The 144,179-nt window shown below is 41.9% G+C and overlaps 2 protein-coding genes across 2 annotated transcripts; one reads left to right on the top strand and one right to left on the bottom strand.

Moving 5' to 3' along the window:
* Positions 1 to 1,984: 1,984 nt before the first annotated feature.
* Positions 1,985 to 26,934, bottom strand: LOC147620658 (uncharacterized). The gene is made up of 3 exons (XM_086824932.1): positions 26,392 to 26,934; positions 25,060 to 26,292; positions 1,985 to 3,631 (listed from the first exon to the last, which is right to left on the bottom strand). The coding sequence occupies exons 1-3, from the start codon at positions 26,578 to 26,580 to the stop codon at positions 2,333 to 2,335; spliced, it is 2,721 nt and encodes a 906-aa protein (XP_086681058.1). The 5' UTR covers positions 26,581 to 26,934; the 3' UTR covers positions 1,985 to 2,332.
* A 39,057-nt stretch (positions 26,935 to 65,991) lies between these two features.
* On the top strand, positions 65,992 to 119,731 carry LOC147620657 (uncharacterized). The gene is made up of 14 exons (XM_086824931.1): positions 65,992 to 66,336; positions 66,419 to 66,552; positions 66,647 to 66,735; positions 80,192 to 80,326; positions 84,366 to 84,435; positions 84,539 to 84,625; positions 103,121 to 103,186; positions 103,271 to 103,363; positions 103,442 to 103,498; positions 103,596 to 103,724; positions 118,473 to 118,563; positions 118,665 to 118,753; positions 119,167 to 119,348; positions 119,443 to 119,731. The coding sequence occupies exons 1-14, from the start codon at positions 66,195 to 66,197 to the stop codon at positions 119,537 to 119,539; spliced, it is 1,461 nt and encodes a 486-aa protein (XP_086681057.1). The 5' UTR covers positions 65,992 to 66,194; the 3' UTR covers positions 119,540 to 119,731.
* Positions 119,732 to 144,179: the final 24,448 nt, after the last annotated feature.

Raw genomic sequence — 144,179 nt, 5'->3', positions numbered from 1 at the left:
TAAAAAACAAAGTTTACTTGTCATCTGTCAATCTTTTTGAACGAGCATATGTGTACATGGATAATTACATAGCAAATAAGCTTGGAGCTTCGCTTCAAACCACGCTCATAAAAAGGGTCCGGACTAGAAAGTACTACCCAACATCGTCATGGATAATTCCGAAGACTGGCTCAGGTATGAGCAGGAAAAGATCTGTTGCAGTATGGAAAGTTATGAAGCTTCCTCACCTCACCCACTACATAGATATAGAGGAGATTTTCTTTGCAGATTCTCCATCTACCACCAAATGCTTCAATCCAGTGAATGCAAGACCAAACACAGAAGATGAAGAGGATGAAAGTGAGGATGGTAATGGAGTGTATACAGAACATGCATGGCAACAACAATGCACAACCAAGAACTCAAGAAAATCCTATAGTCATTGATGATGATCAAGAAGTCCAATCACCGCATGACTATAACACATCCTATCTTTCTTTATGGGAGCAGGCATACAAATTTTAAAAAGCCATTGTGGATGGAGATGAATTTGTGCCACTCTCGCCAAATGTCTGTAAATTTGTAGGCCTCATTGAGGAAGAAGCTTGTTTTGTGTAATCTTGATTTCGGCAGCTCGGTTTCTTTCTATGTAATCAATCTTGTGCTGGTCGTAACCTTTTGTAATAAACACATGTTTTATTTCACTATCTACACATCTATCTTTTACAAATTCTCTACATAATTTTATTACTTTTAAACTTAAAAAGAAAGCTTCCTAACGTTACGAAATATGATTCTTTAATCTTGCAAAACTTAAATTTGATAACCTTAAGAAATGTAAATTTTGTAACCTTAGACTTTACAAGGTTTATAACCTTATAGAGTCTAAGGTTTGAGTGAATATGCACCACCGAAAAAAAAATTAATTAATAGGTTTGAGTGAATATGCAGCACCAAATATATATATATATATATATACATATATATCACACTATAGGATACCCAATGGTGATATTTCTAAATAATTAAATTATTTCAAAATATCACTATTGGATATACCCAATGTTGATATTTCGAAATATCACCTCAAAACCTACCTATAGGACTATACACACAAAAACGTGGAAAATTTTTATGGTCTTATGTTAAACATGAAAATTTTTATGTGCGAGATAGTATATGACAACATACACCATGGTCTTATGTTGATTAATGTTATTACTAATGTTCTCTCTCTCTCGATAGATATATATATATATATATATATATGGCCACGACAACCCATTAACGCACCACGATATGTACTTACATGATTGACATGTCTTTTCACATGGAAATTTTTTATATACTCAACTTGTCTTTGCACAAGTCATTTGAATAAAAAATGAGGGTAACGCAGAGGCTTGAAGCACATTTGTTGAAAATCACACTACTACTGTTTCATTGAACTCCTCCTCATACCTCTCAAAGCAACCTTCTCCATCAAGGATGTGTTCATGTAATAGAATAGAAATGATGCCCATGATATATTGTTATTAGGAGGAGATGAATAAACAAATATAGTGTAGCTCTATTTATTATAACCTTTTTACCATGCTTTGACAAATCAAAAGTATAAAAATAATCCCAATTATTTATACACGTCACGGCAAGTTTTACAAATGTCTAATCACCGGTTGTAATCGATTGCTATGGTACCACATCAAAGAATGGTAAACTTTGAGCATGTGCTGACTTGATTCTTTCTCCAGTGTGCTATATCAAGGATCCTCGGTTGGCTGGTACCACATGGCATCGAGTGGCTCATTTTGATAGCAGATAAGTCCTCCATTTATTTCAAAAACAATATACATATAACACAATTTATATCAGAGTACATACATATGTACATGTGTGTTGAAAATGTTAAGCCAAAAACTAAAATTCACCGGTCTCTAAACATAATTGGATCAACTATAAATTGGCCCTTGGTTGGCTTGGCTGCCCATAGGGAAGACGTGAATTCTTTGAGAAAATGAATGCTTTTATTATTTATTAAGAAGAGGAGGATTGAGAAGTGGAAAAGCAGAGGATTTACAAATTTAAATTAAATACGGTCACTTCTAGTTGCTACTAAAAAGAGAGGAGGGGTTGGGAGAAAGGAGAAGAGAATGTGAGACAAAGCTAGCAATTTTGCTATTTCAAGAGCGCACACGACGGGGCAATGCAACGTTTCTTCAACAAACTAAAAACAAACTTGTCGTCTGCTGGGAATGACAGTGGTCCACATTCATTCAACAATAACCAACCTCTGCTGTTCAATCAGGCATTGCTGCTGCCGGCCTCCTACCAACAGCAGAGCGGAGGACTATCATCACAGGTGGCAGGACATCTTATCCTTGGTGAAATGGGCCAGGGGAACCCACCAGGCTCCAGCTTCTTGTTTCACTTTTTTGGATGAAGAGATCACCACCTCATCCTTGATTTCAAGCTCCACCAGGAATTCTTCCTCTGTACGTCCCTTACGCCTGTTAAAGAGACGCTCCACGGTGTAGTATTTCTTACAGGCACCCGCTGCCGAATCATCATCTGTTGCTACTGCATCCTGATGCTGTTGTGCAGGTACTTCTGTTGGTGTAGTGTTGAAGAGCTTCAAAGCAGAGGACGGAAATTCTTCTTGGCCATATGCCACATAAGATCCTTCACCACCACTACGGCAGGTGGTATCTAGCTGCCTTGATACAAAACTTCCTTGCATCGGTTCTCTAGTTTTTGGAGGAGTGGGCAAACATAGATGATCTTCTGCATCGTTGCACGGAGCTACGGCTTTCCCTCTTCCTGCTTCCCCACCATCAAGATCAATGCACAGGCTGTTCTTCACATTTTGGCAGTGACCTTCCATTGTGCCCATCACCATCAAGTCTTTATGAGTCCATGTGTCTACTAACTTCACTGGCAACTCTCTATGCACACCACCACCCTTGGTCTGTGTGAAATCTGTGCCAGTCCCATCTCTGGGCCGCTTGAGCTTTTTTGTCTGACCACGCATAACCAAATCCGCCTGCAATGTTGTCACTCCAAGCTTTTCAGGAGTTTGTGTGCCCTTGATGGCATCCGTCTTTGAAGGTGTTATATCTGTGTGAGTCCCATCTCTGAGCTTTTCCGTCAGCCCTACCATAATCTGCAAGGTCGTCAGTCCAAACTTCGCAGGAGTTCCATTTGTTTCTCCCAAGTCCTTGCATTGATTCGGTTCAAACATTGATGATTGGTTTGGGCAATGCACATAGCTGGCCTTTTTGCAAGGGATTGCCCCCCTCATCTTTTTTACAGAATTTAAGGACAACTTAGGCTCAAAGGACTTGCTAGCAATTTTCTCCAATGGCCTCGACTGCGGTTTACGATGGTAATGATCTCGATCAGGAAGCCCATTTCTTAGCTCAACTACCCTGAAAATGTGGACTTTTATGACTAACTTCTTCCTGTCAATCAATTCAAACACACAAACATCACCTTCCTCCAACCCATGATCGAGAGAAAATTTACGCCACCCACCACTCAGACCACTGCGATTTCCAAGCCATTTTGCAGACCATGCCTTTCCTGAGGAGTCCAGAAGAGTGACTTGCTGTATTTCAACCGGTAAGTATTTGCTGGAAAAATCTGAAGGAAACGACTGCATACAAGGGAAGCCAATGGCCACTTTCAAAATTCTTGAAAAAACCTGCCCCTCTCTCTCTCTCTCTCTCTCTCTCTCTCTCTCGTAAGTATATAAATGAGCTGGCAGTTTTAATTAAAAGCATTAAAAGCATAGGGTCCATCTCCACCATAGCCCAGACCATACACACACACAATTCAGGCTGCATAAATTGAGCTGGCAGTTTTCATTGAAGCCCAGGTGGTGAGGGCTCCGCAATTAACCCGCACTATGTATCTCTCCTTTTTTTTGCACGTGATACAGCATTAGTGTCACAAACAGCAGAAAGATCTCGATACATTACATTCCATTTCGTGAGGTAAGATACTTTTGAGAGTCAATCTTGGCACGGCAAAGCTCAGGTGTCTTGTGAGTGTCTTTCACAAGGCTATGGGGGACTGTAGAACCGTGGCAATAGTAAGGGCACACACTTATTTAGGTGTGGTATTCTCAAACCCAAAGCTTCATATAAAACAATAGCAGAGGCAAGATTGACCAAGAGACTTTTGCATGCAATTTCCACAGGTCCCTCCTTTTCGACACGTTAGTCCGAACAGCAGCCATGTACGGAGCACCTTTCTGGACAGAGAGAAGCTTGATAAAGAGATTGCAAATCATGAGGCTCGCTTACCTTATTCACATCACCCCAGACTACAAATCGAGACCTGGATTTTCATCGCATGGATAACAATTAGAAGCTCCTTTTCCTCGATAGGATACCTCATATGTGTCTTTGAAAGCTTCTTGCTTTCAAAGGCTATGGATCTCCCATCCTAGAATAGGGCAGCACCTATTGCATATCGATCCAACTTATCACTCCAATTCTTGCTTGAAGAAGTCACACTTTAACTCCTTTCTATATAACTTCTCTTGTTTGAGGATCTCCAAGACGACTCTGAGATATTGTATGTGCTATTCCAATGACCTACTGTAAATCAGTATGTCATCCAAGAAGACAACAATCCAGTTTCCCAAATATGGATAAAATAAATCATTCATCATCTGCTGAAAAGTAGCACGAGCATTGATCAACCCAAAAGGTAGGACCAAAAACTCATAGTGGCCATAGCACATCCAAAACGCAATCTTAGGCACGTCCTTAGGTCTAAGAGTCATTACATCTGGAATTGAGCAGATACCAAGAGTTGGCAAAGTACCTATGACATAATGTCTACCAGTTGGGATATTTTTAGAGATAAAGTTTATGGAAGGACCCATCTCTTAGATTGGGACATGTGGCAAGAAAGTGGACCAAAGTGAGACAAGTGGCCTGACACTTGTTAGAAAGTGGATCAAAGTGAGACAAGTGGCCTCACACTTGTCACTTCAGCTATTGTGTGGCTCTCCACTTGTCATTGTAGCCTTTTCTTGCCATTTTAGCTCATGGGAGGCCCAAATCTATAAATTGGAGCCCTCTCTCTTCATTAATAGAGACTCTCTTGCTGCACACTAGCCTCTACCACCATTACAGGCTGCCCTAATGATGGCTACTCTCTTTCTCTCTCTCTTGAAGGCTGCCCATGAAGAATACCGGCTGTTGGGGACTGTTTTGGAGGCTTCCATCGCGAAGAAATACTGAAGGCAAGGGTATTTAATCATTTATTATGATTTCTAGCCATTGTACTTGTTGTACCAACCTTTGTACCTACTGTACCAGCCATTGTATTGGCTGTACCAATCCTTGTACTTGTTGTACTTGTTGTACCACCCATTGTACCAATTGTACCAGCTTCTGTACTTGCTGTACCAACCACTGTACCTACTGTACTAGTCACTGTACATGCTGTACCAGCATTTGTACTTACTATACCTACTGTACCAACCACTGTACCTACTATACCAGCCACTGTATCGACTGTACCAGCCATTGTACCTGCTGTACCGACTGAATGGAGAGTTGTACTTGCTGTACCAGCTCTATTGCATGAAGACCCGTGGTTTTTCGGAAAGAATCAGTACCCACACGGAGGTATATGGATTATGTTGTTGGCTCGGCATTTCTACAGTCTATGTTCCGGCTTGGTTGCCTCGTGTTGGGCTGTGTTATGGCATTTGTATATGGATAATCCGGCATCTCCCGTGGGGAAAGTAAGGCCCTTAAAGCTTGTACATGATATTATTCTCCTTGGGTAATAAAATACTCCAAGGGGGAGGGGTCGGCCCATTCCGGCCTCTAAGTGGTGTCACAGTGCAAGCTCCATTTTCAGCATTTGTGGATGTTTTGTCCAGCTTTTATGTTTTATGCAAAGTGATGATGGATATGTGTTAAGGTTGTGGCCCTGTTTAAGTGTTTTAATATGCATTGATGGTATCAACAAGTGTGTCAAAGACCCTAGTCCCCCGGGCACCGCCGCGAGTTACATTGGTATCAGAGCATAGGCTTTCTTGGAAGCGGAGGCTTCCTTCTATTAATAAGGAAGAGAAAAGATCTCAAGTTGGGACCACACTTCCATCATTGCTATTAAGCATGGCCAACCACTTCATAGCCTATGAAGCAAGAGCATGAGCATGAGCATGAGCAGTAGGCAGCTTGTTGATCTAAGGATTTATGAATTCACAAAATTTTATCTTGGAAGTGTGAAGTTGGCTTTATGTGCACACGTTTAGCACTCTTTCCATATGGATATTGTGGATTATATTATCGAGCTTACAGGCAAGCTATACGGAGATATATCTCAGGATATCTTAAGGATATGGTGATGAGATATTTCTTTTGGCTTCATGATCAACCTGGCAAAGAAAAGCTAAGTATACTTTGAGTTTGCAAAGTTGGTGCTTTGGCTATATTTTTTATGTTCACTAACCCTTGTATAGCCATGCAAGGAGAAAGGTGGTGTTGTTTGCCTTGAGATGGTTTCAGGAAAACATTGTTTATGGCTCCCTTTATTGGGATGGATTATATCTACGGAGATTTCTTTCTTGGACGAGATTTATATAGATATTGGGCTTCACAAGCAATTTCTATGGACGAATGTGTCCGAGTTTATAAAGAAGAAATCTTTGGATATCTCATGGATATGATGCTTTTATGGATAAAGTCCACCTCTACTCCAAGGTGTGTGGTTAGCACAGAGTATGTGGTAAGAGTTATGGTATACAAGGATTATGGTATACAGGTCTATGGATTCATGGACTTCTTTTCTAGGGATTTGGATCTATCCTCAGGTTTATGGATTATTCTTTTTGGCTCCCTTTATTTGGGATGCATTGGACTTATGAAACTCATGGTTCACATACCCTGTGTAGTGTTCTCTTGTCCTACGTGCTCTCTTGAAGATTGTTTCTACCATGTGTGGGTGGAACAATAGAGAGCAGATGGAAGGAAACATGGGCACTTCAGAGGGTAGTGTCGAGCACAACATGCCGTGTGTAGTGTTCTCTTGTCCTACGTGCTCTCTTGAAGATTGTTTCTACCATGTGTGGATGGAACAATAGAGAGCAGATGGAAGGGAACATGGGCACTTGAGAGGGTAGTGTGAGTTGGTGGCCGAAATGCCTATAAACTATGTGTAGCAGAAATGCTTATGGAACACCAGGTTATCTATGCCTACGAGTGATTGTTTTATCTTGTTACTTGAGCCCACCTCTCATCCAAGGTGTGTGGTCAAAGTACCAACACAAAGTGCAAGTGGTAAAGTGCACATGACGTCTCGTTGGCATGCGACTTATGTCTATGCCAAGGGTCATGTGGACCGATGCCTTGTTGGCAGGGGGACTAATTTGTCTCGCCCATTTACTTGGGACATGATTATGATATCTGGACTTATGGGACTGATTTGTCTCGCCCATTTATTTTGGGACATGATATTGCTATTATGGAGACTTATTTAGTCTCACCCATTTCTTTGGGACATGGATTCTTCAGATATATTGGATTTTTGAGACTGTCTCGTCTCGCCCACTTGATGGGACATGATTATATCTTGAATATATGGCTTGAAGCTTAAAGTTGCGGACAACTTTTAAGAAGTTGGGGAGGATGTCACCAACCTGGACATTTTCCAGTATAAAAGGAGTCTGGTGGACTCCAAGATGTCTAAATATTTGGAAAGTACAAGCTTTGGGAATGGGGGATTATCCTAGAAAACAAAGGACCACACTCCTAAAATTTAGAAGAGTTGCTATTTTTGGCTTGACTCCGATGGAAATTCTGTTCGCGTCATTACATCTGGAATTGAGCAGATACCAAGAGTTGGCAAAGTGCCTATGACAGAATGTCTACCAGTTGGGATATTTTTAGAGATAAAGTCTATGGAACGACCCATCTCTTAGATTGGGACATGTGGCAAGAAAGTGGACCAAAGTGAGACAGGTCGGGCTGAAGTCGATGTCAAGGCACAAGATATCTAATGCCGAGCTCACCCACGAGGATGACCCACACCGGGCTAGTACCACAATCCAATGTCTGAATCAAACTGATGGTCTCAAATATCCTCAAGGTTCTTTACACTCAATCTAGACAAAGGGAATCCCAAGAGACACACATCAAGGAGATGGTGGAACGTCAACGGAGCTTTGAGGGTGGCAGCACAGTAGAGAGTAGGGCGGCACTTCAGGGCTATGGAGGCGGATCAAGGCGGTGCTGCTTGCGCAAGGCGGTGGTCTCACGCGCAATAGTAGGGGGTGGCGTTGCATTGTTGCAGAGGGTGGTGCTGTCGGAGCTGGCGTCTGCGCAGGGGCAATAGGCGGAGATGGCTACGTCGGGGGCTCTACAAGCTGCTGGCGGCGACTGAAGGTAGCAGCAGCAAAAGTGGCTCAAACAGGGCGCTGCAAGGCGGCGATTATAGGTGGTGTACGCAGGATGAAGGCGGCGGCGCTATAAGGCAGAGATGGTGTAGCAAGGCGGTGGCGTTGGCCAGCGTTATTGGTATTGCTGGTGGCGACTAGAGGCAGCAGAAGCAACAAAGGTGGCTACATGCGGCAGTAGCTAGGCGGCACACTGCAGCAAGCAGCTTTAGGCAGAAACAGAGAGCTCTGCGGCGCACAGCCTAAGGTGGCGGTTTAGTAGACAACGGCGGCGCACAACTAAAGGCGGCGACGCTGTGGGTGATGGTGCAAGGTGGTGGAGAGGATGATGATGAGTCTCAACAAGTTCAAGTTCTCCACGAGTTGTTTCTATATCTCACCAAGAGGGTAGAGGCTTCTTATATACTTGATGGGGGGGGTCCATGCTTTTGCCTTGCCTTGCTTTTGCTTTGCCTCTTTGCTTTTATTTTTATTTTTCTTGCTTTTGCTTTGCCTCTTTGCTTTTTCTTTATTAAATATTAATAATAGTCAAAAGTTCTTGATTTGTGCTCTTACAATCTTTAGGGCCTTGCTTTTTGGCCCCTAGAGCGAGATTTTAAAAAAGCGGCTTTTAGCTTTTTGATCCAGGCACTTGGTGTGTGTAACTCGCGGCGGCAGTGCCCGGGGGACTAGGGTCTTTGACACACTTGTTGATACCATCAATGCATATTAAAACACTTAAACAGGGCCACAACCTTAACACATATCCATCATCACTTTGCATAAAACATAAAAGCTGGACAAAACATCCACAAATGCTGAAAATGGAGCTTGCACGTGTGACACCACATAAAGGCCGGAATGGGCCGACCCCCCCCCCCCCCCTTGGAGTATTTTATTACCCAAGGAGAATAATATCATGTACAAGCTTTGAGGGCCTTACTCTCCCCACGGGAGATGCCGGATTATCCATATACAAATGCCATAACACAGCCCAACACGAGGCAACCAAGCCGGAACATAGGCTGTAGAAATGCCGAGCCAACAACATAATCCATATACCTCCGTGTGGGTACTGATTCTTTCCCAAAAACCACGGGTCTTCATGCAATAGAGCTGGTATAGCAAGTACAACTCTCCATTCAGCCGGTACGGCAGGTACAATGGTTGGTACAGTCGGTACAATGGTTGGCATAGTAGGTACAACAAGTACAAATGTTGGTACAACATGTACAGTGACTAGTACAGTAGGTACATTGGTTGGTACAGCAAGTACAGAAGCTGGTACAGTTGGTACAATGGGTGGTACAAGTACAACAAGTATAATAAGTACAAGGACTGGTACAGCCAGTACAATGGCTGGTACAACAGGTACGAAGGCTGGTACAACAAGTACAATGGCTAGAAATCATAATAAATGATTAAATACCCTTGCCTTCAGTATTTCTTCGCGATGGAAGCCTCCAAAACAGTCCCCAACAGCCGGTATTCTTCATGGGCAGCCTTCAAGAGAGAGAGAAAGAGAGTAGCTGTCACGACCCTGTGTTTTTCTCTGGACAAGATGCAGGTGTGCACGGAGACATGGTGGACAGTGTGAATGGCATCAGGTTGGAGTCAAAAAGGGAGCCCATGTTTGGACAACCCCAAGAGTGAAGGGGGCCAAGTGATTAAAGTCTCTCATAACCCATGGGGACAAAGGGTTTTGGTGGGGACAAAGGTTTAAAAAACCTTCAAAAGTTTTAAAGCCCTTCATTAAAGAAAAACGTGGCCCATATGCTAATTTGGGGCCACGTGTGCTTTTTGGGAAGAAGGGGGGGCTGGCAGGCAAAAGAGGTGCCTATCCCTTGATGAGGCGCATGTGCTTTTTGGAGGAGGAGGGACTGCATGTTGGCTGCGCATAGAAGGGCCTGTGCAAAACTGTACGGCTGCTATGCAGGTACAGTCCACGTGGCAGGTCAGACTGCTGTGCAGGTATAGTCCACCTGGCAGGTCAGGCTGCTGCAGGTGCAGAGCAGGTGCAGATTCAGGCGCAGTCAAGTACAGGTGCAGGTACAGTCCACGTGGCAGCTGTACGGACAGCTGTACGGACAGGATAGAAGCAGGTGCCTACTGAATCTCTCTTTCTCCTTTGCTTTTGGCATGAAGTTGGCTGGCTGCGCTGCTGTCCATACAGGCAGGGTTGGACACAAAGGCGTGGACTACAGGACAAGAAGGCAGGACACAACGGGGCTTTTCCTCGTGTCTTTCCCTCTCTTGTGGAAAGCGACATAAAGACTGTAAGTCTCTCTTTCTTTGTGAGCAAGTGGGACTGCAGGTGATGTCTTTCGGAGTCTCTCTTTTCACCGGCTCAAGACTGTTTCAGAGTGGTTTTCTCTAGCCCTTTGGGAGAGGAAGGGTTTGGCAGTTCAGAGGGTGGAAACAGGACAATTTATGGGCTGTTTTTGTGTGGCTGCAAATTCAGCTATGTGCTTGGGTTTTTGGCTGCAAGTACAAGGTCATTTGGTTATGTATCTTGGCATGGGAGTGAAGCAAGCTCGCATGGCTGCGTGCTCATGGAGCAGATTGTTTTCTTCCTGCTAGAAAGGAACAGTGGGACCTACAGTTATGGGCATCACTATGTTATCAGATGTTTCATGAGGGAACAGTTAACTAGATGTATGGAAACAAGACAGAAGTTTTCAAAGGGAAACAGGCCTAAGGGTTTCATGTGGAAACAGGTCGTAGGTTTTCTCGAGGAAACATGTTATTTGGGTTTCTCCAGGAGATAGGTCACATGCAAGCAAAAGGTACAGGAATGGACACATGTATGGTACAGCCTTGCTCTACTGATAAGACAGGGGACAGGGAATCCATGACAGAGATGGATAGTACCCTTGGAAGGTAGAGAGGGTTTGTACAGGTGTGTCGACTGTATGGTATGCTGTGCTGTGATACGAGTTCTCTTATGAGAGACAGTTTGGGAGTCTGTGTTGTGATGCAGAAGAACTGGATGTGTCAGGGTGTGATGCTGTTCATAGTGTGAGAGGCTATGGATGGTTGTGGCAGCCTTGATCATGGGAGAAAGCTTCTGTATGCAGACTCAATGTGAGAGAGTGTTTCGATGTGAACAATGGCTGGATTTATTTGTGGATGCCGTGTGGACAAGAAGCCAGATGCAGGTTCTTTGCAGGCTTGAGGAGTTCTACTGGGACGGCTGAATTACCAACCTTATATTGTAATCAAAGCTCTTATATTCAATTAAAGAAATACCGCAAGGGGCGCCACTGCGATTTGGGGCCAATCGGTGTCCGTGTACTATTTGCAGGAGCACTCTAGCTCCCCCTGTTTGTTTTCCTTTTCTAGGTTCTCAATGGTGTTGAAGTGTTTTATGTGCGAGTGTTTGTTTCACCGCCCGTCAGGCCGGTTTACAGTAGCCATCATTAGGGCAGCCTATAACGGTGGTGGAGGCTAGTGTGCAGCAAGAGAGCCTCTATTAATGAAGAGAGAGGGCTCCAATTTATAGATTTGGGCCTCCCATGAGCTAAAATGGCAAGAGAAGGCTACAATTAAATTGCTAAAGAGGAGACGGGGCTTGTTCCTCGCTCAGCATGGTGTACTCTATGAAACCCCTATACCCATCTTTCTCTCCTCTTTTCTCTCTCTCTATTTATATCTCTTGTACACGTGGTTGAATCTATCACTACACGCTCCGTTGGGTTTACGGTGGTATCAGAGCAAGGATTTCTCTTGAAGAAATCTTTTCTAGGGTGGATTTCTCTTGAAATCTTTTTTGGGATTCCCTTTGTCGGGATTGTGTGTAAAGAACCTTGAGGATATCCTCATGGTGAGCTCGGCATTAGATATCTTGTGCCTCAATATCAACTTCAGCCCGAACTCAACACTTTGTTTGATATTGTATTCATTTGTTGTATTAGTCTTGGCTTGGAAAAGCCCGTGGATTGTTCCTGAAATCAATTCCTGAAGAGGGGGCAAGGCCTGTTCCCCGCTCAGCCTGTTGTACTGTGTGAAACCCCTATACCCATCTTTCTCTCCCCTTCTCTCTCTCTATTTATATCTCTTGTACATGTCGTTTAGTCTGTCACTACACGCTCCGTTGGGCTTACAGTGGTATCAGAGCAAGGATTTCTCTTGAAGAAATCTTTTCTCGGGTGACAGAACCATGTCAAGAGTTGAGGGAGACCAAGGACCTCAAGAAGGGAACACCTACGAAGCCAATCGAGAACATCAAGGAGGAATCCAAGGGCACCTATATGTCTCTCATGAGACCATGACATCAGCAGAATACCAAGATTTTCAAAAGTTCACATAGTATCTTCAGGATGAAGAGTTCCTAGCTTGGAAAGCCAAGCAAGAACAAGACAACATAAGAGCTCAGAAACTCCTATTACTGCAGGTGCCGCTTTTGAAGGACTGTCAGCAGAGGTGACTCCTAATTTGGGAAAGCTTCGCTTACAGATTGGAGACTGTGGATCATGAGAACTTGGTTGTTGGCAAAGTTGGACATTGTGATGTGATTTTGGGTATGCCCTGGCATAAGAAGATAGACTCAGGGAGAGAAAAATGGGTATAGGAGTTTCACACAGTACACCATGCTGAGCGGGGAACATGCCCCGCCCACTCTTCAGCAATTTATTTCAAGAACAATCCATGGGCTTTTCGAGGCCAAGACCAATACAACAAATGAATACAATATCAAACAAAGTGCCGATGTAGAGGTCGGGCTGAAGTCGATGTCGATATGCTGAGCTCACCACGAGGATTACCCACAAGAGTCTTACACCAGGCTAGTACCAAAATCCAATGTCTGAAAACTGATGGTCTCAAATATCCTCAAGGTTCTTTACACTCAATCCGGACAAAGGCAATCCCAAGAGACACACACTGAGGAGATGGTGGAACCTCAATGGAGCTTTGAGGGTGGCAGCACAGTAGAGAGCAGGGCAGCGCTTCAGGGCTGTGCAGTCGGATCAGGGCGGTGCTGCTGGCGCAAGGCGGTGGTCTCACAGGTAATAGTAGGAGTTTGCGTTGCACTGTTACAGAGGGTGGCACAGAAGGAGCCGGCGTCTCTGCTCAGGGGCAGCAGGCAAAGATGGCTATGTCAGGGGCCGTACAAGCTGTTGGCGGTGACTGAAGGTAGCAGCAGCAAAAGCGGCTCAAACAGGGCACTACAGGGCGACGATTACAGGCGGTGCAGGCAAGAAGAAGGCAGCGGCGCTATAAGGCAAAGATGGTGTAGCAAGACGGTGGTGCTGGCTGGCGTTACTGGTACTGCTGGCGGCGACCGGAGGCAGCAGCAGCAGCAGCAAAGGTGGCTACAGGCGGCAGTAGCTAGGCGGCACACTGCAGCAAGCAGCTTCAGAGTGAATTACCAGCAGAGAGCAAGGCAGGACACAGCTTAAGGCGGCGGGCTACTACACAACAGTGGTGCACAACTGAAGGCGGCGGCACTGTGGGTGATGGCGCAAGGTGGTGGAGAGGATGATGATGAGTCTCCACAGGCTCTCCTTCAAGTTCTCTACGACTTGTTTCTATATCTTACCAAGAGAGTATAGGCTTCTTATATAATTCATGAGGGGAGTCCATGCTTTTGCCTTGCCTTGCTTTTGCTTTGCCTCTTTGCTTTTTCTTTATTAATTTACTAATAATAGTCAAAGTTGTGCTTTTACAATCTTCAGGGCCTTGCTTTTTGGCCCTAGAGCTGCTTTTTGAAAAAGCGGCTTTTAGCTTTTTGATCCACTTCGATGTCCTCTTTCCAATGGTGCCCTCAGCTTTTGGTGAACATAGTTTGACTTTTTACTTTTTCCTGCTTTTTGACCAGGATTGGTGCTTTTTCCTGTGCCAACCTAAGGATCCCTATTCCCTTCTGTCCATCAATTGTCCAAGTGTCCGGGCATGAGCTTCATCATGTGAAAAGAGCTTGGAGGACCAAATAGTTACATTCCCTCCCTCTTATAACAAAGTTGTCCTCAATTGTGGGGTACAAATATTCCATATGATCGAGGTACTAGCACCATCTGGTGGTGTTGTGCATCTGGTCTTTCCTCATATATTTGGTGCCTTCTACTCCTCTACCAACATCTTTATGCCTTTCTTTGACCGATGTCCTTGTTCTTGATGGTACATGTTCTTCATAGCCTATGACATAGGTAGAGATAATAAATGCATACTCACCTTTTGCAAAAACTAGACAGAAGCTAGTCAACAAACAAGTATGCATCATTCGCGTCTACTGGGTATTCCAGGTACTGGCCAGGTAGTTTGGAGCCCAGTGGACTATCACATGCCATAAATCCAAGCATTGTCCACACATCAAAAACAGCACACAAAGTCAAAGAATTTCAACCATATATCGGTATGCAGTGCACAAGTAACGATCCTCTTGTTCATGGATTGTTCTGTCTGGTTTCATCAATCCGTGCTAAGCCATCTGTTTCCCGAGGGAAACCGCTCAGGCTATCCTCAAGGCCATCTTGTCATTAGGACCGCCGGAGAAGTCTTGTCATCTGGGCCGTTTGGTCGCATTGACCGCCCGACCATGAGATCCAATACAGTCATTTGGGCCATCAGGTCGCACTGACCGCTCAACTGCGAGATCCAATACAATCATCTAGGCCATCTGGTCGAAATGACCGCCCGACTACGAAATCCAATACAGTCATCTGGGCCATCTGGTCGCAGTGACCACCCGACTGCGAAATCCAATACAGTCTTCTAGGCCATCTGGTTGCAATGACCGCCCGACTGCAAAATCCAATACAGTCATCTGGGCCATCTGGTCGCATTGACCGCCCGACTATGAGATCCAATACAGTCATATGGGCCATCTAGTCGCACTGACCACCCGAATGCAAAATCCAATACAGTCATCTGGGCCATCCGGTCGCAATGACCACCCGACTGTGAAATCCAATACAATCATCTGGGCCATCTCCATCACCTGTAATCGCCGCCCTGTTTGCGCCACTTTTGTGCTGGTGCCTTCAATCGCCGCCAGCAGCTTGTACAGCCCCCGGCATAGCCATCTCCACCTGCTACCCCTGTGCAGAGACTCCAACTCCGCCTATGCCACCCTCTGCAACAATGCAGCCCCACCTCCTACTTCCACCCGTGAGACCACCGCCTTGCACCACCAACACCGCCCTAATCTGCCTGCACAGCCTTGAATCGCCGCCTTGCTCTCTACTGTGCTGCCACCCTCAAAGCTTCATTGACATTCCACCATCTCCTCGCTGTTTCCCTCTTGGGATTACCTTTGTCCAGATTGAGTGTAAAGAACCCTAAGGGTGTTTGGGAGCATCAGTTTCATTTAGACATTGGATTTTGGTACTAGCCCGGTTTAAGACTCTTGTGGGTCATCCTCGTAGTGAGCTCGGCATCAGATATCTTGTAAGCCCAACAGAGCGTGCAGTGACAAATTCAACCACATGTACAAGAGATATAGATAGAGAGAGAGAAGGGGGAGAGAAAGATGGGTACAGGGGTTTCACATAGTACACCACGCTGAGCGGGAAACAAGCCCCGCTCCCTTTTCAGGAATTTATTTCAAGAACAATCCACGGGCTTTTCCAAGCCAGGACCAATACAACAAATGAATACAATATCAAACAAAGTGCCGACTGAAGTCATTGTTGAGGCACAAGATATCTGATGCCGAGCTCGCCACGACAATGACCTACAAGAGTCTTACATCGGGCTAGTACCAATATCCAAGATCTGAAACAAATCTGATGCTCCCAAATATCCACAAGGTTCTTTCACCCAATCCGGACAAAAACAATTCCCAAGAGGCTCACGCCAAGGTGGTAAATATGTGACTCCGCAAAGCAACCCCTCCTCCTTAAGAGTTAAAGAAATTGGCAGTGGCGGCACTCTTAAGTTGGTGCTGGCATTGATGGCTTGCAACGTCTGCAGGCAATAGGCGGGCCGCAGCACACACACAGGCAGTTCTGAGGAGGTGCAACAGGGCAGTGCTGGAACACAGGACAGAGGCGGCGCAGAGCTCAAAGGGGTAGAGGCAGCGCACTAGGCGAAGGCAGCGCAGATTTCGTGTTAACAGGGCGGTGCAGCTATACAGCGTAGGCGGCCGCGTGGTTCACAGGGCGGCGTTGCTACAGCACAAACGGAGGCGGAGACGGAGGCACAACAAGCAAAGATAGCGTACAGGCGCTGCTGAGGGAGGTAGATGGAGGTGTAGGAGGCGGCATTGCTCACTGGGCGGTGCTAAGGCGGTTTGCGACCCGCATTCACAGGACGGCGCTTAGCACAATGTGCTGGAGATGCTATCCATACAGAGGCACAGGGTGACGGGGAAGATAATAATGAACTTCTCCACAAGGTTGCTTGTGCTCTCCACAAGGTTGATCTCAAAAATTCTATGCTCCACCATGAGAGTACAAGCTTCTTATATACTTGACCCGCCGGGGGGGGGGGGGAGTCCATGCTTTTGCCTTGCCTTCCTTTGCTTTACCTATTTGCTTTTGTTTTATTTTTCTTGCTTTTTCTTTGCCTCTTTGCTTTTTCTTTATTAAATATTAATAATAGTCAAAGTTTTTCATTTGTGCTTTTACAATCTTCAAGACCTTGCTTTTTGGCCTTGGAGCTGCTTTTTCAAAAAGACGTTATTAGCTTTTTGATCCAGTTCGATGTCCTCTTTCCAATGGTGCCCTCAACTTTTGGTTAACAATTTGACTTTTTGCTTTTTGACCAATGATGGTGCTTTTTCCTGTGCCAACCTAAGGATCCATGTTCCCTTGTGTCCATCAACCTGTCCAAGTGTCCGGGCATGAGTTCCATCATGTGAAAAGAGCTTGGAGGACCAAATAGTTACATTCCCTCCCCTCTTATATCATAGTTGTCCTCAACTGTGGGGTACAAATATTCCATATGATCGTGGTACTAGGCCCATCTGGTGTCCTTGTGCATCTAGTCTTTCCTCATATATGTGGTGCCTTCTGCTCCTCTGACAACATCTTTATGCCTTTCTTTAACCAATGTGCTTGTTCTTGATGGTACATGTTCTTCATAGCGTGTCACGTGTTAAAGATAATAAATGCATACTCACCTTCTCCAAAAACTAGACAGAAGCTAGTCAACAAACAAAGTATGCATCATTCGCGTCTAGGTACTGGCTAGGTAGTCATGGAATATCACATGCCATAAATCCAAGCATTGTCCACACATCAAAAACAGCACACAAAGTCGAAGAATTGCAAACATACATCACTATGCAATGCACAAGTAACCTCATGTTCATGGATTGTCCTATCTGGTTTCATCGAAACCATGCTGAGCCATCTAGTTCCCGAGGGAAACCGCTCAGACTATCCTCAAGGCCATCTGGTCACTAGGACCGCCCGAGAAGTCTTCCATAGTCATCCGGACCATCTGGTCGTGCATTGACCGCTCGACTATGAGATCCAATAGTCATATGGACCATCTGGTCGCACTGACCGCCCGACTGCGAGATCCAATACAATCATCTGGGCCATCTAGATGGTCACAACCGTCCTACTACGAAATCCAATACAATCATCTAGGCCATCTGGTCGCAATGACCGCCCGACTGCGAAGTCCAAAATATCTGGCATCGTTGCCATCTGTTGCTCCTTGGGTTTTTGGGCATCGTTGCCACCCAAACTAGAGCATATCTAGTTAAGACCATTACATATACAACAGGGTAAAAAATAAGAACCATTTCTTAAGCTTTAAGTGTAAAGTGTTGGGCTATTTTCTTAGGATTTTAACATTGAAGTGTAATGACTTGGGCGATTTTTTCACAAATGGTGAGATACAAGTGCAAAATCTTAGGCGATTTTCTATGGATTTAAAAATACAAGTGTATACACTTACAGTCTTGAAATTTATATGTAAAAATGTTCCACATATTTATTACAATTGTAATTCCTTCCCAAATTAGCTCTTGGCTTGGTCTATGATGTGACCTAAGTGAATAGAATCTGTCTCTCTGTCTCTGTCTGTCTCTGTCTCTCTCTCTCTCTCTCTCATGTGCAATATACTACAAACTAAGACCATTACTATGATTCACAACTTGTCAAGCATTGAAGCTACTTTTTCCAACTTTCATTGGCAAAGGTTTCAAACAATATATGACTAGACATGTTTTCTTATGAATACTTACACAAACTTCGATATTAGGAAGATTCCCAAAAGCCTGCATATAGGAATTTTAATCTATTGAAATATTAAATATTAAACTATATAACTTTCTATATGGCTCTTCCTTTGTCATTCAAGTACTTGATTGGGCTAAAGTAGACTCTTATGTGTGGTTGTGTGGTAGATATGTATATTATTGGGCTAAAGTTAGACCTTTATGTGTGGTAGATATGCATATTTTTGGGCGAATAAATTTTCAAAAAGAACATGAAAAATAGCCCAACCATTTTGAAACACCCTTTAAAATAGCCCTTGGGCTATAAATAGCCCCTAATTTTTACCCTGATATACAAGATAATGATCAATTTCATTTCAGTATAAATATATACAATGAAGAGGGCTAGAGATACAATCCCTCCCTCTTAAATCTGTCTTGATCACAAGACGCTTCAAGCATGTACTGCTTCTTCATAAGCTCGAAGAATATCGGGATAGTCCTTGAAGTACTCTTTCGGCATCCATTTCGCATCCATAGGCGAATAGTTCTTAAACTTCAAGAGGAATTTCATGACCACTTTCCTTCCTCTTTTTCTCATGGAATGGAATACAATTTGTTCTGGCTGTAAGATTTCTTCTTGTTCTTCCACTTCTGGTGGATCTTCCAATATAGGCTCCTCTGGGAGTAATCCTGTATATGGCTTCAATAAACTGACATGGAAGGCATTATGTATCCTCCAATGATCTAGAAGATCCAATCGATAACACACATCGTTGATCTTCTTGGTAACCTAAAAAGGTCCATAATATCTGGGGGCAAGCTTGAGTTCCTTGTTCTCCTTAGCTTTAGACTTTCTAAGTCTTGCTTTTTCAAATCCCAATAAGACCCACTCCCCTTCTTCAAAAACGACCTTCCTTTTGTGCTTATTTGCAGCTTTCTTTTGCTTGGCTTGAGATATCTCAATAGCCTTTCGAACCTGTATAATCTCTACACACAAGGTTTTTCCTAGTATCTCTCTAGAGCCATCACTACAATAAGCATGGTATCTCCTACTAACCTAAGCTATAATGTCTCTTGCTAACCTAAGGTGTGATGTCACCACTCCACCTAGTGCTTTTGGCTATATAAGCCACCCCTTTCTCGAACAAACTCGTCCGCATGGAAGATCTCTTCTTTGGTCTTTAGAATAGGCAACAACAATGGTTTGCCATAAACAATCTCAAAAGGAGCTTTACCTGTTTTGCAGAGTGAACAGTGTTGTTGTAGGTAAACTCAATCAATGGCAAGTACTTCTCCCATTGATCCTTTGCTTCGAGAGAATAACACTTCAGCATATCCAAAATAGTAGGTTTGCAATCTCACTTTGTCCATCCGTTTCAGGATGATAAGCCGAAGAGAAATTCAGCTTTGTCTCCATGTTGTCAAAAAGTGCTCTCCAAAAGAAACTAGTAGTTCGAGGATCTCTATCCCCTACAATGAATTTAGGTAATCCATGATGCTTGAAAATCTGCTAAATAAACAATCTCCCCAATGACCGGTCTTCTTCTGACAATGAAGTGGTACACCAATGATGGAAGACAGGCAAGGCCATATATACCGAGGGGGGGGTGCTGGTTGGTCAGCCAAAAAGGTGTAGGTCAGTAACCAAGACAAAAAACCCCAAATAAATCATAAAATACCCCAAAAAAAAACCTTTTTAGGGCTGGACAAAATATTGTTTTATCATACTCTAAAAGTGCTAGATATTGTGTGGTATGAGTTGTGGCCACTCATGTTGGAAAGAGAGTGCCGCAAGTAAAGTTGGGTCAATGGTTATCTATATTAGAAGCCTTTCATTTGTATGGTTCATACAGCATATGCAATAGAGATCGTGTTGAGTGTGCTACTCTCCCTCTCTCATGGAGCTCTTGGTGTGGTTCAACCCACCTTAATCTTATGCTTAATCTTGTGTCTATCACCATGATCAATCGCGTATTAGGATTCTTAACCTAATATCAGAGCTAGAACGGGCTCTTGATTATGGTGGATATCTATGTATAGTAGTTTTTTATGAGAGCTCATTTGATTAAGCATGTTATATTGCCAGTGAGGTGATAGCTCACAAGTGGTGAAGGTGTTTGCCTAAGACCAAGAGGTCCTAGGTTCAAAACCCCCCTTGGTGCTTCCTCGCGGCGGCATCGCCTATGAGCGGATAAATAAGCACCTACGAGCAGTGAAAAATTGGTAACTATGGGAGGATCTTGGGCCAAAGGCCAGTTGAAAAAAAAAGGCCAAAGGCCAGTTGAAAAAAAAAGAGCATATGTTATATTTTCAGCATTTTCTTTTGAGAAAATTTAGGAACTCTCATTATCATTATCATTGCATTGAGAGAGTATGAAGCTACCAATGGAGTTGCAAGAAGAGAACCTTGCATTTGAAGACCATAAAACTGCCTACAAAGCTGAAAATAGAGATTTCAACGATATGAAGACCTTTGGAGTCTACGTCGTCATCAAGAACCTACCAAGATACTATGAAGAAGGTAACATGTAGAGTTTGTCCGTAATTTTGGTGTGGAGCATTAGCGGAATGCTCAATGTTGTGAAAGGGTTGCTATGTATGTTAGGATTCTTGAAATTCCATGGGCTTTTGCATTTAGGCAAAAGCGGGATCAGGTTCATGCTTGTCAAGCTTGTGGCAAGCAAGTTGATGCGCTCATTTGGGAGTCCATGTGTGCATTGAGAGGAGGATGCACGTGTGTCATTCACAATATATGGACAAGAAACGAAGGCATTTGGGCCTTCCATTTGGCACCTTATGGTCTCCAATGAGAGACTAGATCAAACACCCTTTGAAAGATGCATGCACACATTGGTATGCATGCGAGCTTGGAGCTCAATGGTGAGCTCATAGCTGGCCATGGCAATGGTCGTGAAACCTCATTCAAGGAGGTTTGCAAAGATATTGAAGGCTTGGGCATAGAGCGGCAAAGAGCTAGTGCTGCCAAGACCTTCATGAACAGGAAATCATTTGTGGTAATGTAATGCCACACTACAAAGCTGCAAATAATGCTCAATGGGATAAAAATCGTGGCAAATGGAGGGCTTGACTGCATATTCGGCAAAGAGCCAAGTCTCAAAATAAATGTTTTGTGCAGCATGGGGGACTGCACATGGAGGTTTTTGAAGAGCTCAGATGAAGTTTATTGTAGTCCATGTAGTGGCTACATAGATACAAGGTTTATGAAGCCAGAATAATGAAGTCAAGAGGGATCAATGGAAGTCATAAATTTCGAGGTTTTAAGAACAGTAGAGCTTGCATGAGGAGAAAGCATGAAGTAGCACATTGATATTGGAAGGTGCCCTGGAGAAAGTGGAGCCAAGGGCAGCAGGTTGAGATTTAGCAAGAGCTAAGAATAGTAACAGATAGAGAAGGCAAACCTCAGATATTGGCAAAAAGCAATTTTGATGCTACAACGTAAGCATCAGCAGGGCAGAAGGCAGTTTTATGAGTAACCGAGTTGTTTTGAGAACTGTGGGACAAAGATTAGCACATTATAGAGAGCAGGTAACAGAGAATAACCTGCTTGCATAGAGATTGAAGGAAATGGAGGGGTTGATATGTATTAAGCAGCTCGTGTACGCAAAATTGGTGAACGAGTGCAGCAGCCAGCTATGGCGGGTGTGAACAGCAGGCAGCAAGGCCGCGTGCGCTATAATGTGAAGCTGAAATGACTTCTTGTAGAGGTGTAAGCTTTTGACTATGGTGATGGTGAAATGGAGGTGCACGGCAGCGTGGAGAAGACGAAGACCTGTAGCAGATGAATCGGGTAGAAAAGCCTGCAAGTGCCAGCCATGTCAGGCTTTGGCACGTAATGTGGGCGTGGATTTTGGTGCGCAATCATAGTGCTGGCAGTTCGGCAGAAGACCAGCGGAAATTGCAGAATTATGTTTACTTTTTAAAGGACATAAAAACCTTAATGCTGTTAAGGGCACATTCACGCCACTAGAAATGGATTCCCTTATTCACATGCCTTCAAAAGGCATACTTTGTACTTGTTCACACACACATCCTAGATTTAAAGCATTGTTCGCATAATGAAAGTGTGAAACAAAGATAATGTCACACACGGGTTTGCTGCCCGCTTCGTCCAAAGTACTTTGTATATTTCACCCATATTTATGATGGGTAATCGTACCCAAGCCATTGAGCTCAAAACAAGTATTGTGATCATCTTGGTATGAGGGTTCCCTATCTGAGCTCACCAAGAAGCTCAAAATGGTTTTGTAGTAGTGTGCATAGGTGATGCACGTGCAAGGTGCATGCCATGGGTTGGTTCCCACCCCAACATTCATGTTCAAATTGGACTCAGTGGTTCCATTGTGAGCAAGTGGGCTAAAATGGACTTTGAGGGAGAGTGTTGAGAGACGCATTGCGTGAGTGCAATACTAAATTATATGGGTGGTGGATGAGTGAGAACACCTCGCTTAAGAAGGGGGTGTTGAAAGGTGTAAGCTCGGTGTATGTGTGTGGAAAAGCACTCTAAAAGTGCTAGATATTGTGTGATATGAGCTGTGGCCACTCGTGTGGAAAAGAGAGTGCCACATGTAAAATTGGGTCAATGGCTATCTATATTAAAAGTCTTTCATTTGTATGGTTCATACAACATATGCAATAGAGATCGTGTGTTAAGTGTGCTACTCTCTCTCTCATGGAGTTCTTGGTGTGGTTCAACCCACCTTAATCTTATGCTTAATCTTGTGTCTATCACCATGATCAATCCCATATTAAGATTCTTAACACTTCTCATGTGGGAAGAGAGGATATCTGTCTAAGCATTGTTTATCCAACAAGAAGGACAAGACCAAGGGCAAGTCTTCATCTCAAAAGGACAAAGACACAACACAACACAGTGTTACAGATACTTCCAGTGACTCATCTAGGGCTCCAAGGGCGATTCCAGCTCGAGAGGACCAAGATGGTGCTCTTCTCAGTACTTCCAGCCAGAGAAAGCTTGTGGGCCAGAGAGGAGACTGTAAGCAGCTCCATTTTCTAGTGCATGGGAACCATGAGTCGGAGTTCCAAGCATTAAAAATCTGACAGGACAAGGTCAGCTTTGGTGTGGCAGAGACTACGGACAAGATATGTTCCGAGTTCATTGGTCGAGGTTTTGGGACGTGATGTGTTCCCAGTCCACTGCTGGGGAATAATGGACGCAATGTGTCCAGCACCTCATCATTCTATTCTTGGAGTTCACTGAACATCTATGGGAATTCAGAGCCAAGCAAAGTTCTTCGCTGTTCATGGAGGCATTGTGTTTCGAGGAAACAGGTTGGCGGGTGCTCTCTCCGAGGTGATTCAGCTATCTACAGTATTGGAGGGTCCATGGTTGCATCTTCATCAGCTAATCTTCTTCAAACTCTTGCACACCATGAGTTGCAGAGGGGGTGTTAGAATATTGTGCATCCCAGTGTTTTGAGGCTGTACCTATTTATTGGGTATTGATGTTTATTCTCCTTTTTAGTAGGTCGTGGAGCAATCAGCCAGCTCCTAATTGGATGATGGAAGTGAGTAGAGGAGGCCCCTTATATAGTGAGGTAGGGAGCTGGCCGACGGCCCCTTCCTTGTCTATGCTTCCGCATGTGCATACACTTCAACAAATTCCATGAGTTCTCGCTCTCATACCAATGTCAAGCTCCCGGGCTAGCAGACCCTACAATTAAGCATAAATGAAAAAGAAACACAGAGACACATTGGCATCTAGCTCACTACCAAACCATAGAGCCATTCAAGCTCTCCCCTGAGCACAGGGGGATAGTAGCATCCAAGACATGGCTCCACGTGCAAAGTCCCTAGTGTCCCATACCATTAGAACACACCCATCGGATGTAAGCACGGAATCAAACTGACTCATAAAGTCCCTTATATAGGCCTCCTATAAACCAGGAGCCAAAAATAGCACATGTTTGATAAAAGCCACTTAAGATGCCTAACCCCTAGGCTAAGGTTAACCTAACCTAAAGGTTTTAATCCTGGTTAGCCTTCAGACATAACTAGCGGGATGGTCACGAACAAAGATCAAAATGATGCCAGCAATATAATACTTCTAAAGCGGTATTGGGTTGTTTCAGTAAATGATTAGTTCTAGTGCTTCAATTGTCCTCTTCGATTAGAAACTAACAAACCCCATCCTGATACCATCTTCCCAAACATCTACTAAAGTTGTTGACAATAGGAATGTGATGTCGTGCAGGTGCCTTAGTTAGAGCATCTGAAGGAGAGAAGAGCAAAGCGAAGAAAGATGAAATCCAGGTATGAGAAGACCCAAGTCAGCACGATGAATTCAGACCAACAGAATGATGAGGTTGGTCTTCAAAGTAAAAAACCAAACAATAGACTTTCTAGTTTGTTTTTCTTGCCCCCATGAATACGCCTAGCTATTTGTCAAAGGGCTGTTACTTCTATTCCACAGATCCAAATAGTCTAAGCCTACTCACGCACACCATAAACTACAAAACCTATACCAAGTCACAAAAAAAAAAATCCCTATATTGATTTTTTGAAAACAAGAATGTATTTAGAAAGGTACCAGCCAAAACCCCCTGTACACATGCGACTCTTTCATGAGCTTCCTCATGTGTGGCCGACTTGATTTGAAGCGCTTAGCAGCAGCAAGGGCCTTCTCCCTTTCAGGATCTGAAACCACACGCCGCTTAGAAACAAAAGCTTCAGTTATGTAATCTTTAGCAATGAGAACTGCCAAATGATTATGCCAATGAGTCTCTTTTGCACAATAAGTGGAATCTGCAATATTTGCCTGTTCCTCATAATGCTGTGAGGATGTATCAACGTTTGTAAAATCTGAGCAAAACTGTGAAAACTTCCCTACAACCCCAACTGATTGTTGCTGATTGTTAACATGGTGAACTTTCTCTGTTTCTTCTTCCTCAGAGAAATCACGTTCATCATCACTGCACTTTGTAGCAGACTGCTTTACAGGACTTCCATCTCCATCTAAAGTTGCCTGCATGATGGAATTTTCATTATCATCATTAGAGTTAGTAGCAGACGGCTTGCTATGCCCATTTTCCCCTGCCTTCTCTTCCATGGACAATTTATTTTTGTCAGCATTGTACTGTTTAGATAGGATGTTATGGGCTTTTGCAACTTCTTGCACATCCATGAGGCAACCCTTCACTAGCTCTGCCTCGAATCTGCACTCAAAAGAAGGTTGTTGTGTAGCACCACACTGTGTACTAGGCTCTGCTATCCTTTCCTGGTCTATATCTGAACTATACTTGGCAGCTGATTGCAGAATTGGGGTGCTTGGTTCATTGCCTGGAAGACTAATTACATCCTCATCATCCTCTTCATCATCATCAAGATCAATAATGACAGGTTTGATTGAAGCATTCCCTCCAACTTTTCTCCTCTTTGTTTCCACGACTAAGTCCAAGCATTCATCCAACTTGTCCGTTTTCTTCAATTCTTGCGCAATCGTAACCATTCTTGCTCCACTGTTCTGCACCGTCAATGCATCTGCCTTCTCACATCCATCTTTTCCGTACATCGAGACAGAAAATTTGCCCTTAGAAATCAGCTTAAAAATCAAGAAGTCTCCCGCCATCAGCGCATGATCCCACACAAACTTCTCCCAGCCCTCTGTTAAGGCTAAGTCGTCTGTTCTCCATCCTTGGATAGAAACCGACCATATTTGCCCGCTGGGCCCTTCTAACTGAGCTTTCGAGTGCAAAGGCTTGCCAGCTGCCGTCGTCAAATCAAAGTCGATGTTCGGTTCTTCAAGAAACGCAGGTGGTATTTGCTGCCAAGCATAGACACAGATGCATATAGATAGATATTAATCACTTAAAGATGAGAGCAGGAGGATTATCCATTTGCATACAACATGGGCAGCAGTTACCATGCGGAAAGGAGCAGAAGGGGAGGTTGGGATGTCCTTCATCACGGTGTAGAAGGAAGGGGTCGGAAAGAACGCAAATCCTTGGCCGTGAGTCCGGAGGCAGTTCTGTGTACACTGCAGGCAGGCAGCATAGCGTTCCTCGCTGCTGCTGTTGTGAAGCTGCCCTCGCTCCACATCCTCTGTCGTCATGCCCCACACTCCACAAAGCTGACGAAAGAAGGAAAGAAACAGCAGGCTGTCCTGTTCGCTCCACTGACCTCAACGGAGAGCATGCCAAAACTCAGAAAAGACGACCGTTTACCCCAACGGAGTTTAGACTAAATACTCGTAGTCAGTGCATTCACGACAGACGACGGGCCGGGCCCTCACGCTCAAGTCTTACTTCCAGCTCTCGAGTCTCATCTGCTTGGTACAAATAAAAATGTCGCATAATTGATAAATTTTTGAAAGTCCATTATGCTTTTTAGAAGCTTGTACACGGTTGATCTTCCTTGGAGAAGATTTCCTTAACCTAGGCAAAGAATGCCTTGACCTAGCCACCACGAAAAGAAAACGATGAGTAAAGTTTTTTTTTGTAAATAATTGTTAATACAACTAGTTAAGCATACAAGAGAGCAAGCAATACATTTGAAATAAGTCTCAAAACCTAGAAATTAGTTCACTTTCAAAAAACAAAAGATTAAAGAAAAGAAAGAAGATAATAATATGGTACACCTTGATATGGCTTTCTTGTGATGCTTGTGGAGGGAGACCTTTTTATGAAGGGAGAAGGCTTGTGAAGGTAAGAAAAGGGTTTTCTTGTGAGAAGGGCTTGTGAAGGGAGTTTCCTTGTGAAGGTGAGGGAGGTCTTGTGATGAAGGAAGAAGAGGAGAAGGGCTTGTGAACCTTGTGAAGGGAGAAGATCTTATGGTGAGAGAGGGCTTGTTAAGGGAGAAGAGGAGAAGGGCTCATGAAGGGCAAGGGAGGGCTTGTGAAGGGAGAAGGGCTTATGAAGGGCTTGTGAAGGAAGAAGAGGAGAAGGGCTTGTGAACCTTGTGAAGGGAGAAGATCTTATGGTGAGAGAGGGCTTGTTAAGGGAGAAGAGGAGAAGGGCTCATGAAGGGCAAGGGAGGGCTTGTGAAGGGAGAAGGGCTTATGAAGGGTAAGTGAGCTTAGCTATATCCATAGCCTACCGCAAACACACACACGAAGAAGGAGAGGACTTGAGAAAACAAAAGCACATGGCGCAGTGCCCGAGAGGGAGGTATTTGATTTTTTTCCCAGTATGCGGCTATAGGTATGACTATGGGCGTGGTTATGGGTGCAAGTATAGTTGCGGCGGGCATAGCCGTGTACTACAATTGTGTATACCATGTGCACCTGGTCGAATTCCCTTTCTACTCTCTCTTATCCAAATCTTTATTTAAAATTTATGCATGTTCTTTTGCTTTTAAGATCTACACATTACGGTCCCACCAATATGACCATCTTATCCCATCCAAATTATTTTTTGATCAATTTAATATCTATAATAATTGAATTTGCATGAATTATAATAACCATTTGATAGTGTAGATTGAAAATTGTACCTCCTTTTTCCAATAAGCAACATCTAGCAAGACATTCTTTTGTAAGAAATTCATTGATGTTCTTAAAACATTACTCTAAATTTTCTTTGCTTGAGCTTGTTCTAAGTTTACTCCTTTGGTTTCATAGTTTGAAGATTAAAAAAATCATACTCATTATAAGTTTAGTTTAAGTATATTAGATGTAAATCTAGATAGTATCTCAACCTGACATAATGTTCCCAAGAAATCCGAGAAGTTAGAGTCTCCCCCTTCATGAAATCTTTAGCAACTTCAAGGATTTTGTTTGTCCTTCTCATCAAAGTAAGTAAAACATTTTGGTCAATTGATCAATTTCATCATAGTTTAATTATGACTACTTCTATTGATGGATGGTTTAGTGACAAAATCAATGAAGCAAATTCCTATTTCTTATTCAAATTACCAAATGATTATATCTCACCAGAAGTTCTCTTTTATTCAACACTTGCCTTTTGACGATATAGGTACTCCTTACATAGTTAATGACATCTTGATTTTATTTAAGATCGATGAAATACTTATTTTTAAATGGTGTTAAACCTTATGTCTGCTCTCTAGTCTAGTTAACATGTGTGCCACAAACTTTATCCTTATAAACTTTAAGTATGTGTAACATCCATGCAATGGAATAAAACACAATGTTTTGATATTTCACACATGTTAAAATAACGCCATTTTAACAAGACAAAACAAAAGTTTTTTTGATGACTGCATATGCAAGGAATTGTTTGTTTTTTGGTGAAACAAAAACATGCATTCAAGGAGTGAATATTTTAAAAACCCTTATTAGCACAAGTTTTTATAACTACATTCACTCATTATGTAAAATAAAAGATAAAAGTACCTTTTTATAAATTTTTTATTTTACTTTTTAAATTTCACAATCCCCTTATGTATATAAAATTTATATAATAATACAAGAAAATAAGTTGTGTGTAGGTGATATCTTACATATTTTTTAACATGCCCCCATGAACATGTGCACATAGAGAGAGAGAGAGGGGGGGAGGGAAGGAGGGAGGGAGGAAGAGAGATAGATGTACTAATGATACATTAAAAATAATTTTTGGATCTCATATATGTTATAGATCTAGAGAGAGAGAGAGAGAGAGAGAGAGATTCACCAATGATCTAGAGAGAGAGAGAGAGAGAGAGAGAGAGAGAGAGAGAGAGATTCACCAATGATTCACCAATGATACATTATTACAAATAATTTTTGAGTCTCATATATGCTATAGACTATGATAAACAATTTTTGGGTCTCATATATGTTATAGATCTATGATTTAGATTGATTTGTAATGGCCTTGGATCTATAGAACATTGTTCTTTTATACTTTTAAAAAAGACAAATTCAACTTTTAGGTTAATAATGTCACTCTCACCTACTCATATTGTCACACTCAACTCAAAAAATTTGAAGTTGATATTTGTTTATTCTCTAATTTTCTCTACATTTGACAACTTCTTACACTATAACACACGAAGAGCACTACGTCTAGAGCCGTGGAAATTTCAAAGGATCCATTTATGGCAACAAACTTCACGGGACTATAGGTGTGGCTATACATGCAATGAGGGTGTGCGGCTATAGTCGTGCATATAACCGCACCTATAGTCGCGTATATAGCAATATGTAAAGGGGGACAAAATGGGGAAGAGATGTGAGGCACTTTTTTTATCACATTCTTTTAAAACATGCACTGCATACAAATACACCAAAAAAAAAAATTGCAATACAATGTTGTGGACATTACAATAATACTATTATATTGCTAAGTTGATCGTCCAAAAATGACAAAAGATGAAGATGACCAAAAATAATAATTAAATTTATACATCATCTTCATCAAGATTCTCCTTGCCCACATCTTAAATACGTCCACCACCACCACCTTCATCACCACTTTCCGTATCATCTTCCTATGTTAAATAGTGAAACAATGCAAAAAAGTTAACCACAAGCCAAACAACATAAGAATTGAGACACTTGGGTGATAATTAAAGTTCAAGTTCAACTACTCACTAAGTTTCCATGTTGTACTCATTAGATATCTGCATCGGTGACCACACCCTCGCATTTGAGCCACTCCCAAGTCTCGAGTTTGTTGTGATGCTTACGGTACCTATTCTCCTGAGCCATTTGGGGGTGACCTACTACCCTTTCCTACAACAAATTACAACATGTATGAGATATGAAATTCATGAGGACAAATGAACTAAACTTAGTGATGCATGGCAAAGAAAAAACTTACAAATCGTGCGAGCCAATCTTCCTTTCCTTTGGATCCATACTTTGTCGCACCATACTTTGCAGCTAACTTGTGTTGCCTTTTGCTAAGGGCATTGAGTACACTCCCTGACTTCTTTATTCACCTTCTTCCACTCCTTAATTATGAAATTGGAGGGCATTTGTGAACCATATTTTGCACACCTCCTTGTGCCAGATATCCTATTATTGAGTACCTTTATTATACTATTCCTCGGCCACTCGTCAGAAAAATACATATGTGGTGGGTTTGGGAATCGCTCATGCATGCACTGCACCACAAACATGAAATCTCTATTCTTCTTCTCACTCTATGGTTTGAAGGCATCTTTATAGGTTTGGTTGACTAATTGAAAGAAGTTATAATAAACCCTCTATCCCATCTGGTCCATAAAAGGCCCACCTTCCTCATCAAGGGTATAGTAAAGCATACCACCCTCCTCGAGCACGTCTTCTGTCGCCAATAAGTGAAGGTGACCGTGCACCTCTCCCGAGGAATCCACTACACCCACCTCTCCCACTATTAGATTATCGACAGCTCTGAGAAACCCTCAAGCTATCACCTCCTAAGTGATGTCATGAGGATGCCACATGCTAGGGAAATGGCACCATGGATATGATCACTAGGAGGAGCTAAAGGACCAGGAGTAGGGAAGTGGAAGATTGAGGGATAGGAAAAGTAGAAGTGAGAGGGGTAGGGAAGTGTTGGAATTAGGGTTGCAGGAATGCACACACAACTTCAAGAAGATGAGGAAGCTTGAGCACAACACAGTAGTGTATTATGAGTGCCAAAAATGAAAGATAACAAGCCCTAGAAGATAATGGGCGTATATACAATGCACGGGGGAAAAAACCTCCTAGTGAGGGAAAAAGTGCCCCGGCGGTCCTAAGTGTGTTCACACACATCACTACTATAATATGGTAACAAATCCCCCCTGGAGTGATGCGGTGAACAAGAGCTAGCACTCATGTATAGGGAAGTGTCTAGCTATGTGGACGAATCCACAAAAGGGAGTAAGCCCAAAGCTTTGCGAAAAGCTTCGAACTTCTCACGAGGCAGAGCCTTTGTGAAAAGGTCTGCAAGGTTATCCTGTGTTGGCACATAAGCCAAACTGATCTCTCCTGCAGAGAGTCTCTCCCTGACATAATGGTAGTGCACCTCAATGTGCTTCGTACGAGCATGGAACACTGGGTTCCGCGCAACTGCCAATGCGCTCTGACTGTCAGTGAAGATGGTGGTGGCAGATGGCTGCCCAACACCCAAATCAGCCATAAGGCGTCTGAGCCACACACACTCAACCGTAGCTGTGAAAGCTGCCCTGTACTCAGCTTCACAACTAGAAGTGGCCACAGTAGGCTGCTTCTTGCTCAACCATGATATGCATGAGCTTCCAAGCATGAAGCAAAAACCACTCGTGGACACGCGTGTGTCATAACAACCAGCCCAGTCAGAATCTGAAAAAGCATGTAAATCTGGCGGCAATGATCCCCCCTTGGGATAAAACAACCCAAGATGCCGAGTACCACTCAAATAGCGAAAGATACGCTTCACTGCCTGCCAATGCTTAATGCCTGGGCTATGCATAAATCTGCTCACCTGTGAGACTGCAAACTGAATGTCTGGCCTCGTAATGCATACATAAATGAGGCAACCAACAGCTGTCTGATAGAGTGTGACATCAAAGTGATCTCCAGCATCATGAAGACTCAACTTCAAACCTGTCTCCATTGGAGTAGCAATAGGCTTGCAGTCTTCAAGGCCAAATCTCCGTAACAATGTTTCAATATACTTTGTCTGACACAAAGCAATACCTCCATCACACTGCTTAAATTGTATCCCCAAATAATGATGCAAATGCCCCAAATCTGACATCTCAAAAGAGGCATTCAAATCAGCCTTAAAATCAGCAATATGACTCTTATTTGGTCCTGTGAGCAGCATGTCATCGACATAGAGAGCAATGATTAGATGTACACCATCCACACGTTTAACATACAAAGTGCTTTCTGTTGGACTATTCTGAAACCCATGTGCAGTCAAATATGCATGTATTTTTTCATACCAAGCTCGTGGAGCTTGCTTTAAACCATATAAAGCCTTTTTTAACCTGCACACTTTGTTTTCCTGCCCTCTTTGAACAAAACCACGAGGCTGCGATACATACACCTCCTCATGCAAATCTCCATTTAAGAACGCAGTCTTTATGTCCAGCTGATGTACATTCCAACCATTATGAGCTGCTAATGCACAGATGCTACGAACAGTGGTCATACGACATGTGGGAGCAAAAGTCTCATCAAAATCAATGCCCTTCTCTTGAGCATAACCTTTTGCAACAAGCCTAGCCTTATGGCGATCCACTGTGCCATCAGCCTTACGCTTCAATTTGTATACCCACTTAGTGCCAATGGCCTTCTTGCCAAGGGGCAAGTCACATAAAGACCATGTACCATTCTTCATAATAGCATCGTATTCTGCTTGCATAGCAGCCATCCAATTTTCTGAACTTTGTGCCTCATCAAATGAAACAGGCTCACTTTCATCGCACATACTAGAAACAGCCAATGCATAACAATCTGACGCATAAGAGGCACCATGAGAGCCAGAACGAGTGCGACTAGACAAAGGGGCATCCAACTTGCTGTCACGCAAAGTCTGCACCAGCCATCTAGGCATGTTCCTAGAGCCCTCAATCTCTTGTCTCTCATCCTCAAGTGCATCATGCACATCTGCATCAGATATAGGCTGATCTGTGCCATCATTTAAAACCTGCATAGGCTGAAAAACTGCCTCATGAGGTATTGCACTTGACTGTGCACCACTGAAAAGAGGCAACAATGTATCATAGACATCACGTGAGCTGATATCTGTCTCCTTAGTACATGAAACCAAGGGCTGAACTGCATCTTCCACAAATATAACATCACGGCTAACCAAAATGCGCTTTGTCTGTGGATGATACAAACGATAGCCTTTGCTCTCAGCACTATATCCAACAAAAATACATTTGACAGCTTTGTCATCCAATTTTCTGCGATGTTGCACAGGCACTAATGCATATGCCAGGCAACCAAAAACACGTAAATGGCCAACAGATGGCTTGCGGCCATGCCAAGCCTCATATGGAGTGACAACCTGTAATGCTTTGGTGGGACACCTGTTTAGTACATAAGTGGCACACATGACAGCCTCAAGCCAAAAACCATGTGGTAGACTTTGACTCTTAACCATACATCTTGCCATTTCCATGAGAGACCTGTTTTTTCTCTCAGCCACACCATTTTGCTGTGGTGTATACGGCACTGTACATTGGTGTTTTATCCCACGCTCAGCCAGAAATGCATTAAATTCTGAAGACATATACTCCCCCCCTCGATCTGAACGGAGGGTGCCCATCTTACTTTCTGACACATTTTCAGCCATAACCAAAAACTGTTTGAAGCACAAAAACACTTCGGACTTTGCCTTCAAAGGATATACCCATGCATGCCTGGTAAAATCATCAATGAAAGTCACGAAGTAAAGGTAGTTTCCAAATGATGGAGTTTGCATGGGACCACAAACATCACTGTGAACAAGCTGCAATCTGCGTTCAGCTCTCACTGATCCATCTTTGGGAAAGGAAGCACGCTGCATTTTACCCAATATGCAGCCCTCACAAACATGCTTGACAGGTGCCTCAAGCTTAGGCAAAGAAGACACCATTTCAGATTTCTGCAGGCGCAGCAAACTTGCAAAATTCAGATGACCAAAACGTGCATGCCACAGTTTTGCATTTGAAATAGCCTGCGTATCCATAATAGCACATGCTGAATCCTCTACACATTTGCCATCCATATTGAGCTTATACAGCCCTCGACATAGTGAACCAGATGCTACAATGATGTCACCACAAGAGAGATCATGAACAGTACATCTGTCATCCACAAATTTAACAACCAAACCTGTTTTGGCAAATGCGGAGACTGACAGCAGATTCTTTTTGATCCCTGGCACATACAATGCATCAAAAAGTGTAAAGGTGTTGCCATTTGCAACATTCAGCACAATCTGTCCAACTCCTGCAACGGGATAAGAGGAGTTATTGGCACAAGTGACAGTATTCCCTGTGGGAGCAGACTCAAGGAAAGTGAATAAACTGCGCTGCGAGGTGATATGCTTAGTGGCACCACTGTCAAAGTACCATACATCTGAATCTACTGCAGACATACATGTGTCATGCAAAGATGGGTCATAACTGCACTGCGCATTGAATGCCCATTCTGTATCTAGCACAACATTAGCAGATTCATTGTTAGAAGGAGAGGCATCTGCAACAGCCATACCAGCCTCTTTCTTCTTAGCCTCTTTCGCAGCCAGCTTAGGACACGCTTTGATGACATGATCATTTCCCTTACAGTACTTGCAAAATGTCTTCTGTTTGTCACCCTTCTTCTCATCTTTGTCTTCCTTCTTTGGTTGCGCAGCATTTGCAGATTTCTGCTTACTAGAAGAAAAGCCAGCTTTACCTTTCCCGCTTCTCTGACTAGCAACGAAAGCTTGATCTGCGACACGCATATTATTCCTGTTTTGCCTTGACTGGTCTTCTTGCAGCAAAACAGAAACTAACTCCTCAAATGATAAGGCATTGGGATTGCCTTTCATCATCAAGCGAAGAGTGGAAGCAAAACCCTGATAAGAATCTGGTAGACCATTCAAAACAGTCTGCACAAGTGAACTGTCTGACAGGATTTCATCTGCAGAAATGAGCTGCTCTTTGAAATCCTTGATCTTTGTCAAAAAGCTATCCATAGAATCACCTTCGTTCATATGCTCATTCTCCAACTGTTTTCGGAGGTAAGCAACACGAGCCTCATTTCTTGCCTGATACAATGTGGCAAGTACATCCCAAGCATCCTTAGAAGTCCTGCAGGAGCGAATATGTGGGATAATGGTACGTTTGACAGACAGCGCAATCAAGGCATGAGCCTGCGCATCTCTACCATCCCAACGAATCTGCTCTGCTGAAAGTGGTGGTTCTCGAACAGCTGCTACAGCACTTGTGCCTGCACCATCATCAACAGTACCTGTTTCTGATGTGTTTGCAGCATTCCCAGCCACAACAGGACGTGCATCAATACCCTGCACAATGTTCCATAACCCCTTTGCTACCAATACATGTCGCATCATATATGCCCACAATGGATAGTTGGTGCCATCCAACTTATCCTCAGCAGCCAACATGCGGAATACATCATTGTTGTCAGCCATGGCCAATGACTGTACTACTAGATGTAAATGCTGTCTGCAAGAGGTAAACCTGTATAAAATCGACCTGTGCTATGCAGCACAGCCCAAAACAGACGAATGGGCACCTGTCCTGCAGATTTTAATCTTGACAGAAAATCTGCACAGTAGGACGATTTTGCCTGCGCAGTACTTGGAATGCAAAAACGGAGGGCGAAATGACTTCAGATCAAAATTCTGAAACGACCGAGCCCTACGGGCTCACCCACGGCATATACTAACCTGCAGACGCTCGTGAAACCTCGTTGCAATCGGAGGAGATGAAGCGGCAGGTGCCGGTGATGCTGCCCGGGAGGAGGAAGCCTGCTCTGATACCAATTGTTGGAATTAGGGTTGCAGGAATGCACACACAACTTCAAGAAGATGAGGAAGCTTGAGCACAACACAGTAGTGTATTATGAGTGCCAAAAATGAAAGATAACAAGCCCTAGAAGATAATGGGCGTATATACAATGCACGGGGGAAAAAACCTCCTAGTGAGGGAAAAAGTGCCCCGGCGGTCCTAAGTGTGTTCACACACATCACTACTATAATATGGTAACAGGAAGGTAGTGGGATGCATGGATTGTGGTGGCCGATAGCATTAAAAGATGCCCACAAGTTTGCAAAAGGAGTGTGACATGTGCCAAAGGCTAGGGTAGCCAAATGACATAAATAGAATGCCTCACATCCCGATACTACCATTTGAGCCGTTCTAACTTTGTGGGCTCATTTCCACCACAAAAAAAGTCCTCACAAGTGTACAGGAAGGAAATTTGGAGATAACCACACTATATGTTTTTCCTTGCACTTGACTTCTTACTGTTGACATGGTAAAATCAACATGCTCATTTGCAACCAACACTTTGTAATCATTGATTGTGCAAGTCATCATGTTTGCCTTTTTGATCCTTGCCTCCATCTCCTTAGTTACAACCCTAAACATAACCATCGGCTTTCCATTCCATTGTAATGGACAAACATCCAATTCATTGTTGTGATTGCCTGACCCATGCATGGCCTCCTTATCTCCCCTTTCTCTTGATTCATGTGCAATTTCACACTCCAGTAGATCAAAGCCTCCATCCCACAAAACATCCATCTCATTTGAGTCTAGGCATGTTCCCCTTGCAATTGGCCAACTGTAGGATGGCTTGCTGGTCTTTCCAATACAATGTTTACTGGTTCTCGATGAGTATGATCAATGTCATTCCCACAGAAACACATATTGGATCTTCTTGACACCTAATGTAACTTGAACAAGGCCTTGAAAAAAAGGAGCTAGGACACCCAATAATCCAACTCTTCCTTTTTTATCAATCAACTCATTACACTTTTTTCCCTTGCTGCACAGGTATCCTTGATATTTAACCTCGCTTCCCGGATTGTTCCTTCGAGTAGCCCACCTAATTGGGTGAATGCCAATTTCAATCCCTGATCTCTTTAGTTGCTCTCTTTGGGATGGCTTAGGATGTCTTACCCTTTGAGTCACATACTCATACTCTGGATGATGTGAGTCTCCATTCTTGATGGGAGTATGGATGCTTCCTTCTCGCTTTCTTCTTACTGTTCGTGCATCACCATTAGCCACTGCAGCATTAAGTCAGTGAGTTCATAGTCAATTTATGAAGGGAACTCCATTTGAATTGTACTACTTATCTAGCGATTATTATTATTGATAATGGATTTGATGCACTTTTTGCAGCAAATTGCATCGCTGCATCAATTAGGGAAAAAGCGCATACCCATCCGTTTTGCAATTAGCTTGTTTGGTGGGGAACTAAACATCTGAGAGGGACCTTATTGATAAATATGTAGGAGCTTGTCCCATGCCCGTACTAGAAGTATTGCCCGTAATCGAAGACATTCGAGTTTCAAGAGTGAAGGGAAAAACTTTGTTTGAAATGGCTGAATGTCAATCGAATCTCAATTATGTTCGTGACTTTCATTCAAATGTAGCAGATTAAACTTTGTCAAAACCAAAGGGAATTGTATCAACTTAAACTAATTGATAAATTTTTGAAAGTCCATAGTTATCAAGCCCATGAGAAAATTGAGCAAATAGTATGCACGTCTGGTACGACAAATTACAAAGCATCATAAACAAATATTCCGGCTAATATCGCTCCATCGGGAGAATTCGCATACATACATACATACATACATACACACACATATATATATATATACAATTATATATGTGTGTGTGTGCGTGTGCATGTGCATGTGCGTATGTGTGCACTTGCGCATGTGTGTGTGTGTGTGTGTGTGTGTGTGTGTGTGTGTGTGTGTGTGTGTGTAATTATCATTGAAAATGATTTCACACAAAACTTCTCTTTTAACTCCTCCTCAATTCTCCTCCTTGATTAAAAGTAAGAGAGGGGGCACAATTCCTATTATCATGCATCCTTAGAATTTTTAATTATGCTAGCTTGAGTTGAATGATGCTAAACAAAACTACACTACCATGTAAAGGAAAGGACTCTCAATGGCTATGATGTAAAGAAGTACCACCACATTATCTTTTGGCAAAAAAAAATTATATTCTTTGTAGACCATTAGTCACTTCTCTACTTGGTTAATAATCCTTACACTCCTAATCCTTCTAGAGTTTGAATTCACAATGCCTATACGGTAAGGCTCACAGCATGTGCATGCCAATCCCTTGCTATGCATCCCTAATGGAGAACCGTCAACGTCGGAGTGGGGGATGAACTACTTGATGTCGTGCTCCTCAAACTTTGCATTGTTCCAAAATGTGCTAAAGAGACCACCCATTATTTGGCTCATAGTTTTCCCCAAGATTCTTTGCATAGCAATGATATTTCGATATGAGTTCTTTATAGCACCTTGCATAGCTTTATTTGGGTCTATGGTAAGGTTAACTATAATGTTTTTTTTTTCAAAATGATATTTTATTAAGAATTCTCTCTTTTGTGTGTAGGTCCATGAAAGAAAAAGGCATATACTATACATGCTTAATGTAGTGGAAATGCATTGCCATCCTACAATGTTGGGCATCATGCCTTGTGCATGGTCAATGGCTCTTAGAAACGTAAGCTTGATTTTTCTATTGACAGCTAGATTGATTGATTGATTCTCACTTATTTCACTATTTTGTTTTTTGGATATTGATCTTTTTCATCCACTATAAAGTGACAATCTTCTTTGTATGTTCTTTGGATATCGTTTTTCATTCGATGATATTCTTATTCTATGTGCATGTGTGTGCGTGTATGTGTGTGCGTGCACACATGTGCACTTCATGTGCATGTGGATGCATCATAGACACAAACATGTGTGTAGAGGCTATAAGTGTGCATTACGTGAATGGACATGTGTGTAGAAACTTCTGGTATAACAACATGCATGTCTATTCTCTGTGCACACCTAGAAGCACTTGTACACTGATTAGCTATTGACCCGTCGAAGATTGGTTCGCACCACTTGTATGAATAAAAGAAAAAGACAAGACAATAATTTTTTCCTTGGTTTTTTGAGAGAACGAAAGGCTAGAGTGGCTGGGTGTTACTGCCAAAACTACCTAGTATCCTAGACTCTTAGAGCACATTCTAGTGAGCAAGGCCTTTGGAGGTGCCGGCACTCTAATTTGGCTAGTGCTCCAATCTTCCGAACACCTCATTGGGATCTCATCTTCCATGTGCACATTGATGCCTCTAACTTTGCAATTGGATGTGTCCTAGCACAGCCATGGAAACACAAATTAGACTATCCTATTAGTTTTGCAAGTCAGCAACTATGTGAGGCTAAAATCAACTACGCCACCACACTGAGCGTGAAGGGTTAGCCATTGTTTATGCTGTAAAGAAATTTCAACATTACCTTCTTGCTAACAAATTCGTTTTCTATGTTGACCATCAAACCTTGTTGTATGTAGTAAACAAACCATGCTCCACAGGAAGGATCACAAGGTGGTTGTTGATTCTTCTTGAGTTTGATTTCACAGTAGTTGTGAGGCTTGGAAAGAAACATGTCATGGCGGATTGTTATATGTACATTATGTATGCTATGTTATATACACATTATGTGTGCATATACTAGGAGGCTAACCCACATTAGGCTTGTGAGCATGGGAGCATGGGAACAAGCTCTAGTGGAGCATGGGTTAGGACTAACCTTAAGGTTTAAGGTTAGGGTCAGGCATCCAAGGGTCACACATGAGGAATGGAAAGTCAAGAGTCACTTGAGGGCCCTCCTATATAATAGGGGTATGGGGCACACTCAAGGGGACTTGGAGCTTGGAGGCTTGGAGGCTTATGCTATGGTCTCTTATGTAGAGGTCCATATCTACTCACCTACCATTTCACACTATAGCTATATGCTATTGGATTGTGTTATACCTCTTGATGGTATGGGACATCAAGGTAGAGGTATGATGTATTTCATTTATTATTCTTGTGTGCATCCCTTGGGCTCGGGGGTGGTTGGGTGGTTGAGTTTATGCCTGATTTATGCATGTTTATGCATAACAATTATCTAGAGAGATCTTAGGGTTTTAACAGTGGTATCAGAGCAATCTCTATTTAATTGTTGATTTTTTTAAGTAAATTTTAATATTTACTTATAAAATATTATCTTTTGTTGATTTGTGTTGATGAATTGCACGTGGATCATCGATATGGTGATTGGAACGTGTGTAACTACAATTCAATGGATGAATCGACGTTGCGGGGAAATTCCGTGAGTTAATGCTATTTTTCTCTATTTTTTATGGTTAAAATCGAGCATTGATGAAATTTTTTTACAAAAATACCATAAAGTTTATGGTGGATATTTTTGTAGGATGGATTCCCTGAATTTCTAGAATTTTTTAGAAATTTTTTCTAATTTTTTAGGAATTTTTTGAGCATTTTTATGATTAAAAATATATTTTTATACATTTTTTGCGGGTTTTTTCCGCGGGAATGCGATCAAATTTCTGTCAATTTGCTACTGAAATTCAGTAGGGGACAGCGTGTTGATGCATAAATTGCTCTCCCGTGTGCGTGGGGTCCTCTCCGCCTCTCAAATCTGATTTTTCTTTCTCTTTTCCGGGTGAAAAATCTCTTTAAAATGATTTTCAAGCATAAATCATAATTAATTATAATTATGATTAAAAAAAGTTTAATTAAAGATCTTAATCAAAGATTAAGCTAATCTCTCTCTGATTAACAGAGAGAGAGAAGAGATTGAGGAGAGATGGAAATGGAGAGGGGAGAAGAGAGATCTCATCTCTCTCTCACTTTCATCCACGCGCAGGCGACGGGAGGGGGGGGGCTGCGCAGCAGCCGCCGGCGGAAAAACGTCCCCCCCCCCCCCTCAAAAATCAAAGTTTATATAAGCTAATAAAGCTTATTTTTTTTTTTTTCATTTTTTAAAAAAAATGAGTTTTTTTATTAAAAAAAGCTTTTTGATATTTTTCAAGAAAAAAGCTTGGAAAAAAAGCCTGAAAAATTTGGGATTTGAGGAAAAAAATCCATGAAAATTCCTGGAAATTTCTTATTGACAAATTTTGGCTTTTCAACTTTCGGAAAACCTTTGGCTTTCCGTTTTCCCGAAACCTTTTGGCTTTCCGAATTCCGGAAAAACTTTTGACCTTCCGTATTCCGGAAACCTTTGACCTTTCACATTCCGATTTTTTTTTGTCTTTTCATTTTCCCAAAACTTTTGGCTTTCCGTATTCCGGGAAAACCGTTGGAATTCCGAAATTTTTTGACCGTTCGTATTCTAAATGCGTTCGGGGTTGATTAAAAATTTCAAAAAATTCTTGAAAATTAGTGGAAAATTAGACAGGTTATTTTAAATTTCAGAAAAATGTGGGGTTGGTGTTTGGCATGTGGTGTGTCCATTCGGGCACCCGTGACCATTCAAATTCCTTTAAAAATATATTTTTTGACCTAGAAAATTAGAAAAATCCATTAAAATTAAAAATTTTCATTGGATTTGAGAATTGTCGGGCGGAATTGGAAATTTCGTGAACGATGGGATTCTTAGGAAAAATTAGGAATATTCTGAAATTATTTTTAGAAATCCTAAAAATTGGTATTTTTTAAATATCAATGGTATTTTGGCAAATTTAATTGCTAAAAATTTTCTAGAAAAATATAGGTTTGGAATGCCATAAGATAGGTTTGGTGGAATTCAAAATTATCATATTTTGAGGCCCTATAAAATTAGGGAAAATTAGAAAAAAATCATGATAATTTTTTTTCTCGAGAATTTAATATTTTTGAGGGTTATTTAATGTTGAAGTACTTTTTCTCGTGCTGACATTAGATAGATGCGGGTTATTCGCATATTTTTAATACGATTATATCTCGTATTACTGGATATTTATGTTTGAATTGATTCTAAACAATATATTCATGATTTTTTACCATTTTTTAGCCATTCTTTTTGGACATGTTCCTTAATTTCTTTTGATGGCTATAATTTACGTTCAAAGTGTGTTTCACCTTTGACACTTTTCCATGATAATTTATTTTGCACTTATTTAAGTGTGGCTTGTGCTTAATTTCTTAAGCCTCTATCATGGGTTAGTTGATCGGTTTGTTTTGGTGGATTTTTATTGGATATTTTCCAAGTTTTATATGGACTCATCAGGTTTTGCCTAGATCACTTATGTCTAGGGTTTTCTTATTGAGTGCTACACACATGTGTTTCACTTTTTTACTTTGGAGTTTTATTTGAACAACACAACGTTCATATACTCCGGATTGATGAGTTGGCCACCAATTTTAAATGCTTCTTTTGGCATGATTTATGTCCATTAGATGGTATGCATTGATTTTTATGATCAACTATGGTTTTTATGGATTCGAGGAGCTTCTATGCTTTTATCCATGGTTTTATAAGGATCTTTTGATCTTTTGGATAATTCTATGTGCCTTGAAGGTAGCATTTGCCTTCGTTTTTTGCACATAATTTTGGAGTATATTTCTTATACTCTTGTATATATTCTAACTCGGATACCTAGTTGCTTATATATCTAGGTGAGTTATTTTTCTATCCTAACTTTATTGTGTTTTGGGTAGTTATCATTAGAAAGGCGCCAATAATTCAATTTCTTTTCTAATGATGTACTCATAAGGATTTATTCCTTGATGTAGTCTCAAGTATATAGAGACACGTTTAGTATGTGAAAGTCTGGATAAGGCCATCTTATTCCTTTTATACAGGATTTTATTCATATTTTCCTAGACGGCATACTAGGGAGTTTCAAATTGTTAAGGTATGTATGGGTGGTATCATGGTGGTATGGGACGCTAGTGATCCCTCACATATATTATCTTATGGGATAATTTGGACTCAAGATTGTTGCTTTGCTTACATCACTTAGCATGTTGATCTCAACATTCAAAGACAATCTTATTTTCTAAATTCACTAGAAGTTATAGTGTGGGCATTCTCTAGATAAATTTCTTTTATCTATAGCCTGCATGTTATGATGAGGGTAATCTCATCGGCATTTTCACTTGTTGAAATCTCTTTCTTTAGAGTTCAAACAAGTTTATCTTGTTGTGTTCGGATAAGGAAATTTGGATTCTTCCTTTGTTGGCATTTCTTTCTCTAGTTCCGTACTTTAGGTGATTTACACAATCAACCTGATAGGTTTACGGATGGATATACGTGACTCATCGAGACGTTGATGATTCTCTATGTTGATATGGGTAACTCGAGACGTCAATTATTCCATATGCAGATGTGGGTATGTCGGGGCGCCGATGAATCCCTGGTTTCTGCTGTTATAATGCCATGCTTTCCTACTTTATTCCGAATGGTTTACAACGAGGAAGTTACTTTGAATGTGAATTGCTCTGATCATCTGCAATCTGATGGGCAAACAGAGTGTATGAATCAGATTGTAGAGTATATGCTTCGTGCATGTCTCTAGAAAATCATCATATTGGGAAATATTCCAATGATGGAATTTGCCTATAACAGTTCTAAATTTACGGCTATTATTTTAGTACGTGCATACTTATGTATGGGTATCAACTCAGGGCACCTATTGATGTCAGTCTTAAGGACATCGAGCTTGATGCATCGAGGGATTTCTTGCGAGATATGTAGGAAATTCTGACCGAAGCTCGGGATTCTATCAGGAGTGCTCATGATAGGGCACAGTTTTATGCTGATAGGGGACGCTCATCTCGGTCTTTTGAACCAGGAGCGTTGGTTTATTTTAATGTTCCTAAAGATTCTCAGACTTTGTCAATGGAAAAATGCTCGAATTTATCTCCTAGATATTGTGGTCCATTTCGAGTTATATATCGGATTGACACGGTTGCGTATGAACTAAGACTACCTCCAATTGTTAGGGTTCATCCAGTCTTTCATATCGATAGATTGAAAGGGAAACTGGGAGGTGAGGATGACACAGTTACTCCTCAAGAACTCGTTAAAGTCGATGAGTTATCCTATGTTCCACATGAACCTGATAAGGTACTTGAATTCAAGGAAAGGAAACTTTGTAGTTGACTAATCCCTAAGGTTAAAATAAGGTGGAAAGATAGGGAAATTAAGAATTCGACTTGGGAGTCGGTTGAGATTGTTCAGCGCAGTTCTCCTTCTTTTCATTGTAAGAGTGCAATGTTTTGAGAGAGGGGAAGTATGTTATATGTACATTATGTGTGCTATGTTATATACACATTATGTGTGCATATACTAGGAGGCTAACCCACATTAGGCTTGTGAGCATGGGAGCATGGGAACAAGCTCTAGTGGAGCATGGGTTAGGACTAACCTTAAGGTTTAAGGTTAGGGTCAGGCATCCAAGGGTCACACATGAGGAATGGAAAGTCAAGAGTCACTTGAGGGCCCTCCTATATAATAGGGGCATGGGGCACACTCAAGGGGGCTTGGAGCTTGGAGGCTTGGAGGCTTATGCTATGGTCTCTTGTGTAGAGGTCCATATCTACTCACCTACCATTTCACACTATAGCTATATGCTATTGGATTGTGTTATACCTCTTGATGGTATGGGACATCAAGGTAGAGGTATGATGTATTTCATTTATTATTCTTGTGTGCATCCCTTGGGCTCGGGGGTGGTTGGGTGGTTGAGTTTATGCCTGATTTATGCATGTTTATGCATAACAATTATCTAGAGAGATCTTAGGGTTTTAACACGGATCATCTATCTTGCATCCCTAATGGCGAAGCACCAATCGGGTTTGATGACGAGTTACCGAATGTTACACTATTCAAGAAAGAGACCCACTTGAACTGGAACATCACTTGGAGCACCCGACGGTCTTAATTAGAGTGAGCTAATTGGACTTATCTTGAATCAATTAGCTAAATTAAAAGCATTGAATCTAGCTTTGTGTGTAGATGAAGGGTGGATATATTGAGTATAAAGGCCAAACGCTCGAAGGAGGGTGCGGATCAGACATTGGTATAGAGAGTGTGAAAGGCCTAATGAGAAAAGGACTGTTAGGAAAATCCATGTTATGCTCTCCTAGTTGTGCTAAAATGCAACCAATTACAAAAGTCGATGTATCTATGTACACATGGAAAATGATATCGAGATCTTAGAATTAGTATGCTTGCTAGGGCTTTTCTTAAGAGTTTCATAGGTCTTTTGGCACTCATCCATCCACCACTCAAAGATAACAAAAAGCCTATATAAGGGTCTCGATATGTCAATATATAGGATTATAAATCGTCTATAGTATATCTGACATGTCTCATGAAACTCTAGATGTGCCCTTGAAGTTAGTGGGAGTTCAAAGCTCAAAAATTAGATTCACCTTGCTTTCATTAGTGGAGATGCCATGTTGGCCCAGTATTACTCCATGCCCCATGAAACTCTTGATGTGCCCTTGAAGTTAGTGGGAGTTCAGAGCTCAAAAATTAGCTTCACTTTACTGGCATTAGTCGAGATGCCATGTTTAGAAACAATGTGGCCCACTATTACTCCATGCCTCATCTAAGTTTGGTATTTGACTGGGTTGAGGGATATTTGATATTATTTGCATTTTTCCAATACCTTTCTAAGTCACCATAGATGTGCTTTCCATTTGGAATTACCACAAAGGACATCTATGAAAACATTAAGAAAATTCCTAAGGTATTCCTTGTGCCTATGCACATAAGCCTTTGAAAGGTGCCTAGGGGCAGCATTGGATAGGCTGAATGGAAATACTTTGTATGCATAAGTGCCCCACTCTATAGCAAATACAATCTTATGTTGATCATTCGAGTCTATTTCCACTTGGCTATAGCCCGATGTTTATCCTTGCTTGAGACCTCTATGGCATTGATGCCAACCACACCGTATCATTTTCACCTTCTTTGAGCCACGGGCGCTGAAATGGCTGGAATTTGCTCAAAAGGCATGTATTGTATCTTTTGCGTGTGTGCTCACCGCTTGTCTCTATACAAGGCGCAACATGAGATGAGTTTAGGTTACTACCTTTGGATGCATGTTGACACTATAGCCTAGATGGGCTAGAGAGCCCGAGAACCTTGTTTTTTAGTTTGTATGCCCAAATGGTGTAAACCCTAGAAATGAAGGTGATAAGGCAAAAGGAAAGCCAACCTCTCATCAATGTCTTGTATTCTCTTATGCTAATCAATAGAGTGCTCTTCTTCTCTACTCTCCGATAAGAGTAGTTTCCTATGCCCTTCTCATGGTGCAACGAGTTACCACAAATGGCATCGCTGTCAAGAAATAGCCCCTCCGCATAGTTGCAATGCATTTTGAATGCTTATGAATGGTTTAATTCCATTATATTTCTGGTTTTTTCAAGAAAGGAGTAGCAATGAAATCCCAAAAAACCTTTGATTTTAGAGGACAACACATCCATTGAGCTAGGGACATACCAACTTACTCTTGGCTCTCAACCTTTAGTTGGAACCCAATTTAGTATAGTACAGGGTCTTAGACTTGCCCCACCAGTGAGATAGCTCATCTGGACTTGACTCAATGAAAGGTTCTCAAGATCTACAGGAGGAAGCCTTGCCCTAGCCGCATCAACTAGACCGGCTTCTAGCCTATTTGGTCGTATGGCAAGTTATCTCAATGGTTCGAATTCGGTTTCTTTTACCCCCTATGCATACAATTCATGCTCCTAATACAAATGCCATTGCCAACCAAGCCATGGGAGAAGAGTCCACTTCACAACCTCCATTTGTCATGTTCCACTCTAGTACACAGATGCCACACTCACATCCTAGGGTGAGAATGATACTGCCAGCTAGACTAATGCCACCACATGCTTACTTAGTTGTAGCACGAGTGGGACCCATGCCACCTCCATATGCTACTCACCCAGCCCCGCTAGGATATAGACCGTTATGCCTTCATATTATACCATATGTTTCACATACACCTGTATCAGCACCCTTTGTTACACCCATTATACTAGCACTTTACCAACAAACCCAATTTCCTTTACACAACCCTTAGGGAGAGCGGTAGCTGAAAACATGGCACTTGTTTATGAGAGACGGTAGGCCAAACAAATTTTGGAAGGGCTACACAAATAGCTAAACTAACCCACAAATTCATTGAGGATGGAGACCCTAGGAGACATCTTAAAGTGTTTGATCAAGTTTGCGAGGCCCTAGGAGAACAAAATAAGATCACCAAGACCAATGCCTTTAGTCTTACATTAAAAGTACAACTAGATTGGTATAAAACTCTTAGGGCTGAGAAACGTGTGAACTTCACAGTACTTAGAGGCTTATTCCTAAAGCAATTCATGCTTGAAGGGGCATTATGGAGTGTAGCTTCACAACTGCACAAAGCACACACACAGAGAGAGAGAGAGAGAGAGAGAGAGAGAGAGAGAGAGAGAGAGAGAGAGAGAGAGAGAGTCGGTTAGAGATTTCATTAGCTGGCTTAAACATTTAAACTCTCATTGCACCCCCCATGAATGCTTTTCAAGTAATCAATTGCTTAATAGAATCATCCATGGGCTAAAACATGAGGAGATCTATAATGGCTTGGTCATTAGAGGAATCACCACATGCGATAAAGTTATAGCTAATTCCATTCAATTGGAAGATACCCTCATGATCAAAGGGCGGAAGAGCCTTTAATTCTAAATCTATTGCTTACAAAGCTACTGGACATAGCACCACCACGTCAAACCCATGGCTAAAGGTAACACTTTAGCGGAGATAAACTTCATAGAATATAGGGAAGCACTCCAAATGAAAGCCAACAAAGCTCCTGAGAACATACACCTCTACCCAAGGAGGGAACTACAATGTTCAGTCTACCAACAAGGGCACATAACAAGTAAGTGTCCAGGCATGCACAGGCATGGTACACAATGGAAATTGCATTTTTTGTGGATGCTATGTTCATGAAGCTTCACAATGCCAAACATGCCTATAAGCTCTGCTTCTAGACCCCAGTTGACTTTACTAGCACCCTCACAACCACAAGCTATGGTGCTTACTACCACATCTCAACCCACCGTTGATCATTTGACACAACCTATCTTACAATGCACCAAATTGTTGTTACCCCCATCGATTTTAGGACCTCAACCCCCACCTCCAAGGATTACACCACTTAATCAAATAGGTTTTGATTATCTTAAGTACGAGGTTGAGTTTGAGATTACATCTTATGTCACTGAAGACTCCACACATTGTAGTTAATATAGGAGGAGGGGAGTCAAATCAATGTTGTGGAAGAGGCCAAGACATTAACGCTACCATTAAGAGAATGCCTCTTCAATGCTATCACTGTTAGTAGGGACCACACAGAATCTATGAATGTCCTAAGCACATAACAGTCACTCAAGCTACATCTTCTAACATGCCATCAATAACATGAAATTGTTATGGGCATAGACCACTGAGGTCAGCTGTTTTGTAAATTAGCAAAATTGGTCCCACCATTATGCCCCTCAACATGATTGGGGTGAGAAACCAAACTCAAAAAACAATCTTAAAGAACCCTAACCAATCTGTAATATAATAACAAGACTCATGGCTCAAAACACACCATTATGCCCCTCAACATGATTTGGGTGAGAAACCAAACTCAAAAAACAAACTTAAAGAACCCCAACCCATATGTAAATATAATAACAAGACTCATGGCTCAAAACACACCGATTGTAGAAAAGAACATAGAAACCCAAGCTACCTCAGTAGTAGGATCCAAAAAGAAGAAGACCTATGGAAGAAAGAAATCTTTAAAGGAGAGTAAACCTACTGAGAAAATAAAAGGTGTAAACTTGGGAGCTTACATGAATGAGACTGATGAGGATTCTAATTCAGTCAAATAGGCTAACCAAAAAAACCCAAGCAAAATTAAAAGAGACCAAAAAAGATGAGACTCAAACAGTCAAAAAATCAAATAAACTCAAACTTGGTTCATACCCTGACACTATACAAGAATTGAAACTTTACGAGCTCAGGGATATGGTTACAAAGACTTAGGATGAGTTAGAACCAAAACCAAACAAGTGCGAGTCTTAGACACTTTTTATCCTCACAATCTGAAACCCACCAGAACCCATGAATCTTTAGACATTCCTAGTGTCATTCTAGTATAAAATGAAAACCCAACTATCCCAAGCATGGATCCAGATCTTTTTAGGAGAATGTTCAATTATGAGACCCTTGACCCCATCGAAGAGGTGGAGATTCCAACCTCACCAATTCCCTTATATGACAAAGAGGTGATTGGTAGGTACTCTATTGAACCTCCCCAAATTGATGAAATTCATGGCTTGAAAAATAGAAACCATAATCACTACACATTTGTATGGAGACCCAAAACTTTTTGCTACATTGAAATCTCTCCTCGATGGGGGACTTCATGATGCTGGGTTACCACCATTCGCGGCAGACATGCATAAGCCACATCCTTCATATGGGAGTGTGCCAAAGCCTCAAGTGAATGATGACCAGACTAAATCTATAGTCAACATTACATTGAACAAATTGGGGCAATACTTTGAGAGTAATGAAACTAATGCAACCCTTTCCGTCCTCACTAAAGGAATCATAGTAATGGGAGTCCTAGACGGTGGTATAGGAGCGAGTCTACTCAACAAGAAGTGTTAGAAAAATATGGGTAGACCTTGGCTTGAAGTCTCTGCCATTGTTGTAAAGATGGCTGACGGAATAATTGCCAAGTGTATTGGGATGCTACGAGATCTTAGGATTAAAGTGTTGAAACATCGAGTGAAGCATACCTTCTTTATGATGGATTTTTCCAAACAACCCGATACATATGAGATGATCTTAGGATGAGCTTTTATACATGAATCTAAGATGGTCCATGATTGGGCAAGGAACCATGTCTACTTACAGTTAGAGTAGTCTTATGTTGGTTGGCCACGTACATCCTATGGGTAGTGGTGGATTTTTTGGAGATCAATTTGATAACACAATCCATTCTATTCCATTATAAGCCTAGGGAAGGATTTAACCTACAAGCCACATGCCATAAACAAGGGAGAGATTAATGATGGCCACATTAGACACATGGGGCAAGCAAGGAACAACATGGATGACTCCTAATGTTGGCAAGGAACTTCCTAAGGTTGGACCATTGCGAATGATGAGTGCCATACACCCAAACATTAAGGAAATCAAGGAGTACAGAGAGCTTGAGTCCACATGGGAGGAAAACTCTGATCCAACCACCTCTCATGAAGAGTTTGAAATTGAGACCAAAATGAGACCATGACAAACATTGGAGATTGAAACTGGCATAAATGACACCGAAACTAAAACTAAAACTGAAACTGAACCAAAGGAGGAAGCTTCTCAACGAAGAAGGAGATCACTGAGAAAACAGAGGAATAGAAAATGTTATATAAGGTAAATAAACACTTGAGACTGAATGAAAGAACAACCAAAGTTCAATGGCTACACTATGTTGGGGCAGTAGATGTTCACATAAAGTTTATATACCAAGTCATATATTGTATACCACCCCCAATTTCTATAGTCCAAGTGAAAGTCTCTAATGAATCGAAACTTAGTTGTTCTGCTTGAAGGAAACAAAACTATGAACTAGGATAAAAAGAGCAAGAGACTGAGAATGTAATAGCCAAGGTAGAAGAAGAAAAGGAACCAAAACTGGACTTACACGGTTGGGGATCGTAAATTAGTGTTTGAAAACTCCAAATGTGACAGTGAGGATAAAGAAGTCTAACAAACCTACGAAAGTCAAAGAAGTAGACTTGGTCGGACTTGGAGAAGATTATAAGCCAGTCTACATTGCTAAGGATCTCACCAAGGAACATGAAGCTGAACTTATTTCTCTCCTTAAGGAATTTAAGCATTGCTTTACTTGCACATATACCATGATATGAAAGGAGTACCTAGAGAGGTGGTACAATGCACTATTCCTATGGTTCCCAATGCTAGACCAATCCAATAACAACCTTATCCAATGAATCCTAAATATGCCAGAATTGTGAAAGAAGAGATTCACAAACTCATTGACGAGTGTGGATTCATCTATGAGATTGAAAAGTCAGACTAGCTTTCATGCGTTGTAATCGTGCCTAAGAAAAATGAAAAATTTCAAATGTAAGTTGATCTCAAGAAAGTGAATGCTACCATGTACAGAGATCACTACCCCTTACCATATCAGAACATGTGCTTAAACAAGTTGCATGGGCAAGCACGCTTGCGCAACCTATAGCTTTCTAGATGGTTAGTCAAGCTACAATCAAATTTCTATTGCACGTGAGGATCAAGCTAAAATTGCTTTTGTCACTGAAGACAGTGTGTATGCCTACTACATTCTGCCATTTGGCCTAACCAATGCACAAACCACATTTCAAAGACTTATAAAACACTACAGTTAAAGATTTTCTAAGGAAATTATTGGAAGCTTTCTTAGATAATTTGTGCATTTATTCGTCATGGAATAACTTGCTTATATAATGTATTTGAACGATTTAGACTTCATCACATATCCTTAAATCCTTAAAAGTGCCAATTTTGGGTAAAGCACGGAGTGATTCTTGGGCATATTGTGTCCAAGAATGGGATTTCCACTGATAAAAGCAAGGTCAAACTTATTTTGGAATTACCCCACCAAAAAACTACAAGGAAGTCCAAATATTCATGGGCCAACTACCGTCAGTTTATTGTTTTCTATGTAGCCTTTATACAAGCTATTAGTTATATTGTGTGGAATGAGGAGTGTCAACAAGCTTATCACATGCTAAAGCAAGCCTTGTCAAGTGCTCTAATCTTGCGAGCACCCAACTGGATGTCATCTTCCATGTATTGATGCCTCAAACCTTGCAATTGGATGCGTCCTAACATAACTAGGGACTACCCTATTAGTTTTGCAAGTCATCAACTGGATGAGGATGAAATGAATTATACTACTACTAAGTGTTAAGGGCTAGCAATGGTCTATGATGTAAAGATATTTCAACATTACCTTCTTGCTAACAAATTTGTATTTTATGTTCGTCATTAACTCTTGTTGTATCTTGTGAACAAACCATGTTCCATGGGAAGAATCACCAAGTGGTTGTTCAATCTTCTTGAATTTGACTTTATAGTGGTTGTGAGGCCTAGTAAGAAACATGTCATGGTTGATTATTTCTCTCGCCGCATACTTGATGGTGAAGTACCAATAGGAGTCAATGATGATTTACCAAATGCTACACTATTCAAAGTAGAGGCTATTCCATAATAGAGCAAGACAATCATTAACTTTCTAGCTAATGGCTCTTTAGAAAGGATGGAGTTACAAAAGGATCTAGTAAGGAAGTTTCTAAAAGATAATGAGCCTTGCCAACTTATGCCAGAACTCTTTATCGAAGAGGTAGTAAGGATGACATTCTTAGACGCTGCCCTCGGAAGGATGAATATCTTATAATCATGGAATAGGTACACCAGGGGGTAGTAGGTGGACATTTTGCGATAGAGATCACTGCCAGGAAAATACTCGAATCAGGGTATTGGTGGCCAATGCTTTTCAAAGATTGTGCATTATTTATCAAGGGTTGTGATGAGTGCCAATGCTATGCTAAACCACAAAAGAAAGACATGATGCCATTACACCCTTCAAAGTAGACCACCTTTTGAGAAATGGGACTTAGATTTCATCGTGCCAGTAAGTCTTGCTCCGATGGCACACAAGCATGCTTCATCATAGTCGCCACTGATTATGTTACCAAATGGGCAAAGCAAGAGCTTTAAGGAAAGTGGATGCTATGGCAACAGCTAAATTTTCTTATGAAAATATCATTACATGCTTTGGATGCCCATTTGAGTTAGTGAGTAATCAAAGTAAATGTTTCATCAAACATCTCACTACTACATTCATGATTGTACACTGCAAATTAACATTGTATTATCCATAAGCCAATGGCCAAGCAGAGAGCACCAACAAATTCCTTATTTTAATCTTGACTAAGACTATGGGGGCTCGATGCACTGATTGGGAGACTAAGCTCACAATAACTTTATGGACCTATTGCACCTTATACAAGGTTACAATTAGATGTATGCCCTTTAAGTGGTGTATGGACTAGAGGCAATAATGCCTTGGGAGTTCATAATTCCCAGCTTGAGAGTGGTTGTGAATGAGAAGCTTGATGGTAATGAAACTAGTTTGAATAGTTGTTGATTTTGGAACAACTTGAGAAGGAAAGACAACTTGATATGCGAAATATGTTAAAAACTCAAAAAGACCGTAGAAAATGGTGGTTTGACCAAAAACTCAGAGACAAAGAGATCAAGATAGGAGATCTTATACTTATGTATGGGACACAAGCATGCTTCATCATAGTCGCCACTGATTATGTTAACAAATGGGCCAAAGAAAGAGCTTCAAGAAAAGTGGATGCTATGGCAACGGCTAAATTTTCTTATGAAAACATCATTACACGCTTTGGATGCCCATTTGAGTTAGTGAGTGATCAAGGTAAATGTTTCATCAATGATTTCATCAAACATCTCACTACTACATTCATGATTGGACACCATAAATCAACACTATATTATCCATAAGCCAATGGCCAAGCAGAGAGCACCAACAAATTCCTTATTTTAATCTTGACTAAGACTATGGGGGCTCGATGCACTAATTGGGAGACTAAGCTCACAATAAATTTATGGACCTATTGTACGTTATACAAGGTTACAATTAGATGTATGCCCTTTAAGATGGTGTATGGACTAGAGGCAATAATGCCTTGGGAGTTCATAATTCCTAGCTTGAGAGTGGTTGTGAATGAGAAACTTGATGGTAATGAAACTAGTTTGAACAATTGTTGATTTTGGAACAACTTGAGAAGGAAGGACAACTTGATATGCGGAATATGCTAAAAACTCAAAAAGACCGAAAATGGTGGTTTGACCAAAAAATCAAAGACAAAGAGAACAAGGTAGGAGATCTTATACTTATGTATGGGACACAAGCATGCTTCATTATAGTCGTCGCCACTCATTATGTTACCAAATGGGCCAAAGCAAGAGCTTCAAGGAAAGTGGATGCTATGGCAATGGCTAAATTTTCTTATGAAAACATCATTACATGCTTTGGATGCCCATTTGAGTTAGTGAGTAATCAAGGTAAATGTTTCATCAATGATTTCATCCAACACCTCACTACTACATTCATGTTTGCACACCACAAATCAACATTGTATTATCCATAAGTCAATGGCCAAGCAGAGAGCACCAACAAATTCCTTATTTTAATCTTAACTAAGACTGCGGGGACTTGATGCACTGGGAGACTAAACTCACAATAACTTTATGGAGCTATTACACCTTATACAAGGTTACAATTAGATGTATGCCCTTTAAGATGGTGTATGGACTACAGGCAGTAATGCCTTGGGAGTTCATAATTCCCAGCTTGAGAGTGGTTGTGAATGAGAAGCTTAATGGTAATGAAACTAGCTTGAACAGTTGTTGATTTTGTAACAACTTGAGAAGGAAAGACAACTTGATATGTGGAATATGCTAAAAACTCAGAAAGACCGTAGAAAATGGTGGTTTGACCAAAAACTCAGTGATAAAGAGATCAAGGTAGGCAATCTTATACTTATGTATGGGGTCTGTAAAAAGAAGAAAAAGTTTAAGTAGCTACAAGGTACTATATGCATTGAGACTCTTATTTTCCCTTCTCTCCTGCATTTTTATACTCATTGCCATCTCATTTGACCACATCCAATCAAACTAGATGCATATTAGAGGTGGAGGGATGTACCCTTTTTCATACACCATAGCTTGGCACTATCTATCCCCTCCACATGAGGGTGCACATGCACATGCATATGCATATCACTTTGGTCCACATATCCTATATTTTGACATATGATATTATGCATATGGGATAGCCCTACATTTTACTTTATATATAGAGAGCATGTGGGTGAGGGAGAACTCACTTCCCCTTTAGACCAAGTTGTTGAGTCCATCTTCTATTCTTTCCCTTTGAATAGGATTAAGTCTTGTGCTCCCCTCTCTAATGTTCAAAGTTGAGGTATCTTTTAGGGTTTGCTTAGGATTGAGTGAGGTCTCTTCTTGCTCATGAGAGAATTAGGGTGTGTTTAGGATTGAGTGAGGTCTCTTCTTGCTCATGAGAGAATTAGGGTGTGTTTAGGATTGAGTGAGGTCTCTTCTTGCTTAGGATCGAGTGAGGTCTCTTCTTGCTCATAAGAGAACTAGGGTGTTTTGTTTTGGGCATGGCTTGCTCACTCTTGAGCACTCCCCATGTGTGAGAGACATGTTTTAGTCATGGATTGCTCACTCTTGAGCACTCCTCATGTGTGAGAGACATATTTTAGGCAAGTCTTGCTCACTCTTGAGGACTCCCCATGTGTGAGAGGCATGTGGTTGAGAGCTTGAGTGTGGGGTTGCCATCTTCTCATTGACATGTGATTTTACTTGAGCTTAGGCTTGTAAGTGAGAGGTCACTATGGAGTGAGAGTGTGGTGCGATGGTGTGAGAGTGTTGTGTTGCTTTCTTTTCCTTTTAGATTAGGATCCTTTTTATTTTTTTACCCTCTTCTTATTCCCATTAGACTAGCCTATTCATCTAGATTAAAACAGAGATTAGCACATACATTATTCTTTTATTCATTGATCTTTGCTCAAGGGTCTAGGTGAGAGACAAGCTCTTGACCATCTCCCATGGGAATTCCATTGACCTATAAATGCCCAAATTAGAGAGCACCTCGCCGATGGCTTAAAAAGGAGACCATGATCAGAAGCCACCAACTAGTATAGCAATACATTTAAACAAACAAATCATGAATGCCAATATCTACATCTCAAGGCTGGAAAAGACATAGTTGAGGCTCTCACGAAGGAAAAGAACGAGTTTACATACACAAACTGGCAACTAAGAGACTCTAGAAAAAAGATAGAGTAACATATTACCCAAGCTTTGGAAGAAAAGGATGCTCAGTTAATACAACTCCACCAAAGCCTTTTAGATACAACTCAACCCATGACTCCCACAGAGAACAATGACCTATTTGATAAGTAAGTTGAGGGAAGGGGCAGTGCCATTTGCTAACCTTTTAGTAACTCCTCGGGCGTCTCTCTACACCTTTACTCCACTATTTTCTTCACTAACCCTCTCCCTATGTCAATTCAACCTTAATGTTAGTGAGGAACTAACATGGGGGGATTTAGCATTAATCAAACAAAAAACTACAAGATACATTGCCCACACCATAATAATGGGATTATTCTACGGGGATATAGAATTAAAAGATCTAGAGGCTATCTATCACTACTTACTCTATCCAATGGTGCTAAATTTTAGATCATGGTGTAGAGTCTTATTGCATTTTACTAACTTTTAAGAGCGAGAAGTTCTTATAGACTTAATGAAACCCTCCATAGAAACCTCCATAGCTCCCCTCCAAAAATTAAAAGAAAAGAATAAAATGGATGCAAGAAGAGGGATGGTTTAAAGCATTGATACCCACCACCATCTTTTAATTCACAATAGTTCCATGTATCATCTCTATTGTATTCTTAAGTTATATGACATTATTAATGCACATCTAACCTCCTTAACATCTACTCTAGTGTATGACTTTGATTAAGAACATATAGAATACCTATCCATTTTCAGAGGAGGAAGATGTACATGACTCATTTATCTCTCAAAAACCACAACCGCCAAACTCGCATGAAGAATCAAGGGATAGATCAAATGATGAACACACTTACTTCATCCATAGGCCCCTAATTTATCTTACTAAAAAAATAAAGAAAACAATAATAGCGAGAATAATATACAACCCCACTGATCCTCCTCCTTCTTCTTTCCCAATTTTCGAGTTTCCCACTAATACTCTCGACCCTGACGAGTTACTGAAAGATATGCCAATAAGTGTGACCGATCCTCCAGAGCAAGAAGCTCCTCTTGAAGAACCAAGAACTATCTCTAACAATGCAAATGTCGGATATGCCTGCTAGCAAATATGAAGCAAACATGAACCGATGATCAGAACCAATCAACCCAAGCTCATAATAAATGCATTACAACAAATCACACCATTCAATCTGACCACACCAATCTTGCTAGAAGGTTATGCAACCACAAAGAGGTAACCATGGTTTACCTTACCCTCTCAGAGATCCAAGGGTAGGTATGTAGGAATTAATGCCCATGGGCAGGGGAAGAATCTTATGGGAAAATGTCGCTAGGCACACCAAGCTTGCAAATCCAAGCTTGGGAGACCTACTAGAAATTATAATTATGGTCTACATGATCAATTTTACTGCTACAAGAGATGGCGAATCAAGTATCATTCTAAACAAAGAGGAGGATATGAAGATATTGGCACTTACATTGCAGATTGTTATGGCATCCAATCAGCATGGAGATCACCCTTCTTGGAGGTACCAAAATTGGTAGTTATCTAGAGAGAAGTCACCATGGGTACTCAAGATGGACCCACTGTATATTCAACAAGAAGATGATTAACTAAAGCAAAATTCAAAGCTCATAAATAAAGGGACTTCCATTATTGCTTCAATTTTCCTTCTTTAAGAATAATTACTTTGCTATCTTTAACCAACAACATTAGTACATGCTAACCATCATAAAAGCTTACTGAAACATATGGATCTAGCAGTTATAGCCACGACTAGGTTTTTCAAGTTACTTATTATATTGATTGATCAACATGATGATTATGTATACACATTCAATAGGGAATGATTAAAGTTTGATCTTAATAGAGGCCTATAAGAGAAGACATTGATTGATCAACATGATGATTATGTATACACATTCATGATTAAAGTTTGATCTTAAGAGAGGCCTAGAAGAGAAGACATTATGGATCTAGCAGTTATAGCCACTAGGTTTTTCAAGTTACTTATTGTATTGATTGATCAACATGATGATTATGTATACACATTCAATAGGGAATGATTAAAGTTTGATCTTAAGAAAGGCCTAGAAGAGAAGACATTGTACATCATCATCATGTTCTACTATCATAAACCTTATGCATGCATACAACCTTTGAAGAGATGATCGATATATGATTCTAGATGCCCTTCTATTACCTAAGCATACGCTACAGAAACTATAGACCAAAATCTCTAGATATAAAATCTACCTTAGATTAGATGCCTTTTAAAAATAAAGATTTTGAGGACTGACTTTACAATAGGCAGGGGAGATGTTAAGCCCATTTGAAGTTAACTATACATCTCTTCTCTATACATGAGAGATCGCTTGTAATAAGTGTCATGTGAATGATGCTATAAAATGTTGTATTATGAGAAAAGTTAGCCAATGACCAATCGTCCTATAAGTTTTTGGGCATTCAAGTGTGAATAAGGGCCAGATGTACATAAGTAAATTTTTCTCATAATTAAAGGAGAATCCTCCCCTTCATGCCAATTGAGTCTTGTTTATCTACTTGCTTTTTTGTGTGCTCTAATCTTGTATGAGAGACAGAGAGAGTTAAGAGTCATATGCATGAGAGAGAGTTAAGAGTAGTTTACATGATTCTTCATGCATGTGCCTCTTGTCCATTATGTGAAAATAAGCAAGAGTGAGAGTCCTTGGAGGTGTTTGCCGAGCACCTTGTGGCGGTGACAAGCAGGAGTGGGATTTGGAGGGGAAGAAGCTTACACAAACTAGTGGAGCTTAGAGTCTTTGAGAGATACGAGTCGAGAATCGACAAGTCCCCACCATAAGTTAAGGTAAGCATGACTTGATGTTTGAGAAATTTTACAAAGGGTGGTCCAAACCATAATAGTTTGCCCTAGAATCCCCCCATGTGATTTGTCGCTAATCAAATTCCTTTATCCTTTCCATTTGAATTCTTTTAGGGCCCCTTACTAGCAATAACTCCTTGTGATAGTAATGCCTATTTGATTTTACCATGAGCTATAGAGAAAAACTTATCCCTCCAGGTTAGCCTTTCCATTTATGCTCTTCCTAAATTCCCACTTCTTCTCTCTTTAATTTAATCCTATTCTAGTATCTTTCCATGGTTAAGCTTCATGTACCCTTAACTCTACTTCTATTTCTATGAGTAAAAAAGAGGAGACCCTTAGAGTTCATAAAATAAGAGACCAAGAAGTCAATGGTAGCGATAAAGATCAATTGAAATCAAGAATGACCAATGATTAAAGAAGGCTCAAGAAACCATAAAGATCTATGTGCCAATTAATCAAGAAGTACGGCTATGTGCCAAGGAACACTATATGAATAAGTGTAAAGAGAGATGACATGGTTGAGTAGGCTTAAATAATTGAAAGCCAAGATGAATCACTCATCATGGTCGTTCGTTACACTCAATGTTTATTACCCACTCTGGTTAACATAGCCTTACATGTCCTACCTTTTTAAGGTTAATTTACCATCTTGTCTTTTTGTAGTGGGAGATTATCTATTACAAGAGACGGTGTTAGATCATATCAAGCGGCCTTACATGTAGGGCCTATCTTTTGTGTATAGACACACAAGGTGCCCTAGGGTAGCTTATGAGTTTGAATGGCATTAACCACAAGCGTTAAAGGCCACTTTTGGTCACTCATAGAAGCACATTCACACAAGAGCTTCTTACCTTCATGAGATACAATTGTCATGGGGATCTTTCCAATGGTTGAGCTCGAGCGCACCACTTTAAGAGCTCCACACCTTCATGGGTAGTAGTTTTCGTCACTCTTTCCTACGAGGGACGCTATCACATCGTTGTATTGGACTACGGGTCCTCGTCCCTCCTCTCACCTCAAATCACTTCACTAGCATGCATTAGAGAAGGTAAAGGATTAGTAAGAACAAAACTCTATTATGCCATAGGAGTGTATTTTGCATTATGAGAGAAAGTGACTTATATACAAGGCCATAAGTGTTCACACACACTTAAACTGTGGCCAACCGGCCAAAGGCTCATAAGCGGCCTATTGCTTATATAATGCTTAATCTTAAAATACATGCGTGAAGTACATTTTTAAAGAAATCCATTCTAGCTTGTTGCTTAATCTCACAATACATGCATGAAGTACATTTTTAAAGAAATCCATTCTAGCTTGTTGCCACACACTCTTGGAGTAGGATCGGCATAAGTATTCTATCAAAACATTCCTAGGCACCTATCCAAGTTGTAGATTTGGACACTGTTGCTTTATAGATTGATCATACATGCTTTTAGTGTCTCCGTCTTTGCTCTTTGACGTGTAGAATTATGGTGGCAACTCCTATTAACCCTAAAAAGGTTTAATAGTACTCATCTTAAGATTTGATATAGCTTGGCGTACTTTATGAAATATGTTGAAAAAATCTGTAGTAAACTCATCAATAGACTCTATAGGTAAGAAGTAGAAATGGGTGAAGCCTTCCCCTAAATAATCTCAAATGGTGCATGACCCATAGTTCAATGAGTTGTATTATTGTAAGAAAACTATAGAAGGTGAATGTATTTGTCCCGAAGTCCAGGTTTGGAATGAAACATAGGCTCTAAGTCTAAAATTGTATTATTAGTAACTTCATTAGACTCTGGATGAAATGCGATCACGAAATTCAACTTAGTGCCTAAGTTCTCAAAGAGTGCAGCCCAAAAATGAATGCAAAACTTGGAATCATAATCAGACACAATCACCTAGCATAAGCCACCATGATGACAAAGATTTGGATGAGTATCACCATCATGAATCGAATCGTTATCTTTCATTGAGGCTCCAAAAAATTTGGATCTTAAGTATAAAGGGTGAACTTTCCATAGCTCAGATATAATGTGCTTGATCTTAGAGCGTATTGTTAAAATTATAGCAATGTGATGAGCTATGGTGGATCAAATGCTAGAATCAACATCATTAACAAAGAGATTAGATGATAATTAAGATATGATTAGTGAGCAATTAATTGATAGCTTAATGTAGGCATGGATAATAAAAAATCGACAAATTCTCATTAGGCCAATGCCTCAATTTATAGAGTTTACATCCAAGCATTCAATCCCACTGATTTCTCCTTAATTCACTCCACCTCTTTTGCTTGATTCTCTCCACCTCTCCGAGAACATCTCCACACCTCCTAAATCTCCTCATGCTACCCTTTATTCTCTCCCAATAGCAGATGCTTCTCACCTTTTCACAGGTTCTCTCACATTTACAGATTCTCTTTTACAGCCTCTAGCCAAGGGCTTGTTCCCGTACACACCCTATTCACTTGTATATTTCAACACTTCCCCTCAAGTGAATACTCCTAGCACACATGGACCCTATACCAAGTTTCCCTCTTACTTGATAGTCCGCAACCAGTGCCTAGCACACCTCCCCTCAAGTGAATAATCTTTAGCACACTTGGACCCTATACCAAGTTTCCCTCTTACTTGATAGTCCGCAACCAGTGCCTCAAGTCCCTAAACTCATAGTCCTTGACACTCTCTCTCTCTATGTGTCCAAGGATACTACAAGTGCCCGTGACCTTGACTAAAGTGCTCACACACACATCTACCACATGGCCTACATCATCAGTGGCTTAGAGGTGGTTTTACTCTGTTGTTGGGACAGGTTACATTGGTTTGTGTGGTTTCTCTCTCTCTCTCTCTCTCTCTCTCTCTCTCTCTCTCTCTCTCTCTCTCTCTCTGAGATTTTCACATGGCTCCTCACTTCTTGGAGCCTCACATCTTCTCTTGTCTTCAGTCTTCTTGTCGTGGCATCTTCTCTTCACGCGTCCATGTCTTCCTCTTCTTCTAGTCTTCTTGTTGTGGCAGCTTCTCTTCACACGTCCATGTCTTCCTTCAATGCTTCCTCTAGCTTTTCTTCTTGGTGTGGATCTTCCCCTTGGAAAGAGATGTTCTTCTTCTTTCATGGCTGGGGCCATGACCTTGACCATCAATTCTTGCTCTATGTGAGCAACATGTTTTAGTGTATTGTTGACAGTTCTTTTGGGCTTTTGATGTTTATCTTGTGTCATTATGCAATGCAAACCCAAATCTATGCGGGAGGTCTTGCCTCTTGCCTTATTCAGGACAAGGGTAGTGTCTGATCCCATTTTTACACTAATGTAATGTGCCCAATACATAATGCATATAGCATTCATTCTTATGCACATTCCCAAATGTAACTCTGGCTGTGAATAATCTTAAATTAGAGTGTGATTTGTAGGCATTAACCAAGGATTAAATGCAAAATGATGATTACCACAAATTTATCAGCATAATTTTACTAGAAATTACATTAAATCAAGGGTAACCAATTTGTACGGAATGGTTGGAGTATCAAACCATCTTCGAATTGCAATCTGAAGCTATAGGGATCTGTATTAGATACCTAATGGTTAATTTGAACCCTCAATTGCACTAAAAAATAGTGATTAGCATTGATTAATCACTTATTAGCAAATTAATCCTCTGTTTTGTGTGTAAAAAATAGAGTATGGGAGAAGCCCAGATCTGAGGCCTTAGAGTTCAAATGAGCTCAAATCCTTTCAAGGCCATCAATAGCAATTAGTCTAGTAGAGGATTAAGCCAAGAAACACAAGATTTGACCAAACATTGAATGCTTAATCTCTGTTTTACCAAAGTCACATGCAGATTTGATGAAGAGCTTAGATCTCACAGTAGACTTGATCAAATCAAATTCTAACTTCACCAGCTTGTAGAGCACCCTTGAAAACCCCGAGGGCCAAGAGGAATTAGACCCATTGCATGTGATGAAGCAGATATTTCAATTTCTCCTCAGAAAAACGATGCTTGCAAATTAGCAAAAATCTAGAGCTTCTCTTGCTGCGCTGATTTGCTTGGCTGGAGCACAAATGAGATAGCTATGTATGCCTAGAAGGGCTTGAGCTAATGTTGCTCCTGGAGGGAGATCAAGCCCCTCCACTGGCTGGGGGTACACTGGGCTACTTGAAAATAACTAAAAGCGATTATTTCTTAATCATCTACTAATCTTAATTAGTTAGATAATGGGCTCATAAACTTGATGGATTCTAGGCTAGGCTCTGATACCATGTTAAAATTATAGCAATGTGATGAGCTATGGTGGATCAAATGCTAGAATCAACATCATTAACAAAGAGATTAGATGATAATTAAGATGTGATTAGTGAGCAATTAACTGATAGCTTAATGTAGGCGTGGATAAGAAAAAACCAGTAAATTCAATTAACTGATAGCTTAATGTAGGCATGGATAAGAAAAAACCAGCAAATTCTCATTAGGCCAATGCCTCAATTTATAGAGTTTACATCCAAGCATCCAATCCCACTGATTTCTCCTTGATTCACTCCACCTCTTTTGCTTGATTCTCTCCACCTCTCCCAGAATATCTCCACACCTCCTAAATCTCCTCATGCTACCCTTTATTCTCTCCCAGTAGATGCTTCTCACCTTTTCACAGGTTCTCTCATATTTACAGATTCTCTTTTATAGCCTCTAGCCAAGGGCTTGTTCCCGCACACACCCTATTCACTTGTATATTTCAACACATATCAGCCATTATATTTTCCTTGCTGGGTTGATATTGTATCATGGATTAAAAACTTTTAATAAAAGACACTCAGTTGATGTGCCTATCTAAAATCAAGGGTTAATAGAGTAAGTGTCTAATATTGTCTAATGCTCTGTTGATCAGTCTTGATAGTTGGGGAGTTAGAACCCATAAGATAATGTTTCCAAATCCTAAGATTATGTACTATAGTAATTAACTCCTTGACCATCCTGCATGACGACTGCCCCAATCCCATAGCCAATGGCATCGGTTATAAAAAGTGGTGTAGTAAAGTGAGGATGTAACACAGGGGCATGAGTAAGAGCTTTCAAAGCTTGAAAGGATCTATCATGTCTATCAATCTAATGGAATTGTTTTAGCCTTATTTAGGAGATCTATAAGTGGTGGATGTGCAATGTATTCAAAGTTTATAACAAATTTCCTATAATAGATGTATAATTTTAAGAATGATTATAAATCATATTCATGAGGTCTAGGTTAAGTGACAATGGAATCTATCTTCTTTGGATCCACTTGAATGCCCTTGACTTAGACTATATGGCCAAGCACTAAATTTTATCTTGAAAGGAAATACTCAAGGTTGAAATAGAGTTGGTTTTGTTTTAAAGGAGCGAATACTAGCTCTAGATATTTCTATGATCTACTAAAGACTAGTATGCCATTAAAGAAGATGACCACAAAATCTTGATGTTTGAGAAATATGTGTTTCATCACATATGACTAAAAATTGTAGGAGAATTGGTAAATCCAAGCATTCCAAGAACTAATAATGACTAGATTAATCTTAAACACTGTCTCAACCGTTCTTAAGGACAATTTTTCTAAATACCCTAGCCCCTCTCAATTTATCCCCAATAAATTTATAGCAGGTAGAATTCTAATGATGCCCATTCTTTACCGTAATCTTGTTTGAGGATCTATAGTCTATATATATATGGTAAGTGTAGTTCTTTTTCTTGACGGCAGAAAGTACGAGAGCACCATAAGTTGCTAGTCTAATCAAACCCCTTTCTAAAAGCCCTTATAATTGACCTTGGATTTCTTGTTTCTCTAGCATATTAACTCTATAAGGTGCTTTGGAAGGTGGTGTATTACCTAGGAGAACCTTAATCTAATGGTATTTGGGTCTACAATAATGTAGACTAGGAGGCAATTCATCTTCAACTTAGAGAGGAATGGTTATTGAGGGACTAGTAGGTGTAGTTTCCATTGTTGTAACCATGTTAACCAACACCATATAAGTTTTCTCCCTCTTATGCAAAGCTATGTTAGCATAGGCATGGCTAAGAAATGGGCTAATCTTTTCTTTCATTTGATCCCCTAGACGCAAACCCTTACCATCTTTGGTAATCCATACATATGTATCATAGTTAATCTGAGGGTTATATTGATGTCTCTAAGGTACACCTAATATGATGTCTCCTTATAAATAGACCTACATCTTTCACTACCTTAATGCAATTATACTTTGTGCTAGTGAAAGTAGCTTTAACCTTGTAATGTGAGGGAACGGACTATAGGTTAAGCAATCTCATAGTTCTTTCGAAAATAAAGTCATGTGTGCTACCATCATTATGTAGAAGAGTAACAAATTTACCATCAATAGTTCCTTTCATTCTCAAAAGACAATGAGATTTGCTTTTTTTTTTTTACCTTCATAATTGGAATACTCATGATCATAGTTACCCTCTTGCTTGAATGAACCATCTTCCTCATCCTCAATCATGAGCAACTTTGCCATTCTTCTTCTTTAGACAATGTGTTACAATATGGCTATAACACTGAATGACACAAGACTTATGAGTCCCCTTTGTTAATCTTGGTGGAAGTGTCAACCCTCTTGGTATTGTTGTCGTCGTCGTTGCCCTTGGGTTTATCGAACTTCTTTAGAAAGAATCCCAATCTCTGGGGTTTTTTCACTTGATGTTCGGAATTCTTTTCTCTTTTGTGGAAATCCATTTTTCTCTTATAATTCAAGACTAAGAAAATAGTAGAGCTATGGGAATGTGGATGAAACATACTTACTTCCACTCTAATGGTAGGTCTAAGTCTTGCTATAAATTTTCTCTTTTACTCCAATTGAAGAAGGGTCTATCAAAGTCTAGCAACATAAGTGTATAGACTTTTCTTGGTGACATTCCACCTTAGCATAGTACTTTGCACTAGATGGTTACTAGTGTACTTAATTTTCTCTCTCTTAAAAAATTCTTCCCTAAAATAGTAGTCGTCAAGCTGGCTAAGTGATTAAAGTGCAACACATGCATCTTTCTTGCCATCATAGGTTTGTAGATGTATTTTGAATTTTTATATGCCATTGGTTTGTAGAGGAAACAATGACATCGTAATTCTTCGTACAAATTTTCTTCTGAATTTTTGTGGATCGCGCTGACTATTTTTACAAAGAAAAGAAATTTTTAGTAGGCGTTATTTTCAAGAGCTGCCTACGTAATCTGTGATGTTGCTCACTACTTAGAGTTAGTACTCACTTGTACCTATTTTACAATAAGTAATGCACCCCCCAAAATACTCACTTGTACCTATTTTACAATAAGTAATGCACCCCCAAAAAAAGAAGAAGAAGAAGAAAAAGAATAAGAATACATCACTGTTTGCGTGGAAAGCGTGAACAGCTTTTCGTCTTTCTTCGTGCGCGCTTTCTCTGTGTAGCCACCTCTCTCGCTTCTCTTTCTGAGTGAAGAATCTGATCTCTCTCGGCCTCTGTTGCGCGTATTTTTTTATTTGTGTGGTGGAGAGGGAGAGGGGGAGGGGGCAGGATGAGGGCAGCTCGCCATCTCTTGCAGCGAGCAAGAGTGGCGGCGAGAGCGAGGGAGCGCGGAATCTCTTCTCCTGCCATCACAAGATCTGGTCATCCCAATTGTGCGGCCCACCTGGTAGTAACATCCGGCTTCAGCTCAGGTTTGAAATCCCTACACCTCGCAAAGCTGTTCAAAGAAATCGATCACACCACACGCCCTCACACCACGGATTTTGTAAAAAGGGTCGGCGGCGATTTTGAATGGGCAGCAGATCGTGGTCGCCAACGGACAGCAGGCGCCCGAGAAGTCCGGCCCCCTCTTTCAATACGAACGGAGGGTTGAAACGGGTGACCTCATGGCTGGCGACAAAAACCAGGTCTTTGCTCTTCTCTTGTTCAGATGCCATTAGCCCTCTAAGGCTAGCCGTACATGATGCAATTTTATGAGCTGTGTTTTGCTGGCTCTCGCAGGAGGAAGCGCTTAGAGCTCTTCAAGTTCTTTACGATGAACTTGTTGAGAATGCCAGAGCCACCGGTCTAGATGACTCCTCGGACAGCAGGTAACTTCCCCTCCTCCAGGAACCTTGTTATTCTTGGCTGTCGATCCTAGAATAGCTTCTCTCTTTTTCGTACCGACATAATGTCGCAACAACATATGTAGCGCCATGGTGAGGAGATTCTTGAGACCTTGGAGATAGTTCTAGTTGAGTTACAAGCACTTATCAAGCTCTCAATACTCCCACAAGCCTACACCAGCTGGACGCCTATAACTAAATATATAATCTCTCTCTCTCTCTCTCATAACACATTTGGGCATAGCATAATGGCTTCATGAAAATTTCCCAAGCTCCACTATCTCCTCCTTGGGCATGCACATGCGCGTACACACACATACGTGCATGTTCATACATACATGCATATCTATGTATGTGTATACATACAAATGTATGTATATATGACTCACAGTCAATCCTTGAGCAGCTGCTGTATGTCGAATAGACTCTTGCATGGGATCCTAACATTGTCAGTCTATTTGAAGCTGATAACTGGAAACAAGACACTGAAGGAGCTGCCACTTGTTTGCTGAAGTTCTTGGTCGCTGGTAGAAGGCTGGAACAGAGCAGGCAAAGGCTTCTGCTGAAAGATCTATGTGTGACTTAAGTTTTCCCTTGGCGTTCCTGCAAAAAAAAGTGGTGCTAGCTTTCTAAATTGAAGCTGCAGGAGTTGTGAGTCTGTTTTGTCATGATCGCAGGTTTCTTCTTCCACCTTCCAGCTCTGTCCATGTTGCTTTGCTGTTACTTGCATTCTGCAAGCGACTGCACTTGTGCTTGGCTCAAGAGTCAAGCTTTTGCCCTGCCCCTTTACTTGCATTCTGCAAGCAACTGCACTTGTGCTTGGCTCAAAAGTCAAGCTTTTGCCCTGCCCCTTTGGCGTAAGAGTTTTTCTGTGTTTTTATATCTGCCCTTCCTCCCATTATTACCAGAATATTTAGTTTTAAAAAGCCATTCTAAAGTAAAGTAATTGTGTAGTGTGATATGCTTCATGGCTTATATGGATGCTTGTGAAATCTTCTCATGCTAACCTCTTTTTTTTTTTTTTTTTTTTTTTTTGGGGGGGGGGGGGGGAGTTAGAGCAAAGGGAAAGGTTCTATCGATCAATAATCAAACAGAGAAGATTATTTCATTGAAGTTTTGAAATCTCACAAAAGATGAGATTGTATAGCACCACTTACATGTGGTGTGCCAACACAAATCGATTTTGCAAGTTGTGACATCCCTAATTGGATCAAGTTTAGTATCAACTTGGTGTTGGATGGGTAAGGTTAAGGGGATGAGCTAACCCATGATCAGTTGGACTAAGGGATAGAGCTTAGCTGGCCTACGGGGTTGGTCATGTTAAAAAGCAGACCAGCCACAAAAAAAGACAAAAAACCCGAGAACATGGTTGAATGCCAAGGCTAATCTTGTATGCATCGCATGACCACGATAGATGTGGCTAGTGACTCAACCGTAGGTCCAGTGCCTTGAACCACCGTGTAGCGTGAGGTCTAATTGTTGGGAGCCTTCTTGGTATCGATGGTCCCAACCTAGCGTCCCTAGATCGAACCATCTACTTGCAGCTCCATGGCAATGAGGTCTCTTGGTATCCCTCTTGTCTACTGTGTGGATACCTCGATAACTCATAAGTGCCCCCAAGGTCACTTATATGGTAATAGCTTGGCTATTATTGGCCCTTGCTCTATTTATAAGCTTTTAGCCATTATTAGCCCTAGGTTGCTAACTATAACCTCTTAGCCAATCTAGATATCATCTTGCTTGCATCCTTAGCCCACATGTGAAGCCTCTAGGTCCCCACACCCTAGCTAATCCCTAACCCTAACGTGGGTTAGTCCATGTCCCTAGCCCTAATCCTAGGCCTGTTGGGATGTGACATACTTCTCTCCTTTTGTTCAATTCACGTTCTCGTGAATGCATAAGGAGACAAGCCTATGTAAGCGGATCCTTGTATGGGACAGCCATCCATAGCATCTACTCAAGTCTACTGCCTCTTGTTTAGACTTGTGTAAGATTCCTCTTGTAGACCGTGCTACAAAGATCCAATCGCTTATTGCCAATCCAACTCTTGTCCAAGAGCTAAATCCCAATAGGACATCCAATCTTAAAGTGCAACGAACTCTACCATAACAACCCTAGAACAGATCCACAAAAGAACTCAACTGTCATGCCTAATGGCATCTTGCATTAGTTGTCAGCAAACAATAGTACAAACAAGTCCTAGTGCCGTGTACTTCGAGTACAATATTGTACTTCTAGTACAATATTGTACTTCTAGTACAATATTCGAACCACAAGATCTCCCCTATCCACCAATCCTCATCTAAGACTGAACAGAGATTGTGTTTTCACACATAACTAGTAGATTTGCACGTCTACTTTAGGGCAAGCATAAAACTCCCCATCAATTTCTACACACGTCCCATGTCCTTGAATAGCCTGGAGACAATATATGGCTTCGAGCTACTTTTCATCCCACCAAATTGGAATGAACTTAAGGTTACCAAAGGTCCACACAATCCCATTAATAGATATCTTGAAGGACAATGGTTATAACATATTCCACCCCTAACATGTCCATGGGTTATACTCTGTTGAACAAGTGAAAATCCCAGAATAATCTGCATCCATCCTACAGTAACTCTGACCATTGTGGATCCAACCACATATACAAAGTCGGTATATCAAATGGTTCAACTGATGTTGTTACTGTCGGATGACGTCACGGAATTTGTAAGCCCAGCGGGGTGTGCCGTTACAGATTCAACCACGTGTCCAAGAGATAAAGATATAGAGAGGGGGGAGAGAGAAGGGAATAGGGATCTTGCATAGTACACCACACTGAGTGGTGAACATGCTCGGCTCCCTTTCAGGGATTTATTTAGGAACAATCCACGGGCACGCTGGCTAGGATCAATATAATTAATGAATACAAAACAAATAGATATGTCGATGTAGGATATCCAAGTTGATGTCGATGTCGAGGCACGAGATCTCTGATGCTTAGCACACCACGGGGATGACCTCTCACTGGGCTAGTACCAAATCCAATATCCAAATCCAATGATTTCAAGTCCAATGAATCCAAATCGAAATCCAAATCCAAATCCAATATCCAAGTCCAAGTCCAAGTCCAAGTCCAAGTTCCAAATCCAAGTCTCAAATCTAAGTCCAAGTTCCAAGTCCAGATCCAAATCCAAATCCAAATCCAAATCTCAAAGATGTCTAACTCAATACCCATTTTGTAGGAAGATCTTCAAGAAGCTTCTCAAAAAAGTAAACACGAAGGTCGCAGCGCTGGTGGCTATGGGCGGTCGGCGGCTCTGCATAGGCTTTGGGCGGTGGCGGCCGGCTGAGCTGGGCGGTGACAAGCCGAGCTGGGTGGCGGCGGAGTAGATGAAGATGAGGGTGTCCTTGCTCTCCACAAGCTTGATGATGTTGATGATGGTGAGGATATTCTCCAGGCTTCAATGAATGAGGAGAAGGGAGAGGTTCATGCTTCTTTTATACTTGATGAAGGCCCTTGCTTTTTGCGAAAAGCGGGCTAAGCTTTGCTTTTGTTTTTAATATTTTAATAATAATGAAATATTGGTCATCTTTGCCAAAGTTCTTGAGTTTTGCTTTTCTAACTTCAGGGCCTTGCTTTTTGGCCCTAGAGTTGCTTTTGGGAAAAGTGGCTTTTACCTTTTTGATCCGGTTTAGTCTCCCCTTGGCTCGCGGTCAACCAAGTTTGACTTTTTGCTTTTCCTTGCTTTTTGACCAAAGCTGGTGCTTTTTCACGAGCCAACTTCAAGATCCCTGTTCCAATGGTTTCATCCGTCTGTCCATGTGTCCGGGCATGAGTCCCATCATGTGAAAAAGAGCTAGGAGGGCCAAATAGTTACATCGCTCCCTCTTATATCGCAGTTGTTCTCAACTGTGGACTACAAGTGTTCCAAACATATCTATATGTTTAAAATATTTCCTAGTACTAGCCCTATCGAGTGAGCTTGTGCATCTAGTCTTTCCCCATATCTGTGGTGTCATTTGCTCATCTCTATGCCTTATCTTCATAGTCACAAGGGACGGGGGACGGTGACGGGGGATAGGGACAGGGACGGGAGGGGGACGGCTATAAGTAGGGAACGGGGATGGGGGAGGGAATGACACTCAAAAAATACTTTTTTTTTAAAATTTTTCTACTCTACACTTATTCTACTTTGGAAGTACATCAAAATGAGCACAAATTTACACTAAAATGGTAAGCTTTTGAGTCATATTAATAATTAAGTAGATACAAAATGAGTCATGACTCAAGAGTCAGGACTAAGCCTTAAGGAGGCAGAATACATGGACGGACTCAAATGAGTCAATGACAAAAAAGTGCTGAAGACTAGAGGCTAGAGGCTAGAGCTAAGTAGTAAGGTCCATGAATCATGATCCATGAATGATCATCCACGTGAAGTGCTTACCTCATGGTCATGGGTAGCTTGTGCCAAAGAAGCATCAAGCTCATCCTCAGTCTCATCCTCACTGGCATGCTGCTCCTGCACCTTATCCTCTTGTTGCTCTTCTTGTTGACTCATCTCCCACTCGGTGAAGGAATCTGCCTTCTTGTTCACGCTCTTGCAAAGCATTCGCAAGCTCGCGTTGACGAAGACAAGGTCATTGGCACGCTCTACCCCGAGTCGGTTCCTCTTCCTAGAGGCAATGTGGCTGTAGGTACTCCAAAGTTGCTCCAAGCAAGAGGAGCTGACGGCCTGGCTAAGTAAGCGGATGGCAAGCTGCTGCAGCTCCGGTCCATCCGAACCAAAGTCCTCCCACCATAGAGCAGCACCAACTTTGGAGCGGTCAACCTGTGCATCATGACAGCCATAGGGGCATGAAATGACCTGTACATCGAAAGCTGGTCCTTGATCTTGCGCCTAACCGATGCATCAGGCACAAGACGATCCAAGATGATCCTCCATCCAGCGCTCACCTCCCGGTCGCTCTCCTGTTTGTTGCCTTGGAATTCAGGGTCCACCACATAAGCTGCTGCATGCAATGGAGAGTAGTAGGAATTCCACCTTCCTAGACACAAGGCATGGATCTCCTCGTATTTGTCTTCGTCAGGCACGAAGTCTTTCAACTTCTCTATCATGCGATCTATGGCCTCGTAGACCTTGCCTATGCATGGTTGCATAGCGTCTACAATCCTCAATAGGTGGACTATGGGCCTCACCATAGCATCTGTGGTCTTCACATGCTCCCACCAAGAGGCGTCATCCGCCCGTAGCCTACACTCTTGGCCAGTGTTTGTATGGGACTCTTGCATGGCGACAAACTCGTCGCTAAGGAAAAGCCTCCTCAAAGCACTGCTACAATCCTTCAACCGGCCCAACATGAGAAAGTTGTAGGCAAACCGGGTGTCGGAATATTTGAGGAGAGAGAGACATGACCTCTTGTTGAACTCATGCCGAAGTCTTTGGTGGTTGAGACCATGGTGTTGGCCTCCTCAATGAGTGGGCTGATCCATGGTAATGCCCCGATGTCCTTGAGGAGGTTGTTTAGGCAATGAGCCATACAAAAGGACACTGTGACGTGTCCATACATACCTTGGAGAATAGCTCCCGCCGCCCTATTGGAAGGCTCCCCATCCGCAACAAAGCCCACTACATGCTCGGGGCCAACGATCTCCATGGTGGTAGTCTAAACACTCCGCCGCAAGCACATCCGTGCTCTTCCCAGTGCCGGATGCATCATGAGATGAGATGAAGTACATCTCTCCGCGGGAATATGCAACCACGCCGTGAATACTCCTCTTGCGGGTGTCACTCCATCCATCCACAATGAGGGAGACTCCGTTCCTCTCCCATTGCCGCTTTGTGTTGTCGGCCGCTTGCTCTACAATGCACTTCTCCTTCTCGAGCAATGTAGTGCGCAAGCTCTCGGATGAGGGGGGTGTATATGTTGAGACATACTCCCCAATCTTCTTAACCATGACCTTGAAGTATTCCGACCTATTCAAGAAAGTAATTTACTAACGAGAAGGGGACTAGGATGATGAAAACATGAATGATGAATTGGCAATGACCGATTGCACTTACCTAGCCGCTTGAAAGGCAATGTGGTCGTGGAAGAAGAAGCGGGCCACCGCCATATCCACCTCCTCCTTCAACTTGGGGTTCCAATTTTCCCCAAGTGTAGATTGTCGTCGTGGGCCACGTAATGGTTGAGAGGCCGTGGAGATGGAGGGTGCCGGCGTCGTGGATGGAGTAACATTCCGACTTGATGGTGAAGGTGATGGTGTGCATGATCCCGATCCACCTTATGACTCCATTGTAGAGGCTTGAGTTCCTCTCCCCATCGTCGCGGGATCCACGGCCACCCGTGGTGTCCTTCTTGTCGTTTCGACCGCCTCGTAGACGCTAAGCTTGTCAAGAAGTTCCCGTCTCTTCTCAGGCGTGACATTCGTGCAAAACCTCACGTCATGCCCACTCTCATGCAAGAGGTGGGCTCGCACTTTGTCGGCGCCACCTGTTCGCAGGTACGGGCAAAGCTTGCATACCCATGGCCGAGAAGTGTCTCCATGAGCGGATGGGGTGTAGTTAACCTCCTCCCACCATGTCCATCCCGTTGTCCTTCTACGGGAAGCCCCGGCATGTGAGGAGGATGCCATGGTTGAAAGATGGCTTGACTCTTGAGCCTTGAGGAATGAGAGAGAGAGAGAGAGAGAGAGAGAAGAAAGAAAGAAAACTATATTAACGTCCTTTAGAGGCCACATCTGACCTATAGGACTAATCAGATACATCCATGAGAGAGAGAGAGGCCGAGAGCCTAGAGGCTTGGAAGTTGGAAGACTCAAGACTCAAGAGACTTGAGGGAGAGGTGAGAGAAGAAGAAGCTCTTTTAACGTCGTAGGAACAATCCCAAGAGACCAAATATGATCTATCCGACGGGAGTGAGATTCGAACACAAGACGTGTTGAATAACAACTCCATGAGCTAACCAATCTACCACACATTGGGTGAGAGAGAGAGAGAGAGAGAGAGAGAGAGAGAGAGAGAGAGTCTAGATAGTAGGGCGGCGGCGGCCCGCGGGCCTTGTGTGAGAGGCTTGGAACTTGGAAGTTGGAAGCTAGAACTAAGAAGAAGCTTGAAAGCTTGAAAGTTGTGTGTGCTTGTAGCCTTGTAGAGGCTTGTTCTTATATAGATAGGCAAGAGAGAGATGCAAGCCTCAAGGGCAAGAGAGAAATGAAATGAAATGAAATGTTATATTAACGTCTTCAAAAGGCCATAATGACCTATGAGACCAAAAGTTACATCATGGTGGATCTGATACAATGTCTGGATAAAAAAACCCAGAAAATGAAAAATAAAGATGATACTACTGGCACCTAGAAAATGAAACTGGAACTGGAAGGTACACTATGGAGGTACCTCCATCTCATAATATGTGCCGCATCGGACACTGGCGGATCTCCTCAATATTCTCTGTGGTCAGTGTCATGTGCACAGTGGGTATCTACCGTGTGCTATACGCATGCAAGACTAGTTTCGAGGCTTGGGGAAGCTTGGAACTAGGCAGGCTGATTGACGAGCTGAGTTAGGGATATACTAACGGGCGGGCACCCAAGTATGGACGGGCGGGCGGCCAAGTGTGGACGCCCGATGACCGGCCAAGAGCCTATAAAAGGGTGGCCAAGGTTAGTTATTGTATGATAGAGAGTCTCGCGAGTTTGTGAGAGCTCTATGGTCTTGGAGCCTGGATCTAGTGCAGACGTGCACCTGCTTTATGCAGCCAAGGCCGGCAGCAGTCTCGAGGCCCGCGAGGGCAGCTTCGTGGCGGTATGGGACGTCACGAGGAGGAGATTGGTCGGTTCGTCAACCTAGCTAGCTCAGCTCGTGGCTCGGTGGGGACAGCCAAGACTGTGGGCTTGCCCACGGCTGTCAAGGTTGGGAGGTGAGTCAGGCCTGCACCCCCTTGCTTGTTTGTTGTTCGTTTGTTTGCAGGATTCGAGTTTCGAACCAAGATCGATCACGAGGGGATCCGTGGGGATTTGACACTTTTTATTGGCCGAAGATGAAAGGGTATGTAGAAGATTATGTTCTCAAGTGTCAGATTTGTCAGGCAAATAAAGCTGAACGCTTTAGACAGGCTGGGTTGTTGCATCCTTTGCAAATCCTAGGTAATAAATGGGAAAGTATTTCCATGGATTTTATTACCGGATTGCCAAGAACACATCAAGGCCACGATTCTATTTGGGTTGTGGTAGATCGCTTGACAAAAATGGCTAGATTTTTACCAACCCGGAAGACTATTACAGCTACGCAATTAGCTCGGCAGTTTATCGAGCAATTGTTTAGACTGTACGGGTTACCGCAGGACATAGTCAGTGATGACAGGGACTCTAAGTTTACGAGTGACTTTTGGAAACTTGTTTTCGAGAAGTTGGAAACAACTTTGAATTTGAGTTCCTCAGATCATCCTCAATCTGATGGCCAGACTGAAAGAGTGAATCAGATTTTGGAGGATATGCTTCGAGCATATGTATCCAAAAGACAAAGTTCATGGGAGGATTATCTTCCTATGTTAGAATTTGCATACAACAGTACTAAGCATACGAGTACAGGGTTTAGTCCTTTCATGCTTATGTACGGTTTTCAACCAAGATCACCTGTTACAGTAGGATTCTCAGGACTTCAGCATGATGCAGCACGTAATTTTTTGCAAGATATGCAGGAAATGTTACAAGTTGCAAAGGAATCTATTAGAAGTGCTCAAGACCGAGACAGGTTTTATTCTAATAGACATCGTTCACCTAGAGAGTTCTCTGAAGGAACGATGGTGTATTTGCGAGTTCCGAAAGATTCCGAGACTTTACGGACAGGTAGATCTCCGAAATTATCCCCTAGATACTGTGGACCATTTCGTGTTACACGACGGATTGGTTCAGTTGCATATGAATTGGATTTGCCTTCTCATGTGAAAGTTCATCCTGTATTTCATGTCAGTAGACTTAAGAAAGTACTGGGTGGAGCAGATCAGTTAGTTACTCCTCAAGAAATTATAGATGTCCAAGACATGACATTTGTTCCGCACGAACCTGAAAAGATTCTTGGATTTCGTGAACGAAGATTGCGTCATACGCTTATCACGGAATACAAGATCAAGTGGAAGGATCGTGTTGAGGAGGACGCTACATGGGAGACATTGACTTCTCTTCAGAGAGATTACCCTGGCTTTTTAGTGAGCTCAGGAGTGAGCTCTTAGAGGAAGGGGAGTATGTCATGTGCACAGTGGGTATCTACCGTGTGCTATACGCATGCAAGACTAGTTTCGAGGCTTGGGGAAGCTTGGAACTAGGCAGGCTGATTGACGAGCTGAGTTAGGGATATACTAACGGGCGGGCACCCAAGTATGGACGGGCGGGCGGCCAAGTGTGGACGCCCGATGACCGGCCAAGAGCCTATAAAAGGGTGGCCAAGGTTAGTTATTGTATGATAGAGAGTCTCGCGAGTTTGTGAGAGCTCTATGGTCTTGGAGCCTGGATCTAGTGCAGACGTGCACCTGCTTTATGCAGCCAAGGCCGGCAGCAGTCTCGAGGCCCGCGAGGGCAGCTTTGTGGCGGTATGGGACGTCACGAGGAGGAGATTGGTCGGTTCGTCAACCTAGCTAGCTCAGCTCGTGGCTCGGTGGGGACAGCCAAGACTGTGGGCTTGCCCACGGCTGTCAAGGTTGGGAGGTGAGTCAGGCCTGCACCCCCTTGCTTGTTTGTTGTTCGTTTGTTTGCAGGATTCGAGTTTCGAACCAAGATCGATCACGAGGGGATCCGTGGGGATTTGACAGTCAGCACCCTGACTGGGTGTCCCGCATGCCTCGCAAGAATAATCCGAATCTGCCGCTGCAACCTCCGTCTATGCTGGGATGCCCTCCTCCGAGAGGGCCAAGCCTCAAAGGCTCAAGGGCCAAGGCCCAAGGCCCAAGCCATAAACGGCAAAGCGGCGATTGCAACGGTTGGAAACGGCGACTGCAATGGCTATAAACAGCGAGCGCAACGGCGCAAACGGCTCCCTGCCGTCCCCTCACAGAACCGTCCCCCCCGGCATCCCTGTTCCTGAGGCATCCCCGTCCTCGTCCCTTGTGAGTGATGCTTCTTAGGGGACGTCCGTCCGTCCCCTGCCGTTCCCGTCGCCGGTCCGTCCCGTTTCGGCGTCCCTCCGTTCCAAGCACTCGTCCCTTCGGTCTCTTGTGACTAAGCTTATCTTTGACGAATGGCTTTGTTCTTGATGGTACTTCTCCAGGGCTTGTCACATGTGTTAGACATAATAAATTTATACTTACCTTCTGCAAAAACTAGACAGAAGCTAGTCAACAAACAAGCATGCATCATTCGTGTCTACTGGGTACTCCAGGTACTGGCGAGGTAGTCTGGAGCATAGTAGCAACGGAACGGGAACGGAACAAAAGCCCCACTAGGGAAACGGGAACTAGGGGAACGAGAACGGGCCAAAGGGGGAACAGGAACAGGGAACGACCTAGATAATTCGTAGAAATGATAGTAAATCTTAACATCATACAGGGCTCATTTAAAAACCCGTATTATGTAACCTTAAAACAAAAAGACATACTTATAGAATTTGCAAAAGTTTAGATATAACCAAATCAGAGACACTAAAGTCTAGTGCACCACACAATTTGCATGGCTAGATACTAATATATCTCAGAGGTTAAAATAAATTAGCCCACATAACTGACAAAAGACACAAAATGTGGCCCACGGCCTAGATAGGAGAAACAACCCAAGTCTAGAGTCCAAGCCTCATGGCGACATAGTAAGGAGATATCATGCATTCTTGGACTCTTTTATGACACTAGAGGGGGAACGACGGAACGCGTTAGACTTCAAGGTTGGAGTGACTTAGATTGGGGAGGAGATCCAGACACGAGGAGATCTACACCAGGCTACGGATTTACCCTTGGCTCAGGAGCTATTTCATGGGCAGCGAGACTATCATCTATATCATCCAAGAAAGCCATATCATCAAGACCAACATCTGCAGCACCCAAAGCTTCAACCCCATCCTGACCAGGATCTGTAAGTCCATGGGTCTCCTCAGCATCCGAGGACTCCTCATCAAGGAATACAAACTTCTATGGTTTGGGAGAAGCTATATCACCAAGCAAGCGCAAAATTAGCACTTACAAAAATCAAGTCATTGACTTGCTTTGTCCCAAATTTCTTGGATGCGACATGGCTGAACACAGTCCATAGTTGCTCAATCGGAGAGGAGCTTGCACCTTGAGACAAGATCCTTACTGCCAATGATTGAAGCTACAGTGTACGAGCCCCATAATCCTCCCACCATAAAGCAGCCCCTATCTTAAACCTGTCTCTCTGTGCATCGGCCGATCCAAACCTTCCCAACTTGTTGCGATAGAATCCAAGTTGGTCTTTCACCAACCTTCGTTTATCATCATTACGAATCTGCCTTGAAAGCACCGTCTCCCTATGACGGCTCTTGACTGAGAAAGAAGCCCATCCCATCCACTCATTGCATACAACCAACTGCTTCAAAGGCAAGTTTACGTTGGATAACCTCTTCATCACGAGAAAGTTATAACCAAAGCATGTCTCTGAGTACTTCAAGAGATCCTTTTTGGATGATAACTTGCAGAATTCATTCAAAATAAACTCATGGTTTTGAATGAAGCTTATTATCTCCTTGCCTTTTTGAGTGTGTGAATCAACCCATGGCAAGCTGCCAACAACCTTCAATAAGTTGCTCAAACAATGAGCAAAGCATGGACTAAATGTGATATGCGGATATCTGTCTTCAAGCTTTAGACCAGCTGCTCTATTTGTTGCCTCACCATCATCTAAGAACTTGTGGGCCAACTTTCTCTACCTGCCAGGTTTGTGAGAAAAAACAGTAGCTGTAAAACCCACATGTGTGAGTATTGTACAGCTGTACGGATACTGAGCAGATGCTAAATAGCCAGCAGGCCACTATATGGCCAACACTGAAGAGAATAGAAACCATCGGACTACTGTACGACCAGAAAGAGGAGGACAGAACAAGCTGGCTGTTGCTACTGTGTACGGCCAACGCACAGAGGAGAGAGGGAACTGTATGGCCAGCCCTGAGAGGGAGAAAGGAAACAAGAGGTGAGCCAGGTCGAAACTGATGATGAGATGATGGGGGGCGATCCAAGAAGGGTGAATCTAGAGTACACACAACAACCAGAGAAGACGATCACGCCAGTAACCCACTAGTGACCTCTTTGTGTTTTTCCTAAGTGTTGCAAGGTTTGATGTTCCGTTCATAGTATTTGAATTCTTCTATTTATTTGGTTAATATAGGCAAGGCAAATCTCCATGTACAAGATCCTTTGACAAGATGGTCACACATGGAGAAGACAGGGCCAGTGAAAGTAACCCCGAGGTATACATATGAACAAATGCATCACCTCTGTACATGAAAGAGTGTCTAGATGGATCGCACATGGAGAAGATAGGTATATATATGAACATATGCATCACCTCTGTACATGAAAGAGTGTGTAGATACAAAGTGTATTGCTGTGGTATGATAGCCAAGTCTATGCCACACCTAATTCAAGGATTGAGTTTTATATGGAGGAGTGACATTTTATTTCCTGGTACACTAAATCTCAGATAATTTTTAAAGGATGTTCTTGACTTTGTGAGGAGCTGTATTCTATGTCAACAAATTCGGATCAGCTAAACATTAAAGTCACATATGTTACAATCACCACATCTATCATGTGGTAAATACAATGTTATCAGCATGGATTTTATTCTGAATGGCAAGTGACTTCAAACAGAATTTGTTTCACAATTTTAAGTTTGTAGATGATTTCTTAAAGTGGAAACATAGAAACAACAGGTGATCCGTTTTGAAGTCTTAAAAACCTCTTGGCAAAACTTGCTCCATCCAATTTTTGGCTTTTTGTTATTTGCCTGTTTGCTTGGGATTGCTCTTCCGCCTGTGTAATCTGCCCAAAATTTGTTTTGCGGGCTCTCCTTCTGCCATCCTCCTTTCTCCTTCTTTCTCCTTCTTCCTACTTCTTTTCCTCCTTAGTTTCCTTCGCTTCTTTTATCTTCGTCCTCTCTTCTGAATTCTCCCATCTTTTTCCAAATCAGTACTTTGTACACTCATTATATTTCTCCTTGTAGTGTTTTCGTTAGTTACATGTTATTATATTGCTCTCAAGTTTCAATTTGTAAGACGCAATGTACTGTTTGAATGTAAGCTACATGAATATTGTAATCATTGAGGTGTGTTTTTCAGCGATTTCTGAAAGCTTTATTTTATTTGATAGTTTTAGAAAATATTGTTTTTAAAACCTTCTCAAGAGATCAAATGTTTCGAAACAAAATTTCAAAACCTTAATGGAAAAAACCTCAAATTGTTCTTTTTGTGACTGAGTGAAAAAAGGGTAGTTGTAACCTGGCAATCAATGTTGCATGTGACAGGCAGCGGAGTTGGTCTTGGATGAGCTTCATATCAGGAAGTCGAGGCACATCTAGCCCGTTCATACGTGGCCTTTATCTTTATGGTGGTGTTGGCACAGGAAAGACCATGCTCATGGACCTCTTCTTTGAAGAACTGTAAGGAAAATCGAAAATTTTATATTAACAGTATTGGTTTGTTTTTAAGGATGTCGTGTTATCATTGATCATTAGAATGTCTTGAGTTACACAAATTAAAATTATCTGTGTTTGTGTGGGCGTGTACGCATTCAGTAGCGCCCCTAACCCTAGTGCTGTCAACCCAACAAGAAACCCAGCGGAGACTGAGAAGGGAGACACCATTCAGCTGTAGTAGTGAGCATGATGACAATGCGATGCTGACCTGCAATATGCTGGGGGAGGAGAGAGACCCGCATCATCGCTCGCTGCTGACATTACTGGCATCTCTGTTTGTGTTTGCTGCATCCCTGTTCGTGCACTGCTGGTCGCTGCATCTCTACTTGTGGTCACACATCCCTGTTCATGTTGCGGTGGTGTGGCAGATAGCCAGGGACCCAAGAAAAGGAGTCGTCAGCAATACAGGTTAACACAGAAACAAACTCGGCCTCATCCTGGTACATTGGAGTTGGAGGCTTGCTGGATACCATGGAATCTGGCTTTGAGTTAACATATCAAACACTCTTGGAATAAACACCAACAATCACACCATAGATGCCATCACCACAAAACAACAGGAAGATTATGTATTGGTAACATTCAAACCCAAAGAAGAAAGAATTGCAATCCTTAGGCAGTCAAAGCTCTCGAAGGATGCCCACAAATGGATAGCTGAGGAGCTCTCACCATCTCAATTTCGGCGAAAGGGAGCAGAGCTTGAGGTGGTTGGAGCACCTCAGGAGCAACCTTAACAAGGGGCAGGTCAGTCTCCACACTCTTAGTATGGGTACCACATGCTGAGAAAAAGCAAACTTAGGAAGGGGTAGGCCAGTCGTCATTCTGCTCAACGTTTAGCAACTTCAGCAGACACATCGAGCATATTTAGCAAAAGGAGGTCAATTGGCACATGTATTTTGGTCTCCACGAGCAGCCCCAACATGGAAGGAGAGTTGACACATGCACTTCCTGAGAATGGATAGCTTGAGAGAATGGTAGGTGAATTTACACATGTTCAGCAAGATACCAATTTTGCATGAACAACTGCACCTAGGGGAGAATAATTTGTTACTTGCTTAGCAGGAGCAGCCCATGCATGGGGACTTATCTTTCAGATTAGGGGCTGGTGTTCTTCCTGACATTTTCAGCCCTAAATATAGTTATGCAGCTGACTGCTTCATTGCATGGCTTTCTTCTCTATTCACCTCCCATCGATTGATTAAGCCCCTAAATATGCATGATATAACTAGCCCAATATGGTAATTTCTCAATTTTGGCTACATTCCCATGCTGAGCTCAATTACCCCCTTGCCCAATGCTTGCAATGTGACCAATAAATGCTGTAAGGCCCAAACGCCCTTTTAGTCCTTTCATGCAATTAATACCTATGGTCACACCCCAAGATTTTCTTCTTCACGTTGGCCAACTCAAACATTGGTTAAGCCCTCTAGACTCCTATTCACACCCCCATTCTTGGGGCATCTTGTCAATATAGGACATGTAACACTTTCCCCTCCTAAGAAACGTTTATGCCTCAGAAACAACATTAGGAAGTCTTGTCTTTAAACAACACTATGAATGTATGACAATACTTGCGAGATTCAGTACTGTGTACGTTGAGTACGTCTGGTCCTCACATCAAGAATCTTTCGTGAAGAAGTTTAGGTGGTTCTTGATCTCAAGAAGGATTTTATCATCTACTATAATATCTATACATTGCTGAGTTTTCTTCTTCAGTGACCACATCCTTCAAGTGAGATGGGAGCTCCTCACAAGCACTTCCAACAGAATGCAGTAGTGGCTTGCAGAATTTTTATGCATGTGAGTTGGGGACCCTTCTTCACCATGGGACCCGACTACCAGCCGACATTGCACTACGGGCCCCCAGTGTGGCTTTTCCCTCCTCCGTTCCGTTCCGTATGTAGCCACTCTCCAAGAGCAGCCAGCTAGAGAGGAAGCCCCTCCTTTCTTCTTCTTGTTTGCACCTCAGTTGAGGGATGTACTTTGTTGCTCCGCATGATAGCTGTTTTGTAGTTTGCTTTTGCGAATGTTTTTTTTTTCTTGTTTGCACCTCAGTTGATTGCCACAGCCTGGTTTGTTACCTCCTGTTGGTGTTACTCATGCTCAACTCAGCTAGTCGATCAGGAGTTTTCTGGGGTTTGGATTCGATGGCATAGCTGATTTAGAGCTAGAGTAGCCTAGGACAGTTTGATCTGGCCAACACGAGAGGGGGGCTTGATTATCATTGACCCAGATGTTCAAAGCAAAGCTCTTCTTTGTAAGCTTGTTGTTGAGGCCTTCTTCTAGGAAATGAGTCGAAGGAGTTTTTTCTTTATAGTTTTGGAACTTGCACCCCCTCCATGGCATGGCATGGCATGGGAGGAGACTGGACTCAGATTTTTACCACAGATATCAGAATGCTAGCCTTCCCCCTAATGTTTGCCATTGTTAGAGCCTGGCACAGTTTTAGAGGTGGTTTAAGGCAACGGATTCCTTCCAAAGGTCATGAGATCGATAGACAGCCTATCATGTGGAATGATATGTATATTGTACAAGATGATGGGCAACCAGTTGAAGCCACAGGATACCATGCAATGGTCCAAGTGGGAAACAGGTCCAGCTGCATGGGTTGGGATCTGGAAAGGCTTTTAAAGCCTTTCTAGTACAACACCTCAGTAGCAAGAGGCTTATGCAGATTACTCTGCATTGTTGTCCTTGTTCAGGTGGTTGGCATTTCTTGGGGCACAGGCCCTACCCAAGACAATGGTGATGTCATGCACGTTTCTGTACAGTCACGAGACACGATGATTAGGATCTAGGATGAGGAGCCCATCCAAGATGCACTTATTGAGCCAACGTGCATTGTTGGACTAGCTTTGTAAGTGTTGGTACATTGACACTTCGAGACAATGGCTTCATGGAGGATGTACCATCAGACACTTGCAGTGGGATCTGGGAGAGAGGGAGTGGATTTCAGTAGGTCAACTCCCATTCTTTGACTACACTATCAAGAATGCTAATCCCCCATTCTTCGACTACACTATCAAGAATGCAAGGAGACTTAAGATTCAATCTAGACAGTGGAGGCCCTGTAGACACCAGCACTGGGAGAGTTTTCATATCACAGGACATGCACAGATGCTTCTTTCTGGAGGAGATTGTGGAAATCATGTAGAAATAGAAAGATGTGTTTTTTGGGCTTTCTATCCATGGGGGGATTATAATCAGTGGAGGGCAATTTTTGGGGCCAACCTTTCTTGCCCATGTAGATCAGCACACACATAGAACGTCCATCATTGTTTATGGGACTATCCACAGGTGAGGATCATCTGGTACAAGATGGGCAGCCTGATTGGTATATTTGTATCATCCATCACCTATGTGACTTGGGGTTCAGTTTCATGGCTCAACCTAGTGAGGTCCAATGAGAGAGGAGATTCATCCAGAGCCATCAAACTACATTGTCACACAGTTGTTTTTTGCCACTTGGATGAGAGCTTGTCTCTCAGTTCAAAGCATGCTATACACCAGTTGATACAGTGTGGGAGACTATTGCGAGCGATATTGTGTGGAACCTATGGAGGGAAGAGCTTTTTCAGAGAGTGGAAGAATGGCCCTTTCTTCTTCAAGACTTCTTCTGGCTTATCTTGGTGCTTTCAGCCACCTTTATGGCTTTCCATTCTTTGCATGGTCTATTTGTACTTTGAGTCTTCTGACTTTATATGCCTTTTTTCATACTTAAACAGAAGTGTTTTTTCCTGGAAACAAATTAAACAAAACTAGTTGTTTTAAAGTATGTTGTAAAGTATTAACCTGCCAAGTAAGATTTTCTACTGAGTTTCGTTTCCACTTCAATATTTCTATTACACTTAGCTGTACTGACATGTTCAGTTGTTCAGTCATTGTATCACTGGAATTGAAATGTGGAAGAGATCTTATTTTGAAAATAATCTGCTATCAACATTCAATACATGCATGAGTGCTGCCGTGCATTTTTAGCTGACTATGGTTCAGGGCCTGGCAGACCTGAAAATTGGAGGAAAAGAAGAACCCATTTTCACGATTTCATGCTGAATGTACATAGCCGTCTGCAAGTGAGAGCATCATTCTTGGCCCGCAGTTTTGATTTTGATACTTATTTTCAAGTTGCATTCCGCTGAAATTTATTGCCATTTGTTTGTTTTTTGAAACTTGCAGAAGCAGAAAGGTAAGGCTGATCCATTGGAAGTTGTAGCAGAGGACCTTCTAAGAGAATCAGTCCTATTGTGCTTGGATGAGTTTATGGTATGTTCTTCTTGAGGTAATTCATCAAGTGTGACTCTAGTAATAGTACTACTTTTTGTTGCTTGCACTGTTAGATGGCCTGATGCTGGGTGTCAGGCTCCCCCATCCCTCTAGTTGGTTGAATTTGATGTATCTTTATATCCTACTTGTATACTGTTCATGCATTCCCATTTTGTAGTGCTTTCCTTGCAACGATATTGTGATGAATGCAAAGCACTCTGTGGGAAGCAAAGTGACAACTGCTCCATCATCTCTCAATCCTTTTTGGGGCAATTACATTGGTATATGATCTAGGATTGTTACGTCCCAAGGCTAACCAGGGTTAAGACTTTCGGGTCAACCATAGCCTATGTTGAAGGGATCTTAAGCTGGGGGTAAGTAGCTATTATGAGACGTGTTATATTTGGCTCCTAGTTTATAGTGACTTCATGAGTCAGTTTGAGGGAGAGCTCCTCAAACCGGGCTACTCCATGCTTACATCCCATGGGTGTGTTCTGGTGGTATATGGGACGCAAGGGACTTCGCATGTGGAGCTATGTCTCTGATGCTACTATCCCCTGTGCTCGGGGGTGAGCCTGAATGGCTCTGTGGTTGGGTGGTGAGGTAGATGCATGAGTCTTTGTGTGTTTTTCCTGTTTGTTAATGCTTAATCGCAGGGTTTGCTTGCTTGGGGCTTTACATTGGTATCAGAGCCACACCTGATTGGATTAGGTTGGAAAAATCCGAAAGGGTGCCAGAGAGAATCCATTTCCTGGATCCTCCAGAGCTCAAGTTTCTGCAGCGTTCTTTTGCTTTCCAAGGTTTGGGTGGTAACTGGGCTTGAGGGAGAAGGTCAGTGTGGTTGGATGTGTGGGAGTGTTGCAAAAGAACTCCATATCTATGAGAAAAAAGCAGAGGGAAAAGCAGCATGGTTCTTGTTGCTTTTTTGAGTCTTGTGCAGGGAATCTGTTTACCCTAATCCCTTACGTCAGTGCGTGACATTATGTGCTTTTTGGGATTTACTTATGCTGTGAATTTCTCCTGGTTGGGCTGTTAGGGTTATGCAGGAGCTGGTCACCATGTTCCTATGTGTTGATATACATGCATGGATATAGGGCTGACCTTAGCTCTTTGATGGGAACCCTTTTGGTCACCAAGAAGAGGGGATGAAGGAGAGTACATAAAGCAAGCATGTATGCTGGTCCTGGCATGACAGAAGGGCTGCATGGGAACTGTTCAGAGCACAGAGAGAAGACGAAAGGCTCACTTCTGTGGCCGATTCAGATTTTCCCAGGCCCACTGTTGTGGCCGATTCAGCTGCCCATGTGCAGGGTTTTGATCCTCAAATGGTGGGCATGCCTGAATGTGAGGGGGATGCCCAAAAGGACACGTGGTAATTTCTGACTTAGAAACAGGATGATGTGGAGTGTTTTTTGGAGATGCCTTTTTGGAGCCAAGTATGCTTTTTTTTGGGGCCACTTTATGCATTGAATTCTCTGAAGTCGACCAGGGATAATGTTTTTTGACACCCCTGAACTGCATACTTGGTGTTTCCTACTTATGCATCCCTTCCCTCATCAACTCTCACCTGTCATAAGTACACATCTTGCCATCTATTGCTCATACACTCTCTACAGGTGCTTCCTTATCTGAACTGATTTATGGCTGAGTATATGGACACCTCAATCTCTTCTGTGGAGGTGCATGGAGCCTTGCTGACCTCTCCCACAGAGACTCAACCTGGAGTAGCTACTGTACCTGCTGCTCCTGTACAAGGTGGTGACATGGTTCAACCCAATATACCACAAGTATTCCCTCAGTATGTGGGACAACCCTTACTGGCGATACAGAAAGGTGTGGATCCCAACTTTCTTCAAGCTTTTTCTTAGTTTGCTGCTCCGTATTCTCAACATGCGGTCTATGTGCAACCTCCTCTGCCTACTGGACAGCCATCACCTGCTCCTTAAGGCTCACCTCTTGCATCTCCTTTTGTGGATTCTTTGTACTCCACTGTTCTTGATTTACAGAGACAGTTGGCAGAGCTATTTGAGGCTCCCCAAGCTGCAGCTAGCAATCCTCCTCCTTTATAGGTTTCCTTCCACCCCGGAGCCTTTTTCTGGTGATGAGGAGTGTAAGGAACTTTACTTGGATAGTTGGCTTGGGAAGTGGACCGCTTTTTCTGATCTGTACAAATAAACTGATGCTTAGCGTATTAGTCAGATTCAAATTATGCTTCAGCATAAAGCGTTCGCCTGGTGGAAGGACTATTCCTTAGTGTAAATTTTATCCTAAGGTTATATTGATGAATTATCCTAATATTTACTTTAATTACACTAATCCATAATTAGTGCTCAAACCAATAATTATTTCATCCAATATAATTTTTATCATCATACAAATTTATGTGCAATTTATGGTCAAATAATTATAGCAACTATGCATAAATAATTTTGACGTGCTCCTATTAATTTATCCTAAGCTAAGGTAAATTTTAAGACCAATTAATTTCTTTGGTTTGGGGCATGTGTAGAGAATATTTCATATTCAAAAATTAATATTAATACTGAGCCTAAATTATTTATAATAATAGAGTGGTCAATTTAAGCTAAACTATTAATTATGTGCACACAACTTATGTTAATTAATCACCTAAGTTTTAAATTTACATTTCTAAAGTTATACTATAATTATTTTTACACAGAATAGAAAATTTCAAATAGCTCATTTAAAACCAATTAGAGATATTACGACTAAAAATGAGATATTATGCTGAAAGTATCTCTAGGCCTAGCTTTAATGCTTGGAGTAGATGCCTTTGGGGATGATAAAAAATGAGATATTATGCCGAAAGTATCTCTAGGCCTAGCTTTAATGCTTGCAGGAGATGCCTTTGGGTATGAAGACCTACATTTCTTCCTAGAAGCTCACGATTTTTTAAAAGCTCTTTCCTAGGTGGTTGCATCTCCCAATTTGTCTTGGACTAGGTACTTTGGAAGTGATAAGAGTGATATAAATTTACGGTACTTGCTTATGACAAGTACCAGACATTGAAAACAATAAAATCGAGCTCCCTTTCTTCAAGAAAAAAAATTCATGGATTTCTCCATGAGAAGGGGGGGGGGTAGTGGGGGAGGGGGCACATATTTAAACATGAATAGAGTGATTGAGAGCCTCTATATGTGCATCGATCACTTGAGTGGATGTCAAGCCATATCTACCATGCATTTCAAGAAAACCATAGAATTTGGGGACTAAACTTCACCTTTACATAAGATTTATCGTTTTTGAACTAGTGGTGTATAGACGACTCTTATTTTGCATGAGCCATAAATAACATATCACTAAATAAATACCATGGGTATTTTAACCACCACCTACCAACCAAAATCCACCTAGTTTTAGCTAAACCATGGTTTTTTGAACCTAAAAAAAACCTTTAAATTAAATTAATGTGCACCTCACATAGTAGACTTTATTAATTTATTTTTCCATTTCCATGAAAACCCTTATAATTTTAACCTTAATATTTTTAATTAAATATTCACACTAGTCTAATTAATTTTTATTTTACTTTCTAATTAATTTTATCATTTTCTCTTTTATCTAAATTAAATATAGATGTGTACATAGGGGTTTTTCTCATTATTTTAAGCATATGAACCTTGCTAATTTACTCAAAAAGATTTATTTATGAGACTTTTACAAAGAATTTATACATTTTCTCTCTCCTTAGGGTGTTTTACACACTCGGTTTAATTTATTATTGGTAAGAAGAATCTTACATTCTCTGCCACTTAAAGAATGAAAATGTTCTCATTCTCCTCTACTTAAAGAACGAGATATCCTCATTCTCTCCCATTTAAAGAACCGAGATGTCCTTATTCTCCTCCACTTAAAGAATCAAGATGTTCTCATCTTGCGAATTCTGGATAATCTCTTACTATATACTTTTCTTTCTCCCATGTTGCATCTTTGACTGGGAAGAACTTCCACTTGACTAAATATTCCTTCAAGATCTTGTTCCTAAGAGGCTTTTCTCTGACATCCAAGACTTCCTCTGGTTTTAATTCTAGTTGCTCTTGAACCAGCATAGTAATTTGCTCATCTTCTAGGATATATCCTGGATTCAAAATATGCTTCAATAAACTGACATGAAAAACATTGTGGATCTGAAGATACGGGGAAAGAAAAAGTTCATAAGCTTAATCTTCGATCCTCCGCATAATCACATACGGACCATAATATCTGGGCGATAATATCTTGTACTTTTTCAATGAGAGAACTCCTCTTAGGTCATATATGAAGAAAGACCATATTGCCTTTTTCATATTCTTAAGTGGATCTCTTCGGGTCGGCATATTGCTTTTACATGTCGTGAGTAGTCTTTATGTTCTTTCTTATGGATTGCATTTGATGGTCCATCTCATCAAGAATTTTCTAAGAAACTTAAACCTTGATTAGTGGTGGTAGGTTAGACTAATTCAAGGGTGTAAGGCATTCTTACCTGTATAATAACTTAAATGGACTCATAACAATGTTTCGATGATAAGAGACATTGTAAGTAAACTCCACTAGATGTAAAGAATGTAAAGAATTTATCCATCTTCTTGGCTCATGACCACAAAATGCATAAAGAATATCCCCAATCACTTGGTTGACTCTTTCAATTTGTCCACAACAGTCTCAAGATGATAAGTCGTACTGAGATCGAGAGAAGTTTCCACTGCTTAAAAGAAACTTGACCAAAACCAAAAAGTAGACTCAACATCGTTGTCGCTTATTATTATGCCGTGGAGTTAGAATATTTTCCACAAAAAGTTTTTTTTTTCTTTTCAGGAAAGAGACTTCTATCAAGTATGAAAAAAACCAATACAACAATCACGACTATAAGCCGGAATAGAATAGAATCACTCTAATATGTAAGGTGATTTCAACCACTGAGAAGCATCATGATTCCATGAGAGACCTGTGGGACTAGACGAAAAGAAAATGCCATGGTCCCACTCCCATATAAATACAACGCGCTTTGCGTGCGCGGAATGAGAGGACCCTTGAATATGATCCCAAGTAGCCATGAGAGTATGGATGATATCACCCCATATAGTACTAATGCACTGAGACCCAAAAATTTGGACAATCTCTATAGCCTCCGTGCATCTAGCTCTCCAGATCTGCCATGTTGCTGTAGTATAGGCAACAATCTCCCAACTGGTGTCAATCCTCTATCTGGGGCGTGTATAATCAAAGTGAGGGACATCTTGCAATAAACCATGCTGGGCAATACCTCTACGAATGAAAATAGAGTCTGTACCATTGCCCTTGTAGAAAAGCCGCAGGCCAGACTGGGAAAGCCAAGCAAGTGTCCCCCAATTCATATACATGGCACGGCCACTCAATTTGCTCATAAGTTGGGCTATAGAACCCCAAATGTGCTGTGCAGTGCCGCATCCCCACAGAAAGATTTTGGTGATATCAAGTGTAGAAAAGGTTTTATTTACTGAGATTAAGAGAGCGACCTCAATCACTTGGTTCCTTTCAGTTGACGTGCCTAAGACTACGTTTCGGACGCGTTATGGCCACTATGAGTTTTTGGTCCTGCCCTTAGGGTTAACCAATCCTCCTGCTACTTTTCAGCCAATGATGAACGATTTGTTTCGTGCATATTTGGGAAAGTGAAAGTGGATGGTTGTCTTCTTGGATGACATAGTGATGTACAATAGGTCATTGGAGATGCCCAAGTCTTTGTGTGTTTTTCCAATTTGTTTTTGCTTAATCGCAGGGTCTGCTAGCCTGAGGGCTTTACAGGGATCTTCCTCCTTTCTGTGTGGAAGATGATCCTATCTTGCATACACTAAGTGTTAGTGCTTTTAAACATTATGGCAAGCCATATAGGTAGTGGAGTGAATATATACTCAAGAAGGCAAGCACGTGGAGAACAGGTTGTTGAAGATGTACACCATGGAACCCATGCAAATGATGAACACTACGCTGAAAATGTATCTCATGCATTCCGTGGTGATTATGCACATGAGGGACAACCGTCCCGTAGTAAAGGGAAAGACCGTGGTGATTGGCCGTCCCGTGGCAAAGAGAAGGTGCAAGACACTAATGAACTTGATGCTATGCATGGAAAATCTCAAGAGGCACCTATGTGAGAAAGATGCTTTATTGAAGAGTTTGCATGAAGATCCAGAAGCTAAGTAGGTATTGGATGCACAAAGGAACTTGGGTTTTGTGAATGATGCATTGGAAAGTGTTACACTAGGATTGGGTGCCAAACCAAGGGAGATGGCACTCTCTTCTCTCATTGATCAAGGTTATATGGTGGAGGAAAAAGAGGGTGAGTTTATGTTCAAAAAGCCACCTCGTCCAAACCTTCTTGGAGCTGCTTTTGCAAAGCTGAAATCTGCAATTCAACAAGAGGGAAGAGGCGACAATAACCTCTGGCCATTTCTTTACTACTCAAAGAAGCGTTCCTCATGGAGATAAGGGCAAAATAAGAGCCAACATTGGTTAGGAGTATGTTCATCATAGCAAGAGCCAAAGCGTTCAAGGTAGGAGACAAATCTGTAAAATTTGAGAACTACCATGGTAGGAATGACTCTACCAAAGCTTTGTCTTTCATCTCCCAGTTTGAGATTGCTTTTCACGAGGGAGAGTTCACGGAGGGATCAAAGCGTGTACTTGAAGGGGACTTCCACATTGGTGGTTGGCTGAGAAGCTTTTCAGCAACACCATTGCTACATCGGCTAAATTGAAAAGCAAATTTTGTGCTTGGTTTTTGCCTTCCAATTTTGTGAAGAACATACGCAAAAAGTGGGATTGGTTGGGCCAGAAAGAAGATATGAAGCATGTGCATGACCAACCATCAAATCATAAATCAGTTGGTTTTTGGATCAATGATTCTCCTCTTGCAGATTGGGGTACAGATGTTGGTTTTACTTGGATTGAGAGAGGATGCTCTGCCAGATACCTTGGTTGTCAGGTGGGCGTTGACATCTCCCCTGCACAACAGTTTGCTCCAGTGCTCTTAAGCATTAAAAGCAAACTTCATCACAAGAGTAGGAGGAAGCTCGACTTGGCCTCTAGAGCTTTGGTGGTTAACCAAGTTTTGCTAGCCACGGCTTGGTTTATTGCTTCCTGCTGGATTTTTCATAAGGGTTGCATTGGCTAGCTTCGTCGCCTTATTCGGAACTTTCTTTGGTCAGGGCTTGATGGAAATGCACACACCAGGGCCAGAGTTGCTTGGGAAACCATTATCAGGCCTAAGCAGGAAGGGGGATTGAATATCATTGACCCTAAGGTGCAATGTAAGGCTTTGCTCTGTAAGCTTGTTGTTAGGGGCTTTCTTCCTCCAGACACTGAGCCGTGGAAGGACTTTCTCATGCAGCAGATCACGAAGTGTGTCCCTGTTTGCGGAGGTGACTGGACTCTTAGCTCACGCTTTATTTTTTCGGATGCAGTTCACCACTCCCCTTCGTCCCCCCTGGTTAGGTCCCTCTTACGGACCTGGGACTGCTTGAGGAGTTTTTTGGTACACATCTCCCTGCGATCAGCGGAGGAAGCTAACCGGCAGCCCATTCTGTGGAATGATTTGATATTAGATGTGCATGGTAGGCCTCTTGGGGCAGATATGCATATGCTTTGGGTTGGTTGGGAGACCCTATGCTCCACAGTGCTGGCTTGGAAGAGGCTTCAGAGCCTCACCGAGGTGCATAGATTGGATTTCACACAGCATTTGAGAGGCTCTAGCCGGAGGATTGCACAGATTGATGTAGCCACTCCCAACCACTGGATTACTGGATCTTTTTTGGAAGGTCGTCATCATTCTTGGTTTGGGGTTTTTTATGGGATAGGTGTTCCTCTTCAGGTTATGGGTCTCTCCTTGCCTAGGGAGGATGATGTACCGGTCTTTTTTTCTGCACAAGATGGATGGCAGCTGGAGAGATGTGATGTGCAGGACCTTATTGAGGGCCCCCAGATTCGTCGAGTCAGAGTTGTTGGTAGGTTAGGGAAGCACGTCTTTGTTGACCCCCCTTCCCCCCCCAGGGATGATCACAGAGAGTGTTAGCCTTTGGTTGTATGGTGGCTGCCCTATCAGACATTTGCATTGGGACTCTGGTGAGTGGGAGTGGAAGGATGCTTGTAACCCTTTGAAAAGCATGCCTTTTTTCAGTTATACGGTGCGGAATGCTAGACATCTTATCTTGGGACACATTCAGAGTGTCCCTACTCTTAGACCCCATTGGGAGTCTTACGGCATTTCGATTGACATTTAGAGGGTATTTTGGCGGAGATTGTGGCATTCCTATAGGAAGCCACAGATTTCCTCCTTTATTTGGGTTTCCCTTCATGGTGGTCTGGTCACCAATCAGTGGAGGTTTGTTATTGGTGCTTGCATAGCATGCCCTAGATGTGCAGGAGTTTCGGAGTGAGTTTACCATTGCTTATGGGAATGCAGGGAAGCATAGAGGGTTTGGTTTGCGATTGCACCCCTCTTTGGTAGGATTAAGAGGGATGCTATCATTTCTTTTGGTTCTATCATTTGGTTGACACAGTCTGGGTCTCAGCTAAGATTCGAGGGGACTGACAGGTGCTTGGCCATTATGGTTAGGCAAGGAGTTGCTCGGCAATGTTGTCTTCAGGATTTGCCACTTTCACACTTTGTCCCTCCGGCACAGAGGTTAGACAGTTCTTGGGAGATTATTGCTAGCATCTCAGCCTGGAATATTTGGAAGGCTAGATGCACTGAGGCCATTGAGGGTACTCCCGTTCTTGTTTCTCGGTGTCTTTGCAGGATTGGGAGTGATATTATTCACACCATTATGGCTACTTGGGCGGCGGGCCAGAATCTAGGAATCTTCGAGGGCTGCGGAGAGGAAGCGCGGCCAGTTTATGAGAGAGTGGGACATTGATATCTTTTTCACATCCTCTCATTCGGGACCATATTGGCAGCACAGGGTTACTGATTGGTTGAGATCTCCACCTTGCTTGGTGTGAAATCTCCATTTTGTAAAATTTTTCATACTTAATAGAAGTCTCCTTTCTGGGAAAAAAAAAAAAAGGTCCACAAACTTGCTAAATCTGCATCGGAGTGATACAAACCTTGCATGGTAGAGAGAGGTCCCCATGTGAGGCAACGGAAACTGCGGCCATATATGGTCTCTTGGATTCTTCTTTCCTAGAGTGTGCACAATCTGAATATGAAACATAGAGAAAGTTTGCCATCTTCATATGCTTCTTAGAGAGCTTAGTTTGTGTGAGAAAATATCTTAGGCTTTGGTGATCTGACTTCACCGAAAAATCATTCCCAAGAAGATATTGTTTTCAAATGGTTAAGGCATGCATTATAGACAATAACTCTCTCTCATAGATGCCCAAGGAAAGCTTGGAATCATGCAAACGATGGCTCTCATAAGCCACGCCATGCCTCTCTTGATTTAGGATAGCTCCAATGCAATTTCCAGAAGTAGGAAGAACCACCCAATGCAGTGGTTGGCATTTTACCACAGAGATCTGCATTTACAAGCTCTTGAGGAGCCTTTGCATGATTTTTGCTTTCTTGTGGAAATGTATACCGATGTTGCTCGCCCATCATACAAGCTTCACACATATCTAACATCTGTGAAAATGTTGGTAGATGTGCCACAATCTTAGACCTTTGTATCTCTTTTAAGACTACAAAGCTTAAGTGTCCAAATCTCTCATGCCATAGCTTGCTTGTTCGGACATCGACTCGGGCTATAAAAGGTGACAGCTCATACACACTTCACAATAAAAGGTTTTTGCAAGTCCGGAATTATCAACATTGGCCCACTTGCAAGTGATTCCTTAAGTTGGTAGAATGCATCCCTCTCATCCATGGTCCATTTGAACACTGCTTTCTTCTTGGTAAGCTCATGTAATGGCGAGGCAATTGAAGCAAAATGCCTTATGAAGTGCCAATAATACGAGCATAAGCCAAGAAAGCTTCGTACTTCATGTATGGATGTTAACTTTGGCCAATTGCAAACGACATCAAGTTGTGCGGGATCCATTTTTACACCATCCTTGGATACAATGTGCCCCAAATAGTGTATTTCCGAAAGAAAGAATTCACTCTTTTTCAAGTTTTTATAGAGCTTATGCTTGCAAAGCTCTAAGTATAGAGTATGCATAGGGCATCTATACACTTTATGTATACATGCTCTATACTCCAAATGAGCTCTATGTTCCTCTTGATTCTTGGAGAACACCAAGATATCATCAAAGAACACACTTGAGAGTTTTCGATGCTCACGGAAAATGTGATCCATTCTATTGAATGTATTGCGAGACCAAACGGCATGACTAGGTACTCATAAAGTCCAAAAGTTGTTCGGAATGCCGTCTTGTGAACATCTCGCTGTACCACATGCACCTGGTGATACCTGCTCTTCAAATCAATGCGGCTAAAGCATTTCGACCCATGAAGCTTATCAAGAATGTCATCTATGCGTGGAATCGGAAAATGATTCTTGATAGTAAGCTTGTTTAATGCCCAATAGTCAACACACATACGATAAGACCCATCCTCCTTTTGAACGAGGAGTACGAGGGAGCAAAATGGCGAGGAGCTTGGGTGAATCAAACCCTTCTCCAAAAGCTCATTTATCTGCTTCATTATATCCTGTTGTTGCACGGCACTCGCGCGGTAGGTGGTGTTAGCACATTCATCCCCAGTTTCTGCCCATTTTTGGTGTCCTTTTGGTCCCTTTTGCATGGCCCTTGATTGTGAGCTGGCCACCCCTATTTTGCATATTTTTTTGGGATTTTTCCCAGCCCGTTTGGTATTTTACTAGTCGGCCAGCTTATTCAGCTGCAGTGGGCCAGCTCTCCTCACCTATAAATAGGTGGGGCTGGCCTCTCACTTTTCATTCAGTCTTGTACATATTTTGCTCCCTCACTTATGAGACTATCTGTGTCTCTTGCTTGGGACTGTTTTGCTTCAGCATATTCAGCATAGTTGCTCCATATTTCTCTCTCTCTTTCACTCTCTATTCAGCACACTCTAGTGCCCCTTTGCTTCCGCTCTGTGCACTCTTTCATGGTATCATCACTCCCGGTTCAACGATTCCATTTACTGCCCCAGATTTAGCCCTATTTACAGCCCCTTATTCTTTGCGTTTTTCTCAGATTTGCAGCCTTCTTCTTGCTGCGTTTTCTGGGCAGCTTCTGCTGTTTGTTCTCCTTCAGTTTGGCTTCATCGCTTGCAACCAGAAGGTAACTTTTTCATCAACGTTTCGTTCCTACTTGGAGTTTGGATCCAGGCGGCTTGCTTTTTCAGGACAACAGCCCTTTGCTTCGGACTGTTTTGCTTCAGTATATTCAGTATAGTTGCTCCATATCTCTCTCTCTCTTGCACTCTCTATTCAGCACACTCTAGTGCCCTTTGCTTCCGCTCTGTGCACTTTTTGAGGTGGGTCTATTAGGTGGAGAACTTCCTGCTGGAACAGAGTCAATGTGATGATCCTCAGGGCTTTGAGGTGGTATCTTTGGAGCATTGTGTCGGCAAAGCAATCTTTGAATTCAACAAGAAAATTCAGCCTCTCGAGTGAGAGTATCCACATGCACATCACTATGTTTGACATTATCATGAACAAAAACAAGTCCGTGGAAAGACCCTATTTCATTGCTTTATCAATCTGTACGTGAGATACAAAGGGAATAGAGTCTCCCTCCTTGTCGGCATCAATAACATGCATGCGGCCTTTATTTGATTTGTCCCCAAGGTTTGCATACCACCATTTCATTGCCTCGATGACTAGTATTCCCTTTCCCTTGCACACTGGGAACTGCATGCACATTTACTTTAGGTTGCTTGTTGCTTTCATTCTTCTTCTGTGAGGACATTCTCTAAGTATATGGGCTTTTCTCCCACATGCAAAGTACTTCCCTTCCTTCATGTATTGATCCCTTTGCTCCACTGTGAGTCCAAACTTGTGCCTTTTGTTGGGTTTGTCTTTGGTAGAAGTATTTTCAGTTTTTCCCTCATGTTTGGCCTCTTTCGAGAACCATTTACGTGGCTGGCCACCTTTTGCAGATTTTGAACAGCCCTCTCTTTGTCCTTGTTACCACACCCATCCTTATTGGATTGGTTGATCTTTTGATCTAGTTTCTCAGTGGCAAGAGGAGACGCTATGAGCTATTGCAAAGTTTGATTTGGATGAAGGTCCAACCCCAATTGATAGACGGGATGTAAGCCAGACTCAAGCTGGACTCAAGCTTTCTTTTCTTCTTTTGATCACTAATATGCATAAAACGGTGATATCTCCAAGAGAATCTTCTAAAACTTTGACACATATGCCTGTATTGATTCATGCTCCTTTTGATGTATGCTGTCCCACTTCTTTATTCCATTAGGGGGCAAGAATTGAGCATAGAAGTGCTCTATAAACTCATCCCAAGTAGCAATGGGATCCAGGGAAAGCTTTTTGGAGATCCACCAATGAGCAGCCGAAAGCCATTACCTTGCTTGCATCATACTCACTGTAATATTTTTCAAAATTTGACGGACTTGTCACCGGCCTTAAATTCCTTGAGCTTCTTACCATGGTGTCCATCATCTTCATGCTTTCTCTTCCCTTTGTCCAATGGGGTAGTCCATCATCTTCTTGTCCAACGGGGCAGCCCTTGCTACATGGGGCTCATATGCAACCCAAGACACGGGGGCATGTGCTCTCCGAGTTGGTGGGCTAGACAACGGTGGCCTTCCTTCATGCATAGAAACATCTCCTTGTATCACCATACTCACGAGAGTACTGTTTGGCATGAGTACTATGAGCGGAATTGTCATCATGTTCATCACCCGCATAGTGGGAAAATCTCAGCCCATGTGTATTTTCCCCATGGGACACTTCTATAGGCAATGTACCATGCTTTGCAGGAGATGCATGCCCTGCATATGCATGACCACCTGGCTGTCCACTATCTTTGGCATAGGCATGTCTCTCATCCCTTGTGTCAGGTGGTGAAGAAGCATGTTGGGAAGTGGCTGAAGGCTCCTCTCTTTGAAGAAAAGACTAGATCCTACGAGAGAGAGCACCACTTGGCTCTATGCGAGGAGGCTTCTTGAATTGTTAGACACCGGAGTCACCTTCAAATACATCTCATTTACGTATAAAGATAGGTGAGAGCCAACTCCCCTTGGCTTCACACCCAACTTCCTCGCCATGGAATTGAATGTACAGTTGTGAACTTGCGGGTTCTCATGCAAAAGCTTTAGCTCCTCTTCTTTTGCCTGCAATTGCCTCTTCACATGATCAAGTTCAGCCCCCGATGCATTGGACTCCTCTTTGCCATAGGACGTCGGTCCCACAAAAACCATATGGGGTTCATGAGTGCGTGCAACATACCTGCCACGAGATTCATCCGAAGCATGAGTAGCACTAGAGTACCCTCTAGAGTTGGGCACTTCTTCACGCCTTGTTTGGTTGTCCATAATGTCAAGTGTGCTATTTATGCGGTGTCCAAGCCCACAAGATCATTTCCCCACTGAGGAGAGGGAAACAACTATGCTTTGATACCAATGAAATTCACCCCGCTGGGTGTGAGCACGTATTGGGCACCGTCTTGTAAATGACAATCACTTTGAAATGTACACAACACAAAACGTAACAAAGCTGAAAATTGAAACTTGCACAAGTACACCACACCAGATTTGTCATAGACAAAAGAAATGAATACAAATACCAAACAAAGTTGTTGGAGAAGTTGATGTAGATTTTCAACAATTCTGAGTCACTCACTAGAGAGATGCAAACACATCCCTGGTACACATGACTGGTGTGTGCCTATACTAGCGCCTGGCTTGCTCTCTCACAACGCGGGAATGCTGAAAACGGAAAACTGGTACTAGTGGACACTCCCGGGCACAAAAACAAGCAGCAACATAGTCATAGATGAATTTATGTCACGTTAACATCTAAGGACTGGTCACGGGCGCCGCCCACATACACAAACAGGCACTATGGATGCCTGGAACAGTCCCAAATCAGCACGACCAGCCCCGGAATGACTTGACTAGCTCAAAACAGGTTGTCCAGGAGCATTGGCAGATCGGGGCAGCATATGGAGGCCGAATAGTAGCAAAACCAACCGCCTGTTGATGACATGGAGCTCGCACAGGCCGCCCAGGTGAAGTAGCTGAAAAACCATGTAGCATGGCACCCTTTTGATGAAGATCATGTCTATGTGCTCAGATTTGCGATCGGTTACTCGTAGCACTTGTAGTAAGCAAAAATAATGGAGAGCTAGGCATGCAAGAGAATGACGATTGCTTGTAGGAGAGGTGAAAAAGAGTCGTTCATGAAATTTTAGTTGGCCACACCAACTAATGGCCACATGGTTGGTCACACCTCACTTATGGGGAGCCCACTTCACATACTATGGCCACCAGGGTGCCCATTGGGTTGGGCCGGTGCACTTTAATAAATTGTCTGCCCAGCTTCAATGAATGTGAACGTGCAAAGGTTATAAACATTACAAAGCATTTTAATAAACTAATACAAGAGTTTTTGAGTGCACTTACCACGTGTTCAGAGGCCACAAAACACGTTAGAATATAGGGCAATCGCACGGTTCACGGGTAGGTGTCCTAGGCCTGTGAACTAAACATTCATAGTAGGCAAACACACGGAAACAGTTCATGTGAAAGCAGTTTCAAACATACAAACATGTGTGCATGTGCACTTTGTTACGAGCAAATCTCCCAATTTTCGAACAAGTACAGCATTGTCATTTCCGGGGACAAGTTTGTCACATTGCAAAGCGGAATTGGGATCCCGAGCACTCAGACCCACACATTGGTCATAAATAGGCATGAGGAACTGGGATCCTGGACACTCGAATCCACAAACTGGTCTCACATGGGCACAAGAAACATGAGAGAACCAGTTGGGTGGCCAAATGGTGAGAGTTATATCATGGTTGTTCTGGATTGAACACGCTCTTGTCATTTATGACGATTGTTCATATATCTGATAGTTTTGTGGTTCTCAGAGAGGGAAGGTATTTTTTTATATCCCCTAGGGAAGGTATTTTTTTCTAATAGGATAGGTAATTTGATTGGCTATGACAATTGTCTCTATAATGTCAGATTATTCGGGGAGTTGGATTGAGGGATGGTTGTGTTCCTCATGGTTCTTGTTCGAGTTCGTATGTCTTTAGTTCTACTTAGATAGTTGTAGGAATAGTGGCTGCAGGTTTAGTTAGTTCCTACAAAGTTATGAGTGGAAAGAGCAGACATGAACTAGATTACGGAGTCAGTTGTCAGATGTAGTTGAGTTTTCCCTAATTATTTCCAAGAGTGGGAATGTCTTAGGTGTGGAAGTCCAGTCTTTCTTGTAAGTAGGGAGCTAAGGATAGCATTGTGATTGTGAGGAGGTTGTTGAGGTTGAGGACTTGTCTTATGTTCCACATGAACGGAAAACAGTGATTCATTTCAGGGAAAGGTAACTTATAAATAAGTTGATCCCTAAGTATGAAATTAAGTGGAAAGATGGGACAGAGGACAACTTGACTAGGGAGACATTTGCTAGTTTATAGCATAGGTTTCCTAGCTTTCTTCCTTGGACAGATTTTGTTTCCAAGAATGGAAACGTCCGAGGAGGGGAAGTATGTTACATACCTAGTGCTAATCCTTGAGATTAGTGGCCTAATTCGGTAGAATTAAGGGAGCCTTGGGATTAGGAGAAAGCACTTGTGTTTCGTGTTTAGGAGATCCATGGGATTGTAAAACATCAATCCCTAATGTGTGCTTTTCTTTTCACCTAATGCTAGCAAACCTCCCATAGATTCTAGATCTACAAGGCTCCCTTGAACCTTCCATAATGTGCTCATGGGAAAACATTATCAAAAACACAGATCACCAATCGGGTTGTGGATGCTTTTAGTAGGATTCCCAAGTCAATGCTATCTCTTTCACAGAGATATCGACTAAATTTTCTCTCAATGGGCATTGTTAACATGATTCGTACTTTAGTAGAATCTCATGATTGGTCCATGCATGTAGTGGTCTGTGAGATTTGAGTGTTCTGGATACTTAGATGAGTGCTACAGCCAAAAAGATATTGAGTATTCAATTAGAGGTAGATTGTTGTTCAAAAAATGATAGGGTTTGTGTGCGCAACAATATGGACAGCCAAACTAGAATTTTGTAAGAGTGTCATGATGCACCTACTATGAAACACCCGGGCACACAAAGAACCTAGGCCTTAGTTCGCCGGTTGTCTTACTAGCTGCATATTAAATCCTGTGTAGAGGATTATGTGCGGAAGTGCAGTGCCAGTAAGACTGAGCCACTTAGACCCAAGGGTTCGCTACACCTGCAACAGATCCCAAAGAAAAAGTGGCAAAGTTTCTCTATCGATTTTGTAGTTGGTCTACCACAGATGGGTAAGGGCTGTGATTCAATCTGGGTCATTGTGGACAGATTGACTAAGATGGTCTTGTTTATACCTACCAGGTCCAATGTGAAGAGCTGTGAATTGACTCAATTCTTTGTGGAGCAACTCCACAAACTCTATGGGTTGCCAGGGGAGATTGTCAACGATCGGGATCCGAGATTCATTGCATAATTTTGGCTATGGGTGTTCCCCAAATCAGAACATGCTTGAGTATGTCGTCTTTGGATCATTCCGAGTCGGTTAGACAGACATAGCTGGCTATCCAGACTATGGAGGATATGTTGAGAGCTATGTCTCCAAGAGACGGTGTGATCTACAGATAGGATTCACTTATAATAGCCATATAAGCATTGGGCTACTGGATGCTTATGTATGGATATCTACCGAAGTCGCCCATAGTTGCAGATATCCAAGATATGTTTAAAGTTGCAAGGGAAAGGATAAAGAGTGCTTAAAGTTGCGAGGATTTGAGGGTTTTACATGAGGACATGTGAGTGTACCTTAAAGTTTCGAAGGACTCTAGGAAAATGAGGACTGGCAATCACTATAGGTTGTCTTCATGATTTTGTCGTCCTTATCAGACCACAAAGAAGAAAAATGATGTGGCTTATTGGTTGGCACTACCTCTTGGAATCAATTTTCACCACGTTTTTTCACGTTAGTCGTTTCAAAGAACGTCTAGGGAAGGTGATGAGGCTTATTGGTTGGCACCACCTCTTGGAATCAATTTTCACCACGTTTTTTCACGTTAGTCGTTTCAAAGAACGTCTAGGGAAGGTGATGAGTTTGTTCTGATGGAGGAGATCCTTGACCTCGAGGACATGACTTGGTATATTCCATTAGAACTTGAGGTGGTTCTAGATCAGGGTACTAAATGGTCTTGAAACATTGTTTATCATGAGTACGTGATCAGGTGGAAAAGGCATTCTGAGGTTGAGGCTACATGGAAGACCGTGTGCAGTTTGAAGAGTTGTTTCCTTGGATTCATTGTTGAGGACTTCGCTTGTTCTTAAGGGGGGAGCTATGCTACATCTCGAGGCCTGAGTAGGGTTGACGATTAGCCTAGGGTTAGGTTAACGAGGGGATGGGATTGGGCATCTAAATGAGGAGTTATAGAGGCTTGGGCTATTTATGCAGCCTATGTAAGTGAGTTATCGAAGAGTCAGTTTGAGAGAGAGCTCCTCATACCTGGAATCTAGGTCCCTACTACACAGAGGGTTGTCCTGGTGGTATGGGACACCAGGGCTTTGCACGTGGAGCCAAGTCTCTAAATACTTCTAACCGCCAGCTCCACAGTGAGCCTGAATGGCTCTAAGGTTGGGCGGTGAGCTAGATGCCAACGTCCTTATGTTCCTTGGATTGGCTAACATGATGTGGTTTATAGGATATGGTCCTAACGGGGGCAGCTGCAAGCGGGAGCTCCAACTCGCAGGCCATCCGTATCTTTAAAGGGACCATGAAGGATTAAAATCTGAATTATCTAATCATTTAGGTATAGCTCTACTACTGAGCCAAAACCTTGGCCATGAAATGCCTAATAATGATTAATTCTGTGGATTTGTAGGGTCCATGCCTTGTGGATAGATATGATGGTGCTCTTTGACCGACTTAGGAAAACCTTTGCATCTTGCGATAGTGCAGAGTCGCATAACCATGAGTAGATAATTCAGATTGATCTTGCTCATGTCAAATGCTTCGCGGAAGTCAACAACATCCCCTCTAGTTTATATTGCCTCAACTGTCGTTGTCAGGGTCAAAATGTAATTGAGTGTTGAGTGATCTTTTCAAAAGACGGCCTAGCCCATGCCTTCAACCCCTCGTCTCTTTGCACCGGTCATTTGGTCCACTAACGTTATATGAATAGGACATGGGTCCACTAACGTTATATGAATAGGACATGGGTCCACTGATTCAGTCTGCAAACTGACGCTTTATAACTGCTCTGATGATGGATACGAATGGATTTGAGATGCAAGTTCTTTGTTTTCATAATGCTAATTCTATTGTTTTCATAATGCTTATTCTCTTGAAAGATCAATTAGCTTTCTTGATGAGACCTGTAGCTTAATGTTGTGTTTTTACCTCGACACAGGTAATGGATGTTGCAGACGCTCTGATTTTGAACCGTCTTTTTGGACACCTGTTCAGAGAAGGCGTTGTAAGACTTCTAAACCTTACTGATTCGAGTTCTTAGGTTGAAGACGACCCTTCCTTTTTTAGAAAATTAACCATATTTTTTCAGGTACTGGTCACAACGTCAAACAGATCACCGGATCAGTTGTATGAAGGCGGCTTACAAAGGGACTTGTTTCTGCCGTTCATTGCTTTACTAAAGGTAGCTTGCCTGAGTTGCCTCTACTAGAAATTTTCCTCATTTGTCCATTTAGTGGCTGTTGACACCTTTTGGCTGTAGGAACGGTGTATTGTACATGAAATTGGCTCTTCAATTGATTACAGGAAGCTAAATGCGGTAAGTTTCACTCACCATATATATGTATATTTTGCCATACTGCAAGATATTCTTATCCCTAACTATTTCTGCGGACCTGAATGCACGTTTGTCGAAGTCTCAAGAAGGTTTCTACTTTTGTGGAGAAGGATCTTCTGTTCTACTCCGGGAAAAGTTCAAGTTGTTAACCGATGGAAACCTTGCAAAATCGACAGTAGTGGAGGTTGTAATGGGGCGCAAGCTTCAGGTTGGACGTTTGGGTACTGAAGTGGTTATGAAATCTCTCCTCTTTTTCCGTTTGTGTTTTTTTTTTCTCATTTTGCCTTTCTCCTTTTTAAAGGTCACGATTTTTGGTCATTCTTTTTTTGTTTTGTTTTTTGTTTGGTCTAACATGGCTTTGGGTTACGTTTTTTATTATAAAAAATTCCCTAACCTCTTCAATCGCCTCTGGTTTAGTGTGGTCGAAAACTCTTTAACAGCCGCAACTTTCAAAAACAAATTGCAGCCCTAGTTCATAGTCCCAGTTTTCCTATTCTTCTTTGAAGCATTTCATTCCTAGGATATAACACACCTCCTGCTGTTGTACCTCCCTTCTGATTACATACAACTTTTTCAGGAATTGCAAAGTAGTTTATGTAGTTGTATATGTGTTGTTCCACCCCCAAACAGGCTGTTCCTTGGCATTGGGCAAAAACAAGCAAATCTTAATATTAGGTAGTTCCTGTATTGCGAATTGCAATCAACCCGTATGGACTCTGTTTGCAACTTTTGATACTCTGGTTACTGCATGGACAATTCCCCAAAACGCCTACTCTTTTGGCTTTAGTTCCTTTACTTTGTCTTGTTCCTGTTCATGCTCCAGAGTTTAATCATAGTCCTTTCATCTTATTCAGCATTCTTCATTAATGACTTGTTTTGTGGCTTGTAGTTGAGTTTCTACTATCGGTGTACTCCCAGATTTCCTTTTAAATCATGAGAGAGAGAGAGAGAAAGATTGGGTTTCAGCCAAGGCCAATAAGGTGTGGGGATTGCACAAGTCTAAATCATGGTGGCAGAAAACTCTTATGCGTGGTTGGCAGTCTAAACTCCCTTACCAAGGTAAGGTTTTCATTTGGAGGATGTTGGTGGGAGGGTTACCTACACGGGATCAGCTCAGCCGTCGTAAAATTAAAATGCTATGGAGGGAAATGAAGAAGGCGTGGAGTTCTACCTGATCAAGTGCACAAGTACAAAGGAGCAACTCAAAGTAGATGAGGAGGACAATTGTGGTAATGAAATTGAAGCAGGGTCCTAAATTTTAAAGGGACTCTTTTATAAGAAGCTAGATGAGTCTTGAGTAGAAAGCATGTGGTCTACATATACTCCCATCTTGTTACATGTATTAAAATTCCTATGATACCTATTCAAGGTGCCAAGGGATTGTATATGATCTCGCCTAAGGTCTTTGAATCTGTATACAATAGCATGCCATGGGAGTTGTATGGCCTCTTGCTTCTTCTGCACGACATGCACTGAAACAGTTATGCATCTGTTCATGAGTTGTCCAGTGGCCCGTCAGATTTGGTCTTTTGTCTTGCGTTTGGGAGGCAGTAGAGAGGTCTACTGTTTCGGCTCATCAGTGGATATTTGGGATTTGTCCTCAAGTCATTACTTCGGACAGTCACCTTGTTATATTCCATTTCCTTAGATGGACAGGACTTTGGCATATTTGGACTACACGGAATGGGTTCATCTTTGATTCCTTGTCTGGAATACATGGGCACATTCTACGTATCCGTGGTTTGCTGCTTTGGCAGTTTTCTTCTCTTCTCTCAGCTCAGCTACTGGATGCAGATGTTATTTCGTTATGGTCTACGGCGGCTCGGCTAGCTCATCTTTGATGCTTTTATCTGGGATGCTTATTTGGCTAGGAGGCTTTCTTATTAGTGTACAGGTTTGCATGGTCATGATCCTTTAGAGGATCTTTTGTGGGGGGTTTTTTGGGGCCATAGGTTCTGTGTGAGCCATGTGGCTGATGTACATTTTTTACATATAATATAAAACACCATTTCACGAAAAAAAGAATTTATTACCATCTACTAAAGACCAAAAGGGTCTATGAAACCAAAAAGATGTTACATATAATCCATGTGTAGATTGATGTCAGAACAGTCACAGGAGGTAGCAAATGAGTTTGTCAAACGGTAGGAAAGGGTAGCAGACATTTTTCATTTTCTGGGTAAGTTTGCTAAACATTTCATACGGGGAGGTACAAGACCAATAAATTGCAGATTATGCCCTAAAATAGTGGGCATATCTTGTACAATGTCTAAACATACACAATATGCATCACTAAATACTCTAAAACATAGTGAAATAGCAAGTTTGGATTGTTGCATACCATTGGCAACAGCTAGGAGCTGGTTGTTGGCAGATACTTGCCTCCAGTGCCCATTGCCATGTCCCAAGATAAACCTTAGAACTTAGAAGATAGATTCATGAGTCATAATCCACATTCCATTAAAACTGAAAACTACAACAAATCATGAATCAAAAGAGCTCTCAAAGAGCCAAAGATAAATATCAAGAACATGAAGTACAAATGTCATAAATGGCCCATGGACTAATCACAAGCTGAAAAAAAAAAACAATCCCAAGAGTCAAGAGTCAAGCGGCAAGCCCCAAGTGCTAGGCCTCAACATCATTTTGATTCGGGAAGATCGTCCACCTTCTCAATCTCATCTCCCTCCTCTCGAGATGTATCTGACTCAGTGTTTGAAGGAGACAATGCCTCAATATCGGTAGGATCAATCTCTGCATCTGCCACCACTGTCGCACTTGTAGATGCACCATCTGCAGATACATGTGCTCATGTGACACGAGCTGGTGCCATCATCTCCCCGTAGACCATGGCATAGATGTGCCATAGAGGGTGCAATATATGGGCAATCGCATGGATTGGTTTATGAAACCAATCCCATCTGCAGTTCCATATCTTTCTAATATCTTGGACTCTAAACAATGATAGAAGAAACATGTCACATTAGGCTTTAGCATACAAAAGATTTAGTGCCTCGCCAATTTTGTCCATAAACTCATACAAGAGTCCAAGTGTGCTACCCTCCAAGTCTGTAAATGCGAAGAACACTGGAAACTCATACAAGAGTCCAAGTGTGCTACCCTCCATGTCTGTAATGTGAAGAACACTGTAAATGGGCTGAATCGCCTTCACAAGTGCTTCAGCCTCTACCCACTAAGTGTCCTTCATGACTGTGCACACAAAATGTATCGCTCTAGGCCGCACGCGATCCTCCCACAACATCCACTCCCGTGAGACATTAGTACGGAGTAGTCCTTGACGGACTTTCACAAGCCTCTCAACCACTATAAACATGTAAGCAAATCTGGTATTTGAAGGCTTTAGCAACTCAACATCAGTGTTGGCCCTATGCATAGCGAGGACCTTGGTCACAAATTTGATCATCCTTCGAGATGTGTTAAGATTTCAGCAATCCATTCGATTTTAGCCACATCTTCAATCAATAAATCCAAGCTGTGGGAAGCACAAGGGGTCCACATAATATGTGGGAACTCATCCTCTAGCATCTTGCCCATGGACACATAATTTGACCCATTGTTGGTGATGATCTGCACAACATTCTGTTGGCCAATCTCTAGCATTGCCTCAGAGAGATGCCTCCAAATAAATGCACATGTGACCACTATCTCTGCTATAGAGGCATCAATAGCGTGCCAAAACATAGTGCCCTTGCAAGAGAACACCAAAATGTTGTACACATTCCTCTTTCTAATGTCTGACTAGCTATTGCATAAGATAGTGTAGCCATATTTAACCCAATGCCCCTTCAATGGCTTCATCTCTAGCTCCACATGCTCTTTCTCTTTCCTCAATTGGGTTGTGTGTAAGGACTGATATGAGGGTTCTCCCACCTGTATCCAATGTGGCTCACTGTCTTCTTTCAACGAGGGGTACACACAAAATGAAAGGACAATGCACATTGTATAAAGAGCTTGGTCAACTCTCTAGTGGCCTCTTTTATAGCATGCTTTTTAATCCTTGCTCTTATGCTTGTCCTTTTTAGGTCGTGACTACTACCCCGGGGGTGCCGCAGCGGGGGGGGGGGGGGGGGGGGGGGGGGGGGGGGGTAAAGATGTCATCTAAGCTCGAGGAGCGGAGCTCCATACCACCTAGGTGTATTTGCTTGGCTCTGCATAGTATCTTGTGTAGGATTGGCATCCTCTGTGTCCATGGCTGCAGTGGCATCAGCAGGCTGAGCAGGTTGAATTCCTTCACTGCTTCCATCTCTTTTTTCCATTGCTAAAGAGCGGCTAAAATCAGCGGTGGGACCTGTGGGCATGCGTAACTATTAGGCCCTCACTGATCTATTTCACATGATGGAACCCATGTGCGGACAGCAGATAGGTGGAAGACGGCATGGGGACAAGGACCATAAGGTTTGGTCAAGAGCAAGCACAAGTCTTGGTCAAAAAGCAAGGAAAAGCAAAAAGTCAAACTGAGTTGATCGTGAGCCAGGGATATCATTGGCAAGAGGAGACTGAGCCGGACCAAAAAAGCTAAAATCCGCTTTTCTAAAAGCAGCTCCAAGGCCAAAAAGCAAGGCCTTGAAGTTAGAAAAGCAAAGTTAAAGAACTTTGACAAAAATTGAGTAATATTTAATTACTAAAAAGCAAAAGGGAAAAGCAAAGAGTAAAAAGACCAAAAGTAAAGTAAAAGGAGAAAACAAAGCAAAAGCATTGCTTTTGGCAAAAAGCAGGGATCCTCTCAAGAATAAAAGAAGCATGTATCTCTCCAAGTGAACCACCATGGTTGAAGGGTGTGTGGGGTTCTTCATCATCAAGAACATGGAGAAGTGAAGATTATCATCCTTGTTAACGTCATCATCGTCTAGGTGCTGTAGTTTGTGCGACGCCACCTACTAAAAAGTATCGTCGTCCTACTTTATTGAATCAACGCCTGAACTGTTTGTTGCGCCACCTGCAGAGTTGCTGCTTGCTTTGCCTTAAGCCACTGGCGGCGACTGCTGCTGGTGTTGCTTATTGTGTGCCAGTCGCCACTTATCCCTCAGTGTTGCTGCAGCTAGCCGCTTGTGTGCCAGCGCTGCTATCTTCTGAAATCAGCACCATCGCCGGGCTGTACTGCTGCTGCTGCTGCTGCTGCTGCCGCAACCTACCACCTTGCAAGGCGTTGCCAACAGAACTGTCGCCTCCACCTATCAGCACCGCCAGAACTTGGGTGTTGCCGCCGTCACCTAGTTGCGCTGTTGCAGCCGCCTACTCCGCCAGTTGTCCGTGCCGCCTATGTCAGCTGCCTGCGCTGCTTGTACCAGTGCTGTTGCACCTGTCCGCCGTCTACCACAACCTATTGGCTGCCACCAACTGGCATGCCAAGCACCATCGTTTGCGAGCTACTGCCATCAGTTATTTGTTCCGAACGGCCTTATGGACCTGCCGAGATTCAGACGCCGTTGTGTGTCCCTTGTGCGCTGCTACTTTTACAGTTTAAGGCTACAAACTTTCAGTTGATCCCCATAAGCTTCATCGTCCTCACTTATCTCCGGAGTATCTTGGGTATGGACTTGGATTTGGACTTAGACTTAGACTTAGACTTAGACTTGGATTTGGACTTGGGCTTGGGCTTGGGCTTGGACTTGGACTTGGATTTGGATTTGGATATTGGATTTGGTACTAGCTCGGTGAGAGATTCTTGTGGGTCATCCATGTGGTGTGCTCGGCATCAGAGATCTCGTGCCTCGACATCGGCATCGACTTGGATATACTACATCAGCATATTTGTTTGCTTTTGTATTCATTGTTGGGCCAATGTGCGTGTGGATTGTTCCTAAATAAATTCCTGAAAGAGGGCGGGGCCTGTTCCCCGCTTAGTGTGGTCTTTTGTGCAAAGACACTCAAAGCCAAAGCTTTGATACCATGTTAGAAAATGCACAGTGAATGGAAGAGAAGAGGAGAGAGAAACACTTGATTACATGGACACACTTTTTCACAAGAGAGAGAGAGAGAACACAAGGAACTTGCTTCAGCTTGATTGCACTTATGAATAATGTTACATGAGGATCCTTTATATAGGCATTGGACCTAGCCTCAAAGTGTGTGCACTAAAGTGTATTCACACTAACCTTACACTTAATTAAGAGACCGTTCACATGCCCATAAATATAACACTTATGCATGCACTCCGATGTCCCCTCAAGGAGGAGGCACATAAATAGAGATGCATTGTCAACCCTATATCCAACAACATGCTCATGTTGCATGCACGTAGTGACGAGTACATAGGTTGGTGTGTCGAAGGGCTTCCAGGATGGGATGCCGGAGTTAGACATGAGCCTATGGGATTGTGCTAGAGCCCTAGCCTTGGCTCGGGGGAGACCAATGAACGACGTCGGTGGTGGTTGGGAGGTGAGCTAGCCTACTACCTCATGATTTGGTTTTGTACTAACCTTTGTTTCAGCCATAATTAGGGCAGATCTTGTGGAGTGGTATGAGAGAAACCCTAACATAGAGGCTGAAGAGGTATGTGTGTCTAGGCGTAGATGTTAGGCTTCTTAATCTCATCGTTTCTTTTTCCCGAAAGAAATTGCTCTGTTGAAGTTTGTTTTTACAAGGATTTTCAAGAGTGAAAGGTATGCATGATGTCAAGAGAAAGAGATAGATAAGCACAGTTTTTTCGTATGTGTGGTGGAGAAGGGCTTGTGCGTGTAGGTGTGGTGGTGGCATATAGGGTTGGGCGGGCCTAGGCCCACATCGACTAGCCACAGCCACCCAACCCTATATGCCACCACCACACCTCCACCCACAAGCCCTTCTCTACCACATAGACAAAGCTACCTTAGACGGGCCCGTTGAGTGGTGTGGCCTAGCCACGTTAGCAGCCTACAGCCAAGGCCGCCACTAGAGCTGCCTACACCAGCCCATGAATGGTGCAACCCCACGACGCAGGAAAACAACACATGTGATGCATTTGCGCAAAAAACATGCCGCCTTTGAAAAAGCTTTGAGCGTTTGTTTTTGGAGAGAAAAAGTGGATGTTTTCCGTTAACACATTCATTGTTGTTTTAATAAAACCAAAAAACGGGAAAGTCCATAAGCACAGAAATCAATTAAAAAAAACATGGTTAAAAAAAGCCTTTTTTGGGGGGGGGGGGGGGGGGGGGTTCCTAAATTATAAATATAAAAAGAGGGCCTTACTCTCCACACATGAAGTGCATGATCTCCTTGGCAAAGAAGGCAGGGTTAATGGCTGTTTATAGCGGGGGAGCTACGTATGGCGTGATAATCACTATATAAGTGAGGGCTTAGGTTATTATGAGACACAGTTGTGTAGATGCACCATTGAAGGTGTGGCTTGGACCAAGGGAACAGACATGCTCATGCCGTGCACGTGGCCAGTACATAGGTTGGCGTGTGGAAGGCCTTCGGGGGTATGTGACGTCGGAGTTACACATGAGCCTGTGGGATTGTGTCGGAGCCCTAGCGTTGGCTCAAGGGAGACCGGTTGGACACCGATTGTGGTTGGGAGGTAAGCTAGCATGCTAACTTATGATTTGGTTTTGGCCAACCTTGGTAATTTGCTACTAGACATAAGGTTCACTTTTCTTTCTTCTTATGTTTCTCCTGTATACATATTTCGAAAGAGAGAGTGAGGGTTTTGGCCTAGTTTGATGTTTTCTTTGGGTCTTTGCAAAAGATTGGGCATTCTCTTGCATGAAAGTTTGTGGCTCTTCCTGTATTTGGCTACACTTCAAGAGACTTGAATGGGCAAAAGGTTTGTAGTCAGACTCTTGTTAGAGGGGATCAATACATTTCATTACAAACCATGCTCATGATATGAGCATAACCAACGGAGTCCTCTTCAATATGACGTCATGCATATATACTCCCCCATACCCAATTTTGTAATCTTCCTCACCACCACCTTACCATAGAGAAGAACTTATCAGGTACTATGCCTCAATGGACCAACTCTTTCGCAAGGTTCAAGCTTGGTCTAATGCGATTGCTCCTCTAGACACATGTTGAGCACTTGCGGTAGAGGAGATGGTCATTGCATGCCACCTAAACAGGTTCATAATCTAGCAACATTGCTAGTAGAGCCAAAATCCTATTTTTAAATTAATGTGCAGCATACAAGATCGGAGAGTGTGGTGTTGTGGTAGGAAAATGATTGTCCGTGAGGACCTCGAGAGAGCTTTCATGGGTGGTGAGATTGTCATCGTGATGATACAAGATCGGAGAGTGTGGTGTTGTGGTAGGAAAATGATTGTCCGTGAGGACCTCGAGAGAGCTTTCATGGGTGGTGAGATTGTCATCGTGATGATCCAGGAGCATCACCTCACTGCCAGCCATATGCGGAAATTGGAGTGTGTAGACTTATCGTAGGAGAATTATTGTCTTTAAGGATCGTGAGAAAGCTTTCATGAATGGTGAGATTGTCATCTTGATGATGCAAGATAATCACCTCACCCGGGCCATATGCAAGATGCGAAAATATCCTTTTGGGACCCAACAACACGTTCTAGTCTCATGCTACTGGTCCCTTCAATTAAAAGCTGGAGACTATTTCACTCATCATTTAGAATGAGCTTTGTATTCTTGCATCACAGTCTCTTATTGCCCTTACAAGGTTGCCAAATGAAGTGTATATCTTATTCTATATTCAAAGTTTCAATGAGTGTCATGCTAGAAAGATAACATCAACATCACTCACCATGTACCCCTTTATGCTAGGGGTAGCCTTGGCGGTAAAAAAAGTAATCTGAATGTTGGGTTGAGAGGGGAGCAGCAGCAACACTCACACACAGAGAGAAGCAAGCACACAATCGTGTTAGCTTGTGAGAGAGAAAGCACGTAACACAACAAATATTGGGTGTACCAAAAATGAAAGTACAATAAAAATGATAAGGTAACACACTAATGGCTTAGGGTGTGTTCTTGTGTACGGGAAAAAAATCCCTCCTAAGGAGAGCAAAAAGTGTCCTGGCTATTGTACGGCGTTCACACCACTGCTTGTGACATAGATGTCAACAAACCCCCTGGAGTGATGATGTGAACATGTACAGGGATAGGCAGAACAATCCCTGAAAGGCAATAAGCCCAAAGCTTTACGAAAAACTTCGCACTTTTCATAAGAAAGAGCCTTCATAAATATAAGAAAGAGCCTTCGTGGATAAATCTGCCAAGTTATCATGTGTAGGCACATATACCAAGCTGATATTGGGGATACCAAAAATGAAAGTACAATAAAAATGATAAGGTAACACACACTAATGGCTGAGGGTGTGTTCCTGTGTAACTTCCGGGGTTTCGGCAAAACACTTCACCATTAATGCAGTTAAACAATAGAATTGGCCACAGCCTTAAACATATGCCACTTAATCCACAAAATTGGAAAAGAGAGATGTACAAAGTTGACACCGCATACAGGCCAGAATGCCCCCCCCTCCTCCCCCTCCCCTTTGAGAATTTTATTACCCAAGGAGAATAATATCATGTACAAGCTTTGAGGGCCTTACTCTCCCCACAGGAGATGCCGGATTATCCATATACAAACACCATAACATAGCCCAACACAAGACAATCATAAAACTTAACCGGTACATAGGTTGTAGAAATGGAGAGCCAACAATATAATCCATTTTCCTCTGTGTGGGTACTGATTCTCTCCCAAAAACCACGGGTCTTCATGCAATAGAGCTGGTACAACAGGTTCAGCTCTCCATTCAATTGCGGTACAACAAGTACAATGACTGGTATAGTAGGTACAATGGCTGGTACAACAAGTACAATGGTTGATATAAGTATAGTCGTTTGTAGAGCAAGTATAGTGGCTGGTACAACAAGTACAAGGGCTGGAAATCATAATAAAATGATTAAATACCCTTGCCTTCAGTACTTCGTCACGATGGAAGCTTCCAAAACAGTCCCTTGTGGGGGAACGTTTTCACGTTTCAGAACTTCCAGGAGTGGGGAACGGCGTTCCCCCGTTCCCGAGAGAGGGAATGTCGTTCCAGGATAACTATGGTCTGAGTCCACTAGACCCCTTTCATACTTGAAAATGTCCAGGTTGGTGATATCTTGTGCACGGGGAGAGTAAAAAGTGTCATGGCTATCCTACAGTGTTTACACACCACTACCTGTGACAAAGATGTCAACAAAACCCCCTGGAGTGATGATGTGAACATGTATAGGGATAGGCGGACAATCCCCAAAGGCAATAAACCCAAAGCTTTGTGAAAAACTTCATGAGAAAGCACCTTCGTGAATAAATCTACCAAGTTATTATGTGTAGGGACATATACCAAGCTGATATTGGGTGTACCAAAAATGAAAGTACAATAAAAATGATAAGGTAACACGCACTAATGGTTTAGGGTGTGTTCATGTGGATGGGGGAAAAAGCCTCTCCAAAGGAGAGTAAAAAGTGTCCCGGCTATCCTATGGTGTTCACACACCACTTCCTATGACATAGATGTTAATAAACCCGGCCTGGAGTGATGATGTGAAGATGTACAGGGATAAGCGGATCAATCCCCAAAAGGCAATAAGCCCAAAGCTTTGCGAAAAACTTTGAACTTTTCATGAGAAAGAGCCTTTGTGAATAAATCTGTCAAGTTATCGTGTGTAGGCATATATATACCAAGCTAATCTCTCCAACTAAAAGTCTTTCCTTGACATAATGATAATGCACCTCAATGTGCTTAGTGCGAGCATGAAACACTGGGTTTTTCGCAACTGCCAATGCGCTCTGGCTATCAGTGAAAATGGTAGTGGAGGACGACTGTCTAACACCCAAATCAGCTGTAGTTGTAAAAGCTGCCCTGTACTTGGCTTCATAGCTGGAAGCGGCCATTGGTGGTTGCTTCTTACTAAGCCATGATATACATGAATCACTAAGACGAAAGCAAAAGCCACTAGTGGACACTTGCATGTCGTAACATCTAGCCCAATCCGAATTTGTAATGGCATGCAAGTGTGAATCACTCCCCTTGGGATAGAAAAATATGAAGTGTTGAGTGCCCTACAAGTAGTGGAAAACCCACTTGACAGCTTGCCAATGTGTGGAGCCTGGGCTATGCGTAAACCTGCTCATTTGAGAGACCCCAAACTGAATGTCTAGCCTCGTGTTGCATAAGTAATCAAACAACAAGCAACCAACAGCTTGTTGATATAATGTCTGATCAAAAGGCTCTCTAGAATTGTGAATGCTAAGCCTCACACCTGTCTCAACCGGTGTAGACATAGGCTTACAATCCTCAAGATTAAACCTTTTAAGGAGTCTCTGTATGTATTGTGATTGCATCACGACTATGCTATCTGCACGCTATAAGAACTAAATGCCCAAATAAAAATGCAACTGTCGAGATCTGACAGGTCAAATGATGAATGTAATTCAGCTTTGAAAGCTGAAATTTGTTTCTCATAGGACGTGTGAGCAGCATGTCATCAACATATAAGATGATGACCAAGAAACTATCGTGAGTCCTTGTAAGTAGGGGTACTCTCAGTAGGACTCTTGCAGAAACCATGTTCAACTAAGTATACATGTATCTTTTCATACCATGCCCTAGGAGCTTGCTTAAGGCCATATAAGGCTTTCCTAAGCCTGCATACTTTGCTTTTCTGTCCCTTTTGTACAAAACCACGAGGCTAAGATACATATACCTCTTCGTGCAAGTCACCATTTAAGAAAGAAGTTTTGATGTCCAACTGATGTACATGCCATATGCCTTTTGTTGAGCATAACATTTGGCAACAAGCCCTGCCTTGTAGCGATCCACGCTACCATCCGCTTTTCTCTTCAACTTGTAAACCCACGTTGTACCAATGGTCTTTTTGCCATGAGGCAAATGTGCCAAATACTATGTGTCATTCTTGAGTATTGAGTCATACTCATTTTGCATAGCATGCATCCATGATGATCTTCTTGTGCTTCCTCAAAAGAAAAAGGCTTCTCTTCATTGCACAAGGTGCTCATGAGAGCATGATCAACAAAGTGCCCAGATGCATGGCGAGAACTAGCATGCGTTTTCCCTGGCAAGGGAGTCTGAAGAAGGCTGTCCCCTAAGGTTTGTAACAGCCAACGAGGTACACCTTTAGCTTCATGCATGGCTGTCCTTTCTTCTACCATTACATCATTATCATCTCTGTGACCAATGGGCCCAACATTAGGCATGTCTGGTTGCTGATTCTCAGTGTGTATGGGCTGATTTCCAGCCATAGGATGAGGGTCCAAATGCCCAGCAGCAGGCAAGGATGTACCATACAAAGAAAGAAGAGTATCAAAGAGATCCTGTGAGCCTACATGGGGCTGTTTTTTGCACTCAAGCAAGGGCTGAGAAGAATTCTCCAAAAAAACATCTTTGCTCACCACAATCCGCTGTGAGGCAGGATGGTAGAGACGGTATTCCTTTGCTCTCTGGAAGGTAGCCCACAAAAATGCATTTCGCTGCCTTATCAAGCTTTGTGTTGCTGCTTAGGCACAAGAGCATAAGCCAAGCATCCAAAGACACACATATGAGCCACGGATGGTTCTATCATACCAACCTTGGTAAGGAGTGATGTTTTGCAAAGCCTTGGTAGGACATCTGTTAAGAACATAGGCTGAACACATGACAGCTTCCATCCAAAACTTATGAGGCAAGCTTTGGCCTGTGACCATACATCCATTAGAGACCTATTTTTCCTCTCAGATACACCATTTTGCTAAGGTGTATAGGGCACGGTATAGTGATGCCGAACGCCTCTTTCTGACAAGTATGCATTGAACTCTTCGGACATGTATTCTCCCCCTCTATCTGCACGTAATGTGTGAATCTTACATCTAGAGACATTTTCAGCCATGAGCTGAAAGTGCTTAAGGCACATAAATACCTCTGACTTCTACTTGATAGCATAGACCCAATTGAATTTGGAAAAGTGCTTAACATAACGAAGTAGAGATGACCTCCAATGGATGGTGTCCTTGTCGGACTACATACATCACTATGTATGAGCTGCAATTTTTGAGCAGCCTCCTTGGGAAATACTGCCCAATGCATTTTCCCTAAAATGCAGCCCTCACAAACATGTTTGATAGGTGCATTGAGTGCCGGCAACATGGAGACCATATCATGCCCCTGCAGGCATAGCATACTAGCAAAGTTCAGGTGACCAAACCGAGCATGCCAAAGCTTTGCACATCTCACACTGGATATACTAGACGCTCCATGTACATCATAACCTCATGGCCAGGGAAGTTTTGAAAAAAACTCTTTTACTTTTATTTTTCATACATTTTTCCATTTTTCCATTTTTTCACCTTGAGTAGCCTTCTGTAGTAGCAGCTTGAGTGCCTAGGGGCCCTCTCCTTCTCCTTCCGCCCCTTTTCTTTCTTAGTCTTCTCATTCTTCTCTTCTTCTTTTCCTTCTCTTTTTCTATCTAATTCCAATTATATATCTTCTTTGTCTCCTTAATCCCATAATTACAATCCCCACAAAGAGCTGAGCCAACTCGTGGCTCTTACTAGAAGATCATCTTTGTGAATTTGCCTATCTTTGCCCAAATTGAATTATGACCCCTACTAGTATGTGGTAATCAAACCACAAAATCCATTGAGATATATTCGTCATAAAAATAAATAAATCTCAAATGGATAAGTACACCACCAGCTCCAATCCCCTCTGCGTTATTGAGTTGACACTAGGCATGCCTCCACACATAATCCTTCGCAAAGAATTTCATGAGCGCCCAGTAGAATAGCCGACCGACCAAGACTAAGGTCCTCTGTATGCAAGGGGCCCCACAGTAGGAGTGTCATGGCGCTTGTACAAAATCTTATTCTAGATGACATCCAAATTACTAGACAAACAGACATTACCATACTTAAACAGTAATCACACCTGGAATATAATAATGAGTAATATCTTACTCTATGCAGCATCTATGTGAATTTTGAGATCATGGGTTTGGACTAGTTGCTAGAGTCTACCACAGTAAGGCGAGGGCAGCAGAGGCTGGGAGGAAACGGGGGCAGTAGAGGCGGGGCAGTTAATCGGGAGGGACGGCAGAGGGCAGTGGGAGAAGAGAGGGGCGGGCAGTGAAGGTACAGGGTTTGCAGCGCTCAGGTACAGGGAGCTCAAGACCTCTCAGGAGGTAGGTCCTTCTCATTAACAGATTTGATTTCTGACCAATCCTTAATGCCTCGTGAAAGAAAGAGAAGTCAACCTTATCTTCATGAAGGAGAATGATTTTGACTGCCTGCTAAGGACATTTGCAACTCAATTGGTTGCCTCTTAATAACAATAATAGATCTCGAAATTGAATCTTGCATGAGTTTGACCCATGGGCCATCTGGCTTTCCGACGTCCGTGGTCAAGCTGATTACAAATGTAGCTCAACAAATGGTGATCTGTCCATGCATTAAATCTGGCACCATAGATTCTTAATTTCCCAAATCCACTTTTTCCTTTGGTATTTTGGCTCATTGTCATTTGGGACTGCGTGAATAAAGAAAAAGAAACAACGAAGAAAAAGAGAGGGGGGAGGGTGGCGTGTAGCAGGGAGAGGGCTGTACAGCAGTGCGGTGGCATGCAGCAGGGCACTAGTTAAAGTGTGCAGGAGGGCGCTGTAGGTGCCCGTAAGCATGGCGAGAGAGAGAGAGAGAGAGAGAGAGAGAGAGAGTAATATTAACGTCTACAAAAGACCCCAAAGATCATGACTGCTACAATGATACCATGGGTATACTGAGCCATGGAAAAAGTAAATGAAAAACAATCATCAATAGTGTATGTATATGTGATATCAGCGTTTTGACCCCATGTATGAGGCAAACTAGCCATGAGAGAGAGAGAGAGAGAGAGAGAGAGAGAGAGAGAGATTATGTGCTTATTCTAATCTGTGTATAACTCATCTCTTTGCTTTCTTGTTTTCTTTCATTTTCAAGAAATTGTTTTTTGACCTTGACTTGTTGCCATTGCAGGTTCCTTTCAGTGCAAATGGTTGTGCATATTTTCAGTTCCATGAACTGTGTGAGATGCCTCTTGGTGCAGCGGATTATATTGGGCTTTTCAGTAAGTTATTTATAAATAACTGTAATCTTGTGGTTGGTATTTTTGGTTTTGAGTATCCACCTCCTCTAACGTAAGTCCATCGGCTTTGCAATCCTATGCAGATATTTTTCATACTCTAGCACTTGAAGGTATACCTATCTTTGGATCACACAATCGGGTTGCAGCATACCGGTTTGTGACACTCATTGATGTAAGCTTCCTTTTTTAAATGGAGTAACGTTCTTGCAAGACTGATGAAAATTACAATTTCGAGATTCTTAAGAGGGGGTGGTTTAATGAGTTTCAGTCAAAATGTGTATGATGTATGTAAAGGGTGTGACATCCTGGTCTTATGAGAACAGCTAGCAGTTCATCCATTCCTGTGGAAAATGATGGCCAGATTGTGCACACCAAAATACGAACTTGCAGCCAGCTAGGCTAGAGTTGAACAAAGTAAAGAGAAGTTACTGAGAATATTCATCGAAGAATTCTTCATAGTGTCAATTAACAGTGTGCTTGTGTGCTCAAAAAATATTCATGTTTTGTGAGGTCTTTACGTGGTTTCTAGATTCCAGTACTGCTTTGCCATAAAAACAAAAAACAAAAAGAGGGATTTTGTTGCAGGTGATGTATGAGAGCAAGGCTAGACTACTTTGCTCAGCAGAGGCTAAACCTGTGGATCTTTTCAAGTGTTGTATCACTGTTGCTGATGCACCCAAATCTTCATCAAGAGCAAGACGAAATGATGACGCAGACCTGTGTGTGGACAATGAACTAGGATTTGCCAAGGAACGTACTATCAGCAGGTTCTCTCTCTCTCTCTCTCTCTCTCTCTCCCCCCCCTGTTATAATAATAAGAAGCGTGCATCAAGGATATTAATAACGAGTCTTTCACTGCAGGTTAATGGAAATGAACAGCCAACCTTATTTAGAGGAACATGCTCTTACTCTTCTTCAAACAAACGCAAAGCAAGAGAAGGTTCAGAGCACTGATTGATATAATTGACTGATTGATGTAAACTGTGACATTTGTTAACAACGTCAACGATTAAAATTCTATTAGTTAAAAGATCATGCAATAAGGAGCAACATTGGTAATTCTTGTGGTATGGCCACTACACTAACCCAAGCACTATTATCAATTATTTTGATAATGCATAAAAATCCATTTCTGTGGAGTTTTTCTTCAGTTTCATGTTTTTCTTGCAACATTACATACTAACACATGCTAATGTATGGGTAGCTGTTTGCAATGTGTGCGCACCATACAGGCTGAAAAACTGAAAGCCCCTTCTTTTTTTTTTGGTGGGTGTGTGTGTGTGTGGGGGGGGGGGGGGGGGGGGGGCGGGGGCGGGGGCGGGGGCGGGGGGGGGGGGGGGGGGGGGAGTATATATATGATGCAGCTACAGAGATTTGTCAATTGAAGGTTTTTGAGATTGTCTAATAAACTGAAACTTACCATGTTCTGGCCAGAGCACTCGGCATGCAACATAAGGTTCTTGAAATGAAATAGTATATCACAGCACTTGAAATGAAAAAAATACACAAATTTGTTCTGCAGCGGCCTAAAAATTGTTGTCTTGCCATCGGAGTGGTTTTTAAAGGGTAGTTCTAGTTGTATTACCTTGTACACATCAGATTTGTAGGCATCTTTATTGTAAACGGTTGGATATCATAACACGTGAGCACGTTCTTATACACTTGAGACTAAAAGCCCCACAAGAATAGTCCACTTGCTTTTTTCAAATTTTTATGTGAGGCCACTGCAGTGTGCATGCTTATGTGTGTTTATGGCGTGTAAGAAGCCTGCATGCTTTCTTGCTTAAGTGAGGGAGTGATTGAGCATGATTGTAGAAGAGAGTTGTTCAAGCTTTCTAGTTTCAGCATTATCTTTAGGAAGGATTGATTAGTTGATTACTGAGTAGAAAGAGGGCTAAAACAAGAGGGATTGACACACACACGTCTTGGTTTCTTTAGTCTCTCTAGAAAAGACTTCCATGGTGGTCTAACCAATAGTACTATGACTCCTTGCTAGAAAGCAAGAAGGTTCTTGACTTGAACAAATGGTGCCGTTGCCAAGGATCAAACTAGTCTTGGAGGAGATAAGGGAATAGAGCTATTTTTCTATTCAATAATCTTCTAATTTTCACCACTCATGTGTTTTCCTAGGATGCAAGTCATTGGTTGATTGTTGAGGAAATGTGTTTTAGTGTTGGTTTGAAGTTGCATTGTGTGATGTGATTATTGCTGTGATTTAAGTGATTGTTTGTGTGATTAGAATAGGTTTTTGCTTCTAACTTTAGTCTCTTTGGTGTGATTATGGTGCTTATTTTGTTTAATTCTTTGCCTCATGAGACTTGGTGGAAGAAAGAGCAAGCTCTTTGGGGTGTTACTAAGGTAAGCTTACTTGATAGGATTCATTATAACTATGAGCATTAGCTTTAGAGTAATTAGGTCATTAGTGTACATATTAGGTCATTAGTGTACATTAGCATTCTTTGCATTTTTTACCTAGATAGCTTAATCAAGATATTTATCTTGATAAGTGTTGTTTTTTGTCAAATTTAGTTTTTTTTTATAAACATGACATTGGTGTGTTGTTAAAAGTAATCTTATCATGTCGAAAAACTCCCAAAAACTTTCACAAAAATCTTGAAAAAATAAAAAATTGTAAAAAATTACACATTTTGCTCTCTTGAATTTTCAAATCATCCGATTGGGATCTAGATTGTCCTAATCCAAATCGTCTTATCCAAATCATCACGTAAACATCTAGATTGATTCATTGGTTAGAACTTAAAAATATGTAATGAAGAAACAACTTTAGATTAGGTTTAGGACCTTGGTCATGGGCTCAAATATAAGAGGACTTATGGACTACTATTATACTTTTTGATATGTTTTTTTGACCTCTTAAATCTTGGAGTCTCATGGCTTTTAAACCTTGGTTTATGAAAGACTATTTTCATTCTTTGGTGAAAGACTAAGTCACTTAGGCATTGTGTATGATTTTTGTTAATTGCATGTTAATTAGCATAATGATTATCTCTAATTTCAGCTTTATGATCACTCCATTTCAAAGCTCTTGGCTTAGATTTTTGCTTAGAGTATAATCATTTTCAGATTATTTTTAATTTAATTTTTTAAAATGTACTTTTTTGATCATGATTAGTGTTAATCATTCTCGAATTAAAAATTTTCACAGTTTTCAAAATAGATTTTTTTGCATTTCTTGATGTTCTTGAAAATCTTCTTGATTTTCTTGAATTTTGGAGAATTTTTGCATGAATTAGAGTCTAATTTCATCAAATCTTCACACAAATCTTAGTTTCCTACTATTATTTGCAAGATTCTTTGAGTTCTTTGTATTTTAGAGAGATTCTTGGTTATTGTGTAGTTTTTTGGTGAAAGATTCATAAAGAAAAGTGTTGATTATCACAAAAATTAGAGACAGATTGTAAATATTACAAATTATTGGTGTAGTTTTCAACAACAATGAGGAGATTGAAGATCTATTGAAGAGTTACTGCAGTTTTCTTGCAGATTTGAGTGCAAAATTAAAGATTCAAGCATAGAGAGCAAGATTGATGCAAAGATTCATAGTTGTGAGTGATATTTGTCAAAGTCTACACATTCTTTGCATCTCTTTGCTATTTGTTATAGTACTTGTTGAATTCTTGCAAAAAATAGTTTAAATACCAAGAAATAGTTGAAAATGCTAAGAAATGTTTGCAAAGAAAGATAAAACTGCAGTGGTATGTGAAGATTATCCTCAGATTAGGTTGTTTACAATTTAATCAAGTGACCATTAATCTTTAAAGATTAGTGTTAATCTTGTGAAAGTTTAAGCCAACCAAATCACAGAAGTGTTGTCTTGATAAAGCAAGTGCAATTTTGGTAGAGAGTGAGTACATATTGCAGCTTCATGTAGAAAACAGTATTAATTTTTGCAAATATAGAGTATACAGAGAATGGCGCTACTAGAAATTGAACCCAATCCACTGGTGTGAGCTAGTGTGCCCCATACATCATAGGCTCTCCTAACTTGCATATAAGATTTCTTGAGTGTAAAGATCTCTTGCAGATTATTACAAATCTTCAATCTACAAAATTTGATGTGTAAGCAAGTGTGCAGAGATTGGTTAAGAAGGCAAACAATTGTCAACTTGGATCTTGGCATCGTAGAGCCTTAAGTTTCTAGCCTCTGCAAAAAATCATCGTGCACAAAACGAGTGAGCAGTCTACTAAGCACCACTACAAGTAGAAGATGTAGTAAAGGAATCACTGCATTCATAGGAAACTTGAAGTCTCTGCTTACCTCCAAACCCATGCTCATCAAGTGATTGTAGGATTGGGTGTCCCAAGTTTACGGTTACAAAGTAAAGATTTAGTATAAGGCTTCATTGTAACCATAAAGATTTAGTGTAACCTTGAATTATTCAAAGCTCAACATGGCAAGTCAAAGAGAGTGAACAAAATTGGGCACCAATGACACTTGATGCAAGAAGAACTTAAGATCCACAAAATTATTGTTTTAAATGAGTAGATTCTTGCACAAGCTCATGGCATCAAAGCGTAGCAAAGGCATAGCATCTCTCCTGCAAGGGATCACATGTAAGGAGTCGCAGCACCTTGTTGTGCTTTTCCAAAGAATGACTATCCAACGTAAGGAGTTGGTGCTTAGCACCTTGTTGTGCTTTTCTCTTCTAGAGGAGGCACAAATTCGTGGAAATGGTTTAACAAACGATTTTTTTAAAAAAAAAATGAGAGAGGAGAATAGAGTGTCCACAACTAGCCTAAGTGTTGCATCCTTTTAGCTCTCGCCCATCATTGCCTTCTTCAGGCAGGCTTAGGTGCATAGGGTTGTTCACATGCTGTTGCGTATTGCGGGTCTTTTTCACACGATTATGCTTTGATGGGTTCGTTCACGTGCATTGACACACTATTTAGGATTATTCACACACCTTCATTTTTCCTTGGAGATTTTTCACGTGTGCGAGTTGTGTCACACATATTAATGCATTATTTGGTCTTATTCACATGCGATGTGCGTTTTGCGCATTGTTAGCCATGATTCATGCACACTTTGGCATTGCTATCGTTTTCTCACACTATTTGTGCGTTATAGCCTTGATCACGCACGTTAGCACATTGTGAGCTTGTGTCACATATTTGGGAGATTTTGTGACTTTGTTTACTCACCTTAGGCTTTATTAGTTGTTGTTAACATGCAACGATGGATTGTTCTTATGACTTTTATCCTTCATTTGATCGTCATGGCACGGATTCACATCATCATCGACATTATTTTGACAGTATTTATGATTGTGATGATAGGAGAGCCGCTAATGCACTATCATCATGGCTCTATGATTGCTATCGTTATTTTCCTTCTCGTGTCATGTATTGCATATCTTTTGCCGCATTTGCTCATGCCTTTGGCATTTCAAGGCTTAGACCTCTACATCTTCACTTATCGACTTCTTGCTATCATGAGGTAACATATTCATGCCGGTATTGGGGATGTTCGAGCTTCACAGTTTGATTAGTCAGTTTTGGCATTTGTTTGATGAGGAGGAGATATGTGCCAGATGGTCTAGGTGGTCTACACGATGATTTCATAACTTCATTGCTTGGTTATATCTGCAAGGATGGTTCAGTCTTGTTTGCGTGGGATGATTCTTCTTTTGGTGACTTGATTGAGTTTCCCACTCTCACTTCATCGTGATTATGTTTTTGATGAGGATGATAATGATGTTGGTGATGTGGCCATAGATGATTATATAGGTGATGATGATCATGGTGATCATTCATGGAATATATCTGGTGAGTTATAGCATTAAAGGATTGGATTCTTGGAGGACGCATATCGAGCATGCTTACACTTTGGCCGTTATTGCAGTGGTGTCTGCACGGCCTCGATATCTTCTACGATTCACCCATGACATCGACTAGCCATCATTTCATTGATTCTCACTTAGACCGACTCATTCATTATATTTATGATGAGGATGATGTTGTATTGTACACACACACACACACACACACATGATGACATTGATGTATCACACGCATGCACATGATCATGATATATGTGCACATGATGTCACTGATACATATGCACATGATGATGATGTATATGATAGTGATACAGTGTGTGAGCTAGATCATGTGGGCATGATCTCGAGGGTAGAGATGGCAGTGAGACATTTGAGCATATCGAGTATCGATATTTCTATGCCTATTGTCTTTCCTATGGATCATGTGGATACTCCAGATTGTGGTGACATTCTAGAGGATAGTGTGCATTTGATTAGTGATGTATTCATTAGCACACTTGAGGTTTGTGATACTACTCTGCATACAAGTGACAAAGACATGTATGAGCATAGACCTGAGTTCCAAGTGTTAGATGCATCAAGCTATTCTTCTAGGATTTCTAGATATCACTGATACGACCACTACTCCTAGTATTCATAGCATTCATGATAGCTACATGGGATGACAACATTGATTCACTTTTATCCTCGCATGATGCCGACCTTGAGATATGTTCTTTTGGCTTCTGCGAGAGTGTCGACATGATCCTATTTTCTTTAGAGCCAGGACATTTACTTCGGATACAGTATATGTCATTTGGGATGTATGGTATCTAATTATGTGGCACATTATGTGGATTTACATGCATCACATCCAGACTTTCACCTGAGGAGTTATTTGGGCCATGGATTTGATGATATTTCTAGTGGTCATTTCACTTTGGATGGGGAGCTTATATACTTTCTTCTCGATCTAGGTGATCACACATTTATTCCATGGTTAGATGTGTTGAAATATACAAGTGAATAGGGTGTGTGCGAGAACGAGCCCTTGGTTTAGAGGCTGTAAAAGAGGATGAGTAAATGTGAAAGAACCTGTGAAAAGGTGAGAAGAATCTACTGGGAGAGAATAAAGGGTAGCATGAGAAGATTTAGGAAGTGTGGAGATATTCTGGGAGATATTCTGGGAAAAGTGAAGAGGTGGAGAGAATCAAGCAAAAGAGGTGGAGTGAATCAAGGAGAAATCAGTGGGATTTGATGCTTGGATGTAAACTCTATAAATTGAGGCATTGCCCTAATGAGAATTTGCTGGTTTTTGATTATCCATGCCTACATTAATCTATTTGTTAATTATCCACTAATTACATCTTAATTCACTTTGTTAATGATGTTAATTCTAGTGTTTGATCCACCATAGCTCATCACATTGCTCTAATTTTAACATGGTATCAGAGCTATGCCTAGAATCCATCATTTTGTGAGCCCATTATCTTGCTAATCATTTTGCTAATTAGGATTAGTAAAAAATTATATTTTTTTCCTCTTTTTTCAACTCACCTATGTACCCCCAGCTGGTGGAGGAGCTCTAGCTCCTTGCACACTTCAAATTAGGCCAAACCCTTCTAGCCCAAGGTAGGTAACTCACTAATGCTCTAGCCAGTTGAATCCATGCAGCAAACCGTTGGCGCATCTGGGAGAAATTACGATTTCAATCAGCGCTGTTTTTTTTGAGCAATTTGTAGATATTCACTTCATCAAATCAAATCAGCCTAATTCCTCTTAGCCGCCCCAGGGGTTTTCAAGCATGCTCTACAAGCTGGTGAAGATAGAATTCAATTTCATCAAGTCTACAGTGAGATCCAAGCTCTTCATCAAATTTGCAGGTGACTTTGGTAAAACAGAGATTAAGCTTTCAATATTTGGTCAAATCTTGTGTTTATTGGCTTAATCCTCTACTAGACTCATTGCTTCTGATAGCTTTGAAAGCATTTGAGCTTATTTGAAGTCTAAGGCACCAGATCTGGACTCCGTGCATACTCTGTTTTTTGCACACAAAATAGTGGATTAATTTGCTAATCAATAATTAATCAATGCTAATCACTATATTTTGGTGCAATTGAGGGTCCAAATTAACCATTAGGTATCTGATACAGATCCCTATAACTTCAAATTGTAATTCGGAGTTGGTTTGATACTCCAACCATCCTGTACAAATTGGTTACCCTAAAAAGAAATGTAATTTCTGGTAAAATTATGCTGATAAAATTGTGATAATCATCATTTTGTATTTAACCCTTGGTTAATGCCTGTAAATCTCACTCAAAATCAAGATTATTCATAGCCAGAGTTGTATTTGGGAATGTGCATAAGAATGAATGCTGTACGCATTATGTATTGGGCACATTACATCAATGTAAATATGGGATCAGACACTACCCTTGTCCAGAATAAGGCAAGAGGTAAGACCTCCCGCATAAATTTGGGTTTGCATTGCATAATGACACAAGATAAACATCAAAAGCCCAAAAGAACTGTCAACAAAACATTTAAACATGTTGCTCACATGGAGCAAGAAGACCTGATAGACAAGCTCATGGCCCCAGCCATGGCCCCAGAAATGAAAGAAGAAGAAGATCTCTTTCCAAGAAGAGGATCCACACTGAGAAGAAGATCTAGAGGAAGCATTGAAGGAAGACATGGACACGAGAAGAGAAGCTGCCCCAGAAGAAGACTGAAAGAAGAGGAAGACATGGATGCGTGAAGAGAAGCTGCCACCACAAGAAGACTGAAAGAAGAGGAAGACATGGACGCGTGAAGAGAAGCTGCCATGACAAGAAGACTGAAGGCAAGATGTGAGGCTCCAAAGAGTGAGGAGCCATGTGAAAATCTCTGACAGAGAGAGAGAGACCCCACAACCCAATGTAACTTGCCCCAACAAAGTAAAACCACCTCTGAGCCACCGATGATATAGGCCACGTGGTAGATGTATGTGTGAGCACTTTAGTCAAGGTCGCGGGCACTTGTAGTAAGCCTTGAACACATAGAGAGAGAGAGAGTGTCAAGGACTATCAGTTTGGGGACTTGAGGCACTGGTCGCGGGCTATCAAGTAAGAGAGAAACTTGGTACAGGGTCCAGGTGTGCTAAGTTAACTTGAGGGGAGGTGTGCTCAACACTGGTCTCGCGGACTATCAAGTAAGGAGGGAAACTTGGTTTAGGGTCTAGGTGTTCTAGGAGTATTCACTTGAGGGGAGGTGTTGAAATATACAAGTGAATAGGGTGTGTGCGGGAACTGTTGAGATATCGAGCTCGTCTAGTGAGGCGGTGGCCACTGATGACCCGCCTGGGGGATAGGCCCCACACTTACACCACTGGCATGGTTGGTGAGATCTTGGGTGATATGCAGCCAGTGGGATGACAGGCTGTGTGACAGCCACTCTAGAGCCTGGCATAGTTATAGCGCCAGCTCATTTAGTGTATTGGTTGAGTACCTTTCATATTGTGTGTACTCTTATTCTTGTATATGGTGTGTTGAGTGTTGAGTAGTGAAGAAGAAGATTTTCAGCCTCTCACCTTGTGTGTTCTCTATTAGGGTTTTGTGAGTGTGTGTGTGTGCTTGCAAGAGCTCAAGCTCTCTTCCCCCCTGCATCTTTTCATGGTATCAGAGCCTAGTTCGTGCTAAGGGCTGAGCTGCAAGCAAGAGAACCACAAGAAGCGGTACAAGGGTAAGAGCTTCAACTACTCTTCCCTATTGTGTTGGTGACTACATCCTTGTCGGGAGCTCTACGGGAGGCACCGGCAAACGGTCTCTGATTGAGGAGCTTTCTTCGCAGGAGTAAAGCTACAGGGCAACTATTAGTAAAATTTTCGGGCCGAAAACGCGTTTTGGGCGCGTCTGGACCTCCGTTTTTCAGAAAGCAGGTGATTTCGAGCACTGCGGGTAAGTCATCGATTCTCTGCAGAACTCTGTTTTAAGAACTGCAGGAAGACAGATTGACCGTGCAGACACTGTGGGTGCTGCAAAGAGGTCTACAGTTGCCATTGGGTGTATGTATGTGCATTGAAGTCACTGGTTGTGACATTTGAGAGTACTACAGTACCGCTGTGCAGAAAATACAGCATTTGTGCAGAAAAACCAGAGTGCAGCTTCTGGTAAAATTGTGTGTTTGGCAAGATGTCTAAACACCATGATTGGGCATATTCAGGATGCCAAGTCCCCCAAGGAGGCGTGGGACACCTTGGTAAAGCTCTATGAAACAAATACCAAGGCACGTAAGATACAGTTGAAGAATGAACTTCATACTGTGGAGAAAAAGAGCATGTCTGTGAATGACTATGCGCTGAAGATAAAGGGTATTGTGGAATCCCTTGCATCTATTGGTGTGTCAGTAGATGATGATGACAAGGTGGAAGTCTGTCTACGTGGTCTCGGGCCACAATACAAGGCGTTTAAGACGTCCATTTAGACTCGGGAAAACATTCCCAACTTTACAGATTTGGTGTCTATGCTGATTATCGAAGAGAAGAGCTTGGGTGAAGACCAACAATCTTCACAAAGCAAAAACAGTTCAGAGCAACAGGCCTTCTACACGAGTTCAGGAAGAGGACGAGGTAGAGGAGGCTGTGGACGCGGTCAAGGAGGTGGCCGAACAGGTAATCAGAATTATGGTCAGCAGCAGCAGCAACAACAACAGTCCCAGAATCAACAACAACAACAACAACACGCAGGTGGAAGAGGCAAATTCAGAGGCAGGGGGAGTCAAAGAGGACGTGGAAATTGGCAAAGGCAATATAATGATGCACGTGAATGCTATTATTGTGGTAAGCCTGGACATGTGCAGGCAGAATGTTATAAAAAGCAAGCTGACATGCAAAATGGGAAAGTGCAGCAAACCAACTATGCGTCCTCAAGCAGAAATAATGAGTATAATGAGAGGTTGTTTGTTATGCAGCATGTCGTGAATGCCATGTCTGAAAATGTTGATGCAGCACAAAAAGATAATGTATGGTATGTGGATTCAGGCGCTTCGAACCACATGACGAGTCATGGGGAGTGGTTCAAGGAGATGAAAAACCCGGAAAGACCAGGTTTTGTGGAAACAGGGGATGACACTGCTCATCCAATTGCCCACATTGGAGATGTGCCATTGTCTATGCAGGATGGCAAAGTGAAGTACCTTGCAGATGTACTTCATGTACCGAACATAACAAAGAATCTGGTTTCAGTTGGCCATATGATTGAGCAGGGTTTGCAGGTTCGGTTTAACCTTGATGGGTGTTATGTTGAAGATTTCAAAGATAAGTACAGGTTGGTTGCAAAAGGCAACAGAGTGGGCAGAATGTTTACGTTGAATGTAGACATGCCTGAAATGAGTGCTGCAATGTTTGCAAATGGTTCAGGAGTTGTTGCAGACACAGACATATGGCATAAAAGAATTGGACATGTAAATGTGCAGAGATTGAAGTCTATGCAGACAAAAGGAATTGTGACAGGGCTGCCAAAATTTAAAGTGGAAGGTATGCAGAAAATATGTGAAGCATGCCAATTTGGGAAGCAAACAAAGCATGTGTTTCCACGTAACAGATACGTGAGCAGAAATGCACTAGATGTTGTGCATTCAGATGTATGGGGTCCTACGAAGACCATATCTATGGGAGGCTGCAGGTACTATGTGACTTTCATTGATGACCACACAAGGAAAGTGTGGGTATATTTCATGAAGGAGAAGAGTGAGGTGTTCACTCACTTTCAGAATTTCAGATTTTTGGTTGAAAAGCAAACAGGGAAATATGTAAAGTGCCTAAGGTCAGATGGAGGGGGAGAGTACTTCTCCAATGAGTTCTCTGAATATTTGAAGAAGAATGGTATTCGGAGACAGTACACATGCAGATACACTCCGCAGCAAAATGGAGTTGCTGAGCGGAAAAACAGGCACATTGCTGAGATTGCGCGAGCATTGATGGAAGAGAAGAATATGTCGCATTGCTATTGGGCTGAGGCTGTTTCTACAGCAGTATACATCATGAACAGGACTCCAACTGCAGCCATACATGATGTAACTCTAGAGGAGAGGTTTACTGGCAGAAAACCAGATTTGTCTCATCTGAAAGTCTTTGGATGCATTGCATATGTGCATGTGCCAGATGAGCTGAGAACTAAGTTGGATCCGAAAGCTGAAAAATGTGTGTTTATTGGATATTCCCTTGAGCAAAAGGGATACAGGTGTTATAACCCTGCTACACGTGAGTTGAGGGTAAGCAGGGATGTTGTCTTTGATGAGATGAGCAGCTGGTATGCTGCTGAAAAAGAAGCTGTCGGGGCTGATTTGAGTGGAAGTGTGGTTGCACAGAATGCAGGTCAGCAATCACAGTCTTTGAGTGGACCAGGAGAGTCCTCATCTAGTGGGTCTGTTGATAGACCATGGAGTGGCAGGCTGTGTCATAATACCAGCCCTGCAAATGTGATTACTACATCACGTAAAGAAAAAGAGAAAGTGGTTGAGCTCCTTGGTATGCCTGACATTTCTGCAGGGCATTCTCATGTTGATGGAGAGTCTAGTGGCTCAGATATGAGCCTTGATGAGGAGCTTGGGATCCCAGCTATGAGAACACCTGGTGTAAAGAAGGCTATGGAAGCCATGAATGAAAAGCTGCGAAGATCACGGAGAGTGAAGAACCCTGTGCAGAGATTTACATATGATGGTTATGTGGCACATCACTATGCATATATGGCAAAGGTTGTGCAGGTTGTAGAGCCCACATGCATTGATGAGGCTGTTGGAAATGTGTATTGGGAGAAAGCTGTGGATGAGGAGATGGATGCACTATATGGAAATGAAACTTGGGATTTAGTGCAATTGCCTGAAGGCAAGAAAGCCATTGGATGCAAGTGGGTGTACAAAGTTAAACATAACAGTGATGGAAGCATAAACAGGTACAAGGCTAGATTGGTAGCCAAAGGATATGCGCAGACATATGGCATTGATTATGAGGAAACTTTCAGCCCAGTTGCCAAGATGGCAACGGTGAGAGTCGTGATAGCAGTGGCTGCGTCAAAGCAATGGTCTTTACATCAGATGGATGTAAAGAATGCATTCTTGCATGGGGATTTGCAAGAAGAGGTGTATATGTTGCAGCCACCTGGTTATGAGGATGTGGGTCACCCCGAGCATGTTTGCAGGTTGAAGAAAGCCTTGTATGGCTTAAAGCAAGCACCAAGAGCATGGTCTGACAAGATTTCTGAATATCTTGTCACTATTGGCTTTCATGTAGCCAATGCAGATTTCTCGCTGTATGTGAGACATGGTGATAGAGGGGTTGTGCTTGTTGTCATCTATGTAGATGACTTGATCATTACGGGGGACCATGATGCAGAGATCTTTGATGTAAAGATCTTGCTTAGACAGAAGTTCGAGATGAAGGATCTGGGGGAGCTCAGATATTTCTTGGGCGTTGAGGTGATTAGGTCACCACATGGTATTGGATTACTGCAGAGACAGTATGGCTTGGACATGTTGTCCAAGTATGGTATGACAGGCTGTAAGCCTATTTCTGTGCCATTGGATCAGAATGGCAAGTTGAGTGCAGATTCAGGAGAGATCTTGGAGGATCCTACTATGTACAGACGCATAGTAGGAAGTTTGATCTACATGACGATCACCAGACCAGATTTGAGCTATGCTGTTGGATTGGTGAGTCAGTTTATGCAGGCTCCACGGAAACCGCATTTGGATGCAGTGAGACGCATACTGAGGTATGTGAAGTCTACTTTGCATTGTGGACTATTCTATGAGACTGGGACAGAGATATGTGTACATGGATACACAGATGCTGATTGGGCTGGTAGTATCTCAGATAGAAGATCTACCAGTGGATTCATGTTTTCTTTGGGGAGTGCTGCTGTGACTTGGAGCAGCAAGAAGCAGCCTACCGTTGCTCTATCGAGTACAGAGGCCGAGTACAGAGGAGCTGCTATGGCAACATGTGAGGTAGCTTGGTTGAGAAAGCTACTTGCAGATTTGGGTCTATCAGTGGATAGACAAGTTGTCATTTTCTGTGACAACATTAGCAGTATACAGTTGGCCAGGAACCCAGTCTTTCATGCTCGTACGAAGCACATAGAGGTCCACTACCACTTCATCAGAGAGAAGGTCTTGGCAGGAGACCTTGACCTTGTTTATGTCAGCACAGAGGATCAGGTAGCTGACATCTTCACCAAAGCATTGGGTACAGAGAAGCTCCGCAGATTCAGGGCTTCGCTTGGTGTGCATGAGATGGAGTTGAGCTCGAGGGGGAGTGTTGAGATATCGAGCTCGTCTAGTGAGGCGGTGGCCACTGATGACCCGCCTGGGGGATAGGCCCCACACTTACACCACTGGCATGGTTGGTGAGATCTTGGGTGATATGCGGCCAGTGGGATGACAGGCTCGTGACAGCCACTCTAGAGACTGGCATAGTTATAGCGCCAGCTCATTTAGTCGGGTTCACACTATAGAGAACCCGTGTATGTATTGGTTGAGTACCTTTCATATTGTGTGTACTCTTATTCTTGTATATGGTGTGTTGAGTGTTGAGTAGTGAAGAAGAAGATTTTCAGCCTCTCACCTTGTGTGTTCTCTATTAGGGTTTTGTGAGTGTTTGTGTGTGCTTGCAAGAGCTCAAGCTCTCTTCCCCCCTGCATCTTTTCAGGAACAAGCCCTTGGTTAGAGGCTGTAAAAGAGGATGAGTAAATGTGAAAGAACCTATGAAAAAAGGTGAGAAGAATCTACTGGGAGAGAATAAAGGGTAGCCTGAGAAGATTTAGGAAGTGTGGAGATATTCTGGGAAAAGTGAAGAGGTGGAGAGAATCAAGCAAAAGAGGTGGAGTGAATCAAGGAGAAATCAGTGGGATTTGATGCTTGGATGTAAACTCTATAAATTGAGACATTGCCCTAATGAGAATTTGCTGGTTTTTGATTATCCATGCCTACATTAATCTATTTGTTAATTACCCACTAATTACGTCTTAATTCACTTTGTTAATGATGTTGATTCTAGTGTTTGATCCACCATAACTCATCACATTGCTCTAATTTCAACAAGATGGTCTATACTTTGGCTATCCATTTGACCCAAGCGGAGATATAGCGAGATACATCATCGATAAGGATGTGTACTTCATTTATCCATTCAACCCAAGAGGATTCTTACCTGGCCTCATCATGACATTGGCTTCTTGCACTTTACTTTTGACCCTGGGGGATATTCGGTTGCTTTCATCATCGACAATGTTCGAGGTGGGAGATTGCTTAGCTTCATTATTGACGGGAGGCCCTCATTCTTTCCATTTGACCATGGGGGTCATACTTTTCATGTTATGGTATTTGGGTCTTTCATGACAGTGTTGCCTTGGTCATGATTTTTGGCTTTCATAGATAGCCTTTTGTATATATTTGATTTTTGCACGACCACCCTTTGATTTCAAGGACGAAATCATTATAGGAGGGGATGGTTTGTAATGAAGCAACAACTTTAGATTATGTTTACGACCTTGGTCATGGGCTCAAGTATAAAAGGGGGCTCATGGACCACTATTGTACCTTTTGATATTTTTTGACCTCTTGACGCTTGGAGCCTCATGGCTTTTAAACCTTGGCTTATGGAAGACTATTTCCATCTTTTTGTGAATCCCTTAGGCATTGTGTATGATTTCTTGCTAATTTCATATTAGTCAACTTAATGATTATCCTTAATCTCATTTAAAAAAAAAAACGATTGCTTATATTAAGAGGTTAGAAAGAGACAAGTTACAACATGTTTGAGAACTCTAATGAGAACAATGTCATGCACATGACATATAGTTCCGCAAGCCCTGAGCTTGCCTTTGACTTTATTGAGAAGTTTCTCTACCTGTGTATCCAGCTTTTCTCTCTTTTCCTGAGTGTGACTTTCAAAAAACATAGAGTGCTTCAATGAGCAACACATTCTTGGAGATGACGGCCTCTCTCATCTTCAACAGTTCCTGAATTTGCTATGTCATCTAGTCTACTTGCTTTCCTTTAGCTTTTTTCTGCAACCGATGAAGCTTGGTGTCCAGGTCTTTCAACCGTCTTTATATGCATCTTTCACCTACATGTATCAAGTTCTCTTTCGGCCTGTAACTGTTAGTAGGCGTACTATTAAAAATGGAATCAAGTCTATGTAACCACAAGCACCATAACAGTTCAGTTCTCAAGACATCCCATAGTTCCAAGGTGCAACCGATGCCTTCTCCAAGTAACAAGGTTTTCCAACCAAGGGTGTAACCATTCCATAGCTAAATGCATTTGGCCAATGACTCAAAACATTTCTTTACAATAGGGCAGTGCATGAAAATGTGTAGGTCATCCTCCCCCTCCTTGCATCTGTGGCACTTCCCATCACCTATGTTAATTCTGAGGGCTTTAAGCTTAACCAAGGGTGTAACCATTCCATAGCTAAATGCATTTGGCCAATGACTCAAAACATTTCTTTACAATAGGGCAGTGCATGAAAATGTGCAGGTCATCCTTCCCCTCCTTGCATCTGTGGCACTTCCCATCACCTATGTTAATTCTGAGGGCTTTAAGCTGGGTCCAAATAGCTATGAACATGACCAACCAAGCTAGGCATGCTTTTCTTGGTTCCACATATTTATTCCATAGCTTATCAAATAGAAAATAGCATTGTGATCTATCCAAAAGGATTCCCCATCTCGTGTTTAGAGTGCAATGGATATGATCAGTCCTCTGTTTGGAGGGAATAGGGAGAAGTCCTTTTTGATTCTTCCATTAGAAAGCTTTGTGAGCTGGCATATCTTTAATCAAAAGCAGCTAGGTGTCCGATTGGTGCATAAGCTGATTCTTACCCCAATAAGGTCTAATTCTGCATATGAGACATTATATTCTCTAATCAGATCAGCTCTAGACATTCAAGACTTGATGTCTCTGTCCTACATATCCCACCAACAGCAGATTCCTTTCCTATGCATCCTCCAAGCCGCTTCAGCTTGGGCATTATCAATTGGGGGGAGGGGAATGCTTGGCCACCAGAGAGAGTCTCTCCCATGTATACCCCATGTGTAACTAGGCTTCTCAGAAAGGATAAGGTCAGTCTTGATAGCATTCCAAGCCGACCAAAGCAAATGGACCAGTTTGGCTGCCAACCGGTTTCACCAAGTATTTGCTAGCCAATACATCACTGTCTGCCATTCCTGATAATACCCAAGAAAGTAATCATGTAACCTGCAAAGTGCTGAGTGCTCTTTCACCTAACCTTGCATCACTTCCAAAAGATTGTAGCATTGAACGACTTGATGATGAAATAAAAAAGGAAGAAAAAGATAAAGAGGTGGTGAAACAAGAGGAGTGGGAGTACTCAAGAGGATGCGAATCTCAGGTAAGCATGCCTCTATATCTATTAACTAACCCAAATAGAATCACATTATATGGAACTTATTCATTTTCATATATATAATTCGTTTGGTGTTAATGGTAATATAAGCTTTTGTAATGCCATGTGGTCCAAGGGAAGGCACTTTCGTTCTCAACATATAGATACAAAGAGAAATACTCAAGATTGTGGAGTTATGGTGGTAAGTTTTGAGCAAGAGAGTGGACCAATGCTTCATTATTGTGGCATGATTCAAAACATTCTAAAGGTTAGATTTAGGACATTCCAAATTTATATATTGGATATGAAATGGTTCGAGGATGTGGTGTGTCAAGATCTTGAAGCAAACATGAAAAAGTATTCAAATGAATTTATGGCGATGGACTCTAGTACTACAAAGTTTTGGCAAATAGAGAGACACATTTGTGCTACCTCAATATTGTGAACAAGTAAATTCTACCCATAAATATTTTATTCAAGCTTTTATTATATAGTCCCTTGTGCATGTTTAATTAATACTTTATGTTTTCTTTCATACTAGGTTGTGTTTCAATCGAACCTAAATGACAAGGAATAGTGGTATATCATAGAAGTTACTCCTCCTTCAAAGAGTATTTTTAAGAAATAGATGTTGAAGAGCTTATAAATGAAGTGGGAGATGAAAATGAACATCCACAGAATCAAGTGCAAGATGCCTAGAGCGAGATACCACCAATCAATGAAGATAAAGGTGTCCCTATCCAAAAAATGACAATAAAGCAATCAAATCTAAGCATACTAATGAAGATGATCTAGATGATGAGGATGATGTGGAGTCCATTATAGCTAGCAATGACATATATCTTTTTATTGATCTTACAATGGGTGTAGATATGGATCTTGAGATAGACCAATTAGCATGTATGGATTTAATTGAACATGCAGCCGATGTCGGGCCAAGCTCACCCTAATACATTATTCATTTTCTCAATCAGCAATGTTAATTTCATATTTTTTATATGAGTTCTTCTTTCTAAATATGATTATATTGATTTTAATCCTCCTTGAAAATGAAGATGCACCACGATTGGTCTCTCTTGGGCGCCTATATCACCTGCCAACACAAATTAACACACATTAGTGCATTAATTAGTCTCTGTTGGGGGCATATTACATCCCAACACATATTTGCTCTCGGGTGTCTGCTATGAAAATTTTACTCTAGGGTATGCCTCTAGAATTTTGTCTCAATACACAACTCTCTCTCTCTCTCTCTCTCTCTCTCTCTCTCTCTCTCTCTCTCTCTCTCTCTCTCTGGTCCAAGAACTTTAACCCTCAAGGTCCAAAACCCCCAGCCTGCCCTGTGTGGGTTGAGCTTCCTAACCTGCCCTTTTACTTGTACCCTTGGCTCAAAAAAATTGTTTCCCCTATAGGGAAAGTGCTACGCATGAGACCCAAGAATGACTACAACCCGGCTTGGCATCCTCAGGTCCTTGTGGAAGTGGATCTAGATAGGCAGGAGATTGAAATCAATTGCGGTGAGTATAACATCCAGCAAAGCATTCTATACAAACACTTGCCCAATGCATGCTTCCATTGTGGAAAGCAAGGGCATATTATCAGAGAGTGTCCTTTAACATTCCCATGGGATTCAAGGTCACCCTTAAGCAAAGATGGCTGTGGGTGCTAAACAAGGTGGAAGAGAAACCTACCAGATGGTAAAAAATGCATCTAAACCTGTGGGGTAGAAAGATGGTAATCAACCACTTCATTATCCCTTCTATCATCTACTTTCTTAGTTGCTGCTGGAGACCTCCAGACTCTGATCTATTGGAGTTCATAAGGTTATGCAGGAACTATCTATGGGGAGGAGACCCCTGGATTAGGAAAATCCCTAAAGTCAGGTGGGAATGGTGCTGCTTGGAAAAAACAGGTAAAGGGGGCCTTGGAATCAAAGACGTGTCCAATCTGGCTAATAGAATGGCTGCCAAGTGGGTGCTGAGAAGCTTTCTCTACCCCTCTGAAGACTAGGCTTGGTTGATCACTAGAAATCTTGAACATTTCCAGCTCAAACAATTCCCTAAGTGGAAGAAGCTCCTCCCGCTCACAAGATGTTGTCCCCCTGAGGATAAGCTTGACGGGACCAACTACCCATTATGGTCCTATATAATGCGGCATGTATTGGTAGCCAAAGGGCTATGGAATGTTGTAGTTGGTACTGAGAAACATCCTGTTTCCTCTGAGATGAACATGATACAGAAGGCACATCTGCAGACATGGACTCAGTTTCACATGGTGCATTACCACAACATAGCATACCTCCTACGTGTAGGAACAAACAAAGTGGGATGGAAGAGATGCGCAAGCACATGCGTTGCTTGATTTTGTCAGTTAAGAGGAGTATCATTCCTCACATTTTATTATGTAGGATTGCTAAACATGCTTGGAATGCACTTGCGTCATTGTAGCAGGTACGTAATGAAGCACATGTTACCTATGTACGCAAGCAATTAAAGTCAAAGCATATGGATGAGGAGACTCCATGGATAGTTTCCTTACAAAAATCAACGATTTTAAGGAGTGTTGATGAAATATATCTTGAGAGTTCATCGGTGCATATTGTTTTGAATGTGTTGCTGAATTTGTATCAAGGTTTTGCTTCTACCAATGAGGCTCATGATAAAAGGTAATCCAAATACCTTGAAGTTTGAGGAGTCAATTTTTGTGCTCTTGCAAGAAGAGCAATCCATGAAAAACAGATATGTCATGCATATAGGAGATCAGGCCTTTACTATAAATATCAACAAAGAGGCAAAGATAAATCCTTTCCTCAGGGTAGTTAAAAGCCAAAATCAGAGTCATTAGGCAAGCCTGTAGAGCAGACAAGGAAGGTGACAAGCCAAAGAAAAAGGGCAAATACAACTATTGTGCAGCAGCACATACAAGGAAGGTGACAAGCTAAAGAAAATGGGCAACTTTAACTATTGTAGGAAACATGGTCACTACATTAATGAGTGTAGGAAACAGTTAGAGAAGGAGAAAAAGAAAGAATTATGCATGGTTATAGTTGATGCATCAATATCCAATACAAAAAACAAAGAATCTATAAACTATGCACATGATGGTTAGGCTTTCATTGTGCAATGCAGTTATGACCCTTCACATAAGGATGTATGTATGGCTGTTACAGATGTATATGTCTGGTATTTTGATAGTGGTGCTAGTAAGCACATTACTTCTCATGGCAGTTTGTTCTCATCTCTTGAATTTGCTCCACAGGGAAATGTGCAAACAACTTCTCATATCTTGTGAAAGGAGTTGCTAAAATTGTTCTCACTACTGCAAATGGTGGAACAATCATGCTTTCATATGTATTATTTGTACCAGGGAAGAACTTGTTATTTGTCTCTGCCAACATTACTAAGACTGGTTTAGTGCTTCAGTTTGAGGATGACAAATGTATTATTCATGATCGCAGTGAGTGACGGTCAAGACAATTGTTGCTTCTGGTACTTTGTCTCATGGCCTTTACAGGCTAGATGCATATGAAAGAAAAAGGCATGCTATATGCACAGTTTCTACCACCACAAAGGCAATGGGTGATGGCGAAGATGTGGCATGCACGCTTTGGTCACTTGAACTTTGGTAGTTTACTGTGTTTATATCAACATGATGGTGTCTGAGCTACCATATCTTGAAGCCCCTATCAAACATGTTTGTGAGGGTTGTATTCTTGGAAAAATGTAGTGAACATCATTTCCCAAAGATGGTTTAGTTAGAGCTATCCAAAAATTACAGCTTATATACAATGATGTATGTGGTCCTATGAGGACACCATCTATTGGGGGCTACCTCTATTTTGTCACATTCATTGAGAATTATTCCAGACATACCTAGGTATATCCATTGAAACATAAATTAGAGGTTTTTATATGCTTTAGGAAATTTGCTGCTATGGTTCAAAATGCTTCTATATGTAAGATCGGTACCCATTTCGTACTGATTGAGGGGGGGAGTATATGTCTAAGGAGTTTCATGCATACATGGTTGATCATGGGATAAAACACCAATGCACTATGCCCTATATATACCTCAACAAAACACTGTAGCTAAACATAAAAACAAGTCTCTCATGGAGATGGCACATTGTATGATCATAAGTCAGGAGTTACCTCATAGTTTCTGGCTAGAAGCAGTCATGTGTGCAACATATGTTTTGTGAATAGGTGTCCTATAAAAGGTTTGCATACAATTACACCTTTTGAAGATTGGAATGGTAGAAAGCCCTCTGTGGCTCACTTATGCATTTTTGGTTGTCTTACTTATGCACTTATGCCCCTGAGTATTACATGATAAGGTTGTTAAATGTATTTTTATGGGGTACAACTTGGAAAGTAAGGGTTACTGTCTCTATCATCTTACTACCAAGAGGATTACTTTTTTTTAAAGAAAAAGATCCTTCTATTATTTAATGAAAAATAGCTACAAAGGGCTAAATACAACCATGAAGGGCTAGATACAAACTCGCCTTATGTACCGGACACGGATCTAATAATCAAATGAGGGGAAAGAGACTATTCTCCTCCGGCCAGCCCGCTCTTTTTGAGAAGGCTATCTCATACAGGGGGAGGGGGGAACAACCACACAAGTGGTCTGTAATGCGAAGTGGTCTATAATGCCAAGTGATCACCACCTTAATTAGTGAGAAAAGAGCTAAGCCTCCAAAGCCTTGAGAAGCTTCTCGGTGCTTCCTCATGTGGTAAGAGCCTCCCTGCAACTTCCCCCACTGGTCGCGAAAGGTATGTATAATATCAAACCAAATGCTCAAGATAGACTTAGCTGGCAAAGTGTGGGTACCCTTAATGGCTTTGCTACATTCTAGCTTGCCATATGTGCTAGGCTGTGATACTATTGCAAATCTCCCATTGCTGGCATGAGCCTTTACAAGATGGTTTTCCACCTTCCTTTGCCCTTTTGTTATTGACTAAAGAGTGGCACAAAAACCTCTACTCTTCAACCTCTGCCTTTAGCCGTTAATTTCTTTAATCCTTTTCAATTTCTTCCACAAATTCACCTAGCCCATGCTCTGATAGCACTGACACAAGTATCCCCATGTAGGAATATGTGAAAGATAATATCTCAAGAAAAACAATTATTCAATCATTCAACTTAAGCTATTGCTACAAATTCAACATAAACCAAGTTTTAGAACTTAACACATGAAAATACATAAAAATGATTAGCTCTTATATGACACAAGCATTGAGTGCAATCTTCCTCCCCTCTTCCCCCCTTTTCCCCACACATGAGTATTTTTAGGTATTCAATTGTTGCTAAAATAGGCCATTGCATCCAAAAATACAAAGTTGTATGTTTTCTTGCACGACCCTCTCTTTTCCAAAATAGAGAGCTCTTCAATATTAGATTCCTTAGGGCTAGGGAAAATCTTTTAAGTTTTAAAAAATAAATATTTGCAAGCCTTTCTTCAAGTCTAATCTTGTAGAAATGAATAAATGGATGTGCACAAGCTAGCACATAAATACAAAGCTTGTCCAAAATAATAAATGCCTTTCCAAAAAAAAAGTTTATGCATTTTCACCTCAATCTTCCGAGTCCTTTTCACCTATAAAATATCCAACAATAAATTGGCAAACAATTATTTTGTAGGCATACAAACCATCACCATGCACATGTTCTATCAGGCGCGCGTAAGTACTCTAGGAATCACCTTGCCATACAAACTAATTGCAACAAACATAGGCAATTGCAAGTATATGTCAATGTACACCAAATATTTTAATATTTAAAATGGCATCACAATTTGGTATGGTACAAAGATAATACAAGTGTCCCCAAATATCTAAGAGGGTAGAATAATATTTTTAAGAGGGCTTAAAATACACTCTCATAACACACAAGTTTCCACAATAGTAGCCCTTTTATATGACCTATGTGAGCTGTAATACCAACTTTTACGTCAAATATGAAGGCATTCCTAGTTAACTAGATATGCCACAAACATGTCTACCTGAAAAATGAAAGAAAATTGAATGTTCTAGGTTATCTGGCCCATTCAGAATCTTGCCAAAAATCTAGTCTTTAACCTTTACAGGCCTATCTGTCAGAGTCCATATACAAGAAAGGAAATCCCACACCTTCTTTTGCTCCACCGGACATGAAATGTAAAGGTGTGAGCATGTTTCCAAGCATGTAGTATAAAACACACAATTACCATAAGCAATCTGCCGCTTTCGCAACTAGTCCCCAATGGTAGGCTTCCAACTAGCATGCGCCATAGGAATACCTTCCCTGATATGGAATCTTAGGCCACCAGCCCTGTAAGATTACTTCCTTCCACCAGGCCCTACTCTTCCTGATGTTCCATACCCTATATTAGCCTTCTCAGTGATTTAGTGCTTATCTTCTACTAGCATCATATGGCACATTTAATTTGTTGTACACTTGACAATGTCATGAGGTTTTCTAAATGCCCAATCTAACCAAGGTTGTTGATCCTCCAATTGAGGAATATCACCAAACGTGTAAGTGATACCCTCACCTTCTCCCATTAACTCTACATATCCACATGGAACTCGAAAATATTGACGGATTTTTCGAAAAGATAATAAGTGACCTCTACATGGCAACAAAGCATCCAAAATTCTCACTAGTCCGAATCGAGACATTCTATTGAATTTTGGCCGCTCAACAAGTTTGTCAGGCCACTCCAAAAGTCGTGAAGTAGCCAACACCTCACCTACCATAGAATTCAATTGCAACCTAATCTGACGGTTTCCATTTAATGTGTGCCAACACCTCCTTCCATGAGATCATCAAATAAGTAGGAGAGGTGAAGCCACCACTCGAACCTATTGGAAACCATTCACTACATCCCATCATGTACCATCAATCCCGGTATTACCATGCACAAGTGCGACCACCTCTATGAGGGCCTTAGCCATTACCACCCATGGCTCTTGAGATACACACATATCTTGCCATCTCCTAAGCGACCATATGTAATCTGACATCTAATAGGGCTGCCCCCCTCCACTCCTCTTTCAAGTAGTAACATGTTCCCAAGAAATACACATCTGCCCTGGCTTATTTCCTCCTCTTTTCCATAGCATAAATTGAATTGATTGTTGTATCATATGCAAAGATTTTCCCGTCCATGGCAATAAAGGCAAGAAAAAAGATATCATGCTAATCAACCAAGCAAATCGCTCTCAGTATAACTTATTAAAGTAGATTTCTACACGCTAATGGATAACCCTAAAGCAAGACCAAAAGCATCCCAAACAGCCATAGCCTTCTGAACATTATCTGCCAATGCCTGGCTGACCATCTACTCTCTTCACTTGGAAGTGTAAGCCCTACAACTTCACCGTCCTTCACTGTATAAAAATTACAAACAAGAGAGGGCTAAGTGGGCATCCCTACCTGACTGATCTCGTCAAATTAATAGACTCAATCACTCATAAGTCTAGCCACTGCATGTTGGCTAATAGTATAAATCAAAGAACACATGCGAGGGCCAAATCCCATAGCCTACATAAGCTATGAAAGAAAAGACCAACTAACGTGATCATAACCTTTTCAATATCTAGTTGAATCATAACCACCTCTTGCCTCCTCGAAGCCCTTGCATAATAATTCCAATTTGTACATTCAGTATATTATGCAAAATATTCTAACCTTTATTAAATCCATATTGCCTTGGATGAATCAAACTAGGAATAAAACAGTGCAACCTGTTGACCAAGACCTTTGCAAATATCTTATACATGGCCCCCATCAATGTGACTCGTCTCCATTGACTTAGATTAACTTGGGATGGAACTGTAGGCAGTAAGCGTACAAGCCCAATCTTCCAACTTGAGGACATGATACCTGTATTCCACACCTCCTAAAAATTAAAAGCGAGAGGGGTCTTCAACTCTCTCTCTCCTCTCCTTGTCTATTATCTCTCTCCCCCTCTCTTACTACGTTTGCTTTTATTATTCATTTGTACGTGCTTGCATGTCACTATCTCTCTCTCCTACCCTCTCTCGTTCTCACCTCATCTCCAACACTACTCCCTCCCTTTCTCCCTTTGTCTCTCTCTCACCTTATCTTACTTTATCTCTCTTATCTCTGTCTCCCTCCCTCTCCGTCTCTCTTGCCTCATCTTCATATGTGATTGTATAGTGTTGCATGTCATTGCATGCGCTTGCATTTTTTTTTACATTCACATACGTTGCATACCCTTTATTATCCTTTACATGTACATGTCATTACATTGCATTGCATGGCATAGCATTGTATTTGCATGTTATTGCATGTGCATGTCATTGCATGGTAATGCTTTCCCTTTATTGTCTCTTGGATGCGCTTTCATGTCCTTACATGACCTTCTGCCTTTTACTTATCTTTGTATGCTCTTGCATAGCCTTTCATATCATTTAATGGCT

Source organism: Cibotium barometz, chromosome 31 (genome assembly GCF_041138505.1).
Source record: "Cibotium barometz isolate CiBa-2024 chromosome 31, ASM4113850v1, whole genome shotgun sequence".
NCBI classification, from domain to species: domain Eukaryota; kingdom Viridiplantae; phylum Streptophyta; class Polypodiopsida; order Cyatheales; family Cibotiaceae; genus Cibotium; species Cibotium barometz.
The sequence above is the reverse complement of the archived record's forward strand: the minus strand, read 5'-3'. Positions and strand labels throughout refer to the sequence as shown.

Excerpts from the sequence above, each read along its gene's own strand:
- LOC147620658 (XM_086824932.1), bottom strand. The coding sequence starts at position 26,580 with ATGACGACAGAGGATGTGGAGCGAGGGCAGCTTCACAACAGCAGCAGC. Across the intron at positions 26,293-26,391 it reads CTTCTGCTCCTTTCCGCATG|CAAATACCACCTGCGTTTCT; the intron begins GTAACTGCTGCC and ends TATGCTTGGCAG. Across the intron at positions 3,632-25,059 it reads TGTACAGGGGGTTTTGGCTG|TCGTTTCCTTCAGATTTTTC; the intron begins GTACCTTTCTAA and ends CCTTGTATGCAG.
- LOC147620657 (XM_086824931.1), top strand. The coding sequence starts at position 66,195 with ATGAGGGCAGCTCGCCATCTCTTGCAGCGAGCAAGAGTGGCGGCGAGA. Across the intron at positions 84,626-103,120 it reads TGTGCTTGGATGAGTTTATG|GTAATGGATGTTGCAGACGC; the intron begins GTATGTTCTTCT and ends ACCTCGACACAG. Across the intron at positions 103,499-103,595 it reads ATTACAGGAAGCTAAATGCG|TCTCAAGAAGGTTTCTACTT; the intron begins GTAAGTTTCACT and ends CGTTTGTCGAAG.